General features: G+C 42.7%; 2 long non-coding RNA genes across 2 annotated transcripts; both read left to right on the top strand.

Annotated features, from left to right (window-relative positions):
• The first annotated feature begins 5453 nt into the window (after positions 1-5453).
• LOC308486775 lies at positions 5454-31353 on the top strand. Its single transcript, XR_013991295.1, has 3 exons — positions 5454-5538; positions 25866-25921; positions 27916-31353. It is a non-coding gene; the product is annotated as an uncharacterized lncRNA (long non-coding RNA).
• Positions 31354-35338: 3985 nt separating this feature from the next.
• LOC308486789 lies at positions 35339-92557 on the top strand. Its single transcript, XR_013991311.1, has 3 exons — positions 35339-35450; positions 87561-87632; positions 92187-92557. It is a non-coding gene; the product is annotated as an uncharacterized lncRNA (long non-coding RNA).
• The last annotated feature ends 51622 nt before the right edge of the window (positions 92558-144179 follow it).

Here is a 144179-nt window from a genome sequence, read left to right as displayed (position 1 = left end):
GAACCAAAACACAGCCATCCTTTGCAATTCACACTTCTCTGAATTTTGCAATGCCTTTTCCCAGTCATGCACTGTGTACAAAAATGCATAAATTATGGTAAAGTGTGCATAAATATCAGTGAAAATAATGAACAAATAAAAATTAGATTGCATTCCCAGTCTTTGTCTTCAGCTGTTTCACCATATATTCATGAAATATATTTTCAACAACAACTTAGACACACACTATATCATTGGCTACATCCAATAATCAGTTTTGATTTATTCCAGTTTATGTATTTTAGACCATGTTGCCACCACATATACTGCTACTGGCTGTTCTTAACTGTCTGGGGTTCTTTGCTGCAGCATGCCATAACCAATAATTTTAATAAACGGCTGTTTGAATAATTATAAAACTCCACTTCTTTCCCCTGGCCTCCTCTTCATCTGCAGGGTCCTTTCTCTATCGACAATTCCTAATACAGTTGTCATTTCTTATACACCAGCTTCAGACTCATTGCTGTCTTGGATTACACTTTCCCCTTTTCTATTATATTCAGTTTCTGTCTTTAAATTTTGTTTTCACAAACTCATTTTCCCACCAAGCTTTTCCCTTCTCTGCCACTTCTCGACTTTCATTTCACTTGCCTGGATCATCCTCTCAAAATATCACATTATAACAGCAACATGTGTAGACATCTGTGCCTACTAAGCACTTAGATTTCATCTTTCTTTCTGTTCACCTTCCTTTGCTTCCTCCAAGCTTCTGGCCAGATTTTTAGATCTGGAACAGGAATCCATTGCGTGGCAAGTCCCCTCCCCCATGTGAAATGAAGACACTGGACACATTATTTAAGGTTAATGGGCATAAAAAGGCCACAACTTTATTGATTACAGAATAGAAAGGTATTGGCCTTAGGCATTGGCTCCTATCGACTACCCGGCATGCAGACCGGGAAGGGTTAACCACAAACCGTGGGAGTCCTGTTGAAGTATGCCAACTAGGATCCCACGGGTGTCACCGCTCGGGGGCGTGCCGGGGGCCCTCACCTCCCTAGGTTTCGGACAGGGCAACGCCCCCCGGAGTCCTCTACCGGACTACCCTTTCCTTGGGGGAAGGTGATGGCGCTTCCTTCCCCCCCCATTCATTTGCATAACAATAAACCCCTGCCAATGCCTAACCGCCAATACCGCGGAAGTTGTGATGTTTGCTACGAGGTAGGCGAAAAAACCAAAAGGCTGACAGTGCGCCAAATTGGAAAAATTCCTACCAGGCCCCTTGCGGCGACCAACCGGAGTCCATAGCAAGGTCAAAGCTAGCTAAGCCTAAGGGTGGGTGGGATGGGAAAATATCCGCTCAGCTGGCGAGGGGAAAGAGGGCGGTCCCCGGGCGTGCCTGGCCTTAAGTAGGCTAGGCCACGCCTCCCCAGCCCGCCGATTGGCGGGCCGGGTTGCAGGCATGCCCAGGGATTCCCCGGATCTCGCGGGGGCAAAAGGCCAGCCCCCGCGTGTGTGGGAGGGGGTAACCCGCAACCCCCTCTCCTCCCAAGCTCGGAAATGGCTTTGTTTTCTGCCTTGTGGTGCTGTTATCTACCCTAGACTCTATGGGACAGGGAAGCCAAACACTAAATGAATGAAAAATACAGAGCACTTCTTATGATAATCATTGCTTAACAGAATGCACAGGAAAAGGAAAGTCTAAAGGCAATATATAGGGAGAAAACAGTCCATTACCAAACAAAGCAACCAAACTCACCGAGCACTAGTTAAATGTTTTCTGAATGATATGGAACAAAATCAGCAGAGGAGCAAACATGCAAAACTATTGACATATTCAGAACAGATGTCAAGAAACACATTTTATGTTTGGCATATTTCCTCAAGTTTGGATTAATCTCTGGAACCAGATGGTATTTATCTGTAGCAGGAGACCATCTCCCCACAGAAATGCAAACATCAGCAAAAAGCAAAACAAAACAACCCCCCCCCCTCCAAAAGCTAACCCTTCCACCCCACAAAACTAATATAGGAAGCATAGGTTTCTGGAAGATAGAATGCAACGACAATGGTCACATGCAATATATCAATAAGCATTATTCTGTTTCATCTTCAAACGTGCTGATTCACAGAGATTTTATTTTATTTTTGCCAGTGAGCTGTAGATTCCTTTCGAACAGAAGAAAGTGAAAAGTAACTTTCTTGTAGACCAAAATTCACAGAACTATTTTGATGGCATCAAAGATTTGCATACAAGGACTGATGCAATATTAATGCATCTTCTTAGTCACGGGCAGGTACCAGGAATAATTTCTTTATAAATTTCAATGTCGTGGTCCTAAGCAATATATTTACATCAGTGAATCAGCATCAGTAGTTGATGAATCCCATGGGGCACCAGAGATTCTTCTCTATTATCTTGTTCTCCTTCCTTTCAACTGTCCACTTAGGTTCACATATTTTCCCACATGCATTTTTGCTTTTGAATTATGGTGCTGGAGGAGACTCTTGAGAGTCCCACGGACTGCAAAAAGATCAAACCTATCCATTCTGAAGGAAATAAACCCTGAGTGCTCACTGGAAGGACAGATTCTGAAGCCGAGGCTCAAATACTTTGGCCACCTCATGAGAAGAGAAGACTCTCTGGGGAAAAACTCTGGTGTTGGGTAAGATTGAAGGCAAAAGGAGAAGGGGACAACAATGGACGAGATGGTTGGACAGTGTTATAGAAGCGACCAACATGAAATTGACGAAACTCCAGGAGGCAGTGGAAGGCGAGCTCTGGTCCATGGGGTCATGAAGAGTTGGACACGACTACTCGACTAAACGACAACAATGTATCATGGATTTGGGATGCCACTATGGGAATACACTTCCACATGATCATCTTCTACATGACCTGGGCAACCAATGTGATGCCTTCTAGAAGTTGCTGGGCTACAATTCCTGTCATCTTTAACCAATGGCTGTGCTGGCTGGGTCTGATGAGAGTTGAAATTCAGCATTGACATCTGAAGGGTGTAGTGCTACCTACCTCTGACATGGAGCTTTTAATCTAACCATAGTGATGTGGGAAACAAGGAAGTATACTGCAGGGTTTTCCGAATCCTTGAGCCATGCGAGTCCATTGTAACAGGAGTCAATATATCTGTTTTTAATTTGTGCTTAACTAAATGGTTTGCTGGGATGGGGGTGGTGCTGTGGTCTAAATCACAGCGCCTAGGGCTTGCTGATCAGAAGGTCAGCGGTTTGAATCCCCATGAGAGGGCAAGCTCCCGTTGCTCAGTCCCAGCTCCTGCCAACCTAGCAGTTTGAAAGCATGCCAAAAAAGTGCAAGTAGATAAATAGATACCGTTCCGGCGGGAAAGTAAACGGTGTTTCGTGGGCTGCTCTGGTTTTGCCAGAAGTGGTTTTGTCATGCTGGCTACATGACCTGGAAAAACTGTCTGCAGACAGTGTTCCATCAGCCTATAAAGTGAGATGAGGGCTACAACCTCAGAGTCATTTGTGACTGGACTTACCTTTCAGGGGTCCCTTTACCTTTACTTTAAATGGTTCTCTAAACTGTTATGGCTTGTTTTCAAATCAAAACTTTCTGCATAACTGGGAGAAATTCCAACCAGTAAAGCTTTTGCCTACCTGGTGGTGGGAAGGTTCCCCTTCAGATCTTCTGCCTGCCATGCAAAATGTATTGCAGAAGGCATACAAGTCCTTCTTTCCCTCTCCCCCCACAGCCCAAAAATGTGGAAAGACTAATTTTAAAGTGGTGAAGCAGCATGGCTCATTTGAAGGGTTTCCTGGCACCCAATGAAGAAATTTTTATTTGTTCTGTTTGTTTGTGAAACCTTTGCCAGTTATGCAGCTATCAGAGACACATGGAGAATGGCAACTGTAGGTTTGAATAATGTTGTTGTTTAGTCGTTTAGTCGTGTCCGACTCTTCGTGATCCATAATGTTGTTGTTTAGTCGTTTAGTCGTGTCCGACACTTCGTGGTCCAGCTCTCACTTCCATACATCACTACTGGGAAAACCATAGCTTTTACTATACGGACCTTTGTTGGCAAGGTGATGAGTATTATTCAAGGTTTGAATAATAACATACTTCAATAATACTTCAATAGCAACATACTGGCCATGCACACACTTCTGATTTTGTCTCATTCAGGATTACAAATGAATGAAGTCACTAGGCTTTGCTGTGGAAGTATTTTAGTGAAGTTGCCCACCCTCTTGAATCCACCAAGACTTGATTCCCAAAATTTGATGGGTTCTGAAGAAGTCAATTGCTGCATCTAAAACGGATGCTAGAGTCACCACTACAACTTGCTTTACACATATAGAAGGTTTTGTGTGGTCAAGCAGTGTCGTGGTGCAATGTCAAGAAAGCCAACATACCTGTCTGGCTGTTTTAAATCCAAGAGCTTTGAAGCTGGCAGGTCTCACTATTCTCCAAGCTAATCGTATTCTTAATTGTTTGTCGGAATTGGAAAATGCACGGCAATTTGTATGGGTGAAAGCTCTCAGACAAATGATGAGATAATTACTTGAATATGCATTGATTGTGCAATTGGCCGGATGATTTTCTATCAGAAAGTGTTTGGGTTGAAAGGGAATAAAGGATTGCAGTACCCTGAAGAGATCCTGCTTGCAAATGAGTGATCCAGGCATGCAGGACTATTAGCCCCAGACCAAGCCTTAGTGTGACATGGATATCATTGCTGTTGCCACCACTGTTTGTACTGAGATAAGAAGAGGAAAGTTTGCATTTGTGGGAATAGCCATCATCTGTCTGTTCCAATGCACCAGGACTTGGTGCAAGCCTAGCAAGGATAAATTTGGCACCATGTAGACCTTTTTCATAGAATTATAGAGTGGGAAGGTATTCTGAGGGTCATCCTGCAATGAAATAATATCAACTAAAGTATCCATGATAGTTGACCATCCAACCTCTGCTTAAAAACCTCCAGTGGAGGAGAATCAACCACTTTCTGAGGGAATCTGTTCCACTGTCAAACAGCTCTTTCCACCAGAAAGTTCTTCCTGATGTTTAGTTGGAAATTTCATTCTCGTTACTTGAATCCATTAGCTTGGTCTTGCTCCCTGGAGCTTGAGAAAACAAGCTTCATATTGCATGTGACAGCCATTGAGATGTTTGAATTTGGCTATCATATGTCTAAGCAGTGGGGTCAACTATAGGGGTGGAAGAGGCTTCAGCCCCCTCAATATTTCTGGGCAGTGCCACCAATATTGAGGGGGCCACCATCCCCCACTGCCTCCGGGTGAGCACTGGCTCACAGGGTGGAGGCAATGAAGGTGATTTTTGCCCTCCACGCCCCCCACCTGCAGGCAAGTGCTGATGGGACAGGCGAGGCAGAACGGGCAACGAGTGGGGGTGGGACAGGTCAGGTGATGCCAGGCCCCCACAATGTGGGGAGCAAGTTGGCGCCCTTGCCTCTCAGTCTACTCTTTTCCAGGCAGCTGCACAACAGACGCCAATAATTCCAACCAGGAGCCATCTCAGATGATAATGTATTCCACAATTTGGCTGCTGGATGCTATGTAATGTTATATATTTTCTGGAATCAAGAGCAGTTTTGCATCCACATGAGGATCTTTACAAAGCAGATATTTATATCAACGTATAAAAAACTTCCAGCTTTAAACAAACAGAGGTTGTTGTTGTTGTCAACCAGAGCCAGGGCCTTTTCAACACTGGCTCCGGCCTGGTGGAACGCTCTGTCTCATGAGACCAGGGCCCTGCAGGATCTGCTTTCTTTCCGCAGGGCCTGTAAGACTGAGTTGTTCCGCCTGGCCTTTGGCTTGGAGTCAATTTGATTCCCTACCCCTCTTTCTTTTTTCCTTTCTCCTCCTGTGATGAGACTGCATTTTAATGTTTCAATTTTTTAATGTATTTTAATCTTGTTTTTAAGTTGTATTCATTCAACTTGTTTTTATTATTGCTTGTTAGCCACCCTGAACCCGGCCTTGGCTGGGGAGGGCGGGGTATAAGTAAAATTTATTATTATTATTATTGTTTTATAAAAAAACACCTCCCTTCATTCATCATTGTAGTCAGTTCTTCATGTCACTGATATCTCAGCAACCTGCAATGCCCATTCTCGTACATTTGGAAGACCACTCCCCCCACTATTGTGGGTAGACAAGAAGGAGGGAATTGGTTTGTTTCTCTAAATTTTGTCCTTTAGTTCTCCAACCAAGAAAATATGTAGAGATTTTTGTGTGAAGACTTCTACCAAAGAATCCTGATAATTATAGTTTGCTAAGGGTGCTTGGGATTTTAGCTCTGTTTCCAAGATTCTTTGAGGGAAGCCATGTACAGTTTCCAGGATTCTTTGAGTGAATCCATGTGTTTTAAATGTACATAAAAGGTAAAAATAAAAGGTAATGGACCCCTGGACAGTTTAGTCCAGTCATAGGCGACTATGGGGTTGCGGCGCTCATCTCGCTTTCAGGCCGAGGGAGCCAGTGTTTGTCCACAGACAGCTTTTCAGGTCATGAGGCCAGCATGACTAAACCGCTTCTGGCACAACTGGACACCGTGACAGAAACCAGACTGCACAGAAATGCCATTTACCTTCCTGCCACAGCAGGTAGTTATCTACTTGCACTGGTGTGCTATTGAACTGCTAGGTTAGGAGGAGTTGGGACAGAGCAACAGGAGCTCATTCCGTCGCAGGTATTCAAACCACCAACCTTCTGATTGGCAAGCCCAAGAGACTCAGTGGTTTATACCACAGTGCCACCCACATTTTTTTTTCAAATGTACAGTGTGAGTGTGACCTACAATCCTTCCTTCTTCCAACCAGACAATTGTAAGAGGGAATAACTGGTAGGGGGAAATGAAAGGTCTGAGTTCTGGAGCAAAAATAATTGTTCTGCTTGGGAACAATTGTTCCCAATAATTGTTCATGCCCCACAGTCAACAGCCAGAATCCACCATGGATATCTGATGTTTAAGCCACAGGTGGAAGTTGCACAAAATCAAGAAGGGTTTGCACAGGGGACTTTTGCCTTGCCTTGCAATAAAAGGGAATGCAAACAGGAGATCTCTTACCAGTTCTTAACAAAATGCTTCAAAGACTGAGGGCACTGTGAGCATCGCGTGTTTTGATGTATGAAAACACTGGGATTTTCTGCGTAAATTTTTGCATCTCATTGGGACTTTGCCCACAGTGACATTTTCCTGTGCAAAATCTGGCATTTTTAAAAATAAAAAAAAATCCGTCCATATATAATGGCAAGATCAAAGCTAGAGCAATCAGTATATTCTGATCTGATATCACAAAGGAAAATGTTGTGATATAGCACCATCTGCAGGGGCAGAACAATACCATCTTTGCCCAAAGCATTGCTTGAAATATTTATGCTTCCCTGCTTTTCCTTCCCTGAAGCAGGAATAGGGCATGCATTTTGCATGGATTTGATACACTGGAGACATAATTGCAATAGCATTATATAACTATAGAATCTGAGCTATTAGCTTATTTATAGTTACACGGCACAGAAGCGATGTGAAACAAAAGGGATTTTAGGATAAGCAATAATGCGGCTGCAAAGCTATCTGTAGTAGTTAAAATGTGCTAGTTGTACAATTTGTACGCACAATAGGATTTACTTTAGATGGTGCACCTTTCTGGGGGAAAACAGAATGTTCAGTATTAAAAATCAATAAGAAAACATGCACCCTGTATTATATAAGGAAATGCCTTGGTAAACCTTTGCAAGGGCACTTGGTTTTGGTGCGAAGAACTGGCTGCGCCAGTTGGCAGATTTTGGCATCCATAGCCATGGTAAATCACGGGTGCTACAGGACTTCAGTGTCCTTGTAAGGAGGCAACTGGAGTGAGATGCAATGAGGCAGAGTCCTTTTCTAGGCTCTAAGCCACACTTAGTTTGTCCAGCTAAGGAACCAGGAGATGGGAGCTAGGAATGGAAGACAGGATTGCATCAGCATAGGAATGCAGGAGAATGCAGCTGTACCATGAAAACTCTTGGATAAGTCAGGTGCAGCAAATTTGCTGATATGGATAGGTGTCCTAGGCAGGTATTCGGCTTGAGAACTACTTGATATGCACGGAATGTGCAATAAGCCAGCTGCATATAATGGTTTCGATCTGCACAACAAACAAAGGACTTTTGCTTATTTATTTATAAAACCCATATATGCTTAATTGCTGAAAGCTCTAAACAGTTTACATGGTATTTAAAACATACATTAATATTATCCATAAATGTTAGATGATAAACACAAAAACCCAAGTGTCCATGAATCTGTACTTTAAAAATATATATTATATATAAAAAGTAAATTTCATATTAAAATGTATGTCAACTTTGCATATCTGGGTAGGATTTCCAAAATAAAAAGGGTGACAGCTGTTGCCAAAAAATTACCGTGATACACTTTATGTGAATAAAATGTCTCAAACATGTACTATATATATTGGGAAATAGAAGTATATTTGTGGAGTGAAATAAAGACTCAGATTTCACACATTCCCACCAGTGGTGAAGGTGTCAGCACATTTTTGAGGTGCTATAAATAAAGGGATCCCTTCTAGTCAGTTGAGAGGCTGGGATCACACATTAGAGCTGCAACCCTGTACAGACTCCCTTGAAAGTAAGTTCCATTGAAATCAACAGGACTTACTTCTGAGTAGACACAGAACAATGGAATCAAAGAGTTGGAAGGGACCACAAGGATCATCTAGTCCAACCCTCTGCAATGCAGGAACCTCAGCTAAAGCATCCATGACAGATGGGAATCCAACTTCTGTTTTAAAACTTCCAAGGAAGGAAAGTCCACCACCTCTTGAGGGAGTCTGTTCCACTGCTGAACAGCTCTTTCCTCTGAATGTTTAGTCAGAATCTCCTTTCTTGCAACTTGAAGCCATTGGTTCGAGTCCTACCCTCCAGAGCAGGAGAAAACAAGCATGCTCCCTCCTCCATGGACAACCCTTAAGATATTTGAAGATAGCTATCATCTCTCAGTCTCCTCCCAGTTTCTTCAAGCGCTCCTCAAAAGGCTTAGTTTCCAGACCCTTGATCATCTTGGTTGTTGTCCTCTGCACACATTCCAGCTTGTCAACGTCCTTCTTAAATTGTGGTGCCCAGAATTGGTCACAGTATTCCAAATTTATTATTATTATTAAGTGTGGTCTGACTAAGGCAGAACAGAGTGGCACTATTACTTCCCTTGGTCTGGACACTACATTTCTGTTGATGCAGTGTAGAACAGCATTAGCATTTTTTGCTGCTGTATCACACTGTTGACTCATGTTAAGCATGTGGTCCACCAAGACCCCTAGATCCTTTCCACATGTACAGCTACTAAGCCAGGTGTCCCCCATCCTATATTTGTGCATTTGGTCCTTCCTTTCTAAGCGCAGAACCTTACATTTGCCCCTATTGAAATTCATTTTGTTAGCTTGCACCCAGTTCTCCAATCTGTTAAGGTCATTTTGAATTCTGATTCTGCCTTCTGCGGCATTAGCTACCCCTCCCAATTTGGTGTCATCTTCAAATTTGATGAACATCCCCTCAATTTTTTCATCCAAGTCATTTGTAAAGACATTGAACAACAATTACTTCCTGCCAAGTTTCTGAGCACTTCCACTTCAATCAGTTCCTTCCTATTGGTGAGGACCAGGTCCAAAATAGATGATCCCCTTGTTGGTTCTTCCATCTTCTGGGAAATTAAATTGTCAGCGATGCAATGGAGGAAAGTCTTTGTCCACTGCATGGAGAGCTGTAGCAGTCATGGACTTCCTAAAGGGCATGCAAGCGCTGGTGAAGATCAGAAAACAACTACAGCACACTTACAATGAAATTTAACACCCTACAATAAAGGGTCTTAGGTAGGGCATTGGAAACCCACCTTCCTAAGAAGTATATCTAGTCCTCTTCAAACTCTTTCATAATTTCACTTAAAATCCCTTGAAAAAAATTGCTCCAAGTAGACACTGCCAGATCCATTGTATGATTCCACTTGTTTGCACAATTTGATGGCAACTCTAATATGAGCCATCCATTGTAGATGACGGGATAATACAGAAGGTGATCACTTGCGGCTTTCTCTAGTTCTCTGATGTCTGCATAATGCTGAATGCATATGGGTTGGACACAATTCTTGTTGATATGTTTACTATCATCTCAGTGGTTAGCAAACAGCTTTGCGATGCCTTAGCCCCGAGTGATATTTTGATGTAAGCATCTCTGCAGATCTGCATTCAAACACTTTACTTGCACTGACATCTTAACACCATTTTCTGATTTAAGATGACAACACTGGGGACAAAGCCCTTTCTGACAGTAATTAAATCAATTAAATCAAACCATTTTGAACCCAGCATTGACAATAACCTTAGCTGGACCTGAAAGGTTGGGAACAGCAAACCAGGTTAAGCGCTTGGAGGAAGAGGGGGGTGGGGTTAAGTTGAATAGTGAATAAGATTTTTATTCATGTGAACATCAGATCCATGTTTAATACCAGTCTCATAGAGATGTAAGATTTTCAGAAACATCTGTGTATTATTGTTGAAAAGCTAAGACCTCCATCGTCTGCACACACTTGCCAGGGAATGTTCCATTGAAATCTATCACTTGAGGCTGTATCCAAAACTGTAAAAATGAAACTCTGATCATAAAATGAGTCTCCCCTATCTCTCCTCCATCTGCATGTTCGCAAAATCTGCTGCAGAGGGTCCCCCAACCCTTTTGACCAGATTCAAAGGATGGGGGGTTGCAGACGAGAGAAGAGAGACATCTGTTGTGCACAAGGAAATCTGTTGTGAGAGTGGCACAGGATCATTGGGTAGAACTCTTGATTGATTGATTTAACTAGTATTTAAATATTTATCTCTGGAGCCAACCAATCCTCAGTTTTCCAACGTAATCCATTCTGGAAGACCGTTCAAGTTCTGAAACAAAACCGAAGACTCAATATGGAAGCCTCAAAACGGAAGACTCAATACGGAAGACTCCTCAGAAGTTTGACTTCCAAGGCGTGTTTGAAAATGGAAGCATTTACTTCTGGGTTTACGGCGTTCAAGTTCAGAAACGTTTGTCAATGGAAACATTCGAAAACCAAGGTACCATTGTAATTAGAACCATAGAAAAACAATATAGTATAAAAAAGCTAACATGAAATGAAAAAGAAATCAACAATACATTGAAATCTAATTCAACCAGTATAAAAACCGTATCCAGAAGCACAGTGATAAAACATTGATAAAATCAACAAATGATCAATAAAACAGCTACAAAACCTCAATAAATCATAACCAAGTAAAGTATATCAAAAGTCATTTGGAAAAGGTGGGTTTTCAAAGCCCTTTCAAATACTGAAAATAAGTGGCCCAACCTTTGGAGGGAGTTCTATATAAGGCAGGAACTGTTTCTGAGTTGTTGTTGTAGTATTGTTGTTATTGTTTTCCTTGGAACTAAAATGTGCTTTTAATTCAGGTATACATGGCTCTGTTGTCTTTAAATAATAAGAATAAACCCTGAAGATAATCCAGGGAGCGTTCTCATTAGTTCAAACACCTGTACATGATAGAACAGAGGAGTACAGCATGCGAAGACAAGATTATTATCAGTCACAGTTTAATTAGCACCCCTGAGACTTGGACATGAAAGGTCTCAGGTCTCTTGAAAACTCATAACTTATGTAAGAAATCATTTCTAAACACTGGGCATATGCCAGACTCTTTGGGAAGATATGAAATGCCAGCTTTCTTTTGAACGCATTATAATACTTTCGTGATCAATGATAACAGAGGCACTCTTTGTCCCACCCAAGTCCGCGTGTGGTATAATATCAGTACAGTGGTACCTTGGTACTCACATGCCTTGGTACTCAAACAACTTGGAACCCAAACACTGCAAACCCAGAAGTGTTCCGGTTTGCGAACTTTTTTCGGAAGCCGAACGTGCTCCGTTTTGAGTGTTACACTTCCGATTAACATATGAGAGTGCTGGAGGTGAAATAGTTAAACAGGTTACCCAATCAGGACCCAGGGGGGTGGAGTCAGAGGGGCTATAAAACCAGCTCTGGGAGGAGCAAAGGGAGGAGTTTGTTGGGAGTTGGTTGGTTGGCTGAAGTGGGAGTGAATTGGGATAGAGTCTGGGGGTAGGCTGAGTTAGTGTAGCGAAATAAGCTGAGTCAGGAACAGTTAGGGGCTAGGAAGACAAGTAAATATCTGAGAGGTGGTTTAGTGAGTGAGAGCAGGTAGTGGAAGTTATAGGACTGGATAGACACCCCATGATTGCAATTGACTGATAAACTGCAATAAATAAACAGAAGTTTATGTTCCAATTTAACCCTGACTGGACTCAGTATTGTACCAGGTAAGGCCTGGGTGGTGGCAGTGAGAAATAAAGTGGTGGCACAGGGATCAATAGACGGTGAAATGTCCAAGGTCCCTGTGTGATCACCACACCTTGGTACTCACATGCCTTGGTACTCAAACAACTTGGAATCCAAACACTGCAAACCCAGAAGTGTTCCGGTTTGTGAACTTTTTTCGGAAGCCGAACATGCTCTGTTTTGAGTGCTACACTTCCGATTTGAGTGGCACACTTCCGTTCTGAGTGTTACGCTGAGGTCTGTCTGTTATTTTGTGTTTTTGCTTCTGCGGCTCTTTTTGTTTTGCTTCTGTGACTGTGTGGAACCCAGTTCAGCTACCAATTGATTGATTGTGCGACTGCAGTACATTGTTTATTGCTTTCATTTTATGGATCAATGGTCTTGTTAGATAGTAAAATTCATGTTGAATTGCTGTTTTAGGGGGTTTTTCAAACGTCTGGAATGGATTGATCCATTTTGCATTACTTTCTATGAGAAAGCATGCCTTGGTTTTGGAACGCTTTGGTTTTGGAATGGACTTCCGGAACGGATTACATTCCAGAACCAAGGTACCACTGTAATACAAGTCTTAATGGGCCCATAAATGATTGTCTCTGAGCATGAGGGTAAGGCCAGATTGAAGACATGGTGTAGTATATGCTTCATTGTCTTTTATTGTCCTTTATGTTAGTGCTATGTCTTCAGATGTTGCGCTTATTGAAGTTGTTCCATGCACACGTTGATTTAGTTGGGTACTGACTGGACACAGCTACAAATGCTGAGACTGTTGAACAGACTCTTGGGCTGGGGTGTTGTTTGGGTTTTTTGGTTTATTGTATATTTCTCTTTGAAGTTGTGATTTATGTGGAAATTCTTCAGTTTGGTTGTGCATTTTTTAATGTTTTATTTATTGTTCATGACTACTTTTGCCATGTTATAATTATGGATATATTCCAGTATATATATTTTCATTTTGTAAGCCGCCTTATGCATGGTTGGAACTGTGGGAAGGTGGCATACAAATAAAATTATGTATGTAATTGTTCTAACTCACACTCCAACCTTAGGGTGAACAGTAGGAAGAGGAGGGTTATGATGATAATGTTAATAATAACGTTATTCGCAAAGAAATATTTATGATGTAGAGGGTAAGATTATTGACTTAGCATGCTTCACTTTCTTTCCAAATTTCTGATGCAGGTGTTGTCCATATAGCCCATTTTCCCCAAATTATGAGAAACATTTCAGCTAGTTAAATAGTCTACAAAACAGCATAAATTTATGAGAGGTTCATTGAGAATGCTGACTTTAGTGGCTGTGCCTCACAGATGCCCCTTATGTGCAAATAAAATAATCCAATATGAAAATGTTGATCAATTGCATGGTATATTCTGGATGGAAAAACAGATAAAGATGATGTGAACTAAAGTTTGCAACAACGACAACAAAAATGCTCCAATTATAATTATTATTACACATTGGAAACTATTAGGAGGAAACCATATTTGTTTTTAATGAGAAAATGAGACTTGAGTGTGTGTCCTTTTAAAAAGTCTTTTCTGTCGTTGGATTACTGGGCTAATCCTTTAAGATAATAATAGTCGTTTGCCTACCTGTCCGCTAATTCTGTCATGTTGCTGCATACAGAATAGGATTACTGATTCCACAAAGAACTACACTGGTTCTTCTGTAATATGTATTTTGCTAAAAAGAAAGAAAGAAGAAGAAACAAAAACCCCAAGAAACAAAAACCCACCTGCTTTTGAAATGAGGAATAATGAAATCGAGTCTTTACCTGTACACCAGTTAGAAGGCTCTAAGTATACAATTCAGCCATAACTCCATGCGGAGCCAAAGCTGAATGCCTTATTCCCCATTTGGATCATTGAATTTAGGAGGTGAAGAAGATTGCCACATCATGCTGATGAGCTAATTACCCTAACTGATATGCATGATGGGCTGGACTTCAGCAGATACATTATGAATCAAAGAATAAGGCTGCAGTATAGAACCAACGGGACATGGGTGGCGCTGTGAGTTAAACCACAGAGCCTAGGACTTGCTGATCAGAAGGTTGGTGGTTTGAATTCCTGCGACGGGGTGAGCTCCTGTTGCTCGGTCCCTGCTCCTGCCAACCTAGCAGTTTGAAAGCACGTCAAAGTGCAAGTAGATGAATAGGTACCACTCCGGTGGGAAGGTAAACAGCATTTCTGTGCACTGCTCTGGTTCACCAGAACGGCTTAGTCATGCTGGCCACATGACCCGGAAGCTGTACGCCGGCTCCCTCGGCCAATAAAGTGAGATGAGCGCTTCAACCCCAGAGTCGGCCACGACTGGACCTAATGGTCAGGGGTCCCTTTACCTTTTATAGTACCAACAGGGACACGGGTGGAGCTGTGGTCTAAACCACAGAGCCTAGGGCTTGCTGATCAGAAGGTTGGTGGTTCAAATTCCTGTGACAGGGTGAGCTCCCATTGCTTGGTCCCAGCTCCTGCCAACCTAGCAGTTCGAAAGCACATCAAGTGCAAGTAGATGAATAGGTACCTCTCCGGCGGGAAGGTAAACGGCATTTCTGTGCGCTGCTCTGGATTGCCAGAAGCAGCTTAGTCATGCTGGCCACATGACCCGGAAGCCGTCTGCGGACAAACGTCGGCTCCCTTGACCTACAGAGCGAGATGAGCGCGCAACCCCAGAGTTGTCCTCAACTGGACCTAACGATCAGGGGTACCTTTACCTTTATAGTACGAACAAAAATTGTTGGTCATATTCATCACCCTTACTGTTTCTAGTTCATTTCCTTCCATCATGAAAATATGATGAAGGTCCAGTTCACGTGGTCTTGCTGGTATGGATGCCTTCATAAAGTTCTCCTTCATGGTTTGTTTCTCGGCTGCATTTCTACTGTATAGTACGTGAGAAGCCCATATCAGTCAGGCATTTCCCAAGACAAGGGTGGAAAACCTGTGGCCCTCCATATGTTCTTGGAGCCCAACTCCCATCAGTCCCACTTGGAATAGCCAATCATCACCTCTGATGGGAATTGTAGAACACATATATCTGAAGCTCCCCATCCTAAGTGTCCTAAAGAGCCACAATGATAGAAGATGGCAAGTATCAATTTTTTTATGGCGTCTGCCACACTATAACAATAAAATAACTACTGCAGCAACATGGGTGGCCATTGTTAATTTGCTTCCTTTTTATAATGGTCAACTGAATAATCTGAGAACATCATTCAGATGTTTATCAAGATAATTTCATTGGAATTGATACATAGCTATTGAACATACATTGCTTGCTACTACACTAGACTTTTCTTACACGATCATCTCCTGTAAAGACATTTGTGACATTTTCTGTGAAAAGAGACAAGAAGAATACTTAATTTTTCCCCTAGCTCAACATTTCATTTTAGCAGGAAAGGACACAAAAAGGAAATGATAATGCTAATAAGGCTGGGATTTGCTTAAAGAGAAATAATTAATAACATACTGGACTATAAGAAATAGGGATGGAGGAAATTTTGTTTAGTCCACATTTATAAGCACACTGTCTAAATTCACACCTCCTGGATCAAGATGCAATTGCTGATTACTGATCAGAAAGTAATTATTCTTTGGATTTCGCAATTATCTGAATTTTGTGATGCAGTTCTTTGTTTTTAAAAAGGAACCAGAACACTTTTTAAAAAAAATAAAAATAAATGTATACATATTTTACATCTCCTATGAAGAGAGAGTTTCCCTATGTGGGTGTAATGTGCATGAAGACTTATGCCACTGCTTACTGGTTTGCCCAATGTATGAGGATTTAAGAACAGCCTTGTTTGAAGATTTAAATCTCCCAGTTAGGAGATTGCCTAGGTATTTGATTAACTTTTTATTAGGGGATAGGTCACCCTATGTCTCTGAAAAGTGGTCTGTTTTGCCTTTGGGGCAGCCATTTTAAGGGGAAATGTTTTTGGAAATGGCAAGTTAAATTCTTCAGGGAAGCAAACTCTTATCTGACAGAATGTCTGTTTCAAATAATTATTTTAACTTTGCAATGTACTGTTGGGTTGAAATAACGACAGACGAGTAGCAAGTGTCATGTGAGAGGCATCTCTCGAGCAAGTCCCGAGAAGACTCTTTTATTGAATATTACAACATTGCCACAGGTGCGCTCGTTGCTGATTGGTTGACACAAACACAAAGCAACTTGTTGCTGATTGGTTAACACAAGTACAAAGCAAAGGTTACATATAGGCATTAATCACCAATAGATTAAAGGCTGGGAAAGGGAGCACAGAACTAGACAGGCATGAAACCTCCTAATTAAATTATAACTAATGATTGATATAGCAAGACTAAAACAATTACTAATGATTGATCATAACATGAAAGAATACAACAATCACGTTCCATAGATGTGGTCAGCAATGCATTAAGAACAGGTCAGGGTATAATGTTTCATGAACTCAATGGGAACTGATCAGAACATTCTAGGGTGATGAGGGAATGTCTTGGTATTAGGACGGGTTGTGCAGCATGTGCAGAAGCAGAGAAAAGCTTAGAAGCAAGACTTCCCATCATGCCAGAGTCATGTGCAGAAGCAGAGCTTCACTTCAATGTACTTTATTCTGTTTTATGTATTTTATCATTTCTATGTCTTTCAAACAAAATAGTCAATACAAATGGCCTAACACACCTTAGAGAATTCTGGTCTACCGTACTTTTTGTAACGGATTAGTTCATGGTCTTCAGTAGGGTCAGTATATTCCACAATGTCCCCACTTGTCACAGCAGGTCCTACTAGCTCTCTAAGCATGCATAATATGGCCTGATGTGATGGAGGATATACAGTGGTACCTCAGGTTAAGAACTTAATTCATTCTGGAGGTCTGTTCTTAATCTGAAACTGTTCTTAACCTGAAGCACCACTTTAGCTAATGGGGCCTTGTGCTGCTGCCGCTGCTGTGCGATTTCTGTTCTCATCCTGAAGCAAAGTTCTTAACCTGAGGTACTATTTCAGGGTTTGCGGAGTCTGTGGACCTAGTTCAATCCATATATTGGTGTCTAGCCTCTTTATTACCTGTTCCAGTCACAACCCACTTTTGATGGCTTCCTGGAATTTCTTTAAAGAACTGATAAACTCATCTAACATTGATTAACTGTGGGTAAAACTCAATATTTGTACAGCAGACTGTATTTATTTTGGTTGTAAATCAGCTGAAATGGATATAGTTATTTTCTCTGGGTGGCTATGAGGAAAGCTATCCAATAATAACACCAGGGGACACTGGTAGGCAAACAGATGCAAGGAGCTTTATTTAAGGTCATTTGCCATAAAGGATAGTGAAATTAACAGGACAGTCATTTGCATGTCTACTCAGAGGTATGTCCAATTTAGTTCAATGCTAGTTACTCCCAGGTAAGTGTATATGATCGCAGTCTAACGGTGGATGAAGGTAAGCTTTAAAATGTCCTTTTCTTCTGGGGAACTGTGCAGGAGACATGTTCACAATGTATATGTTCAGAGAGAGATATTCATTGAGTCATATATTGATTTCTGATTGTCCACACACCTAGAATGAAGACATGAGAGATATGTGTGGTTAAATGGTCACAGCTTTATTCATTACTCTATAGATGATCTGCAGAGATCAGATCGAAGGTTGTCTGGCTACTTGTGGGCAACTATGAACTAAACTGGCTCCCTTGAGGGCAAGTCAGATCTGAGGAGGTAGAATGTGAAATCCCCAGGTCTCCTCTACTGGGCAAAACTACTTGTCCTACATTGTGGCATTAAAGCCAAAAACCACCCAGGAAAAATAAATAGCAGTGTGGAGTAGGTGAAATGGGTGCTCCAACAGCTCGTCATGGGACACCCCTCGGAAAATGTTACTTGGTCCCCTGAATGGGTAACCAGCTAATTTCATGCTGCTAAACGGGCCCACATCAGAAGAGGTCAGCTTCGGGGAATTCTGTGCCCTAAATAGGGATACACATGCCTTGGTGTGATTGGCCTTGCTGGGCCATGTGACCTGTCCTTGAAATAAGAAGCTGGGGAAGTATTGTATCCTTATCCAGTATACCTGAAGGAGCGTCTCCACCCCCATCATTCTGCCCAGACACTGAGGCCCAGCGTCGATGGCCTTCTCCTTCTGGCGGTTCCCTTGCTGCAAGAAGCCAAGTTACAGGGAACCAGGCAGAGGGCTTTCTAGGTAGTGGCACCCACCCTGTGGAATGCCCTCCCACCAGATGTCAAAGAGAAAAACAACTACCAGACTTTTAGAAGACATCTGAAGGCAGCCCTGTTTAGGGAAGCATTTAATGTTTAAGAGACTATTGTACTTTAATATTTTGTTGGAAGCCACCCAGAGTGGCTGGGGAAACCCAGCCAGATGGGCGGGGTATAAATAATAAATTATTATTATTATTATTATTATTATTATTATTATTATTATTATCCCCAGCAAGGGGTGGGACAAGAACACTCCCATTCAGGCAACAAGGGTGTGATCTTAGGTAGACCAGGTAGCTTGCAGCATGGCTCAAGCTATCTGGATTCCCCTTCTACTCCTTCATCTGTGTACTTTGGTGGAACCTTCATAGCATTCTGGAACATCATTGTTGAGGGACTGGGACCAGTTTGCCATTCCACACATACAGACCTTCCTGGTTGTAAACATCTTCAACAAAAGACAGTGGAGTCCACTTTTCTTTTCTGGGAAAAGGAGGCAACATGTAAGTTCCTTTGAAAGGAAGGTAGCAAGGAGCAACTGAGTTTCCATACACCTTTTAGCCTGGCTCATGCATGACTTGCACATAGGCCACACAGTAGCAACCAGTGTGCTGTGTGGAGGAGCTGGAAAGGTACATCTTTGACACCAGCATCACTACAGCTTACCTGCATGAGGTGGCACAGGGTTGTGGTGAGGTCAGGGCTGAGCAGGTGCTCGTACTGGTATGCCCCCACAGCCTCAAGTTCACTTTTCCCCTGCCCCATCTCCATCCAGGTAAGCTGTGATGGTGACTCTGTAGCTCTGCAGAATATGTAGCTCAGCAAAATATGAAGCGAACCTGGAATCCCATGTCATGGAATTCTACTCACTATTGATCCAGAGTAGATTCCAATGTATAGTTAGCAGAGTAAAAACTTAAACACGTTGCAGGATTCCCCCAAAATAGACCAGAGGCAATTATATTTCATCCAGAAGAGCTTTACTGCTACTGAAGGCAAATGAACATAATGGTCACAAAGCCAATATATTCAGGATTGGCACTGTCCATAAGAAATCCACTTGCAGCAGACTTAACTTGAACTTACAATAACTAAGCATACTATGTACAGAACACCACACTAGGAGGGAGAGAGATAGAAAGAGAAAGTGAAACCCGGGCTCCTTCTGGCCTATTTTTATAGTCAGCATGACCTTGACTGAAACAGATAACAGAACCAGTTTAAACCAGCTGTACTCAGCTTCTCTAAAAGAATAACCCAAACAACATGAACCTTCTGCTTGTTTCTTTCACACAAAGAAGCTTCCAGAAGCTTCCAGAACCCTCCTGAATTAATTAGAACAGGAAAGATCTCTACACATCAGATCAATACTTTCTGCACTAAGAAATGCAAACTGACACCCATCATCTCATCTTCTTTCAACAAGTGGATGTCATGAACAGTTGTCTTTTATTTTTACAAGACTGAGTTCTAAGACATAAATCAAAATTGAATTAAATCATCATTAAACGAGGAGGGGGAGAACCATGTATGCCACCTTGAGCTCATTGGGGAAAAGGTGGGAAATAGATGCAATAAATACACATATGCACAGACATAATTATAGGCATATATCATTATTATATAATTATTGAAAGGGTCTTTTTAACCACTTGCAGGGAAAACAAAGAGCCTGTTAAAGTAGCTTTGTTTAATGATTTGTTCTATTGCATATTTTCTCTTGTGGTTTACCACTGCTATTTATATTCTGGCTTGTAAGCTACCTTTGAGTACACTTGCCATCTGTTGGCCTATTCACAAACAGAGCTCCTTCTTGCATTCTGCATCACAATGCCACAATACACTAACACCAGTTTTTGTTTTTTTTAAAAAGAATTGATCTATGCATCCTATTACCCTGCTGTGATTGATACATACATTTGCGATAAGTCTGCATGAAAATTTGTAAGCGCTTGTATGCAAATTTCTCCTGTTTTATATGCAAATAGGCCTGGTATATGCAATTGTCCCTTGACATAATGCATTTATGAATGCTATCTTCATGAATATGCACATTTTAATTGTACTTTTCACTAACGTGCACCTTTTTGCATACTTTATTCGGTTGGGCGTCTTTATGAAATTACAAAATTCAGATAAATGTTGGGCAGTTGCTAAACTGAGGCCTGTGGTAGTTCAGCAGCAAATTTCAGCTAAAAATGTTGCATCTCAGTTTGTCCACTAGTTCCAAAATGTTGTGTCTCAGTTTGTCCACTAGTTCCAAAAGCACAAATTTGGTAGGTTTACATTAAGATAGAAAGTGGACAAATTTCCCCCATATCCCTAATCAGAAGTGGTGATTTATTTGGGTGCATGGCAGCTCTGATACTCACTGAGCCTCACAAAACTGCAGCAAACACCTTTCCCCTAAACCAGTAGCTATAACTGACATCTCTCTTTTCCAATCCCTGCCTTTTTAGGAAGTGATAGCAAAGTTTGACAGCTAATCAGGATTTAAAGACACCAGAGGAGGAGGAAAGCACTGAAGAGTGTCTGGCACTTCCTGTTTCTGTAGTGACCTTTCTTAGCTTAATAGCTGCAGGACTTCCTGCAGGTTCTACGCCTCCAGACCTCAGTGGCTCAGCTTGTCGTAATAGCGTTTTGTACTTCCCACTTCCAGAATGATCAATAACGCTACGCAGACTCTTTTTTAGCACTTTTACTTCAAGCTTTCTGATGCAGCTTGAAGTTCTGAGGTGACCTAGAAAAAGGCAGGAGGGATGAGCAATACCTCCCCCCCCCCCCATCCCCACCTTTTAAAATAATGCTTTTAGGGCAGGAGGGAGATTCTCTGTGTTATTTAGCCAAACTAATTTGCTCGTAGCTTGCTTTCATTTCTGACAGTTAGTTGGCATTTTCTGGAGCGCATCTCCAAAGGTAATTGTTGTGCTTCGAGGGACCTTTCCTTGGCCCTCTTCATCTCATCACCTCAGGTGATGTGAAAAACAAAGAAGCAGCTTGCTGTTAAATAATAATTTTTAAGGGCATTTTTTTAAAAAAAGGATTCTCTTTAGGGTGGAAGGAAACAAAGCTTCACTGAGAATAGAGTATATGATTTTTTTTGTTCCACTGTAGGAAGAAAAACTACCTTCTCTGATGGGAAAGAAACAGATTATTCATTTTCAGTGGCAAGCAAATGATTAGAAGAATGGAATTTGGATGTTATGTGTGGAGGCCTTGTTCAATGAAGAAAGCACACATCATACACTTAAAACAAAGTTTGTCAAGTGTACTGGGAATTGTAGCTTTCCAAGGAGTAAAGTACAGTTCCCAGTATTTGAGCTTTTTGCAGGTTGCTTTAAATCAGGCTTCCTCAAACTCGGGCCCCCAGATGTTTTGAGACTATAATTCCCATCACCCCTGACCACTGGTCCTGCTAGCTAGGGATCATGGGAGTTGTAGGGCAAAAACATCTGGAGGGCCAAGTTTGAGGAAGCCTGCTTTAAATGTATGGTGTGTGCATTATGGGTTAACCCATTTAGGACTGTACTATACAAGGTACATAAGCACCACATACCACAATATGGTATGCTTATCTTATGGTATGATTATCTTCCATGTATCATTGCTTTGAGGATTCTAACGTTCCTTGTATATAGATATCAGATCAGATGGAAAACTTGAAGGTATGGCATGACAAGGATGATTGGTTATTGCCAATATGCCAATTTAGGAACCGAATGGACTTTATCTCCTGACCATCCATTGGACTTTAATTTCTCTGGATATGTTCTGTTTGCATGGTGTGCTGGTCTATGAAATTACACTGTGTGAGATATTATATGTTGAATTGTGTTTGAAACTTCTCTTACATAGTCAAAAACAGCCTGTTATGTTTACCAGCATGTAAAAGCATCTGCAAGTAGCTCTAGAGAGAAATGAAACCCCGAAGAGTCACTTCCAGTCAATGTAGACCATGGATAGGCAATCTATGACCCTAGGGTCATTTGTGGACCTTAATCCCATTTCAAAAAGCAGCTACAAACTATCAATTCAGACCTTTGGCAAGAGTGATCTGTCCCTCACCCCATTGGCTGCTGGGTGGGGAGAGGGAGGGAGGGAGAGAGAGAGAAAGATGGGTTGCCACTTATACTGAAGTGATTACAACTGATGAGCTATAAATGAACCAAAGAAAGTTCAGCTATGAAACCTTCTTTGGATTTCTGTGTGCTCATTCTTACTGGCAGAAGCTTAATTAAATAATAGCATCAATGCTTAAAGAATGTAATTAATGAGTGGCAACATCCAAGTGTACCCTAACACCCCATAAGAGAAGTAATACCACATTACCATGTGCAGAGTGGATTGCCAAGATAATATTAAATCCAGCTTCTGAGACAGTCTAAGTACACCAGTAATGCTTGACTCTCAGATGGTCCTTATCAGCAGCTGAACAGCAACAAAAACATCCAAAATGACTATCAAGAGATGGTAAGTGGCAAATGAGTGGCTCTTGGGCCATAAGAGTTTAAGATAGCTAGAACAATGGGCTATCCATTTCCAAAGTGCAGCTCAAAACATGCTCTGTCATATGTGAAGAACTCCTTGTCCAAGAAAACAAACCAACCAGACAAAAGCCTTTCAAAAATGTCCACAGTTTCAATGCATTTAGTGACAGCCAGGCAATATGAGCCACCCACAAGTCCCATTGATTTAAGTGGGTGGTAAACATAACATTCTTCTATTGAAACTAGTGTTTAAATTGGCTGTCTTGTTCGCTCAGTTGCAAAAACAAAGTCCCTCTGTGATTTTTAATAGCTCTCGAAGATCCACTTTAAGATGGTGGTTAACTGTTGCTGCTTTCACCCATCTGTCTTGGGAGACAATGGAGAAGTGCAGCTTTGAGGGTGAAGACAAACTGTTGGAAAGTTACAGCACCTGCTGTGGTTATAGAGACCAATATGGGAGATATATGTTTTGTTGCAGTTGGGGCACACAAAGGTGTCTGGTCATGCTGCTGCAGATGCACCATGGCGTTTCTTCTCTGTGTGTTCCTCCCAGCAGTCATTCCTCCTCTGGCCATTGCTGTGGATACACAACCTCACTGTCTGTCTCCAGGTACTACAGTGATCTGCAAGGAATTACCACATAGCAAGATTGATCTTGCTAGCCTCCATGCCATGTTTGCAGACATCTTTGTAGTGCAGAGTTGGTCAGCCAACAGGCCTGGTGCCTGAAGCCAGCTCCCCATAGAGCACATCCTTGGGGATCCTGACATCTTCCATTCTGTGCACATAGAATCATAGAATCATAGAATCATAGAGTTGGAAGAGACCACAAGGGCCATCGAGTCCAACCCCCTGCCAAGCAGGAAACACCATCAGAGCACTCCTGACATATGGTTGTCAAGCCTCTGCTTAAAGACCTCCAAAGAAGGAGATTCCACCACACTCCTTGGCAGCAGATTCCACTGTCGAACAGCTCTTACTGTCAGGAAGTTCTTCCTAATGTTTAGGTGGAATCTTCTTTCTTGTAGTTTGGATCCATTGCTCCGTGTCCGCTTCTCTGGAGCAGCAGAAAACAACCTTTCTCCCTCCTCTATGTGACATCCTTTTATATATTTGAACATGGCTATCATATCACCCCTTAACCTCCTCTTCTCCAGGCTAAACATGCCCAGCTCCCTTAGCCGTTCCTCATAAGGCATCGTTTCCAGGCCTTTGACCATTTTGGTTGCCCTCCTCTGGACACATTCCAGTTTGTCAGTGTCCTTCTTGAATTGTGGTGCCCAGAACTGGACACAGTACTCCAGGTGAGGTCTGACCAGAGCAGAATACAGTGGCACTATTACTTCCCTTGATCTAGATGCTATACTCCTATTGATGAGGCCCAGAATTGCATTGGCTTTTTTAACTGCCGCGTCACACTGTTGGCTCATGTCAAGTTTGTGGTCAACCAAGACTCCTAGATCCTTTTCACATGTACTGCTCTCAAGCCAGGTTTCACCCATCTTGTATTTGTGCCTCTCATTTTTTTTGCCCAAGTGCAATACTTTACATTTCTCCCTGTTAAAATTCATCTTGTTTGTTTTGGCCCAGTTTTCTAATCTGTCAAGGTCGTTTTGAAGTGTGATTCTGTCCTCTGGGGTGACCAAGCCAGTGTAGACGTCACTGAGACAGGAGTGAGAACATTCTGGGAATGTGGGCTTGGGAGAGCACACCTTTGTTTGAGACTCTGTCCTGCCATGTGATGCCCAAAATCTTCCTGACACATGTGGAAGACATTGACAGACCTTCCAATTATTCCAATTTTCCAGGGACAGTCCTGGATTTACAGAAACCATCCTGATTTCTGATTTGATCCAGGAACGTCCTGCTTTTCCTTATTCTATTTTCACTGGAGTAATGTTGGAGGGTGTGTGTTGAGGCTTTCAATAGTCAATAGTCAAAGATGATGGGAACTGTAGTCTAACAACTACGGAGGGTCACAGGTTCTCCACCCTTACCCTAGGGCAGTATCCACCTAAATCATAATCAAGAGTATGTGCTTGCTCTGTGTTTAATGATATATATCACCTCTATTTTTTCTGCTGCATATACCAACTTATTCATCATTGGAATCGACTGATGAAATGATGGGCATTTTCAGTGTCACTCTCCGCCTTTCGTGATATTGATTGGCTTTTAGCATGTGGTCATAAAAACCATGTACCAATTTCAGAACAACCCTGATGGGAGAAGGAGGAAAACCCCAGATCTCTGTGGAAATAGATGTAAATGATCAAGGTCAAGAAAAGCATTAACCATGAAATGTAACCAACTCTCTCTGAAACATTTATATTTTAATTATGATTCTTCAAGAGTCAAGATTTTTATTTGCAGATAAATCTTGGGTGACTATAAGGATTGGAAATTTCAGCAGCACTCTGGTAAAAAGCAAGATATTTCTCCATGAATTTGTCTCTTGGCCTACTGGCATGAGCTCCAGAATTGACCTAAACCCCAATGAGTGTGGGATGTGATCAAACGTAGGTATTTCTGGACATCCAGAGCTTGCTAAACTAGTCCTAATGGGCTTTCAGAAAGGCTCACAACAAAAGTGATTGTGCATCACTACAGAAAATGCAGAATAAGGAAGGCCCTTGCAGGTGAGGGGTGCATAGCATTATAGGACAACATATTCCACAGTCAGACTGAGGAGATTATCTCCTATCTGCAAGATGAATTAGTATAATTCATTCTGCTACCTTATATCGTGCTGCACGTGTACAGATTCCAAGAAGGTGATTGTTCCTTTTCTAACCTTTACTCTTATACAGGAGATTCTGTGATAACGTCACAGAGGACATATGAAGAAAACAAAACAAAAGTCCAGGTATGTAGGATAAATGCAGTTCTCCATGAGTTGCGTATCAGAGTTCTGATCCAGAAGATGAAAACTGTTACCGTGTAAATAAGATACGTTTGCTAGGCTTGTAATGTTGGCTGCCTTGAAAAGTTGCTGTAGCTCAGTGGTGGCCAAACTCGGCCCTCCAGCTGATTTGGGGCTACAACTCCCATTATCCCTAGCTAACAGGACCAGTGGTCAGGAATGATGGGAATTGTAGTCCCAAAACAGCTGGAGGGCCAAGTTTGGCCACCACTGCTAGCTGGAGGGGGCAGTTGCTGCTTCCCTCTCCAGCTGTGCCCCCCATATGTTTTTTATATTGTTACAAACCACTGCGATAAATCTTTATGATGCGACAGGACATCAATATTTTTTATAAATAAAATAATTCTAAAATAGTAGATCTCGAGGTGCAAAATATAGGATGCATCTTAATGCATATTCCAATAACTTCAGTTTGGGTAGTGAGCTCACCACGCCCAGTCACTACTGAGCCCATGTTTGAGAGTGTCTAATCTGAAAATGATTTCCGGCTCAGGAGCTGTTGTTGGCAGTGTCACACTGATTGACAAATCAGCCCTGCAGGGGGTGGACTAGATGACCCCCAGGGTCTCTTCCAACTCTACAGTCCTATGATTCCAGGATATGTGAGGATCCTCTGCCAGAAAGCATTCAACATGCTCATCTCTTGGTTGGAGAGGAGACAAATTCTTCATCTGCCTTAGAATCCTACCTTTCCTTTCAATTTCAGGATGCTTCTTGTGTCGTGTCCAATAATCCCCAGGGATAAATTTGAAATGAGATAGATAGATAGATAGATAGATAGATAGATAGATAGATAGACTGATAGATTGATAGATTGATAGATTGATCTATGGCTATTTCTGTTCCAGTTATCCTGGAAGCAGCAGGTAGATAGAAGCACACAGGAAACTGAACTAACACTTTTATTTATTTATTTCATTCTGTTAAGATGATGGTTTTGCAGTACTAATTATTAGTTGTTGCTGATTTCTTGTTGTCTGATCTTGTGGTGTTTAGTGTCACTGGCTTTGGCCGCAATAAACTTGAAACTTGAAACTTGAGTACTAATTATTGAAATGTGGGGTAGAAAATAAAACTCCTCACAATGTGACAGGCTTCCTGATCTCAATGATTAATGCAAACTCACTTCTGGAAGAAGAGATGCAGCTGATGTTCTCCATTGTGTCTGTCTGCACATTCTATATTAATCTGTTGCATTACAATGAAGTGCTCTACTGATCAGTAACAAATTGGTATGACGACACTTCTTTTAATAGCTCTGTGGTTTTTGTAATCCTGCAAAATGAAATGGCAAAGAGTCAGTGCAAGCAGACAGGAGTATTAGCCGCAACAATGATTTATTCAGTAATAGAAAGAAACAGATCTTATTTTGAAGTCTGATTTGGACCTTAGAGTGAAAAGAGAGTTCAGCTCTCTTTGAAATGATGAGAGGAACACCTAAATGATTACCTTTGCAAGCATTCCCCCCCTGTAGTGTATCAAGGTATTTAGGTAGCTGAGGTCGATTATGTGTATATCCTTTCCCCAACCTTACTTAAAGCCACAATCACTTTATTACTCAATAACTGAAGGATTTTTCAATTAAAAAAAATCTTTGACAGTGATGTCACAGCAACATCATTTCTTCAGTTGAAGCAATTCCAATTAAATGATGTTATTATTTAAAAAATGTGCTGTTTCTTAATTCATTGATAGTTTCTTTCATACATCCAGCTGATGCCAAAACATGTTCCTTCAGAAGAACAGTATTTATTCACTAGACAATATGCTTTTTAAAAAAGGATTCTGAATATTGAAACATCTGTCTTTGTTACCAGAGTATGGCAGATCCTCCTTTAGAAAATCCAGAATCAAAATTAAGGAACAAAATGTCTGAGTCTCTCTCTCTCTCTCTCTCTCTCTCTCTCTCTCTCTCTCTCTCTCTGTCTCTCATACAGCCACAGGGAATCTCAATAGGGAACAAGGCTACACTATGAGAGGAAGATGGGGTTAATCATTTATTTGCTTCCACATAAGAATAGCCCCCCCCAACCACTTTATGTCCTAGGTGGAAAAAGGTCATAGGACCACAGGAAGCATACTCTCCAACATTTCTCCAATGAAAATAGGGCCTATCCAACAACAACATTTATATTTATACCCCATCCATTAGACTGGGTTGCCTCCAGCCACTCTGGGCAACTTCCAACATTTATTAAAACATAATAAAACAGTAAACATTTAAAAACTTCCCTAAACGGAGCTGCCTTCAGATGTCCTCTAAAGGTTGTATAGTTACTTATTTGCCTGGCTTACATAACTCCATACCCTCCAGCATTGTCTTAATGAAATGTGGAATATTCCAGGATCAAATCAGAAACTAGGATGGCTTCTGTAAATCCAGTACTGTCCCTAGAAAATAGGGTAAAGTTAGAGGGTCTGCTTTTAGCTTGGTATTGTCTATATTAGGGGTCAGCAAACGTTTTCAGCAGGGGGGCGTTCCACTGTCCTTCAGACCTTGTGGGGGGCCAGACTATATTTTGAAAAAAAAGAAAGAACGGTTTTCACCCACCCACAAAGAGGCCTGAAGATGCTTCGCTTTACCTGTCCCAGTTGTCGTCCCAATAGCCACAGCTGGGCTTCTCCAGCCAGCCAGGTGCTGTGGCAGGGTAGGAGGATGTGTTGGCCGGTGAAGACAGAAGCAGTAGCCCTGGCAGAGGAGCCATGGATGGAGGTAGGGGAACTGGGGGGTCGCCGGAGCTTTTACTCACCACCTGCTGCTGCTGCTTCCTGAGAGGCACTGCGGAGAAGAAGACAGAGCCGCCCGCCAACCCGCAAGTGGCTGCCGCGGCCGGTGCAACAACCCGCCTGAACTCCATGGGAGGAACGAAGGAAGGAGGGAGGCAGGCAGGCAGCAACGAAGGAAGTGTGCAAGGAAGCGGTGCAGGAAACAGGCACGGAGAAGGAAGGAAGGGCGGATTGAGGGAGAGGGAGGAGGAGCAGGAAGAAAATGCAGCAGCAGTTGGGAGCTGACGTCACATGCCCCCTTCACGGTGCTGCCCTGCTGAGGCGGGCAGGTGGGCAAGCCAACTCCCACCGTCAATGGAGCCTGGCATGGGACAAGATTGCTCTGTCCCTGAGGAGAAAAGTGCTGCCATGTGAGGGAGAGGGAGGGGGAAAGAACGCATGCGCTGGCGAACCACGCAATGGCGATCCACGCAGCAATTCCTGGACCATCCACAGGCCTGATCTAGAAGGCAATTGGGCCTCATCCAGCCCGCGGATCTTAGTTTGCTGACCCATGGTCTATATACTAACTGGCAGTGGTTTTCCACGATTTTGAGCAGGGTTTTCTGGCAGCCATACTTTAAAATCCCATCAAAATAAAAGTTTCTCCCTCCTCCCTCCACTCAAAGAACTTTAGCCAAAGTCACGCAAAGAAGCAGCCCAATGATTTTTAACCAGGCAGAACCTCCCAGCACTGTGGAACTGACACAGAGAAGGCTCCGTCTCTCGTGCTCATGTCTCAAATCTCTAAAGATGGTACTGAGAGCAAAGGTGCTAATTTGCAGACACTGGTCTTCAGTCGAAATGGTAGAGCTCGGATCCAATTTTATTGTGTCAGCAAGACCTAGGAGCAGGCAGTAAGAGGCCCTGCAAACTTTCCCGGTGAAAAGCTATCATGGCCCAGCTTTCTGCCACCTTTGCAAATGTTAAGCAGAACTGAAGCACTAAGCTCTTAAGACTAGCACAAAAGGCACATCATGTGGGGACGTTGACTGCAGTTCATTTTGTTATCTCTGCTGTGCTTTATGATCACATTAGTCTTGATCAGCTTTCAGGACAGTGGCACTTGCTTAACTGTAGCTGCAAAGTCATTAGTGCATATGAAATGGATTTAAGGTTTCAGGAAAGCTTGAACGATAGCATTCCAAGGGCAAAAATGTAATTTCCTCCCAAACGTCTGCTCATTTCCTCTGCCATTGTGCATTGCATGAAACAATACAGGATTCGACGCCGATACTGTGCTTTGCAAGCGTAGGAGGATCTCAAAATTGATCATATCAGAGTGTGACAAACAATTCACGAGTCATGACTCTGGTCAGATATGCACCAGAAACTGTACAAAAAACCCTCACAAATACAACAAAATCACAAGCACAGGGCGGAGGGGAGCTAGAAACACAGCTTGCACTCCTTTTAGCCTTTAGATAGTTGCATTTTCAGTCCGGTTCAAATAAGAATTATAGAGAGAAAGCATCACTAAAAAAATCTCTTGGAGCAAATGAATTTTTTAAAAAACAGTCATAATAAGCAATTTCATTTACTAAAGGCACACTTGGGAATGCCACAGAAGCAGCTCGACATATTGTCCAGTTCTCTGAATTGCTGCTGCTAATCGAAGCTACAATACACAATACAAAAGCATTTATTTGCTTCTAAAAGTTCTCAATGTGCCACAAATTACTATTGTGCCGATTTCCTTTCCCTCCCTTCCCTGCCTTGTACCCAGATATTTCACTGACCACATGAACGCTGCGCTTGCCAACTCACTTTTAAAATTATTAATCTGAAGATTGGGGTGCGGACTTTGTACAGACATAGCTCAGCTGCTTGAGGATAAATATCAGCTACAAACAAACTAGATGGTATCTGTTGGAAATCAGATGTCCCTGTGTTAAGAAAAGCTATTCAAAATCAGGCTGTTGCCTTTTCTGCCATTAGTAAAGCTCACCAATCTTCTTCTTCTTTGGCGATCACTTTTAGCCAAGTAAGATTGTCTTCCACGAACATGATATTAACAGTGAGTTTGTAAGTGACTGTGGAGGCCAATTCTGGATCCACACGTCTTTCCACAGTGGGGACATAGGTTTCTGGGTGGGAGTTGATCCCAGTGAGGGTTTACCAAATGTGCCTTCTTCTTAGCACGTTTCTCCCTTTCGTCCTAAGTTCAAGCGTCTTCAAAGCCCATGACACCTTTGGTAAAGGCTGTTCTCCAATTGGAGCACTCACAGGCCAGTGTTTCCCAGTTGTTGGTGTTTATACTATATTTTTCTAGATTTCCTTGAGAGAGTCTTTAAACCTCTTTTGTTCACGCTTTCTATTTTTAAGTTTGGAATAAATTATAGTCCCCCCAAAAGAGGTCATCTTATTCATGGGGGGGGGGGTCCTTATAGATAGAAAAGTACGGTAATTTTGTCACTACCACCACCGTGATGACACCCGGGGTGGACCGCGCCCCCTTCATCTGCCCCTGGCAGGGAGCCAGGCGCCTGCTGATATCTCTGTTTTCTTTTCGTGGAAGGAGCCTTTCCCCAACGTTTACCTTATTCTGGCCAAATCCCTGGAGAGACGTGACAAACCTCTGGCACTGGGGCATGGGGAAATACCTTTTGGGAGTCGTAGGAACACTCTCCCCACCTGCGGCTTCTTACAACTTCTTTCAGAAACATTGCTCCCCGAAACCGAGGAGGCTGAGTGTAGCCATCACGGCTAGTTGCCTTGGATAGGCCTCTAAATGTTTGGTGTGGCTGAGGCAGCTGAATGTGCGTCTGACCTGACGTTCTGTCTGTAGGTTTTGGCCAGTCACAGCCCATTCCCTGCTTTGTCCACAGGGCCACGACTCCAGGGATCAGGCTCCAGCTCCAGTTCCCAGGATGAAGAATCAGAGGGCATCCCAGCGATTCCCAGCTGCCACCCCTCGCGCCTCTTCCCCACTGCCCCTTATCCATGCAGGAAATCTGTGCACTAGAGAACATTTTAAACAAAAGCGAAACTCCATCATCCGTTGCATCCCAGTCTTGCCTTTCTGGATTGTATTGTCCTTCTAAGTCGCTGGAGGAATTCCATGCTGCTCAGTGCTTTGCATGTCTTCTGGGATGTTCCGCTTGCCAGTCCCTGACAAGAGGAGAACGGCGTCACTGGCATATGCTAAAACTCAATATAGAAATTGGAGGAACTGGTTGCTTTTGATATTCCAAGGATTACTAATTAATATTTCTTAATAAACATTCTTAAAATGAAAAAAAACAGTTTTCTTTCCTTCTCTGACTGCTGCTGGGAGATCTGCTTCAGAAGGCTAAAGCCAGCTGGATGTGCGTCGGCTTTCAGGGAGCAAGACATTGGAAGTGTTGGACCAACCGGGGGGGGCGGGGGGGCGGGAGAGCATGGACATGTGAGGCATCTTTCCTTGAGGATTTTCTATGAAGTCCATGTCCATGACATTGGCTGTAGCCCCCAATTTCTTTCTTTCATAGCCTAGGCCTCAACTGCCTCCCCACTCCAACATCCAAACTCCCCTTCAAAGCCTCCTCCAATCTTCTCTCTCCACCAGAATTCCATGTTCTCTCTTCCCCCCTCCCTCCCTGCTTAACGTTCCCTTTGGAATTCTAATAGAATTACCTTAGTTACAACAACAACAACAACAACAACAACAATTTATTATTTATACCCCGCCCATCTGGCTGGGCTTCCCCAGCCACTCTGTGCGGCTTCCAACAAAATATTAAAATGCAGTAATGCATCAAACATTAAAAGCTTCCCTAAACAGGACTGCCTTCGGATGTCTTCTAAAAGTCTGGTAGTTGTTGTTCTGTTTGACATCTGGTGGGAGGACGTTCCACAGGGCGCGTGCCACTACCAAGAAGGCCCTCTGCCTGGTTCCCTGTAACTTGGCTTCTCACAGCCAGGGAACTGCCAGAAGGCCTTTGGCAATGGACCTCAGTGTCTGGGTAGAACGATGGAGGTGGAAACGCTCTTTCAGATACACTGGACCGAGGCTGTTTAGGGCTTTAAAGGTCAGCACCAACACTTTGAATTGTGCTCAGAAATGAAATATTACACACAATATTGTTATTGATTGAGGGAGGATCCCACCAAACCTTAGAAATTAATAGATGCTAGGATTTGGGATTAGTTGGGTTTTGAAGGGAGAAATACAAGCTGCAGAGGAATTCCTGGGCTTGCCTATACAGAAGGACCTGGCCAAGGGAGGGCCATTAAGAAACAATTCAAGGACAAGGAGAGCCTAACTGGAAATGCCAGAGAACTCCTTCTCCCTTGCCCTGTGGTGTGAAAAGAGATGGGATTTGAAAGGGGGCCAGGATAACTGGGTGAGAGGCGGCAGGAAAAGAGAGGTTTTGAGCAAGGGGTGCTGGGAAGAAGGAGAAGGAGAAGGAGAAGACGAAAGAGAGTCTGGAATCCAACTTGGGAAGGCTGGCTGCCCTGCTGTGGGGGACAAGTCCCTCTTGAAAGGACTCTGCTGTAAGATCTGGACTCTCCCCACACAGACTGAAGGTGTAAAGTGAATAAACTGTATTTCTTAAAGGTACAGCAGCCTCTGCCAAGTCTCAATTCTCCAGAGGTGAGAGCCTGGAACCCCATGGGGTCTTGCCATAGCTCAGCAGAGAGAGGGGAGGCACCCAACTTTTGGAACAATCTTTTATACACCCTGCTCCCTGAAAGCATCCTGTTAGAAGCATTTGAGCTTCCCATTCCTGGTTCCTAGGAAATCAGAGAAGCTCCTCATTCCTGTTCTAAAAAGCAGGTGTCTTCCCCTAAACGATCCAGGGAATTGTAGTTTGTTAGAGGTTCTGGGAATTATAGGTATGTGAGAAGGAAGCACTTTAAATCATAGGATGATAGAATTGTAGAGTTGGGAGGGACCCGAGGGTCATCTAGTCCAACCCCTGCAATGATTGCAACTGTTTTATTGATATGCTATTACTGATGTGCTATTATGTTTTATTATGTTATGGTTATTTATAGGTTGTAAGCTGCTTTGAGATTCATTTGAATGAAAAGCGGCATAGAAATACAACCAACCAATCAATCAATCAATCAATGCAGGAATCTCGGCTAAAGCATCCATAGCTGATGGCCACCCAACCTCTGCAGAAAAACCTCCAAGGAAGGAGAGTCTACCACCTTCTGAGGGATTTCCTCCCACAGTCAAACAGCTCTTGCTGTCAGAATGTTCTTCCTGAAGTTGAGTCGGAATCTCCTTTCTTGTACCTGAAAGCCATGGCTTCAGGTCTTGAGGGCCTCTGGAGCAGGAGAAAACAAGCTTCCTTTCTCCTCCCTGTGACGGCCCTTGAGATTTTGACAGGGCTGCATGGTGTGGCTCTCATATCAATGTCCTGAGGGTCAGAGAGCAAAACGTTTCTCTCTCCCTTTCTCTACCCCATGCAGAATTGCAAGGGGTCAGTGCATCTGGCTGGTAAGAAGGACGTCAGGATTTGGAGCCCAGCCAGGGCTGGCTGTGGGCAGGATCCTGGCATTGGCAGGGGCTGGACTAGAAGAGTTTGGATTTGATATCCTGCCTTGGGATCCCTTCCAACTCTACCATGCTAAGATTCTATCGAGGAGCTAAAGGAACGGGCGGGGGAGCTAGATGCAGAACAAGGGGAGACACAACCACACACCCCAACAGCACCCTTTGGCCTGACCCGCGATGGCCTCATCCCAGCACAATTTGATCCCTCTGATTTTATTTTTCTTAATTCAGCTGCCTGGCAACCTAGCAGCCTGGCCTTTGTTTGTCATCTGATGTCACAAAGTGCCACTTTGCAAGCAAGCCTTATATTACCCTGCAAGAGGGATGCTGTCAGATGATGCTGAGATCCTTGCCAAGATCCTTGCCCATCACTGATCATGAATAGGAGCTGTGAAGGTAGGAGGAGCACAAGGCCAGAGGAGAGGAGTGGCATAGAATTATTATTATTATTATTATTAGTAGTAGTAGTAGTAGTAGTATTGTCATCACCCATCACTGGCGCATGTGGCTTGGCTCCCTGGCTTGGCTTGTTGACAGCTGTAGATAGCTTGCCAGGTCCCTGCCTCCCAGCAATGCAGCTCTGTGGACTTAGCCCCTTTTCATGCTGCAGGGGCCCCCAATGGATAATGTGTACACAGCCTTTGGTTTTAAGGGAAAGGCTTCTAGCGGGCTTCAGCTTGCACGGGGCAGGAGCGCAGTGAGATTTATTCTGTCTTATTTGTTTGCACCATCGCTGCGTGTGACCCTTGAGAAAGAGGTTCGTGCCCCGAGGGGTTTACAATCGCTAGTTTGACACAGGGAGGGAACAGGGAAAGGTTGAGGTCCAGGGTGGATCCTAAGTCCTCCCATGAGGCATAAGTCAGGGTCTGTGAGTTTAGATTTTGGGATTCCCGGACATTTCCCATCTGTAACCTCTTCCTCTGTTTTTGCAATACAGTAATGAAGGTGATTCTATTAGAATTCCCAAGTGAATGTCAAGCAGGGAGGGAGGGGGAAAGAGAGAGAGTGGAATTCTGGTAGAGACAGAAGGTTGGAGGAGCCTTGGAAAGGGAGCGTGAATGTTGGGGGAGGCAGTTGAGAGTTGGTTGAGAGTGGTGGATTCTAGAAGGGGGGCACTTGGTGGGGGACCTGAAGCTGGGCTGGGCAGCTCTTTGGGATCAGTAGTCCAGTAATAGGATCAAGTGTGCCCATCAGTGCGCATGAGAAGGAACTCTGAAGGTAGGAGGAGCTCCAAGGCCCAGAGGAGATGAGTGGCATAGAAATACTGTTGTTGTTGTTGTTGTTAATAATAATAATGTTGTTTAGTCGTTTAGTCGTGTCTGACTCTTCGTGACCCCATGGACCAGAGCACGCCAGGCACTCCTGTCTTCATTAATAATAATAATAGCATCACCTGTCACTGGTGCATGTGGCTTGGCTCCCTGGCTTGACTTGTCCACAGATATTGTCAGCTCGGTAGGTCCTCAGCTGTGGTCCCCAGATTATATTTACTGTTGTGAATAACTGGTTGGTTACAAGTGCCCCCCACCCTCCTGCCCCAGACTGGTGCTAGCATGGCTGGGAGCCAGGCACCTGCTGATGTCTTCATTTTCTTTGCAGGAAGGGAGCCTTTCCCCAACATATATTTTGTTCTGGCCAAATCCCTGGAAAGACGTGGCGACCCTCAGGTAGTGGGGCAGAGGGAAGGAAGGGGTCCTTCAGAAACAGCTTTTGGAGGGTCATAGGAACCCTGTCCCCACCTGTGGCTTCCTGCAAGTGCTTTTCAGAAGCATTGCTCTGGAAGCTGAGCATAGCCATCACTGCTACTTGCCTTGGATGGGCCTCTCCTCCATGAGATTGTCTCACCCTCTTTGAAAGCCACCTCATCCAAGATGCTCTTGTGGGGCATCTGATTCTCCTAGGCTTCCATATTCCTGCAAGGAGGCAGATCTTGCAAAATCAGCAGGGGGATCTTGTTCTCTCACCTTACAAAGTTCCACCTGGTTCGCTATTGCATATGTACATCATTCCTTGACAATTACAGAAAGCCTGCAACATTGGAGCATCTCACTTATGTGCATTTAGCTTTATGTTCTTGGCCAAAAAACCCAAAGAATCAAAAAGAGGACAGAAAGCAGGCAGGTGTCCAAGAAAAAAGACTTTGGCTATCCCACCCAGCCCTGAACCCCATGTGTTTTGCCCATACAGTCTTACCTCAGGTTGAAGTAGCTTCGGGATAAGTATTTTGGGGGATGCTCGCTGCGGTGACCTGGAAGTAACGGAGTGCGTTAGTTTCAGGTTTTGCCGTGTGCACATGCGCAGATGGTCAAAATGATGTCACGTGCATGCGCAGAAGCAGCGAATCGCGACCGGCGCATGTGCAGATGAGCGGGCGCAAGTTGCATTCGCTTCTGGATGCGAACGGGGCTCCGGAACGGATCCCGTTCACATCCAGAGGTACCACTGTACGTGATTCTGGTTGGAGGCACGATCCCCAGAACATAATCCCCATGAAAGTGGCAGGCTTCCTGTTGAGAGCATCTACCACAACGGACATTTCAAGGCCTTTTCTACCATTTTCACAGTCTTGACTTCCACCTAATTCAGCCTAAGTTATTCTTAGAGTAGGTCCATTGAAACTAATGGTCCTTACTTAGTCAAGTTCATTAATTTTAATAGGTTTAATGTTGGTAAAATTTAGTTGACTTCTATCTCAACATTTCTAACCGCAGCTAAACAGTCTACTTTTGGATTTTTTACCCACGAAGCACTCATTTCCCATACTTTTACCAGAAAATAGATAGTAAATCTTCTTTATTGCTTAAAAAAAAAGAACACCACTATTTAACTTAGATTTGCTTCTAGCAATCCTTAATTACATTCTTATCATTTCAAATTAATCTGGTAGCGTTTGCTATGTGTCTAAGAGATTCCTTCAATAACCTTTCCCTATGACTAAAGGGGTTGGGAAAATAGAATATAATCAGATTGATTTACTTTGAAGGCTTACAAAAACTTGTGCAGAACTCTAGCCTAACCAGCTATAAAACCAGACAGACTAAGATAATTTTTATGATCAGTCAGCTATGGTTTAAATTATGTATTTGTCAAGTGACAGTGATAGAAAATTTGCATGTGCTTAAATAAATGAACATATGCAAATAAATGGTGGTGGTCAACTGTTCTTTCCAAAAGAAATAGAAGCCTAGACTCAAAGAGAAGAGATCTCTCAATACATGGCCCAACGAGGGTGTGGCCCTTCTGATAATTGTTTTTCTGAGAGCTATTACATTTATGCTAATAATAAACATATGGTAAACTGGACAGGCTCTGAAATCATGTCTAGAATCCAGTTCTGCCATCCAGGATAATTCTTCAACAGAAAGACAATGCAGTATGTGATATAACACACCATTTTATCTCTCCCACGAAAGCCTGTTCAAATGAACTGGATATTTGTGGACCCATAGGCTTGCCATATGTCAGGAATATTCCTGACATGTTCTGGTTTTCGGGTTTAAAATGAATGAATGAATGAATGAATGAATGAATCTTTATTTGCGTCAGCCATCGGCCATAGCAATAAAACAACAATACGATATACAAAGAGTAGAACTAAAAAGTCAATTATATAAAATACATTTTAGGGTTTTGAATCAATAGTAAAATGGTGGATCTTATTCTGATTGCCCCAGCTAAAAACCTTGCACCCTTTGCTGTCACCTGCTCATCTTGATCTGCCAAGAGAAAGGACACTGCGGCAGTGGTTGGGCGACCCAGAATGGACAGTAAAAGAGGGGTGATAATCTCAATCCTCAAGTCTTTATAAAGAGTGTAAGCCAGAAAGGCATGCGCCACCAATTCAGTACTATCATCTCCACAGGGACATAAGCGTTTTTCGTGTGGAATCTGTTGGAATCGGGTGCAGAAATGATGTCGGGGGGATTTTGCCGAATTGGCAAAATGTCAGGGAAAACCCGGATGTATGACAATGTAATGGAAAGCTCCAAAAGCTTAAACTCACTATTTTGGGTTTGTTCCCCCCAAAAAACTCAACAAATTTTGGTGGGTTTCTAAAAAAAAAAGCTGATGTCAGGAACTTTACTTTTTGAAATATGGTGACCCTATGGATCTATTATGTATGCAAAGCTATGTTAAATTCCATCATGCTCTGAGAATGCTATGGGTACTGGACAAAGACGTAACCATATATGCAGCATATAGTAAGTTCTTGTAAATAGCCACTCACTTTGCTTTTTCCAGTACAATGAGCTACAGATTCAATTCTCCTATGACTACACATGTCTATTTCCTTGGAGCCCTGTGTTTAGGAAAGTCAACTGCATACAACTTGAAACTGAATTTGTGTATTTCATATTGGGGTGTAACTGCGATCATAAGCACTCTTAGATTTTGTTTACAAAGGAATTTTGTGCATATGTAGTAGGGCTGCAAATGGGGCCCGAGATTTGCCCTGTACTTGCCCGGTTTTTTGTTTTTAAAAAAGTCAGATTGGTTTCTGAGTCGCTCTCTGCCCTGTGTTCTTTTTCTGTGATTTGACTACTGAAGCATTCTGTGTACAACAAAGCTCTGACCCAATCACTCTTATTTGTAATATTTCCCCTTTTGGGGCAGAAGCAGATGAAATTTGCAGGCACAAAGCCCTTCCAGAGTGTGTTAAAACGGTGAAATTGCAGGCCCAGGGGCTTTTGTGGAGGAAGTAAAACAAATTCACTTTCCTCCATCATCCATATTAGGACAACACTTTTATCAGGCCAACAAAAACTTCAAAATCCATACTTTTTAAATATTTTTGAAGGAAGACTTCCGGGTTAGCGCCATCGGCAAATGGCGGAGTTCCTCCGACCGGAGGAACTGGCTCCGTGGGAATTTGGTCTTCCCACCGCGGCGAAGGTGGGGACCCACTAGAAATCCCAGGCGGAGAAAGCCTGGGAATGTGGGGTTCGGCAGGGCACCAGGAGCGCCCCCCCAAGCACCGGGAACCCCATTTTGGGGCTCTGGAGTGAAGTGGGTGAGTGGCGCGGTGCTGCGAGCTGACTGCTACTTTCACAGAGTGAAGCCACACAGCCATTGCTGGAGAGCGCTGACTTTTTCCTGTGGACAATTGGATCTAAAACAAGTACCGGTGGACAATTGGAAACTGCAGAGTTTGGAGAAAATGAAGGATAAAGTGCGAGATTGGTTACATTACGCTCAGATTAAAGAAGTTTTTAAAAATGACAAGAAATTAGGGTTCCAGGTGGAGAAATCGAAAATAGAAACAGAATTGTTAGAACCTAAGAGTAAGGTACTTTCAAGGATGTATAACTTGCTGTTAAAATGGAACACACAAGACGAAATGGTTAAATCGGCTATGATAAGGTGGGCGCAGGACATTGGGCATAATATTATGTTTGAGGACTGGGAAAGGTTGTGGAGTACTGGATTGAAATTTACTGCATGTAACGCTTTGAAAGAAAATGTAATGAAAATGATATATAGATGGTATATGACCCCAGTCAAACTTGCAAAAATTTACCACCTGACTGACAATAAGTGTTGGAAATGTAAAGAGTGTGAAGGAACATTCTTCCACCTCTGGTGGACTTGCCCTAAAGTGAAGGCGTTCTGGGAAATGATTTACAATGAACTGAAAAAGGTATTTAAATATACCTTCACTAAGAAACCAGAGGCCTTTCTTTTGGGTATTGTCGGCCAAGGGGTGGTAAAGAAGGACCAGACATTTTTATGTACGCAACAACAGCAGCAAGGATACTACTCGCAAAGCATTGGAAAGCTCAAGATCTACCCACACTGGAAGAATGGCAGATGCAACTGATAGAATACATGGAACTGGCTGAGATGACCGGCAGAATTCGTGACCTGGGAGAAGAGAGGATTGAGGAGGATTGGAAGAAATTTAAGAATTATTTACAAAAATGTTGTAATTTGAGTGAATGCTAAATAGGATGCTAGATCAAAATAACTGAGCACCACTAATTTAGATGATTTTAAGAAAATAAGTGAGATTGAGAAAATACAACTCTTTTTGAGAACTAGAAGATTATGAAACATAGAAGGGATATAAGAATGTAAATAAGATAATAAATTGCTGACAAAATGTTATAACGATGAAAGTGGGAGCGGGAGATGTGAGGAAGTCCAAAGAAAATGTGAAATTATGTTAAGATATATGTTACATTGTTTATTATGTTTATTTCTATTGTAAAACCCAATAAATTTCTATAAAAAAAAATAAAACAAGTACCGGTGAGTAGAAACGGAAAATTTGATCAAGAAATATTTTAATCTGGCACCGAAGCAGGAAGGCTCAAAACAGGAAGTCCGCCTTCCGCTTTTTGTATATAGACTGAAGCAAAAACCCTGTAAGCTAAAGCCTGGAAAGCTGTTTAAAAAAGTTTAAATTTCCTTCATTTATAATTGCTGAAGCCCCCTTGGAAGCAGGAGAAAAGGGGGGGGGGACTTTGTTTAACGCCTGCAGGAGAGGGAGTGAAGAAAGATAAGTTTCTTTTTTAAAAAAAAAAATATTTATTAAAGTTTAAACATTACAAAAAACAAAAGAAAAACAAAAGAGAATATACAAAGCATCAACAATACAAAAAGAAAAGAAAACAAAAGCATTTAAAAAAAGAAAAAAACCCAAAAGAACAAACAAACATACAAAAGAACCCCATATTTTCATATCCTTATCTTTCATTAGCTTATTTCCTCGACTTCCTCACACCTCCTTTTTTGTATTCTAGTTCAATTAAATATTCTAGCAAGTCCTTTCCCTCTTTCACAAATTTAGTTCCATAATTTAATTTAACAAAATTTTAGACTTAAATTTACATCTTTACCCAATGTCAATCTATTCATACTTAATTCTTTATAATATTTCTACTAAAGTCATATAACTTCTTTCCAGCATCTTTCTAACATTCATTAATTTTAGAGTATTTCTGTAAATAAGCTTTGAATTTTTTCCAATCTTCTTCCACCAACTCTTCTCCCTGGTCTCGGATTCTGCCAGTCATTTCCGCCAATTCCATATAATCCATCAGCTTCATCTGCCATTGAAGAAAGATAAGTTTCCACCATCTCTAACCTGGGAACGGGGTGTCAGAGACAGAAATTATTGGAGAGGTTCATTAACTGTGAATGGAATACTTTGACAGATAGCTAAAGAAGAGAAATAAATTGATTCCAATGTTGCCTTCTGCATTTTAAAGAAACAAAATATCTGAAAAACGAAAGTAATTTTCCTTTGTTGGACTTGCCTTAAAAAAAATGGATACAAACAGAAATTGTCTCCTCTAGAGGGAGCTTGCTATATTGTTGCTTCAGTCTACTTGAGGACTCGACAGCTGTCAGATTAAGATCGTGGGACCAGGCCTTTTTGACCTTGACTAAATATGAGCTGGGAGGAAGTTTTGGTGCTTGCTTTATGCAAGACAAGTGCCTTGCTGGAACAGATGCATGAGAAGATGGATTTGATGAATGAGAAAATGGATTTGATGACTGTTGTGGCTAATAACTGTGGACAAACAGGGAATATTGATACAGAAACTATTCAGGGACCAACTCAGGAACCTGCACTGATTGGGCAAGTGCAGAAGATAATGGAGGAGGTTGCGGTTGCACCTCAAATAATACAAATGGAGAGACCCGAGGTCCTACAGGAGCATGAGCCGCTGTCTTTGAAGATTGAAGTTGGAGTCGGCCAGGGGGAGTCTGGAGCTGAGGGGATTTTTAACTTTGGAGAGACCTCGAAATATGTTTTTAAATATTTTTTGGACTACATTGATGACTGTGGGGAGTGGGACTCTGGGGAATGGGCTGGTTGGATGAAGGGAGACGAAGATAATTTTGGGTTGCAATCCCCCAGAGACCTACTCCCCAATGAGAAAGGAAAGAAACTAAGAAAGAGACCAACAAAAGACAAGGAAAAGTGCAAGTATAAACAAGAAGAAGAAGATCTGCAGAAGGGACATGGAAGAGACTTAAGGGCCTCGGACATTAGATTACCAGGTTGATGGACTAGATGGAATGGACAGTAAGGACTGACACGATCCGAGACCAGGAAGAAGAGACGTTGGATGAAGATTGGAAGAAAATTTATAAAGAAAATTTCTTTTCTAGGGAATTAGCTTAAAATTAATGAACATTAGGGAAAATGTTGGAATGAAACTTTATGACTCTAGTAGAAAAGATATCAGGAGTTATGTATAATCGAGTACTAAGTGTTAAGCTTTAAAGTATTTTTTGGTAAGATAAGGTCAAATAACTTAAGGTAATTTGAATAACAGAATATGGGGAAAGGATGGAAAGGATTTGTTGAGTTAATTAATAGGTAAATGGTTAAGATAAATTATTTAGTAAAAATTGAGAAAGATGGAAAGAATTTGCTGAAATAATCAATTAAACTAGAATACAAAAAGGGAGGTGTGAGGAGGTCAATGAAACAAGCAAATGGAAGTTAAAAACATGTAATATGGGATTTGTGTTTTTTTTTCCTTCTTTTTTATCTTTTTGCTGTATTGTTGCATTGGTTTTTATGTCTTGTTTTTTTTTCTCTTGTTTTTTCCTTTCTTTTCTTTTCTTTTTTCTTTTTTTCTATGTATTGTAGTGTTGCTTTTATTTTTTTCTTTTCTTTTCTGCAATTTTGAAATTATTAATAAATATTATTAAATATATATATATATTTGAAGGAAGAATAAGGGTTCATCTCTTACTGTAAAACAATTAAGTGATGTGTATTCTTGCTTGTACATTGAGAAAAAGAAATAGCAACTTCAGGTTAGCCAGTATAGATATCTAGTGCTTGTTTTGTTGAGAGAGAATATTCTCCATTTGGCATTACAGGGTGAGTCTGTGCTTAATGCTGCCTGTGAAGATTTGAATTCATTTAAAGTTGCTAGGTGTTCCCTTACTGCTTTTCCTGTATTGGGCTACATCTTCTTTCTTGCATTGTTTATTCCATTATGACTAGGTTGGGCACTTCTTTCATTTTGAATAAAGACAGAGGCAAAGCAGGTGTTGAGCATTTCCACCTTTTCTCTGTCACCCGAGAGCATTTCTCTGTCTTCCCCACGCTGAGGACTTAGTACTTGCTTGTTCTTCCTCTTGCTTTGAACATAATCGAGGAAACCTTTTATATTATTTTTAACTTCTCTTGCAAGCCTGAGATCATGTAAAGAAACTGAAGGTACATTCTTTCACCTTTGGTGGACGTGCCCAAGGATTAAGGCTTTCTGGGAGATGATATATAATGAATTGAAAAAGGTATTTAAATATACCTTCTTGAAGAAACCAGAGGCCTTTCTCCTGGGCATAGTCGGCCAATCGGTGTCAAAGAAGGATAGAACTTTCTTTATGTATGCCACAACAGCAGCAAGAATACTCATCGCAAAGTATTGGAAGACACAAGATCTACCCTCTCTGGAAGAATGGCAGATGAAGGTGATCGACTACATGGAACTGGCGGAAATGACTGGCAGAATCCGAGACCAGAGAGAAGAGTCGGTGAAAGAAGACTGGAAGAAATTCAAAGACTATTTACTGAAATATTGTAAAATTAAGGAATTTTAGAAGGAATAATGCTCTTAAAGCATTATCCAACTAAGAGGTTTTTAGCTGTAATGCTTTAAGAGATATGAAAAAAGGTTTGCAACTGGGTAAAAGTTTAATGGTAAGGATTTGCTGAACCAACAAATTGAACTGGAATACAAAAAAGGGAGGTATGAGGAGGTCCGGGGAAATAAGTATAGGGAAGATAGGTCATGGAAAATTAATGTCTTTTTAACTCCTTTATTTGGTATGTTTCTTTTTATCTTCTACTTTTTTGGTTATACTTTAAAAAAAAATATTATTCTTTTTTCTGTATTCTGTATTTTTTTTTTTTGTATTTCTTGAAACTAATAAATATCATTTTTTATATATATATAAAAAGTACTTGCTTGTTCTTCCTCTTGCTTTGAACATAATCGAGGAAACCTTTTATATTATTTTTAACTTCTCTTGCAAGCCTGAGATCATTCTGAGCCTACCTGACTGCCCCTCCTGCAGCTGTTGACTACTTCATGATTTCCCCTTACTTTCATTCCTTATACATGTCCTACCTAAAGTTCAGCTTTAAGGGGGCTTTGGCTACTGAGCTGTAACTTAGGAGGGGGGAGAGATCCTCAAATACCCTTTTATTCAGCCCCAAAACAGAGGCAATGCACACTTCTAGTGGATTCTTCCTGCCTACAGCTTCTCAAATTAGCAGCACATCATTCGGAAGGATAAGAAAAACCTCCTGTCCCTTTACTGAGTTCCTTTAATCCATGAGAGACTTTCCTTAATTCAGAGAATGTGTTTTTGCTCACCTTCCTGTTCCATTCCATGTCTCATCCCATAGGATACTTTTCAGTATTTGACTCCTGTGAATAGTTATGTTATCAGCCCTAGCAATTCAAGCAGGTAATCTAATAAGCACAGATGTTGCCTTGTGAAATCAGTTTTTACCTACCTCGACCAGATGTAATGTATTCATTAGTGCCTTTGGGTAATGTAATATTGATTTTTTTTTGGGTAGTATAGACTATGAACTTCAAACTTGGAGTTTCTTAACATTAAAATACAAAATTAATTTAGCTAAGGCACAGGTGATTACATTTTACCATTAAGAATGCAGTTAAATCACATATTTATTGTTGCTTGACTTCCTCTTTTTTCTTCTTTTTATTACCCAAGTCTCCAATATTAAATCATGGCGGTGAATGGTTTTACTGACATGGCATTCATTGGCACCGCTTTCAGATCTAAAGAAACTGCAAGTTAACAACTGCTAAAAATAAGTTAGTCCTACTTACAATGCCATGGACTTGAGAGGTCCTTAATACTTTCATACTGGTTTAGAGGTTGATGTTGTTTTTCCTGATAGGCAGAAATTCAGGTTGTTGTTTTTGCTTCCATTAAGCTAAATGGTGGAGGCCTTAGCTTTGAATTTCTTCCTCGCCATATAACTCTTAAAGGCATAGGAAACCTGCCAAACAAAAGATGGCAACTTTCATCTATTAACCAGCTAGTGAAGAATGGGAAACAAATGTAAAATAAAATAATAACGATGTGTTCTTATACATGCTGCCCAAAACACAATATCCTATCTCAGGCAGCCAGTGTGGTGTAGCTGGACCTGGAAGAACAGGATTCAAATCCCTACTCAGTCATAAAAGTCATTGGGTGACCTTGGGCCAGTCAATCACTCTTAACCTAACGTCTCTCACAGGGTTGCTGTCATGGGGATTAAATGAGGAAGGAGGAGAACTATATAAGGCATCATGAGTTAACTGAAGAAATAGATAAATGATCAGTCCTATACTCGCTTGGAAATAAGCCCCATTGAATCCAGCAGTTACTTTTCTCAGAAGCAAGCGGCCAGGAAAAACCCTGCCAGTCTTGGTATTTTGCCAGCACCAGTTGCAGCGAACCTCTTGGGAGTAGGAGAGGCTAAGACATTTGTGGCCAATTCACTACAGTGTTACCTCGGGTTACATATGCTTCAGGTTACAGACTCCGCTAACCCAGAAATAGTACCTCGGGTTAAGAACTTTGCTTCAGGTAAAGGTAAAGGTACCCCTGCCCGTACGGGCCAGTCTTGCCAGACTCTAGGGTTGTGCGCTCATCTCACTCTAGAGGCCGGGAGCCAGCGCTGTCCGGAGACACTTCCTGGTCACATGGCCAGCGTGACAAGCTGCATCTGGCGAGCCAGTGCAGCACACGGAAATGCCGTTTACCTTCCCGCTAGTAAGCGGTCCCTATTTATCTACTTGCACCCAGGGGTGCTTTCGAACTGCTAGGTTGGCAGGCTCTGGGACCGAACGACGGGGGCGCACCCCGTCGCGGGGATTAGAACCGTCGACCATGCAATCGGCAAGTCCTAGGCGCTGAGGTTTTACCCACAGCGCCACCCGCGTCCCCTGAGAACAGAAATCGTGCTCCAGCGGTGCGGTGGCAGCGGGAGGCCCCATTAGCTAAAGTGGTGCTTCAGGTTAAGAACAGTTTCAGGTTAAGAACGGACCTCCAGAACGAATTAAGTACTTAACCTGAGGTACCACTGTATTTCCATCACATTGCTCTTTAAGAGCAGAATCACTGTAGGACCAGGGTGATACCCTTTAGTGTACAATAGGTCTCATTATTAGATTGCTCTGAGGGCTGTTCCTAGATGGTCATCTGAGATAGCTCAGTCAGTAGAGCATGAGGCTCTTAATCTCAGGGCCATGGGTTCAAACCCCACCTTGGGCAAAATATTCATGCTTTGCAAGGGGTTGGGTTAGATTACTTTTGTGGTCTCTTCCACCTCTACAATTCTATAGCTGAGAAATGGCTGGGTTGACTCCAAGTGCTCCTATTTTCCAGCCCATCCCAACTTCTGATTTGATCGCTGAATGTTCCACTTTTCCTTAAAGGTAAAGGTAAAGGGATCCCTGACCATTAGGTCCAGTCGTGACCGACTCTGGGGTTGCGGTGCTCATCTCGCTTTATTGGCTGAGGGAGCCGGCGTACAGCTTCTGGGTCATGTGGCCAGCATGACAAAGCCACTTCTGGTGAACCAGAGCAGTGCAGGGAAATTTCATTTACCTACCCGCCGGAGCGGTACCTATTTATCTACTTGCACTTTGACGCACTTTCGAACTGCTAGGTTGGCAGGAGCAGGGACCGAGCAACGGGAGCTCACCCCGTCGCGGGGATTCGAACCTCCGACCTTCTGATCGGCAAGTCCTAGGTTCTGTGGTTTAACCCACAGCTCCACCCGACATCCCTATTTTCACTGGAGAAATGTTGGAGGCTATGGAGTTATCCAACCCCCCGAGCCATCTGAAGGCAATCTGTATAGGGAGTTTTTTTAAACAAACAAACAAACAAACAAACAAACAAACAAACAAACAAACAATGTTTTATTGTGTTCTTATATATGTTGGAAGCTGCCCAGAGTGGCTGGGCCAACCCAGTAAGATGTATGGGGTATAAATAGCAAAATTATCATTGTGGAATGGGACATCCCTATTTTCATTGGAGTGACTGGCTATGGCAGGGGTGGGGAACTTCAAGCCTACAGGCCTAATGAGCCCCATCAGGCCTTTCTATTTGGCTTAAGAGGCCATTTCAGCCAAGCTTTCGCCACCTGCCCTGCACCTGATAAGTGCTGTATGATGCTAGATGCAGCGCAGATAAAGGCAGGGCTTGGGTGAAAGTTGCATTTCAGGTACCACCAATCAGTTGATGGGTAGTTCCTGCATCAACCTTTGAGCAGTGCGTCTCAGGCACCAACTACCAGTTGATTGTTTGCACTTCAGAAGTATACATGCACAGCTTTCACTGGGCTGAGAATCAGCTGGTTTTTGACACTGAGGAAGCCCTGTCCCCAGTGCTTCCCAAGCATCGATGATCAACTGAATTTGGGAACACGGCATCCTTTTTAAATCCTACTGTTGGATTTCAAACTAGATGACCAGAATTGGTCACCTGGCAACACCACAGCAGCAATAATAGATGGCCAACCCTGTATCCTGTGTGTGTTGAGATCTGGGAGTCTAGCACTCTTCAATGCAGGCATAGGCAAACTCGGCCCTCCAGATGTTTTGGGACTACAACTCCCATCATCCCTGACCACTGGTCCAGTTAGCTAGCGATGATGGGAGTTGTAGTCCCAAAACATCTGGAGGGCCGAATTTGCCTATGCTTGCTCCAGTGCTTTTGGGGAAGCTAAATTTCAAGTGGCTTTTAGATATGCAATGAAATTCAGCTGCTGAGTTTTTCTATTGCCTTTTTTTTGGTTTGGATGATGTATTGTGTTTTATAAACTTTTCTTTTTAATTCAGAAGTTTCAAGAGGTTATTTCATTCTATAGCGAGTGGCATGTTCTTATTTTAATGTGTAAGCTGCCTTGGAGGATTTTTAATTCACAAAGGTGGCATGAAAAGTTTAAAAATAAATAAAAGCGCAACAAATAGAAGGATAGATAAATATAACACATTACGGGAGACAATTAAATGAAATAAAGCACACTGCAACAGCAGCAGCGTATAAACCAGATGGCAGGCAAGTTGGGTCCAGATTCACTGACAGCCTGTCTAATTGAAATGGACATATGGATGGGAGAGAAAGGAAATAAGGAACTGACAGGTATGGTCAGGGACCAACACTGTAGCCTCACAAAGCCCTGGAAAGCTAGTCAGCTGGCAAGTTTGTCCTAAAGCCTAACGTGCAATGACGCATTCCATTTCCCCATGTTAGAAACAGCATTTGCTGCCCTAAACCATTTCAACAGACTAGGGGTTGTATCCAGTGAGGGCACAGAGGGTGCTGCAGGCAAAAGGAGAGGAGAATTCCATTGTGCAAGTGGAGTATGTTGCACAAATGGAACAGCAGTGTTGAATACAACTGTAGGGCTGCAAATGAATAACCCCAAATTTCATTGGATTGAGCACAATTTAGTTCTAAGTAAACATGGATGGCATAGGAAATGCACAATTGCAATCCCAGTGCCATTTTCTAGGAAATTAGTCCTGTTTAACTCAACAGTGTTTACTTCTGAGTCAACATGCATAGATTATTTGACATCAGGGCCCCTCCTGTAAATATTCTGTCATCAATCTGTCTGTGGGAGGAACTGTGAGTTTTTGTGATAAACCAGACATCTTATGCAAGACTTGAAGATAAATCTCTATTTGTCAGGTTGGTAATGGCTGAACAAGAAGCAAGCTCTTGGGCTTGCTGATTGGAAGGTTGGCGGTTCGAATCCTTGCAACAGGGTGAGCTCCCATTGCTCTGTCCCAGCTTCTGCCCACCTAGCAGTTCAAAAGCACACCAGCACAAGTAGATAAATAGGTACCGCTGCGACAGGAAGGTAAATGCCATTTCTGTGTGCTCTGGTTTCTGTCATGGTCCTCCGTGCACCAGAAGCGGTTTAGTCACGCTGGCCACAGGAACCAAAAAGCTGTCTGTGGACAAACGCTGGCTCCCTTGGCCTGACGCAAGATGAGCGCCACAACCCCCATAGTTGCCTTTGACTGGACTTAACAGTCCAGGGGTCCTTTACCTTTCTAAACACCTTTTTAAATGCCCCCCCCCCCCGCTTGAGCCCAAGAGAGGGTTTAGTCCTTTTGCTTTCAAAACTCCTTCATAACAGTACATAAGTTATTAATCCATAGCTTGGCTGTCCTCACAAACTCCTCCAGACAGTGCCTGGAGTCACCATGCTCCCATGTTCTCAGTCAAAGAATCAACTAACAGAATAGCCAGTCAACTCCTTTCCCCATTACTGAATATTCTTTGTGAAATACATTTACAATGCAAATATTAATAGGAACCTCCCCAGCATGGAGGTACTTTTCTCCTAGATTTCATCAGGGGGAGAGCAGATGTTCCTGAGAAGAGGTTAATCACTGCCACACTGTCAAAGCCAAGACACCACTACATTAATTGCCAATGTGGTACCCTCCAGATGTAGTGGATTAGAACTCCCATCATCCCCAGTGAACACTGCCAATTTTCAGGAATGATGGGAGTTGTTGTCTTCAGCATCTAGAAGGAACTGCATTGGCCACCCCGGGAACAGAACATGAGTAGGCATCAAGCACAAGTTAAGAGAGTCTGTTCCAGTATTCTAGGGTGGTATATCTATATGTAGTGATTTGCTCTAAATGTAAGAAACTTCATTTGAACATGCTAGAAAGCATAAATTGTAAAAAGGCAGGCTGGAACTATGTTAAGTCAACAACAATTATGTGTCTGTTTCTTTAAAAAGAGTTAATTTTGAGAGGACATTATGAGGAGGAAAAATGGCCATTGTGAAGGATATCAACCCACTCCCTTTCAAATCGTAGTCAGTATTTGCAAATATGTAAGTTTATAGGTAAGACTACACTGCAATGGATTTTTATTGAAACCAATGAACGTTGAATAAGTCATAAAAAGATTTATTTTAGCTCTGACACTTTTATATATCATTTGGCCATTCTGTTCACAGTGGAACACTCATACCCATGGCAGTGAAAGCACTTGAAATACTTTAAAACAAAATGAAGTAAGCTTTCTTTATTATCTATTGAAATGTTATATTTAAATGCCGCACGTACACTTTTCTAGGAAAGAAAAGAAATCACTCCCTCACTGTCCAGTTTCCCCAAAAGAAAAGAAAAAACACACCCATGAAACATCTGCCAGCGTTGTTGAAACAGATGAACATGCTTGTTCAATCTGATTGTACAAGTGTGACCTTTTCATTGAGAGGTTGTTAAGAAAGTCTCGAGTAAAGTACTGTTTCCACCCCTTTCTACATTCTCATCTTTTTAGACAATCCTTTTCAATTATATGGTTGAAGAGGCATGTTCCTGACATTCTCTTTATCTGAATTCTCCTTAGCTGAGACCCCAAAGTTCCAAGTTTCCCAGTCTTGTTTTGGAAAGCATTAAGAATCCTCCATTGATCTGTTTAGTTCTATTCAGGCTTTGTTACTCACCTTATTAGAATTGTGGGGGTGGGGAGCAGGGTAAAACTTCCTGCCCTTCTGTTGTTCCCTGATGTCATAATGCATAAGCTTGCTCCTCTATTGCTCTCAGCTCCCTCCACCTCATCCGACATTGTTCAGTGGGGACCCCAACCAAGCCATCACCTATTCCCTTCAGATTGAGATACATCAACTGCAGAGTACCTGGGGTACCCAACAGAGCAGGTATTCAAACCTTGGGCATCCTGGTCTTCTGTTATGTCCCCAAAGAATCAGCATGATTCTATGATACTTACATTGTCAAAATATTGATTCCTGTTCATAGGTGGTTGGAGGGCAAGAGTGCTCATATGTGGCCAGAGTATGGCTGCATGGGCCAGTCACAAAATCCCATTAGCACTGGGTTTGCAATAGTTCAGTAACTGAGCAGTTGTAAAATACCTTTTTTCAACATGGTTCAACCTTCGTCTCCTGAGGAGACCCCTCACCTGTTAATGGCTTATTAGGGTGGTAACCATTTGGGGATCTTGAAGGGAAAATGCTGGCATGCTTGGATTTTGTGCTTTTCGGCATTATTGGCTGGAAGTGACCATAGTTTGGTCGGATATTTTGCCCAGAAGGGTGTGGAGGGGAGATGGTGACTCTAAATGACATAATTAGGCAAGGGTGAAAGTGAATGGGGAGATCTGTATCAACCTGCCTAGCAATGAGGGCAACACTATGCATTATCCTGAGATGAAATATACAAGGACTGGTTCCCATAAGCCGGGTGAAATTCACTTGTCCAATTGGAGCAATGATATTTTCTTGGCAGCATGACCTGCACAACTTTACTCAAGGCAGGTAGGGGGAGAGGGGCTAAGCTTTTCCTCTTCAGTGGCAGGTAATGTGGGAATCTAACAGGTAGAGTAAGGTTAGGAGAGCATTATATATATATATATATATATATATATATATATATATATATATATATATAATTTTTGCATATCATTCCCAACTATCATATGACATATTTTCTTACCTTATACAATATTATTTTGGACTTCCATCAACCACATCTGAAGATTTTTCAGTCTTTATCACCTAGTCTACATTTCTTAATTTCCCTATTACTTTTAATCGTCCTTAACTAATAACTCTCTTCATAATCTTCTTCTCTGCAATATTTCACATAATCCTCCTTACAAAACTTATTGCAGTCCCACTAGCGTAATCTGTTTATTACCATTGCTTTTCAAATAGTTCAAATATTTACTCCAGTCCCCTTAGAATCTCTGGTCCCACAGGTTTCAGATCCTTCCTGTCATCTTGTCTAATTCTACATAGTCCATTAATTTCGTCTGCCATTCTTCTTTCGTCGGTAATTCTTCTTGTTTCCATAGGAGAGCATCCTTAGGCACCTTTAGAGGCAGAAATCCTGATGCTTCCTTCCAATGTTGGGAGGCCTGTTGGCATGGTAAGGATCACCTGGGGGAACAGTATTGTAGGAAAGGTCCTACAAGATCAAGAAAGCCACCCTACTCACCCGAATGAGTGGGGCTTAAGGGAGAGGGCATATCTCACTTGGATTGGTAGTTGATTAGTTACCTGCACAGAACCTCCCCCTGCAGACGTTGTTGTTTAGTCATTTAGTCGTGTCCGACTCTTCATGACCCCATGGACCAGAGCACACCAGGCACTCCTGTCTTCCACAGCCTCCCGCAGTTTGGTCAAACTCATGTTAGTAGCTTCGAGAACACTATCCAACCATATTGTCCTCTGTCGTCCCCTTCTCCTTGTGCCCTCAATCTTTCCCAACATCAGGGGCTTTTCATTTGTTTATAATTTGAATAAAATGTCCTTCATTTTAACACACTTCACCTTGTGTCACATCTTCTTATTTCCATGGTTACACTCGCAATGCAACTAGTTTGCTTGCAGTTTAATGAGAACAATATTGCAAATGCTGATTAACTTTGGAAAGCGTCCCAAATTATTTTTGCATTCATGCCCATAAGGCCAATTTGGTTAGAGTAGACATTATAGCTGTTACCTTAAGCTTTGTATTATTAGTGTGCAAAAATAGTCTGCTCCTTTTTATGTTTGTAAGCAATAATATCACCTCAAGCAAACATAGTGATTTCAATTATCCTTAAGGCAAACTTTCATGTTACAACTTAATTATGGCCTCAGTAGCAGCTTTTCAGCACCATCTTCACATTAGCAAAATATCTACTCTGTCCTAGTCCTATTGTGCCATTGCTACACCTTATGCACAAGTCTCTATTGGTACTTTTCCCCACAATCAAAGAATAATGAAAATAGTGATGGGCAGTCAATGTCTTTGCTCCTAGTTTGTAACTGAGCCATTTAAAGCATATTCATTTTGAGCAATTTCACCAGAAATACCAAATTCTCTTCTCTCTCTCTCTCTCTCTCTCTCTCTGTCTCTGTCTGTCTGTCTCTCTGTGTGTGTGTGTCCAAAGTTTGCAAGATGTGTAGATCCCAAAATATTTGAGTAGATCTTTAGAAGCAGAGCATAGACTAGAACCCTTTGGTTGGTTTCCATGATTAATTGTCCCATTGCCCTGCCCCAACAATCTCTACAGAGATTGCAGCCCTCTGTAGTTTTTAAAAAATATTTTTAATGTTTAATGTTTTGTTATGTTTTTATATACCGTATGCTGTGAGCTGCTCAGAGTGGCTGTGGCAACCCAGTCATATAGGTGGAGTACAAATAATAAAATTATTATTATTACAGATTATGGTGTTATCAAAACGATGACAGAACCTAAAGGTGCATCAGACTTTAGCATTCACAGTCTTTAAGAAATGAACTCCAAAAATAGGACCACAAAAGGGGATCCTTCAAATTGAATAGATGGACCTGATTTGAATCTATTCCGTCAATATCTGGGCAAGGACATTGCCTTGTGCTCAGGGTGTGGGGCGCTGTTTCCAAATCCACAGCTCCAAATGCTCTCCCATTGCCTGAACTGTGACAATGACCTTAGGGGGTGGGACATACCAGATCTGACGAGTCAAGAGGAGTAGTCAATTGATGCAGGTGCCAGGAACTATTAGAGGACTAAGCAGTGAGCAAAGTGTAACCATTTGTGTGGCGAGTTCCCGCCTCCCCCCTCAGAAATAAAGACACAAGACACCAGAGTTTAAGGTTAATGGGTCAAATTAGGCCACAACTTAATTGATTACAGGAATTGAGCGGTATTGGCTTAGGCATTGGTCCTATCAGCTAACCGGCTTCAGCCCGCTTGGTTGAAGACGGGCAAGGGTTAACCACCAGTAGGGGGAGTCCTGCTGATGCACATCAACTAGGAGCTCCCCCGGGGTCACCGCTCGGGGGCATGCCTTAGGCCCACACCTCCATAGGCTTAGGACAAGGCCACGCCCCCCAGAATCCTTTACCAGACTACCCTTCAATTTGGGGGGAAGGTGATGGCGCTTCCTTCCCCCCACCCTTGTTATCTGCATAACAACCCCCCTACCAATGCCTAACCACCAATACCCAGGAAGTTGTGACATTTGCTACGAGGCAGGCAAAAAACCAAATGGCTGGTGCCAATTTGCCAAATGGCAAAAATTCCTACCAGGCCCCTTGACAGCGACCAACCAAAGTCCATAGCAATGTCATAGAGCCTAACCTAACCGGTGGGTGGGATGGGAAAACCCGATCAGCTGGAGCACGGCGAGGAAAGAGGGAGATCCTCGGCCGCGCCGGCGCTAAGTAGGGCGGGCCACGCCCCCCGGGCCAGCCGATTGGCTGGCCAGGGGATGACGAGTTCGAGGATTCCTCAGTATCGCGGGGGCTGTACGCCAGCCCCCGTGTGCGTGGGGGAGGGGCGTGAAGCCCGCAACCCCACCTCCTCTCCAGCTCGGAAGTGGCTTTACTGACTTTATTGAGGACAACCATGCACGTCACTTTCCAAGCTTCCTCTTCATCTGGAATGTTTAATTTTATGGTGAGAGAATGCATTCTCGCATTTCAAAGCACTATTGTTCCGCAACAGATGTTTATGAAAATCTTCTCTCTTGTAGTTACATTGCAAAACAATTATATCTGTGTGTAAAGGCTGCTAGGGAACTGTCAGTCACAGAGTAGGTTTTGTCTCACTGCATTGAAGACTGAAATGGCTGCACACTTTAAACAGGATAGTTTGTTTAATATCGATGGGCATGTCTGGATGCAACTGGAACCCTGATGGATCTCTCCCCAGGCAACTGCCAATAGCCTATAGCCATGATGACTGCGCATTGTTGTTGTTTAATCGTTTAGTCGTGTCCAGCTCTTCGTGACCCCATGGACCAGAGCACGCTAGGCACTCCTGTCTTCCACTGCCTCCCGCAGTTTGGTCAGACTCATGCTGGTAGCTTCGAGAACACTGTCCAACCATCTCGTCCTCTGTCGTCCCCTTCTCCTTGTGCCCTCAATCTTTCCCAACATCAGGGTCTTTTCCAGGGAGTCTTCTCTTCTCATGAGGTGGCCAAAATATTGGAGCCTCAGCTTCAGGATCTGTCCTTCCAGTGAGCACTCAGGGCTGATTTCCTTCAGAATGGATAGGTTGGATCTTCTTGCAGTCCACGGGACTCTCCAGAGTCTCCTCCAGCACCATAATTCAAAAGCATCAATTCTTCGGCGATCAGCCTTCTTTATGGTCCAGCTCCTACTTCCATACATCACTACTGGGAAAACCATGGCTTTAACTATACAGACCTTTGTTGGCAAGGTGATGTCTCTGCTTTTTAAGATGCTGTCTAGGTTTGCCATCACCTTTCTCCCAAGGAGCAGGTGTCTTTTAATTTCGTGACTGATGTCACCATCTGCAGTGATCACGGAGCCCAAGAAAGTAAAATCTCTCACTGCCTCCATTTCTTCCCCTTCTATTTGCCATTACCTCCAATATTTGAGGAGTTTCACCTCTGAATATCAGCAGATGGAATCACAGGTGAGGTGAGTGCTGCTGTTTGAGTGCTGCTCCTCATTGGCGTCTAGTTGGTCACTGTGGGAACAGAATGCTGAATAAGTGAGCCTTTGGTCTGATCTTATGTTCACTGCATGATTCATCCAAATATTTATATATTAGCCCACCTATTGCCATGGCAATTTGCTTTCCACAATCCAGAAACATTATGTCTAGCATTTTCCATCCGGAGACTCTGTTTGATGTGAAGGTCACTTGTGACCTTGAGAAAGGAGATACTTTCCAATTCTCAGAAAATAGGATACCGATTACCAGTTGTACATGCTGCATTTCAGTTGCGTCGTATTAAGAATCTGTTAACCCTACTTCAAGTTATTTCAAAAGAAATTACCTTAAGTGCATTCTCCCCTCTGCTCAGCTGGTCTCGTGGAAGCCGTATATTTCCTTCTCTAGAAAATCGGTATTTTGTCTTGATTTATAAGGCTTCGATGTTATCTCCTCAAAGGTAATTTGATTCCTGTCTAGCCACAAGGTGTAGTCGTTAAGATCACTCTTTTTCATATCTGGCCTCTTAGCACATTTCCACAAACCACCGTTCCTTCCAGCATTGCCACTGCCTCAGCACAATCAGAATGAAAAAGAAAGAGAGAAAGATGTATTAGAAACCATTCCTTTCCCCTGTCATCCGGATTAAGGCACAAAACATATTTTAATGCTCACCGCCAGCAAAGGCACAGAGATTGACTCAGCCTTTAATTAGGGCTGCCTTGCAAAAGGAACCTTGCTAACACTCGGTGTATTTTCACAAAATATGCTGCATGTCCTGACCGTTATAAGAATGGAACAGTCTCTAGTTATTATTGTAGAATAGAATTGCGGTGAGTAAATGATCACACCAAAATGACAGCCATAAAACTTCAGCTGGATGTTTTGACTATTTACTAGACACTCATCATCGTATTATATGTTGCAAACACAGGATTGCCAATACTGTGGTTGCGTTGTGACATTGGCAGGGGAGAACTGGTGGTTATGCCTTATACTGGAAGTCAGACCAATGACTTATCTAGCTCAGAATTGGCTAGACCAGACACCCATAAACTGCTGCCATCTTGATGGTTTGGACTGCAGCTCTCATTGGTCATGTATGCTTGGGCTGATAAGCGTTGGAATCAAACAACATCTGGAGCAGTGTTTCCCAAACTTGGGTCTCCAGCTGTTTTTTACTACAGTTCCCATCACCGCTGACCACTAGTACTGCTAGCTAGGGATGGTGGGAGTTGTAGTCCAAAACAGCTGGAGATCCAACTCCCATTATCCCTAGCTAGCAGGACTAGTGGTCAGGGATGGTGGGAATTGTAGTCCAAAAACAGCTGGAGACCCAAGTTTGATCTGGAGGGGACCAGATCGGACAAGGCTGGTCTATGATGACTGGCAATGGCTCTCCAGATTTTCAGACATGCATATTCCTTACACTACTTGGAACTGCCAGGAACTGAAGTTGGGAATTTCTGAATGCAAAGCATGGTCTCTACCTCTATACTCCTTCCTCTAATTAATGTGAAACATCTCTCCCTTGATTCTCTGTTGCCAATAACCACCAATCCATCACTACCACTTCCTCTTCATTCAGACCTGTAGCTGATTCTCTCCTAGAATTCAAACAATCCTCCTTCCCATTGTATTATATCTGGGCAAACCCAGGTTTGGTTTTTCCGAAGGTCACTGTAGTTTCTCTGTTAAAGCCACTTCCGACCTCGGGAGGAGGTGGTGTTGCAGGCTTCATGCCCCCAACACGCCAGCGGGGGTTGGCTCTCAGCCTCCGTGCGATTAGGGGAATCCTTGACCGCGTCATTCCCTGGCCAGCCAATCAGCTGGCCCAGGGTGTGGGGCCTGCTCCATATAAGGCAGGCACAGCCAGGGATCTCCCTCTTTGGCCACACCGACTCTCCGGTTTCCCACCCGCCCGCCCTCTAAGTTTCTCTTCCAACCTTGCTATGGACCTCGGTTGGTCGCCGTTAAGGGGCCTGGTAGGAATTTTTTCCACTTGGCAAATTGGCACCAGCCATTTGGTTTTTCGCCTACCTTGTAGCAAATCGTCACAACTTCCTCGGTATTGGCGGTTAGGCATTGGTAAGGGAGGGTTAAGTGTATGTGAGTGGGGGGGGAGAGGAAGCGCCATCGCCTCCCCCCCCAGCAAAGGGTAGTCCGATAAAGGACTCCGGGGGGCGTGGCCCCGTCCGAAGCCTATGGAGGTGAGGGCCCAAGGCACGCCCCCAAGTGGTGACCCCGGGGGAGTGTCTAGTTGATTTGCATCAGCAGGGCTCCCCCTGCTGGCGTTAACCCTTCCCAGTCTTCAAGCTAACAGGCTGAAGCCGGATAGTTGGTTAGGACCAATGCCTAAGCCAATACCACTCATCACCTGTAACCAATAAAGTTGTGGCCTAATTTTGCCCATTAACCTAAAATAACTGTGTCACGGGTCTTTATTCCTACCGGGGGTAGGCGGGAACTCACCACACAAAGGGCAGCTATCGTGTTCTCTCCATAAGCACAACAGCTGATCTCTCAACTAGGCTTACCTAAACCCCAGAGCTGCCTCAAAAATAATTTTTAAAAAGATTATCAATATTGGCCATCCATCAATCAGTCCCCGCTGCAATGCTTCCAATTTTTACTGTAGATGTTTAGTTTACCAGCAAACAGGGTTTCATCCTCTATCCCAAAAACAGTGTTGTTCTGACACTTTTAATATTGGAAATGACAAGAGTTTCTATGTAAAGCTCTCTCGCATTGCAACTGTACTTTAATTTGTTTAACAAACAGTGTAAATGTTGTTGTTGCTGTCAAGACTAAAGAAACTGTTGACCCAGAACTAAAGAAGAAAAAAGGGGGGGGGAGAAAAGAAAGAAAAGCCATATGCTAAGATGTAAGTTTTATACAAGAGAAATGTGCCATATGGCACTGGATTTGCACCCCTGTCAATGCCGCCTTGAAAGCAACCCATGAAATACGATCATTCGTATCATTGCTCCTGTCACTCCTATTGGAATCTGTGACAGCAAAGAAAGAAAAGTGACAATGACGTGTAATAAGGTTCTGTAGGACAAAAGATACCTTATACTACCAAGAGGAACGAACAACTGTATTTAGAAGTCAATTGCAGGTGGCAATTAAGAGTGCAAATGCTGTTTATTAATTGCCATGTGCTCGTAAGCATGATCTCTTTTCAGAAAAGAGTTGATGACTCATCACTCACTTCCCTGGGTGTTCAAAGTGTTTAAATACAATGCTGCAGATAATTATCAGCTTCCACCAAATGTGCTTGTTAGTAGCACTGGAATTAATTTAGGTATTAATTATGAATGGTATACCTTTGGGGAAATGCATCAATCTAACTGTAACACACCTGTCTTCAGGCACGTTGATGCTGCATCAAACTCTTTCGCAAAGGTTTGCCTTCCAATAATGCCAGCGCCTTGTAAAAGTAACCGTAATCATTGGGTGTTAACACAACAGTTCCTGCAGCAAACCTCCACATTTATATATTGCCCTATCCCGTACGTTCAAGGCTCCTGGTAATATATTTTCCTCTTCCTTATTTTATGCCTCCCTCTGATAACTCCTTCCTACACATGATAGATCTTTCTTTTTTAAGTGATCTGAAGATAAATTGCGAACTAAATGCCCTGCATCTTATTTGGATTAACTTTTTGAGAAGGACGCCAGTTCTTTGTTGAATTACACTAAGTGCATCAGAAAACATAAGAGCTTACAATATTGAATCTGGATCTTGTTAGTATTTGTACTTCTACTGTATTTATTAGAAATGGGATCCTCCTTAATGAGGGTCCTGGTTGTGCATGGGCCCCTGAGACACCCCCCTGTTGGGTTGTAGGTGGGGGGGCATGCCCCAGGCCTTCTCTGTGGGCCCCACAATCATGCCAGGCCATTTGAGTCAATCCGATGCAGGTAACGTGATGGGGGGGCTTTAAAAGTGGCAGTGTGACATAGCTGAGGCACTTGCTTTGCACTGCTGAACACCTGCTCTCCTGTCCCTATTTGTTGGTGTTGCTGCTTTGGCCTTGCTTCGGATATTGGTTGGTCAGCCTGTTTTGGAACCGGGGCCAGGTAGGAATTTTTTTTCCATTTGGCAAATTGGCACTGGCCACTTGGTTTTTGCCTACCCCCTTAGCAATCATCACAACTTTGTAAGGTTTGGCAGTTAGGCATTGGCTTAGTGAGGTTTGTGGGAGGGGAGGTGCGGCCATCACCTGCCCCTCCATGAATAAGGGTATTCTGGTAAAGGAATCTGGGGGTCCTGGATCTCATCCGAAGTCCGCTTGAGGAGCTAGGGCCATGCCAGGACCACAGGAACCCTGGAGTGAGTAGTTGCTTTTCATTGATGTTGCTCCCTCGTTTGGTGTTTACTCTTCCAGACTACCTGCCAGAGAGGCAGGAGTCAGTTATAGTCGGTTGCCAATGCATAAGCCAATACCACTCACTTTGCTGTAATCAATAAATCTGTGACCTAAATTTTGCCCAATAACTTAAACCAAAATTACATGTCAGTGTGAAGTTACTTACTTGAGGGAAGGGCTTGGGGCCCTCGGAGCGCAAAATGTATTTTGCAAAGAATAAATTGTATTGGGGGAAAAGAAAACCCATGCAACGTAATGTAACAGCTGCAAAATCTTCTGACTGCAATCAAGGTCACAGAAATGCTGAATTTGTTACCTTTAAAAGTGAGTATGTGTGTGTGTGTTAGGTCGTGATAAAAGGGGTGGGAATTAGAGATTGGCTGGTTGTTGCACTGAGTTTTGCAGGCTCCACGAACATGCTGCTCGGAGGAGCTGGTGAGGGCAGACAAGTTATAATTTATGGACTGCTTCAAAGGAGTTTTAGAAGCAAGAAGACCCTCTCTTGGGCTCAAGAGAGTGAAAGACATTGCATTGGACTTCGTATCTGCAAAACTGCTTTTAATAGTTGCCATCCTCCAAGGAAAGAGTCGTTTTAAAAGCCTTGTGTGAGGAGTCTACTTCACGACTAGGGCTTCGAGGGTGAAACTGCTGCATCAATCTGTATGACTCAGAAAAAAGAGATCTGTTTCGGTTTCCCACAATTTCCTGCCTTTGCTTATGCAAGGTTAGGGGAGTCTCAAAATGTGCCACTCCAAATCTTTCTATCTGGCCCTTGGGAGTTTGCCCAGGCCACGCCCCTCCCCAGCCACACCCACTTTCCCCAGGCCACACCCTTCACGAACTATGCTTGACACCTTCCTTGAGTGTTTTTAGCTGGCTGGAGTGTGTCGTTGAACTCTGATAATGCCTCTTGCTCGTCCGGATGAAGGATAGAGAAGGGTGTCTGAGTGTGTGTAGAAACTAATTGAATGTACTAAGTTAGCATTCACAATCCTTTGGCTGCCCATTTTTGCTTCCAGCCTCTCTTTCCACTAACATCTGCTCCCTTGAAGATATTGTGGGTCTCAGGCTGAAACAGGGTTGCCCACCCATGGCTTAGGCTTTTCATCATTAGGCAGAGTGAAGGTGGATATTGCGGGCAGCATATTTTGCCACATATATATATATATATATATATATATATATATATATATTGCATTCTTCAAATGAAGAATGATATAATAAATAATCATGAATAATAATTTGGGAACTCCAAATGTGTCAAGCATCCATGAATTTGGTCCTTCTGGTGTATACCACTTCAAATAAAATGGAGATAATTCCTTTAGGAGTTTAGCATCCTCACAATATCATTATTATGCCTGACTTTAACTTTCTGTATGTGTACAGATTTCTGTTGCGGTTCATTTCAAAGCTTTCATGCTAATGATCTGTCTGATTTATTCCCCAGCTCAAAGTATCTTTGCTTCACAAATGGCATTTTTGAAAAATAAATTCTAATCCCAATTGCTCACAAACTATTCGAGAAGAAAGTTGCTTGTGTTCCTGTTCCGGAAGTCTAATTGAAATAATAAATAGTTCTGTTGTTGTTGTTTCTTTGTTTCTTTTTCTTTTTTCTTTTTTAAAAAAACCTCTCTCCCTTTACCTCCTAGCCAGGAAATAGAAGACAGTAGATGTCCTCTTATAAGAGCTTTATAAGTATCACAAATTGCTGATGAGAAAGAAAAAAATGTGCAATTAAAAACCCCCAAACAAAATTGTGTTTCTCAGTCTATGAAGCTCAGTATACTTCTCTGCTTTCACAATTAAATTAAAGCCTTCTCTCACTGACTAAGAGTCTTCTATCTTTAGTAAAAGCTCTCTTCAAACATTCTGATTCCATACACAGTAAACGACACCCTGGGTGCTGTGGCTAGAGGAACAAACTCACTGGCTACAGTCATATCTCCATCCCTATAAGCTTCCCTGAGCTGGAGCTCCCTCACACATACTAGAACCCTCATTTTCCATTATTGTGATTCTATCAAAATGCATTGAAACATATTGAAATCTGGGTGTACACAATGCAGATTGTTGTTGCTGTTGTTTAGTCGTTTAGTCGTGTCCGACTCTTCGTGACCCCATAGATCAGAGCACGCCAGGCACTCCTGTCTTCCACTGCCTCCCGCAGTTTGGTCAGACTCATGTTTGTAGCTTCGAGAACACTGTCCAACCAGATTAACAGAACACAATTCTGGATAAAAATGTGCAAAGTTTATATGGACTTGAAAGAGTCATCCATCACCACGTCAAGATTAAGAAATACCACCCTGCCCCCTTTTGGAGATCAACTGGTCCTCTTCTGTTTTAACGCTGAGACCAGGATCTGCTCTGGAGGGATTGGATATCTTTGAGGGCAATGCTTTCTGTCAGATGCCCCACTTGTGGGCTGAAGAGCCACAGTGCCCCTGCCCGTCACCAGTTGAGGTTCACTACATGCAGAGACTTCCGGGTCAGCGCCATTGGTGAATGGCGGAGTTCCTCCGATCGGAGGAATGGGCTCCGTGGAAACTGGGTCTTCCCGCCGCGGCGAAGGTGGGGACCTGCTAGAAATCCCAGGCGGAGGAAGCCTGGGAACGTGGGGTTCGGCAGGGCACCAGAAGCGCCCCCCTACTCACGGGGAATCCCATCTAGGGGCTCCGGAGCGAAGTGGGGTGAGAAGCGCGGTGCTACGAACTGACTGCTACTTTCACGGAGTGAAGCCGCACAGCCATTGCCAGAGAGCGCTGACTTTTTCCTGTGGACAGTTGGACTTAAAACAAGTACCCGTGAGTAGAAACGGAAAATTGGATCAAGAAATTGTTTAATTTGGTATCAAAGCGGGAAGGTGCAAACAGGAAGTCCTCCTTCCGCTTTTTGTATATAGACTAAAGCAAAAATTTTGCAAGCTAAAGCCGGGAAGCTGTCAAAAAAGACTAAATTTCCTTCATTCAGAATCACTGAAACCCCCCTTGGAAGCAGGAGAAAAGGGGGGGGGGACTCTGTTTAATCTTAGCAGGAGAGGGAGTGAAGAAGGATAAGTTTCCACCGTCTCTAACCTGGGAACGGGGTGTCAGAGACAGAAACTGTTGGAGAAGTTCATTGACTGTGAACGTAATACTTTGACAGATAGCTAATGAAGAGAAACAAGTTGATTCTAATGTTGCCTTTTGCATTTTAAAGAAACAAAATACCCGAAAAACATCTGAAATATTTGAAAAATGAAAGTAACTTTCCTTTGTCTTCAAAAAAAAAATATGGATACAAATAGATTGTCTCCTCTAGAGGGAGCTTGCTAAATTGTTGCTGTAGTATATTTGAGACCCAACATCTGTGAGATTAAGACCGTGGGAACAGTCTTTTCTGACCTTGAACAAAGATGAGCTGGGAGGAAGACTGGGTGCTTGCTTTATGCAAGACAAATGCTTTGCTGGAACAGATGCATGAGAAGATGGACTTGATGAATGAGAAAATGGATTTGACTGTTGTGGTTAATAACTGTGGACAAACAGGGAACATTGATACAGAAATCATTCAGGAACCAATCTATGAATCTGTACTGACTGGGCAAGTGCAGATAACAATGGAGGAGGATGCGGCTGCACCTCAAATAGTACAAATGGAGAGACCCGAGGCCCTACAGGAGCATAAGCCGCTGTTATTGAAGATTGAAGTTGGAGTGGACCAAGGGGAGTCTGGAGATGAGGAGGTTCCTAGCTTTGGAGAGATCTTGAAATTTGATTTTAAGTACATTTTGGATTATATTGAGGACTGTGGGGAGTGGGACTGTGGGGAATGGGCGAGCTGGATGAAGGGTGATGGAGACAATTTTGGCTTGGAATCCCCCAGAGACCTACTGCTCAATGAGAAAGGAAAGAAACTAAGACAGAGACCAACAAAAGACAAGGAAAAGGGCAAGCACAAACAAGATGAAGAAGAATTGCAGAAGGGACATGGAAGAGACTTAAGGGCCTCGGACATAAGGCTTCCAGGTTGATGGACTAGATGGAATGGACAGTAAGGACTGACACGACCCGAGACCAGGAAGAAGAGACGCTGGATGATGATTGGAAGAGAATTTATAATGGGAATTTTTTATTTTAGAATCAGCTTAATGAATATTAGGGAAAATGAGGGAACGAAACTATACGACTCTAGCAGAAATGATATCAGGAGCTATGTATATTTGAAAACTAAGTTTTAAGTCTTAAGGTACTTAGGGGTAAGATAAGGTTAAATAAATTAAGGTAATTTGAATAACAGAATATGGGGAAAGATGGAAAGGACTTGTTGAGTTAATTATTAGGTTAAATTGTTAAAATAAATTTTATAACAAAAATTGAGAAAGATGGAAAGAATTTGCTGAAATAATTACTAAACTAGAATACAAAAAGGGAGGTGTGAGGAGGTCAATGAAACAAGCAAATGGAAATTATGGATATGCAATTTGGGATTTGTGTTTTTTCCCCCTTTTTTCTTCTTTTTTACTTTCTTTTGCTGTATTGTCGTATTGGTCTTTATATTTTGTGCTTTTCTCTCTTTTTTTACTTTTTTCTTTTTTGTATTGTAGTGTTGTTTTTTATTTTTTATTTTTCTTGTAATCCTGAAATTATCAATAAATATTATTTTTTTAAAAAAAAGAGGTTCACTACATGCAATGTGGTACATCACAATGTAGAGGAACCGCTTAACTTGGATATCCTGAATTCTTCATCAACGGGCAGGTGAGCTAGTTGATCAATGAATATATGCTCAGTGCCTGCACCAAAGCTTTCCATCTGTAATCAAGTTGCGTGTCGAGGTCTCCAAGCCACCCCTCAAAATAATTCACAATTCACACATAATTTTTGTTTAAGGTTTTTGGCATAATTTTGGCCACAACTTTATTAAAATACATAATCTGTGAGTGGTTGCTTAGGCATTGGTTAAGACTATCTGTCCCCCTGCCTGGGAGAGAACTGACTTCCAAACTCCCTCGGAAGCCAGTGAAGGGAAAACAATATTGGGGAGCAGTTGAGCTGGGTCCCAGGCCCTCACTGCTCACCCAACCTGCTCCCTAGGGCTTGTCGGCCCTGGTCCCATTTCAGGGATTGGACGAAATCGTGGCAAGCCCCTGGATTCCTTTAACAGAATTCCCTTCCACACCACCATTGGAGGGGCAGGCCCAGCCTATCCTGACCCCTCCTCCACCAATTTTTATAACCAATGCCTAACCGCAACCTTACAAGTTGTGATGAATTGCTAAGTAGTAGGCAAAAACCAAATGGCACCAGCCAATCAGCCAAATGGACAAAATTCCTACTAGACCCCTGCCCCAACGGCAGACGACCCCATGACAGGCATAGCAAGGTAAACTCAGGGCGGGTGGGTGGGTGATCCGATGCACTCAGCGAAAGAGAAAGCAAAAGCTGAGTGCCCCAATATTTAAAGCCTTTGGTGCCACCCACCACATTGCAACATGCAATTTGCCCCAGCAACCCAGCTATCCAATCGTTGCCCCAGGCCAGCTCACTTTACCTGCCTGGCAACAGAGGGTTGGCTTGGCAGACCCCACCGCAACACGTGCTCTCATTTCAAGGACAACACGCTTTGTGGCCAATTTTCCTCCAACACACATCTCTGGGTATTTATTTGATGTCTGCATACCCCACCATGGACTCACCGTTCCTGAGCCCACAAAACCTTCTCCCTGAGCCTATTTTATACCGTTCAAGCTAGATGCAAGACAAAGGGAAAGCTCAGTCAAAGGTTTGCTTTAGCTTATTAACCAGCAGCTTTTATGTGCTGCAACTTGAGAATCGTTGTACATAAACTGCAATGCCGCACTCAAGAGGACATGCACACACAAAGTTGATTGAATGATTGATGGATCCTGGGTCACGTAAGTAGGGCAAGATGAGTCTGGGGATTTGGGGAAGTGTGTAATACTGTTCCTGTCAAGAAACTCCAGAGCTTGAAAGTTGAAAGGCGTGGGCAGAAAGGCAGTGGAACAACAATGGAAAGCCACAGGATGTACTCATCTCAGTGAGGGAAATTAAGCATTTAATGTTTGGTTTAATGAACTTAGGTGCATTGTTTTGTCTTCTTTTAAGTAAGAGTAAAAAAAAAAAAATTCTCACTTTTACTCAGATTTGGAAACCATTATCTCATTCCACAACAAGCTCTAAATGAAATTTGTTAAGTTTATTGTACTAGTCATGGAAATTTAATAAACTCTATAGAAAAGTACAGGGACACGGGTGGCGCTATGAGTTAAACCACAGAGCCTAGGACTTGCTGATCAGAAGGTCAGCGGTTTGAATCCCTATGACAGGGTGAGTTCCCCTTGCTAGGTCCCTGCTCCTGCAAACCTAGCAATTTGAAAGCATGTCAAAGTGCAAGTAGATAAATAGGTACCGCTCTGGCGGGAAGGTAAATGGCATTTCTGTGCGCTGCTCTGGTTCTCCGGAAGCGGCTTAGTCATGCTGGCCACATGACCCGGAAGCTGTACGCCGGCTCCCTCAGCCAATAAAGCGAGATGAACACCGCAACCCCAGAGTCGGTCACGACTGGACCTAATAGTCAGGGGTCCCTTTACCTTTTTTAGAAAAGTACTCATCCGTTCCTCTATTTATTCTTTTCAACTTTATCATTCAGAATTTGTAAACCATTTAATGGTAAAAGCCTCTACGTTGCTGACATCAAATATGAAATATGTATTAAAACTATCAATAGGAAGAAGAAAAACTACCTTACTGCCAAAGAATCAGAGACCCAGGGCAACTCATGGAGTTCACTAACTCCATGACTGAATGAAAACTGAAACACAGTTCTGTCCCATCCCAGCACTTAAGTTCCTATTTTGTAGAGTTGTAAGGAAAAAGGCAATCTGACCCTAGGGAAACGAGGCAGAATGACAGAACAACTCCTTCAACATCTCCTTCTTCTCCTCCTTCTCTCTCCCTTTTCTTTTTTTGATTTTTGGAGAGAAAACTCTCTTTAAAGCTCTCTCTGTTCTGATTTCTTTTAAAGTCAAGCACCAGCACTATGATTTGGGTTAGAAATCAAACAGGCAGCCACTGAAGTTATTTCAAAATGGAGGAAATGGACTGTGCAAGTCAAAATCTTGGCAGCTGCATTCTGGTCTTATTTAAGCACTGGGGATAGTGGTTCATCGACCTGAACTTAGCCACCCCCACCTTCTAACCAGCCTGGATGGTGGCTCTGGCTGTTACCTTGCTCATCCTTATGCTCTGTGTCACATTTATAGAACTCAGTGGAGAGAAGATTATGGGGATAAAACTAAGGTTAGATGGCACTGCATGAAATGGGTTCTTTCTGAGCTTATCGCTGGTTTCTCGCTCCTCCTACAATTGACCTCCCTGCCTTCTGCCAATGGACAGCAGCTACTACTGAATTTAAACTTCTGAAATAACCAGATTACTAGGCGGTATCTTTTTTTGTATGGGAGGGAACTTGAGAAATGTTAAATTATGGCCCCCCAAAAATTAGCTCCTCATGGCAGAGGAGTTGTTGTTGTTTTGAAAGCATTTGTGTGCAATTATTGTCAGTGTTTTCTACCTGAGCAGCAAAGCAGAAAATCCTGTCACTTGTTAATAAATGTGAATCATGATAGAGAGCCTTGGAACAAAAAGGTCAAAAGCCTACCCTTCATTTGTGATCCCATACTTTGGAATGTTTATTGCTCTTAAACTCAGACGGTGTGCAAGCGGAACTGCTCATTTGCAAAGGAAAATACGAAACCATACAATGCACCTGTGTGAATGGGTGAAGCTTCGTGAACCAGAACTGAAAGCAGGGTGAAAACAGAGCACTGTGGGTCTGGAGGCTTTGTGGTGATATTTTTAACATTGGAACAGATGACGTGCCCCATGTAAAAGAAGTGCAATGGGATGAAATAATCTGTAGGAGTTGAAAAGTTCAGGTGTTCAAGGGTTATAAGAAAATACATTTTCCCCATTCCCATATTGCTAATGTAGATGCTTCACCTTTCTCTCCATTTAGCGTACACAAATGTCCTCGGTTTGCGAACTTAATCTGTTCCAGTAGTCCTTTCTTAAACAGAAATCGTTCTTAAACCAAGGCGTGCTTTCCCTAAAGAGGCCTCCTGCTGCTGGTGCCCTTCCACCATTCGGATTCCATTCTTAGACCGAGAATGGATCGTTCATAAACAGGGCTGTTCTTAAACTGAGGTACCACTGTATACTGAAGGGCAGATATTCAATGGAAGACCGAAGGAACTTTGGAAAACTCAAGAAGTATCAAGAATATAAGCTGAAGTGAAACAAACTCTTGTTTAAAAGGTAAAGGGACCCCGACCATTAGGTCCAGTCGCAGACGACTCTGGGGTTGCGGCGCTCATCTCACTTTACTGAGGGAGCTGGTGCGCAGCTTCTGGGTCATATGGCCAGCATGACTAACCAGAGCAGTGCATGGAAACGCCATTTACCTTCCCGCTGGAGAAGTACCTATTTATCTACTTGCACTTTGTGCTTTCAAACTGCTAGGTTGGCAGGAGAAGGGACCGAGCAACGGGAGCTCACCCCATCGCGGGGATTCGAACCGCCGACCTTCTAATCGGCAAGTCCTAGGCTCTGTGGTTTAACCCACAGCACCACCTGCACAGCATGGCTATGAGGAGTGTCTGAAAGACATCAAATGTTAAGAAGACATAAATGGTCTTCACAGGTTTCGTTAATGCTTTGCCAATGATCCACTGTGAGTGTTTTCTCTTGGGATAATTTGCAACATGGGTTTGATCTATCAATCTCTCTTCATTGGGAATGGAAATGTAGAGACCTCTGGGGCCTTTTCTCAGTTCAGGAACTCCACAGCTAAGGAATAGGGAAGGAATCTAATTCATTTCACATTTAATAGCAAATCTATCAAATCTGCAGTTCCTGAAAGAATATGAGAATTAAAACACAGGCATCTTTGGAAATGTGCACTTATCTGAATTTTGTGATGCAGTTCTCCAGCCAAACTATCTATGTTGCAGGGAATTGTGCCTGAAAATAAGATATGGGTGAAAATAACATAGAAAAGGGCAGCATATCAGGGGAAATTGCTTGCAAAATGTGTACATTAGTCAGAACTACATTAAAAATGTGTTTATGGGGAGAAATCCACAGTAAAATGCTGATGAATTTCTTGAGCATTTTTTTTATAAAAAAAAATTAAAAATATGATGCAGAAATGCAGAGAACCAAATTTAAGAGTGGAAAAATGAGAAACGGAGAGAACCAAAATTGACAGATTTTCCCAGCTGTGTCCACACTCTCACCAGCTATGTCTCCTCCACCCACTGGTGGAGCAACGGGAGTGCGGAGGGAGCGGACTACCTCCAGCACCACTATTCTGGTAGGGTGCCATTGCGGCAGCCCCCCCAACATGCGCCATGCACCTCCCCCATGCTCTGGGCACCACGCCCCCACAGGTGGCACACCACACCCCCTAGAATGTGCACCATGCCCAGCAGGTGGCATACAATGCCCCTGCGGTGTGCACCACGCCCCTGGGGCATGCGCCACACCCCTGGGGGCGCCAGCCATGCCCCTGCCTGCTCTCTGCCTCTGGTAGCAGAGCATGCAGCTTCGCCACTGCCTCCACCACCAGTCCGCCCCTAGAACAGTTAGGGAGCCTTCCTAGTCTCACATGACCCCCCTCCAAGGTTTAATTAGACCTGGCTCTTACACACTTACATGCAAAAACATTTATAAGGTCGTTGGTTTCTTTTGCCTTGCTCAGATGCAAAGAAGGACAGGGTTCTTGCACCTTTCACAGTTCTGTTATTGCTGCAGAGAATATAATGGGACGAGGCTTTTCATGGGGTATACAGTAGCCCTATATCATATAGATGGGTTAATATGACGGGCTGATTCTAACAACATAATTTGATCAACTTTGTCACCCAACATTCCCATAAAATGAAGTTCCATGAATCTTGGGTGCCGAATCTTCAGCAAGCAGCCAGAACACATAAATATCTCCATGGTATGAATTCCATTGTTTTAAGACTCTGGTTCACCTTTCCACTCTGTCAATAAAACCCTGATTTGTTTAAAAGTTGTCAAAAGCATCTTAATTACTTGCTCATCCTTTTATCACTGTAAGACACTGAGAGCCAGCGCCGAGGGACTTCTGGTGGTTCCCTCATTGCGAAAAGTGAGGTTACAGGGAACCAGACAGAGGGCCTTCTCGGTAGTGGTGCCCACCCTATGGAACACTCTCCCTTCAGATGGGAAGGAAATAAGCAGCTATCCTATCTTTAAAAGACATCTGAAGGCAGCCCTTTTCAGGGAAGTTTTAAATATTTAATGCTGTACTGTTTTTAACATTTGATTGGGAGCCGCCCAGAGTGGCTGGGGAAACTCAGCCAGATGGGCGGGGTATAAATAATAAATTATTATTATTATTATTATTATTATTATTATTATTATTATTATTATTAAAGTCTGGGTCTATGAAGCTTACAGCTGAGGAGGAGGCTTGGATTGGTAGCCTTTAACCCTAAGCAAAGGAAATCTCACACTTCCCAAAAGCGGAAGGAGAAATGAAATGGACAAAGGGAATTCAGAGTGGGCGAAATGGTACCGAGAAAAGTGAATTATGTGAGAAGGCAAGATGCTTCTGGTATGTATATGCCGCCTAGTTTTGTTATGGAAATACAATGAAACATTGTGCATATTTATGGTAAATCAGTACTCGGAATGGATTCTAGTCCTGCTTAATGATAGTGAACACACAGTTGCATTCTAAATGTTCAAGGTAAAAAAGAAAGAAAGGAGATGTCATTTCAAGTGCCTATTTATTACACATTCATTGTTCGCAGTAAATAGCATCTGTGGTTATTATATCAATCTTATCATAAACGCCAGTAATTTGTAGGCAGGCAGAATAGCTCAAACTGTGTTTCGGCAGCTGTGGTGGTGAAGAAAGGGGACGAAACACCATCCCGGTGCATTAAAATTGCATCAAGCCTCTCTTCCATTCATGTTTTACACTTTCCCCCCCATTCATTTCTTCGTGGGTTTCTTGTTGTTTTTACTGCTGTTGTTCACACGGACGACGTGGAGAAATGATTCATTACATGAGAGAATGCGGCCATCTGTTTACTTGAAGCAGGAGCACAGTGCACAGGTTTTGGATAAGTTCCAGAACCGGACTCAACATAAAAAAGAACGAGATAGTCTCTTGGTGTAGGCAGTTGTTCGTTGTAAACATAGTTTTAAGTGTTCTAATTATTACTGTCAGTTAATCTTTTTTCCTGTCTATGGATTGTCTCGGGCACTGGCATCTAGGCTTTGCTGCATCCCACATGAAATCTGGACTTAGTCATGGCATATGTTAAGGGGCCTCTTCCTTCATGAAGCAGAAACTGAGGAGACGAGGGCTGGTCTAGCTAAGACTGTGTTAGCCCCTCGATTCCAAAATTGCTCCCTTCACTCCCTTGCCAACCCATATATTGTGGAGCTCTTATTTTCCCCTGCTTCAGAGTTTATTACTGGAAGGAGTATCTCTCCTGGTTTCAGAATGGTAAACGCTCAGAACTTTAGTCAGAAATGTCATACTGATTCATAATATAAACAGTGGTTTTCATTGCCGGGTAATAAATATGAGCTATAAAAACCTAAATGAGAGTAACAGCGCCATAAATTATCAGTATGTTATGTTATAAATGTGGAATAGTCTTTGAAGTGTTTTTTATTGCTGAGACATAGCGTATACACTAAAAAAAAAGGGCCTTTTGTTAACAGTACTATAAAATAGCAGCGGAAAGGAATGTAAGCCCAAAGAAAACTTTCTAGACAGAAATAAGCAAGGCCCCCTTTCTCACAGCCTTATTGTACTGTGCTTATGGGGTAGAGAGTGTGCTGAGGCAAATTTTTACGTTAAAAATTCTGAAAATGTTCTTTTGCAGGTGGGACTTTGAAAGAGGACAATTTTGCACACACACACACACAATTATCTGAATATTCTCCAACATCTGTGAGGTGGCTTCCATTTTTCCTCTACAGTTCCATGGGGAAAAGTTATGTTTGCTGTTGCTACTATTAGTTTGCAGAAAAACCACCCCCACTGAGGGAAAATTACTTAAAAGTATTGATATCACCACTGCTGATTATTATGAGCTCCTCACAACAAACTGTTGGAGAGTTTCACCTCCTTCCCTTGAAAAATATTTGAAAAAAATCCAAATTTCACTGCCTATGAATAGGATTGAAATTCTCATCCCTTTCATTCTCCCCCCCCCCCCAAAAAAAGAAGTACCCCCCCCCCCTTTGATAAAATAGGGACAGCTTTCTACTACTTTCTTAGAGTGGACAGAAATCTCTTTGAAATGCTCAGGGAAAGGGTTGATTATAAGTTTCCCAGATAATTAACATTCAAATAAAATATAAGGGGCTTTCCTCACTGAGAAAACTATTATAACTGGAAAGAACAGGTCTTGGGTTTATTCTGATGCTTATTGTGAGTCTGTCTAAGAAGGCAAATTCTATTCTTTCTCTTGTTATTGAAACTACCCATGTTATATTGCAATGTGCTTTTCATTTTTTTTTTTTAAAGCAATTTATTGGGTTTTACAATAAAAGTAAACATAATAAACAATATAACATTTGTCTTAACATAGTTTCACATTTTCTTTGGACTTCCTCACATCTCCCGCTCCCACTTTCATCGTTGTAACATTTTGTCAGCAATTTATCATCTTATTTAAATTCTTATATCCCTTCTATATTTCATAATCTTATAATTCTCGAAAGGAGTTAAATTTTCACAGTCTTGCTTATTTTCTTAAAAACTTCTAAATTTAGTGGTGCTCAGTTATTTTAGTCTAGCATCTTATTTAGCATTCACTCAAATTACAATGCTTTTGTAAATAATTCTTAAATTTCTTCCAATCCTCCTCAATCCTCTCTTCTCCCAGGTCACGAATTCTGCCGGTCATTTCAGCCAGTTCCATGTAGTCTATCAGTTGCATCTGCCATTCTTCCAGTGTGGGTAGATCTTGAGTTTTCCAGTGTTTTGCGAGAAGTATCCTTGCTGCTGTTGTTGCATACATAAAAAATGTCTGGTCCTTCCTTGCCACCCCTTGGCCGACAATACCCAAAAGGAAAGCCTCTGGTTTCTTAGTGAAGGTATATTTAAATACCTTTTTCAATTCATTATAAATCATTTCCCAGAACGCCTTCACTTTAGGGCAAGTCCACCAGAGGTGGAAGAACGTTCCCTCACACTCTTTACATTTCCAACACTTATTATCAGACAGGTGGTAAATTTTTGCAAGTTTGACTGGGGTCATATACCATCTATAAATCATTTTCATTACATTTTCTTTCAGAGCGTTACATGCAGTAAATTTCAATCCATTACTCCACAGCCTCTCCCAGTCCTCAAACATGATATTATACCCAATGTCCTGTGCCCACCTTATCATAGCCGATTTAACCGTTTCATCTTGTGTATTCCATTTCAACAGCAAGTTATACATCCTTGAAAGTACCTTAATCTTTGGTTCTAACAATTCTGTTTCTAGTTTCGATTTCTCCACCTGGAACCCTAGTTTCTTATCATTTTTAAAAACTTCTTTAATCTGAGCGTAATGTAACCAATCTCGCACTTTGTCTTTCATTTTCTCCAAACTCTGCAATTTCCAATTGTCTCCATCCTTTTCTAGTATTTCCCAATATTTTGGCCATTTAGCCTCCATATTGGGTCTTTTTCGGGCCTTAGCTTCCAGAGGTGAAAGCCACCTTGGTGTTTTATTTTCCAGCAAGTCTTTATATTTTGTCCAGACATTAAACAGTGATTTTCTGACAATATGGTTCTTAAAGGCCTTATTTGCTTTAACCTTGTCATACCATAAATATGCATGCCATCCAAAAGCATTGTTAAACCCTTCCAAATCTAACACATCAGTGTCTTCAAGAAGTAGCCAGTCTTTTAGCCAGCAGAACGCTGCGGCTTCATAATACAACTTTAAGTCTGGCAGGGCAAAGCCCCCTCTTTGTTTTGCATCGGTTAATATCTTAAACTTAATTCTGGGCTTTTTGCCCTGCCAGACAAACTTAGAAATGTCTCTCTGCCACTTCTGAAAGCACTCCGTTTTGTCCAAAACCTGAAGTGTTTGAAATAAAAACAACATCCTTGGCAATACATTCATCTTGATAGCAGCAATTCGGCCTAACAAAGAAAGTTTCAATTTTGACCAACTATCTAAGTCTCTCTTAATTTCCGTCCAGCATTTTTCATAATTGTCCTTAAATAGACTTAGATTTTTTGCTGTTATGTTTACCCCTAGGTATTTTACTTTTTTAACCACATTAAGTTCCGTCTCATTCTGAAACCGTTCTGACTCTGTATCAGTCAAATTTTTCCCCAAAACCTTAGTTTTCTGTTTATTTAGTTTAAATCCAGCCACCCGACCAAAGTCATTAATCAGTTGTAATACTCTTTTCGTACTGGGCTCTGGCTTCTGCAGGGTCAAAACCAGGTCATCTGCGAAAGCTTTTAATTTATATTGTTTCTGACCGACCTGAATTCCTTCCACCAACCGATCCCCTCTAATCATGTTCAATAGCACTTCCAGAACCGAGATGAATAGCAAAGGGGAAATAGGGCAACCTTGTCGTGTCCCTTTTTCAATTTTGAACTCTTCTGTAACCACATTATTAACTATCAATTTAGCTTTCTGTTCTGAATATATCGCCTCAATCCCATTCTCAAAACCCCGTCCCACTCCCATCTCTTTTAAATTTCCCATCATAAATTTCCAGGAGATATTGTCAAAGGCCTTCTCCGCGTCTATAAAAATTAAAACTGCTTTTGTATTTATATCTGTTTGCAAAAGTTCCAAAATGTCAATAATGTTCCTTGTATTAGCAAACAGATGTCTACCTGGGAGAAAGCCGGCCTGGTCCTTATGAATTACTTCATTTAAAACTTTTTTAAATCTATTTGCCAAAATGTCTGCAAATATTTTGTAATCCACATTTAAAAGAGAGATGGGACGGTAGTTCTTAAGTTGTGTCTTTTCAGCTTCCGACTTTGGTATTAATGTGATGAACGCTTCCTTCCACGACTCCGGTGCCCTCTTCCCCTCCATAATTTCATTGCTGACCTCCATCAAGGGTTGTATCAAATAATCTTTTAATGTCTTATAGTACTTGGAGGTCAGCCCATCTGGTCCTGGAGATTTGCCGAGTTGCATGTTCTGGATGGCTTGTTCAATCTCCTGTCGTGTTATTTTAGAATTCAGGATTGTCCTATTTTCTTGTGACAATTTAGATAGTCCATTTTTTGCCAAAAATTGTTTAATCTCAACATCGTCTTGCGGCCCTTGAGTGTATAATTTTTTGAAATATCTCTGGAAACACTTTCTAATGTCCACTGGATTATGAATGTTTTTTCCATCAGCCTCTAAGTTTGTAACAGTATTTAATCTTTGTCTTCTCTTCAACTGCCAAGCTAGCAGTTTTCCACATTTATTCGCCGACTCAAACGTTTTTTGTTTCATTAATTTAACCTTCCATTCAATTTCCTGATTTATCAATTTAGAATATTGTGTTTGATAAAGTTTAATTTCTCTCAGAGTTGGCTGTGACTTCGGATTCACTCTTAATTTCTTCTCTAATTCTTTTATTTTATCCAAGATCTTATCTTTTTTCTCATTTTGTGTTCTTTTCTTTACTGCATTCTGTTGTATCAAGAATCCCCTCATTACAGCTTTACTTGCGTCCCAGACTATTGTTTTTTCCACCATATTATTCATATTTATCTCAAAGTAATCCTTCAAAACTTTTTGGGCCTTCTTGGTAATTTCCTGATCTCTGAACAAATTGTCATTCATCTTCCATCTAAAGGATCCAGTTGGTAGTAGTGTCATATCCATCTTTACTGCATTATGGTCGGAACAGGTCTTTGGGCAGATTTCCACTTTTCTGACCTTAGGTGCCAGGCCTCTAGAGATCCATATTTGGTCGATTCTTGTCCAGGTCAGTTGGGCTTCAGAAAAGAATGTTCCCTCTCTTCCTAGTGGGTTCTTTGTCCTCCAAATGTCAATCAAATCCATATTGTCAGTCATTTCAAAAAAGGTTTTAGGTAGTCTGCCGTCTTTTGTAACATTTTGACTTTGTGACTTGTCCATGTTAGTTGATACGACCCCATTCATATCTCCCATCATTATGATGTTGTTGTAATCCAGATAGTCCAGCATTGTCTCCTGCAGCTTCTTGTAAAATTCCGATTTCCCTTCATTAGGTGCATAGATTCCTAATATCAACAGTTTCTCTCCTTGATATTGTATCTCAATAGCCAAAATTCTTCCATGTTCATCTTTAAATAAGAATTTAGGTGACAGGCTCTCTTTTGCATATATCACCACGCCTCTCTTCTTAACTTTGTCCGACGATACAAATTCCTGGCCCAATCTTTTATTTATTAACACTTTTCTGTGGAGCCTCGTCACATGTGTTTCTTGTAAACAGATAATGTCCAATTGTTCTTTTTTTAATATGTGAAATATTTTCTTCCTTTTTCCCGGAATGTTACAACCATTAATATTCCAACTCAGCAGTTGCAGAGACATCCTGGATCAATCTGGTTATTTCTCCAGGGGTGGTATCTTCTCTGAATCTTCAGGTTCCCCAGGTGCTGGTGTTGATGCTGGCGTTGCCCCAGGCCCAGAGGGTAGTTCAATTCCTTTTTGAAGATCCTCTCCGTATGTAGCCAAAAATTTGTCTCTCTCTTCCAATGTTCTAACTTTGACCTTTCTCCCTCTAAAGGTAAAAGATATTCCTTGGGGAAATTCCCACCTGAATGGAATTGCGTTGCTCCTTAGTAGTTTAGCAAGTTCAGAATAGGCGGCTCTAAGATCCAGCAGTTGTCTTGGGATATCTTTATAAATTTCAATTCTTCTATCCAAAACCTCCAGTGACTTTCCGTAATGTAGGCCCAAAATCTTATCCCTTTCCTCCTTTGATCTCAATGTTATCAAACAGTCTCTGGGCCTCTCCTTCTTTATGAATCTTCCAAGTCTGAAAGCTGACACAATTTTAAAGTCCTTTTCTTCCAAATTCCAGAACTTGGAGAATTCTTTGGTCAAAAACTCAGTTAGATTTCCTTCTTCTGCCTCTTGTAATGATCTAATCCTCAAATTATTCTCACGATTTCGCAGTTCTATCATAGAAAGATAAATCTGATGTTCCCCAACTTGTTTAGTGAGTGGTCTTACCTCTTGCTCTAAATTTTCCAATTTTTGTCTGGTGTCCTCAGCCAATTTCCGATTTTCTGCTGAGGCCTCCGTTAACTGTCCAATTGCTTGTGTATTCTGTACCACTTGTATGGTTAATTTATTTAGACATTCTGTATTTTTGTCAATCTTTGCTGATTGCACATCTACTTTCTTGTCCAAAGCTTCCAATTTTTCAAAGATTTTGTCTAGAACAGAAACAGATACTCCTGAGGCCATATCTTCCAATTGTAACTGCTCTGCTTCACCCTCTCCCTCTTTTGCCTGTGACAAGGCAACTTCTTCAACTTCTACTTCTGAGGGCAAAGTAGGTACAGATGATCTACGTGTCTGCGAGGCTGAGGTTAGAGTTGTTAAAGTTGTTTGTCTAACTCTCCCTCTTTTTCTTGTGCCACTCATTCCAACGTTATCTGTCAGTCAAGGTCACACTGAGTTATTCCCATGGGAATGGAAAGGCCCAGAGCAAGCAAACAACAAGGGAATCGAAAGTAAATGTACATGTAAAGTCACTGTTTTAATCCAGTCCTCTAGAGGGAGCTTAAAATGTCTTTCAGAGTCTAATTTAATGTCCAAGAACCTTCAGATACAAATGTTTAGCAGAGTTTATAAATGGTCACTTTGTTACAGACAGTGCTTATTTGTCTCCAAAAAGAATGTTTCAAATTTAAAAGGTCTCAATACCCTCAGATTGTTGCAAGTTCCAATATACAGTATCCAAATCTGCAGTACTGACAGCTCAATCTCTTAATGCTCAGGCAGCTCCTGACTCTGGGTTTCACCTTCTAATTTATAATCCAATAAAAGGAGGAAAGTCAAGTGCAAGTAATGATTCCAAATCTTTAGCTTAAAGTCTCTACTTTAAATTGCAAGTTCAGTAGATGCTTAGATCTGTAAAGTTTAGAATCTCTTTCTTTCAGCCTCCACTCCTCCAGCTGATTGCTTTTTTCAAGTTCAATGGCTGCGGAAGACGGACTTCCTGTTTCCACGTCTCTCCGCTTTCAGCCAAGTTCAAGCCAATTAAGATTTTTCCTTTAAAGTCTCTAATTTCAAGTGATTCAGTCTTTTACTCACGAATAAGTTGCTTTTCATCCGAATCCGTAATTTGACAGGAAAAGGGATCAGCGCTCACCGGCAGCAGCAGCGCGGCTTCGCTCCACAGACTGTGAAGCAGCTCTCAGCGCCGCAACCCCCCTCCACGCTCCGGAGCCCCTTACGGGGTTCCTTTCGTGCTTGGAGGGTCGCTCAAGGCGCCCACCGAGCCTCAAGACCCCAGGCTCTTGCTGCCTGGGGTTTTCCGAAGTGGGTCTCCGCTTCGCCGTAGCGGACGACCCGTTGTCTGCGGAGCCTCCTCTCCCGTTCAGAAGAGGACCGCCATTGCCGTTCGCGCCGCCCCCGGAAGTTGCAATGTGCTTTTCAAATTAGTTTGGTGCTGTTCGACTAGCTCAAGCAAAAGTTGGATGTATGGAATTAATTGCATGGATCTTTGGACTGAGGCATTAAAATAGCATTTGCTGCCATAAGCTTCACTGGCAGGAAAATACTACTGCTGCTGCTGCTGCTGCTGCTGTTGTTGTTGTTTTAAAAAGTATTAGCATTTTATTTGTCTTGCCATTTTATCACATTTTAAGTTCTTTTACAGGTTTAACAATAGAGAACTGTTAGTATACTTTCTAAAATATAGTTTTGATGATGTTTCAAACTTCTTGGACATAAATGAGGTTGGGTTAGAGTACGGCTTTGCCACCTTTCTTATGGGTTAATTATTTGGCATGGCATGCGCTTGTTCCTCGTTTCTTCCCCTCCCCCTATTTTGAATTAAATTTGCAATAGCTTTCTATTAATCCAAAATATACAAAGTCAGTTACAAATCATTTTGCTGCATGTAAGGAAAATAAAACAGAATATAAAAGTTGCAGATCTTGAGAGGATATGGTAATAATAACAAGTTTCACCAGTACAAGAAAGTAGGATAGTCAAGTTAAAGCAGGTAAGTAATTCTGATTGTCAATGCCCTCTTGATCTCTGTCCCTGTGATCTGGAAATGCATCAGTCCATGGCCCAAAATGACAGTGCAGTTTCTCTTCTCTGGGTCCAGGTGGCATCTGAGCCAAGGCTCCTAGAAAATATTGCTGTTGATGACCTGTTGAAAAGCTCTCTGTAGCTATGATTTTTATATATTTGGTGATGATGAATCAGAGGAATGTGGGAAGTTGCCTTATACTGAGACAACACATTGTCCCATTGTGTTCAGTGTCGTTCTGGAAGGTTTATCACCTGATCAGATTAGATCAAGAGACAAAGCTGTTGTGGGGTTGCCATGGCACATCCTGCAACTTGGCAACCAACCCATGGGTCACATTTTAACTTTGATCTACGCATTGACTCATAGCTTATAGACTAGGCACATGAGATGATCTTATAGCATCACAGAGTTGGAAGGGATTTTTTGGCACTTCCTGCAACTTGGCGGGCTGCATCGAACCCATGGATCATGGGTTAACCTTGGGCTACATACTGATTCATAGCTTGTAGACTAGGCATAGTGGATGATGATCTTATAGAATCATAGAGTTGGAAGGGATCCTGATGATCATCTAATCCAGGCATAGGCAAACTTGACCCTCCAGATGTTTTGGGATTACAACTCCCATCATCCCTAGCTAACAGGACCAGTGGTCATGGATGATGGGAGTTGTAGTCCCAAAACATCTGGAGGACCAAGTTTGGCTATGCCTGATCTAATCCAACCTCCTGCAATGCAGGAATATGCAGCTGTCCATAATAATAATAATAATAATAATAATAATAATAATAATAATACATTATTTATAACCTGTCCATCTGGCTGGGCTTCCTAGCCACTCTGGGCGGCTTCCAACAAAATATTAAAATGCAGTAATGCATCAAAGATTAAAAGATTCCATAACAGGGCTGCCTTTAGATGTCTTCTAAAAGGCTGGTAGTTGTTGTTCTCTTTGACATCTGGTGGGAGGGTGTTCCACAGGATGGGTGCCACTACCGAGAAGGCCCTCTGCCTGGTTCCCTGTAATGTGGCTTCTTGCAGTAAGGGAACCGCCAGCAGGCCCTCAGTGCTGGACCTCAGTGTCCGGGTAGAATGATGGGGGTGGAGATGCTCCTTCAGATATACTGGACCGAGGCCGTTTAGGGCTTTAAAGGTCAGAACCAACACTTTGAATTGTACTCAGAAATGTACTGGGAGCCAATGTAGGTATTTCAAGACACGTGTTATGTGGTCTCGGCGGCCGCTCCCAGTCACCAGTCTAGCTGCCGTATTCTGGATTAGTTGTAGTTTCCGGGTCACCTTCAAAGGTAGCCCCACAAAGAGCACATTGCAGTAGTCCAAGTGGGAGATAACCATAGCATGCACCACTCTGGCGAGACAGTCCACAGGCAGATAGAGTCTCAGCCTGTGTACCAGATGGAGCTGGTAGACAGCTGCCCTGGACACAGAATTGACCTGCGCCTCCATGGACAGCTGCGAGCCCAAAATGACTCCCAGGCTGCATACCTGGTCCTTCAGGGGCACAGTTACCCCATTCAGGACCAGGAGGGCCGCTTCCTGTCCCCCCAAAACAGTACTTCTGTCTTGTCCTTACGAGGATTGAACCTGAAACCTTGGTGTTATCTAACCAACTGAGCTCTTTTGTGCCAACTGCTGTTGAGGGTCTCCAGAAGAGGTCCCTGAGATGCAAAGGAATGCACCTGGAACTTTTGCACACAAAGAATGTGAGCCATATCACATTCTCCAAAGGGAAGCTGCTGTACCCATGACATCTCCCTGCAGGACATCTAGAAACCCAAGGCAGAATGTTGAGAAGTTACCTGAGCGTGAATGATAACTAATTTGTGGCTGAGGGGGGAAAGAACCTTGGCTAACATTTACAAGGCAGCTGCCTGGCACTTCTGGAATATCTCTCAAGCCGTTTAAAGGTACGATAAGGCAGCCTTAGCCAATGCTGTGCTTGGCAGGGCAGTACTGGAAGCAATTTGTATTACTCCTCTCCTTTTCTCTCTTTGGCACAGTTTTGATTTTATATGCATTTTTTCCCCCATTTCCACACTTTGTTAAACAAAGTCATACTTGGATGGGCATTTTGGTTTTGATTTACATGTCAAATGCTGCTCATTCTGAGAGCCAGCAATTATAATTTAAACACAGGCAAACAATAACACACGTCTAAATGTGTCACCTTTGAATGGCTTCTGAAAGATGCTTAGCACCCATTCAAACTCTCAGAAACTAGCAAAAGCCCCCTAGAGTCACTTTAATAATTTCAGAAGGTAAGAAGAGGGTCAAATATGATGTCTGCTCTCTCAAATGGAAAGTTATCACATCAACAGAGTGTTTGGGGTCAGTGAGTATTGAAACCTGCAGTTTCAAGTGGAACAGACCTAGGAAGACTGTAATGTGTGTGAATGAATCCAAGGTTCTTCTGAGAAGAAGAAAAAGAGTTTGGATTTGATATCCTGCTTTATCACTACCCTAAGGAGTCTCGAAGCAGCTAACATTCTCCTTTCCCTTCCTCCCCCGCAACAAACACTCTGTGAGGTGAGCGAGGCTGAGAGACTTCAGAGAAGTGTGACTAGCCCAAGGTCACCCAGCAGCTGCATGTGGAGGAGCGGGGAAGTGAACCCGGTTCACCAGATTATGAGTCCACCGCTCTTAACCACTACACCACACTGGCTCTCTGGAAGAGTCTTGTGGATGGCTGGGACAACCATGAATGTAGACATCCGTGACACCCCTTAAGGCCACCAAACGCTGCCCCAAAACTAATTAATGAGCTGCCATCACTTGATGTTGCTGATTGTGGTTCGGTATCCTCTATCAAAACAAAAACAAACTGTGGACCCCAAGATGTGTGGTCAAAGCCATCCACTTGAATTTAATAAAGAACTCTGCAGTTATTTGGTTATAAACTATGCAGAAAAAAGTCTTTAAAAGTGAATTCCACTAAGGAAATCAGAAACTTATAGAATTTGAAATATGAAGAAAGGACAAAATAATCCTAAGGCATTGCTAAGGTTGGTTTTGGTTTTTTGGTTTTGGCCTGGCTTCTTGATTTGAGACAGGACACACCTATTTTGTTGAGTTCCAGAGAAAACAAAATTTAAATTCCTAAGCGATCTTTTAAAAAGTCCTAATGGCTCTGAACAGTGGCATAGCATAGGTTGCCAGTGCCTGGGGTGGGGGCTCATGTGTGCCAGGTGAGGGGGGGCTGCTAGCTCAGCTCTCACCGCCAACAGCGCTGGAGAGAGCTTATCCCCACTGGAGAAAATCAGGACTGTGCTAAGCCTCCTAGTTTACGACACCCCCCCCCCAATTGTGCTCCCAGGGCAATAGCCCCCTGGCACCCACAATGCTATGCTCCTGGCTCCGAGCTCTCTCAGGAAGTAGTACGATATAATTTCCTTTTCAAAGATAGGAAACTAAGCCAACAAAACTTACTCTTTCACTCACTCAGACCTTACTATCCAATCAAATGCAAATAATGTGTTACCCAATCCATTTGAGCACTGGAAAGCAGGGTCAATGGGAATAGGAGATTGCCCTCCAATCTGTGAACAGGCAAATTGATGTCACCACTTTCTTTGTTACTACCCCTCGTATATAGGTATATATACCTAAACCACATATACAAGCTGGCCCAAGAGAAAGCTTCTGGTCACAAGGAGAGAAATGTGAGTTTTTTGTGACCTTTCGAGAAATGGGGGATTTTCACAGATGGTTCCAAACCTAGTACAGTGGTACCTCGGGTTACGAACTTAATTTGTTCTGAAGGTCCGTTCTTAACCCAAAACCGTTCTTAACCTGAGGTGTGCTTTTGTTAATGGGGCCTCCCACTTCTGCTGCGCCGCCAGTGCACGATTTCCCTTCTCATCTTGGGGCAAAGTTCTCAACCCAAGGTACTACTTCCGGGATAGTGGAGTTTGTAACCCGAAGTGTTTGTAACCTGAAGCGTTTGTAACTAGAGGTACCACTATAATTAGCTATGGTGAATTCTCATCTGCAGACCCCCTACCCTTCAGGAAATTAGGCAAAGAACACAACCCCAAAGACAACTCTATCTACTGCACCTTGTAATGTGGACTTGAAACACTGCGAAGAAGTTTGTTTCAATTCCCCAGCTCTTTTAAAACTATATTCTTGAATCAGTAAATTATGAAAAGCCCGGTGTTGCATCACTTTGAAGAACTTTCATAATGAACTGCTGAGTTGCATATGATGGGAGGCCGATAGCTGCTTTCTGAACCTGCTGAAGAGTTCAAATATAGTCTAGGGTAGGCTGGCAAAGGCATGGATGATAACTGCAAGACCTGAAGCTGTGCAAAACTGCTGCCCCGTTCTCGCAAGAAAGGGATGATGAACTGTGTTTGCATGTCTGGAGGCTTTCAAAACTGCTGCTGCTTCCGCCTTTTCCTGAGATCCATGACAGGATATTATCTGCATCCTTCACTGTGTGTAGGTAGTCAGAAAGCAGAAATTTATGAGGGGAATGCTTCATTCTGGAGACATCTCTGTTTTTTTCCTGAGGACATTTGGGTCATTATTAATAAAGATCTATTAGACACATTGATTGCCACTGTCTGCTTTTGGCAGCTAGTTAGATGATCCTCCTTTCCCTCATAAATAGTGTTGCTTCGGGCCTCTGGTATAAATAAGCAACGGGCACATTATTTAGGAGTTGGCTTTGTTAAGCTGTGTCATATCTTATTAAAAGCAAATCCCAACAAATGAATGCTGAAGCCTCGGCACTGCCAATGACTCAATGGCTAGTGCCAATCACCGTCAAAGCAACCTATGGGTCCTCAGCACATCTTTCCTCATCAGAGAACAGCTTGATTGCTATTCTTATGAGAGCCACTTACTTCCCCTCCCCATTTCCACTCCAGCTACAATACGAAACCCCATAGGTATCTGCTACACCACAAATGAATGATGGATTAATTCCCCTGCAGTAGAAATATCTTACAAAAAACGGGTTCCCCAGGCTTATATTGAACTTTCAGGCTACCAGTCTTGCTTTGTAGGGATTCGCTGGAAAGACTTCACCATGGCATGATAAGGTACGGTGTGCTGAGGGAAAGCCTAATTAGATTTGACATTTTAATTGGAGAATGATAAATGTCCTTCACCAAACTTTCTTGAAACTGTTCACAGGTGACTGATTATGGAGTAGCATTAATCCACTGTAGCCTCTAGGTATCCTGTGGAAATCTTCTTAGCTACAAGTTAGAGAACATAAAACTTTTTTCATCTACTTTTTGCATCAGCATGGAAGGCACAATTTTGTCCGCACTATCGTTGCTACTTAACATGATGATTAAAGTAGATTTGTTCTCCACCATACAAGGTCTTGTTATATCTTCCTTATCTTATAAGACCTACAGAGAATCCTGTGCACAGGGTGTAGCAATTTGTTCTCCCAGCCACCTAATGCATTGCCAAGCGCAAAGGAGATTTGAACTATGATTCTCACATCAAAAGCAAACCCTTTGCTTATCCTAATGCATTACACTGATGTCTGTACCACAGGGTGATTTTTCATACTTCATCAGACTTGGAACTGAAAGGAACACATAGTGGCTAAAGGTCTATGGGGCACAGGGAGCTTGTACAGTGGTACTTTGGTTCTCAAACTTAATCTGTTCCGGAAGTCCATTCCAAAACCAAAGCGTTCCAAAAGCAAGGCACTCTTTCCCATAGAAAGTAATGCAAAACGGATTAATGTTGCTTTGGGCTTTGGAAAAATCAACCCCTAAAACAGCTATTTAACATGAATTTTACTCTCTAACGAGACCATTGATCCATAAATGAAAGCAATAATCAATGAACTGTACTATAAAATAGAGAAGACAGTATTGTAGATGATAAAATTTGAAATTAATTGATAGTCATTGTTTGGATGGGGTTTTTATCCATTTCCACAGTCACACAATCAATCAATAGCTGAACTGGGTTCCATAGTGTCACATTTCGGAAGTCAACCAGATAAAGTTTGGTGCTCTTTTTTTTTTGCTATTTATTTTGGGTTTTTGTTTTTGAGGCTTTTTCGGTTAATTTGTTTTGTTTTGTCTTGAGCAGACAAGACCATTGTGGGGTCCAACAGTCAAGAAGGTGGTTTCTACACGAGCTGTAAAGGAATGTGAGAGATTTGGTCAAATCCAGCACATTGGCCTGTTGTTGTCGTTTAGTCGTTTAGTTGTGTCCAACTCTTCGTGACCCCATGGACCAGAGCACGCCAGGCACTCCTGTCTTCCACTGCCTCCCACAGTTTGGTCAAACTCATGCTGGTAGCTTCGAGAACAGTGTCCAACCATCTCATCCTCTGTCGTCCCCTTCTCCTTGTGCCCTCCATCTTTCCCAACATCAGGGTCTTTTCCAGGGAGTCTTCTCTTCTCATGAGGTGCCTCAGCTTCAGGATCTGCCCTTCCAGTGAGCACTTAGGGTTGATTTCCTTAAGAATGGATAGGTTTGATCTTCTTGCAGTCCATGGGACTCTCAAGAGTCTCCTCCAGCACCATAATTCAAAAGCATCAATTCTTCGGCGATCAGCCTTCTTTATGGTCCAGCTTTCACTTCCATACATCACTACTGGGAAAGCCATAGCTTTAACTATACGGACCTTTGTTGGCAAGGTGATGTCTCTGCTTTTTAAGATGCTGTCTAGGTTTGTCATTGCTTTCCCCCCAAGAAGCAGGCATCTCATATCAGGAGGGTGCTGTCATGGCTCCAACCCACCACACCTGGAATAACATCCTAGCAAGGGGGAGGCCTTGCCCCATCCATTAGCCAGAAAAGCAGTAGCCGCAGGGAGTTTGCATTACTCCTCCCTGCCAGAAAGTACCTGTATTGGAACATATTCTGGAAGATCTTTGTATTTTGAGGTTAGGAATGATGCAGAGCAATTTCCCTTTTAATGCCCAAGCACAGTTATAGTACTGTAGGCTTGTAGACTGAAAAACTAGTAGCATTGTCAGAAAATCTGCTGGCTATGGGGGCAACCCTCTCCAATTCTGTTAAAGAATTTAACTGAGCGAAAGAAAAAAAGAATCCAATTGAGGCTGACAATAGCAATTATCCTGTTTATCAGTGAAGTGTGAAACATGCCCATATTCAGAGGCCTTTGGTGTGAACTACAGTATACATACCAATGCTTTAGATATTCAGAAACATCACCAGTTGTTAGCCAGCTAAACTGCTTGATGTAAATTTTCAACAGATAACACCCACTTCAGTTTTTATATAAATTATGATACTCACAAAACCCGCTGACATAGCCAAACACACACATTTATTTATTTTAAAGCATCTTTCAAGTGAAATCATGTTCTCCTCCAGAAACAAAATTGTAAAATATGCGAATGCTATGTTTTATTCATTACTTTCTCGTAATCCCCTTATCAACAGCCTAAAATAATGAGAAAGCAGATCTATGAAATACAATAGACCAGTCTTAACCGAAGTAAAGATATTATGTCGCCATTGCTAAACATTGCTAAAATGACAAATCATCTGCTATCTCCGGGATGGATTGCCGCTTTTTCTACAGGGTGTATTGTACCGAAATGCCCCTTAGTCATTTGCTATTTTTATCTTCTGTTCTCCACTCAGTGTTTTCTAAAGAAAACAAAACAGGCTTAACCTTCATAATCTAACATTCTAACAGGAAAAAAAGAGAAAACTGTTAACACATACTACCTTTTCTAGCAGCACAGAAGGAATGGGGAGAACACCTTTCTAGTTTTTGGTTAATTGGCTTCTTCTTCAGGTTGGCAATTGATCAACACTGCATACTCTTCATCATGTTTACTCAGAAGTAAGTCCCACTGAGTTCACTAAAGTTTACACCCAGGCAAGCAATGCAGCCTGAATCTCCAGAAGGAAGCTGTCTCTTCAGAGAGGTCCTAGCAATAAATTATTATTAACTATAAATTATTATCATCATCACCACCATCACCATCATCTAATTATACACACACACACACACACACACACACACCACTCATCTGGCTGGGTTTCCCCAGCCACTCTGGGCAGATGGAGTCCAGTTTCATTACACCCTGAAAGGGTCTTGAGATGACTGATCACCAGTTAGGAACTGCACAATATATGTGTACAATTATATTGCAATTTATTTATTCATTGTCAACTGAAAAGGAAGCTCACTTTGTCTTCTTATGGTATTTTTAAAGACATGATTTTATTTTTTTCTACAGCAGAAAAAGAGAAACATGGCTTCTCAAGCTGGACCCTTTTTGGAAGAGAGGTTGCCTCTATCAAGCCACATGGTAAGAGTTACAGCCTCCCCCCCCCACACACTTTTGCAACACCCACCCATCACCGGATGTAGCCCCTGAAATGTTCCCCACTGAAGAACTTGATCTTCAGACTGAAAATGGGTCCCCAGTCTTGAATCTCTAATCCCATGCAGGTAATCAAGAAACATCAGTTTAGCAAAAGACCAATTAAGATGGCACCCATGCTATTGTACATAATCGGGATTACCGTCTGGTTAGGATCCCATTTTGGTTGAGCTAACTGGTGTTTCCATGTGAGGGCATACAACCACTTTCATTTGTGCAACCCTGAAAGCTTCAAATAGGGCTGCCAATGACACCAGCATATGTCTCTCCACCTCACAGCAGCAATGGTTCATACTGCCAATGCTGGAACAAGGTCTCAGCTAGGAAAGCATTGTGCCAGTACCCCATGGAACTCAACAAGTGTTGGTCCTGACCTTTAAAGCCTTTAAAGCCCTAAATGGCATCTCCACCCCTATTGTTCAGCCCAGACACTGAAGTCCACTTGCAAGTTTCTCACTGCAAGAAGTGAAGTTGCAGGGAACCAGGCAGAGAGCCTTCTTGGTAGTGGCACCCACCCTGTGGAACACCCTCCCATCATATATCAAGGAGATAAAGAACTACACAACTTTTAGAAGACATCTGAAGCCAGCCCTGTATCAGGAAGCTTTTAATATTTGATGTTTTATTATGTTTTAATATGCTGGAAGTCACCCAGAGTGGCTGGGGAAAACCAGCAAGATGGGTGGAGTATTATTATTATTATTATTATTATTAAGCAACCACACTGGGCCAAAGGGGATGTGTGTGGAATCAGTTTTACAAAGAGAAATCTGCAGCCTGCTGCAATCTACTTCTTCTGCTTGTGTTCATTCCCGTAATCTTAAAAAACACACAACACACCACATCTTCCCAAATTTCAGTTTCATTGCATTATTTATGGTAGAATAATGAATGCAATGCAGTTAAACTCCTACCTACGGGAGGTTTGTTTTTTGTTTTTAATACACAAACACTTTATCTTTGTGTTTTTCAAAAAACCATCTGGTTAAGGGTGTGTAAGTGAACATAAAAATTGTTTGTCAGCATTCAGCGAATGCTATGATATTAATCTCACTTTAATGTGGTAGTGTAAATCGACCCTAACAAGCTGATCCAGCTGTTAAATACAAATTGGCATATAAATGCTTACTCAGAAACTATAAGACTTTTTATTATTTTGACTAATGACTACTAATTTGGGGTACTTGTCCTCTTGACCTTCATGTTATATATCAACATGCCAGTCCTGGTCCAATGTTTTTTTCAATATTCATACCAGTGACTCTGGTGTATATTAAGCTTATAAAGATCACCAGTCTCACACGGTGTTCTTGTTCCATGCATGGAAGGGCCACTGTGTGCTTGAAACAACTCTTAGTACATTCACAATACCCTGTGGAGTTCTGGGTATGGTGCCAATCTAACCATCAGTGTCTCACCTTGGCTGGGGGAGCATGGCCTGGTGATAGGGTGAATGGAGAAAGTTTCAAGGGACAAACAGAAACTCTTGGGGCACATATTTGACCCTAGGCCTGAGATTCTTCACCCTGAGCCACCCTGAGCCAAGACCTTTGGAATTGTGTCCAGGAATGATTCGAAGGTGGATTCAGATGAGACAATGTGATGCATTCACTATAAACCCAGACACAAGCTTTGAGCACCTGGTAAATTTCCAAATGTTTTTCAAAGTTAAGGCTTGGCCAAATTGCCCACCTCATTTCCCCCAAAGTATTATCCTCCTGGAAAAACAGGAGCTAACCCCCCTCCCGCTAGTTTCTTGAAGGATGGGGAAAATAACTCAGGAACGTTCTGTTAAGTTGTGGGTGAACATATCAGACGACACAGCGATTCTTCCAAAGCAGCTCTTTATTTGTAAGCTGGAACAGAACTGAACTGAGGAGCTCAGTCAGCTTGCTTATATAGAGCTCCACTAGAATGCAACAGTAACCATTTTCTGTAACTAGCCAATCACTGAACGTCACTTTCGATCCTTCATTTGCATACAAACTATCCAATCACTGAACGTCACTTTCAATCCTTCATTTGCATAACTATCTACACTATCCCCCTGCTGGCCCAGGGTGAGAACTTCAGTACATAACACGTTCAGGAGCTTAGGCTGCCATTTACCATCCTGAATGTGACTAGGAAGTGTGGCTGCAGGAAGCAGTGGCGAGAACCGCATTCCATTTCCCAAAATGCCTTGGGGTTGGTTTCATGTGAGGTGAGGTGGTGTGGTGTCATGCCCTGGCCTTCCATGAAGCTGTGGAGAGAGTCTTGTATCACTGTAAGTAGTGTGGGGCTGCTCCTCCTTTTTAAGACAAGGGTTGGAGAATGGAAAGCCCTAGGCCACCTCATAAGGCTAAGTAAAGCAAGGAGCAACATCTTCCAGGAAATGTTCAGATAATTTCTTCCCAACTGCCCTCCGTTCTTTTTTTCAGGAGGGTTTCATTTTGCCCCTAGTAGCTCAACAAATGGATAAAAGGTCCCCTCTCAAAATGATCAGCAGATGCCTCCAGTACTCTAACCATTTGATCATGACAATCATGAACTAGGGAAGATCTGCCTTTTCCCGGAAGAGTAGTAGCAGGAGCAGGTCTGCAGCAGTTGCAAAAGCAACATGTTTGCTAAGTAGCCAAGTCTCCGCTGAAAAATATATAATGGACAGTGAGAATTGGGTCCATACATAGGAAAGAAATACAGATAGGTACATTGACCCTGAATCTGTTCTGTGCACAAGAGAGGTGTGATGCATGCAGTAACCAAAGAGGAGGAGGAGGAGGAGGAGAGGAAGAAGAAGAAGAAGAAGAAGAAGAAGAAGAAGAAGAAGAAGAAGAAGAAGAAGGTGATAAAGGACCCCTGGACAGTTAAGTCCAGTTGAATTCAACTATGGGGTGAAGCGCTCATCTCGCTTTCAGGCCAAGGGAGCCAGCGTTTGTCAGCAGACAGCTTTCCGGGTCAAATGGCCAGCATGCTTAAACCACTTCTGGCTCAATGGGACACCGTGACGGAAGCCAGAGCGCACAGAAACGTACAAATAATAATATTTATACCGTGCCCATCTGACTGGGTTGCCCCGGCCCCTCTGGGCAGCTTCCAACACATATAAAAATATAATAAAATATTACACATTACAAAGTTTCCCTATAAAGGGCTGCCTTCAGATGTCCTCTAAATCTCAGAAGGCTTATAGGAACTTGCCACAGGTGGAATGCAGTATGAATCCTGAGGATCGTGGTGAACACTTTTAGTTAGGTGACCTATACATTTATAAGCAAGGATATATTTACTGTTATTAGTAGTGTGCGAAGCAATCTGGAAAATGATGTTCCAGAAAGTCTTGATTGGGCTAAAACGGTGGCTTCTGGGGCAAGTGACTATATAAACTATTTAGCTTTGGGGAAGGGAACTACAAACTACTGACCACTTGTTAAGCGGATATATTTACCAGCAAGTGGATATGTGAGTTCTTGTCAGGGTGATTCTTAACCTTGCAGTGGTGCAATTTAGCAAGATAACATGCAAAGAGTAGTAATTAGAGCTTCTACCTGGAAATATCCTTCCCTGCTACCGAATGAAAATTGAAATTTCTGTCCAGAGCCATCATTACATCCTTGTTGTGGTAAATCCAAGGCTTTGAATCCATTAACCTTTCATTGTATGGCGCTACCATCCAGTGCTAAAGATTAGCTACTGACACATTTATCAAAGGATGATAAATGAGCTGTCCTTTTAGATGTCTGATTATTTGACCTTTATTCAGTTAAAAGCAAAAGGAGCTGACGATGTTAAGTGGCTGCCAGTTTAGAATGAAATTGAAACCTAGGAAATGAATGCTTGGAATTGTCTTCAGTGGTGTGAAGTTAGGCCATCAATTTAAGTTTAAATTAAACAAAACAAAATCAGATGTAAACCGTTATTTCATTAATGCGGTTGTTATGGAGAAAAACAGAAGTGCCATGTTATTTTAGACGGCCTTTCTCTTTCGCAGAGAACCAAATCCATTAATGTTCCTGACTATCACTTGGCAAGTCCTGAGTTCTAAAAACAACCTTAGGAAGAAAGTAATTCCCCTCCCTGCCATTATGCACTTAATAAGAGCCGTCTGACGAGAGAAGCACATGAAACCACAACATAATAGTTTGTAGTTTTTAAGCAGAATGGAAAATGCTAGCTGGCTCCATGCTTGATGCAGTTAAACATCTCGAACCATATTATCCATCTTGCTTTAAGACTTGATCGCATTTCTATTGACTGAATCAATTTCATACACTTTCATGGCAATGGCCAAGGTTAATCCGATTAATAAATAAGAATAACACTTTAATTCTGTTTATAGAGATGAAAACATGTTGAATAAATAGTCAATAATTATGAAAAGCCTGTAGGACCTTTATTATTAGCTAGAGATAATAACACAAAACACAGACCTCCCCCCCAAAAAAAAATCTATGTAGCTTTTTTATGTTAAAATAATTATCTATGTTCTCACCGTTCCAGAAGCATGCTGTAATATGCCCAGAGGAAGGAAGGCATGGCACTGAACTGAGATCCATGGAAATTTGCATAGCCAATGCAAATGTGCAGGTTTTCATTAAGATACATCTATTCCCTGCCTAGATGAGTATTTTATCTAAATGAACTACAGTGCATACAGAAATTCTATCAAGTTTAATTTAAAATGCTATTATGAAACTGATATGCAGCATTGTTGCTAACCCAGGTGGTTAGTTAAAGCAGAGTATCTCTGCATTAAGATACCGGCTTTATTCAGAAGGAAAGAAAAAAATAAATCAAAACCAGGAAAGATAACAAGGCCCAATTTCACTCTTCATGAGACCCTTGGATGCAACATAGCTCATGGAATTGTTGACCACTACTCATGGTTTGTTGGACGTAATTAATGTTGATCTGTTTAGCTTGCTTCTGTTCTGGAAAGAAGGCACACCTAGTAGTGATGGTGGTGGTGGTGAATAACTTTATTTTAGAGATTTATAACCAGTCTTTCAATAAGGACTACTGGACCAAGTTGAAGATCCTTGTATTAATGTACAAAGCCTTGAGCAACTTAGGTCCATAATACCTCAAAGGTAAAGGGACCCCTGACTGTTAAGTCCAGTCGAGGACGACTCTGGGGTTGCGGAGCTCAACTTGCTTTACTGGCCGAGGGAGCCGGTGTTTGTCCACAGATAAATAGGTACCGCTCCGCCAGGAAGGTAAACGGTGTTTCCGTGAGCTGCTCTGGTTTGCCAGAAGTGGCTTAGTCATGCTGGCCACCACTGGCGGAGGAAGAGGATTGTGGGGGGCGCAACCCGCACCCGGCAGTGTGATCCCGGTAGGGTGCCATCGTGGCTGCCCCCCCACCAGCGAAGGACACCATGCCCCTGCAGGGGGCGTGCCCCACCCCAGGACGCACACCCCACCCCACCCCCACCTGCTCTCCACCCCCCAGTGCCAGATCATGAAGCTCCGCCACTGCTGGCCACATGATTTTCTTTTATGAAAATCTAAACCCTTTACCTCTTCCATTACGTCCAGAATTCACCCTTAAACTACTAGTGGTATTCCAATCCTACTAATGATTTTAACTGTTTATGATAAGTTATAAAATTTCCTCCTTTCTTGTTAAAATTTTGGTCTTCCTGATTTCTGAGTCTTCCAGTCATTTTAGCCATTTCAGCATAGTCCATCTTCATCTGCCATTCTTCTCTGGTAGGAACTTTATCTTCTTTCCATCTCTGGGCCAGTAACATCGGTGCAGCCATGGTCACAGATGGAGGAATCTTTTCTGACATGAAATGGTTTCATGTCAGCTGCTGGGGGGGGGGAACTATTGATGAACCTTGAAGTGCAAATCTGCCTTCTGAGCAATTTCAGGTCCAAACGCAGAGCAATTGCCTATTGGTCTTCTCCAGTCCAAGCCAACATATACAGTCCTGAGAATGAATGGTGGTGGTGAGGGAATATGTGATGGTCAAAATTGGCATTCTAGTTCTTGTGGGAATTTCATTTCCACCCAAACTTGGAGAACTCAGAAGAAATCACCTGAAGTGAAATCCCACTTCTGCGCAGAAACTGCACATATTTTAAAAAGTGTCATTCCACAGAGACAATTCATGCCTGATTCGTGCGCTACTCAATGCGGGTTCCATTTCTCCATGTTATGTAAGAAACATATAAAGTAAGTGCTGGTCCTTACTGGTGCTGGTGGGCAGTGGTAGCATGAAGGAAGATTGCCATCAGTGTCACCAAAGCTGACATGGGAACTTCCTATGGGATCAGTTCTTCTCATACAGTTGCCTCATGTATTAACCCAGTACTGTAATTTTCATGCAAAGGCCTTGCCTCGCGCAATCACAAGTGTCTCTGTTTTTCAGGGAAAGTCCTGGATTTACAGAAGCCACCCTGGTTTCTGATTTGATCCTGGAATGTCCCACTTTCCCTTAGGATGTCCCTATTTTCATTGGAGAAATGTTGGAGGCTATTGGTAGGAAGTCCCTGGTTTCATGGGAGAAATGTTGGAGGGTATGGATTTATGCGACCCTCTGAACCAAGGAGATTAAGTAAGTATACAACTTTTAGAAGACAGCTAAAGGCAGCCCTGAATACTGAAGTTTTTAAAAGTTTAATGTTTTGTTATGTTTTTATATCTGCCCAGTCAGATGGGCAGGATATAAATAATGAAATTATTATTATTATTATGGAATAGGACATGGGTAGGCAAACTAAGGCCTGGGGGCCGGATCCAGCCCAATTGCATTCTAAATCCGGCCCATGGATGGTCCAGGAATCAGCGTGTTTTTACATGAGTAGAATGTGTCCTCTGGGTTATTTGTGGGGCCTGCCCGGTGTTTTTACATGAGTAGAATGTGTCCTTTTATTTAAAATGCATCTCTGGGTTATTTGTGGGGCATAGGAATTTGTTCATTTTTTCCCTTCAAAATATAGTCCGGCCCCCCACAAGGTCTGAGGGACAGTGGACCGGCCCCTTGCTGAAAAAGTTTACTGACCCCTGGAATAGGACATCCTTCTTTTCATTGGAGAAATGTTGGAGCGTATGCATTCACAATGTTTTACTTAAAAAATGAGATCATACAGTGATGACATGGAGACTATACCATTGTACGACCATAGATCTGAATTAGCCAACAAGAGACATGCACGTAAAATTAAAAATGAAGGTGGCATTTTCAGTGAAGCGGGGGAATCATGCAATCCAAATACAGACAGCAAACTATAACCCCCAGAAGCAAAATGCTAATATAAATCATCAATAGCGTGGAAGCCATAAAAGAAGTTATGGCAAGTATTATTGATGAAAGGAACAAACTGTCATAGAGAGTAAATGCCACGTGAAAACCTACTCCACCATTTAGCCCTAAAACAAAGAACAAATATATAATAGGTGGTGTCCATTGCTGATTTATGACTCTTATAACTGACGTACTGCAGCACAGTTGGGGGGAAAAGAAGTTTACCCTAGGCGCTGTTGCTAAGATTCCATCTTCTGCGGTATATTCTTTTAGGCAAAGATTTTAAAATCTTTGCCTGCTGAAATTATTCACTTTTACAAAATACCAATGACTTTATCTGGCAACAACAAAACAAACTGGCGCCTGTGTTTAGATAGTTTGGCATCAACAAATGATACAATGTCTTACATGATCAAGATAGCAATCTATAACATCAGCTCCAGGCACAGTTCTCATAGAAGAATAAATAACCCAAAACGATTCCAGGCAGGAACCACGGGGGTTTGAAAGTCTCTTCCATTGCTTATTTTCTTTTCCCCAATTAGAACTCTGTTATGAACAAAACAAAAACAAAAAACACCCTCAAGTTAGAGAACTAAATTGCAAAATAATAATTCCCAATAACTTGGTCTCTGTTCAGAGCTGGGAGATGACTAATAAGATATTACAAAGGTATAAATATTTGGAATTTTGGAATTCCAATTTTGTTGCTGGTTATTAATTGCCCGGAATAAAGAAATGGTTTTTTTGACTCATTATTGTGGATCTCCAGGAAACAGGAAAAGGGAGAGTCAAAGAATTTCAAGCAGCTGCAAATTATATTGAAAACGCCAACCCCCTATTCCTCTGAGATTTGCAATACCAGTTTGGAATGAGATTGCTATATTTAGGACATCAATCATAGAGAATTATTGAGTTGTAGCATTGGAAAGGACCCTAAGGATCATCTAGTCCACCCGCCCCCCCGAAATGTGGGAAGATGCAACTGTCCCATCCTCAGGTTTGAGTATGGCCCATTTAAGGGTGGAGACAAAATCACTCGCCACTTGAGATAATCCTGTCCAGCGCCAGTATGTTTAGAATCAGAGACCACCAGAAACAGATGGTCAAGTTGTAGCTAAGCCATATATGGAGGACTAGTTGAAGGAGAAATGTGGTTCTCCTTTGACATTTCGAAAGTCCCAGACATCTTAAGGTGAATCTACCTAACTTTCATTTCCCCAAACAATCCATCTTTTGAAATTAGCTCTTCCCAAAATTTTGTGATGCACTTTTCCAGCCAAGTAATGTGTACTAAAATTATATTACTAGGGTAAGGTATAGAAATGTGTATATTAGTGAAAATAACATAGGAACGTGAGGAGCAGCGCTTTTGTAAAAATGTGTATATTTGGCAAAAGTGCATACAAAATATTGGAAGAAATTTGCGTTAAATAGTTGATGAATTTTCACGATGATTTTTTTAAAAGGCGAACTGATATGGAAATGCAGATTGAACATAAGACTGGGAAACTAAGTAACTGAGTGTGAATAATAATAATAATAATAATAATAATAATAATAATAATTTTTATTTATATCCCGCCCTCCCCAGCCGAAGCCGGGCTCAGGGCGGCTAACAACAATAAAACAGTACAAAAGTACAGCATAAACAACATTTTAAAATCATTCATTATAAAATGAATTAATTCAAGCCACTGGCAACCATTGGGCCAGAGCTCCGTGAAGATTGTCGAGGGAGGGAGTCAGGCTGTGCCCTGGCCAAAGGCCTGGTGGAACAGCTCTGTCTTGCAGGCCTTGCGGAAAGATGTCAAGTCCCGCAGGGCCCTGGTCTCTTGTGACAGAGCGTTCCACCAGATCAGAGCCACAGCCGAAAAAGCCCTGGCTCTAGTTGAGGCCAGCCTAACTTCTCTGTGGCCTGGGACCTTCAAGATGTTTTTATTTGAAGACCGTAAGTTTCTCTGTGGGGCATACCAGGAGAGGCGGTCCCGTAGGTACGAGGGTCCTAGGCCGTATAGGGCTTTAAAGGTTAAAACCAGCACCTTAAATCCTGTACTCCACCGGGAGCCAGTGCAGCTGGTATAGCACCGGGTGAATGTGATCTCACAGCGAAGACCTAGTAAGGAGTCTCGCTGCAGCATTCATACATATGCAGAGGATTCAATTGTTTTCCTTAATAAAGTGAAAATATTTTGTTTGGCGGGTGAAAGCTGCACACCAAGTGGTGCGAAGCTATTATGCTAGCTTCCTGGCAACTGAGCCACTGTTGCTTCTTGAGGTGGATGGGAAGACAGTGAGGAGGTTGATGTGGTGCAAAAGCACCGCAGGGTCCAATCTCCTGCCATTGCAGGAGTACCACACTAACCGTTACACAATGTAGTATTTCATTCATGCAAGTCACTGCTTGATCCAGCCCTTAGCTGCCTGCTTTAAGTGAGATTGGGTAAAGCTGTAAGGCAAAAAAGGTAAAGGACCCCTGACAGTTAAGTCCAGTCGCGAACGACTCTGGGGTTGCAGCGCTCATCTCGCTTTATTGGCCGAGGGAGCCGACGTTTGTCCACAGTCAGTATTTCCAGGTCATGTGGCCAGCATGACTAAGCCGCTTCTGGTGAAACCAGAGCAGTGCATGGAAATGCCATTTACCTTCCCGCCGGAGTGGTACCTATTTATCTACTTTCACTTTGATGTGCTTTTGAACTGCTAGGCTGGCAGGAGCTGGGACCGAGCAACGGGAGCACACCCCGTCGCAGGGATTTGAACCAGCAACCTTCCGATCGGCAAGCCCTAGGCTCAGTGATTTAGACCACAGTGCCACCCGTGCTGTAAATGACTGCTTAATAAACATTTCCTATTTATTTGTGGTTAATTGCTACCCTCCTCTCAAAACTAGAGAATCAGAGAGCTGTGGTGATTACCGGTGGAGTTTATTTCATTAACCAGACTGAAAAGATGTAACAAGGGCTCAAAAGTCCAATGGCTATCATTAAATAACTGGGATTCTTTTCTTTCAAAAACACTAATTTGGAGTTGGCGTGTCATGCACAAATGTCCCATTAATAACATTTCCCAATCAGTATTTATGCCAGTTGTCAGTTCTGTGCTCAGGGGCATTTCAGAGATTGGAGATTAACATGTCAGAGAACACTACATTCCTCTTTGCATATACATGCCCCAGGAAATCAGTATTTAATCTGGAACCATCTACAGCAAAGGATGGCATAGTGTTTTTTTAATAATAATAATAATAATAATAATAATAATAATAATAATAATAATATGTCTCTCATGCGTTATGGGGAATATCATTAGTACACAAGCCTGTGGTTCCTAGTTCACATTGCATATAAAATGGCCCTGGATAAGAAATTTTATTGAATAGCTAAAAAGGTAAAGGTAGAGGACCCCTGACAGTTAAGTCCAGTCGTGAACGACTCTGGGGTTGCAGTGTTCATCTCACTTTATTGTCTGACGGAGCCGACATTTGTCCGCAGACAGTTTTTCCGGGTCATGTGGCCAGCAGGACTAAGCCGCTGCTGGCGAAACCAGAGCAGCCCATAGAAACGCCGTTTACCTTCCCGCCAGAGCAGTGCCTATTTATCTACTTGCACTTTGACATGCTTTTGAACTGCTAGGTTGGCAGGAATGAATAGCTACTGGTCTCTATTTCTCTTGAGAGTCGCTGTCTAGCTTTTAAGAAATTACATCACTCGGCATTCAGTCTTTAGGCATCTTAGGTTTGGCAAGCACATGCCTGAATGAAAGGGGAAGCCAATGGAGGTGAGATTATCCTACACATGTTAAACAGCTGTACAGTGGTACCTCGGGTTAAGTACTTAATTCGTTCCGGAGGTCCGTTCTTAACCTGAAATTGTTCTTAACCTGAAGCACCACTTTAGCTAATTGGGCCTCCTGCTGCTGCCGCGCCGCCAGAGCACGATTTCTGTTCTCATCCTGAAGCAAAGTTCTTAACCCGAGGTACTATTTCTGGGTTAGCGGAGTCTGTAACCTGAAGCGAATGTAACCTGAAGCATATGTAACCCAAGGTATCACTGTATCCTTCTGGGAAACCTGAAGTAATAGAATCGTTCAAACAGGCAAATGAGTATAATTCAGTGAGACCCTTTTTTGTGTGTCCCCTCCGCAAGAGATCAGGAGGGTGGCAACACGAGAAAGGGACTTTTCTGCAGTGGCTCCTGATTTGTGGGATGCTATCCCCAGGGAAGATTGGTTGATGCCTTCATCAGTGGCGTAGCGTGGGGGGTGCAAGGGGGGCCGGCCGCACCGGGCGCAACATCTGGGGGTTAGGGTTAGGGGGCGCAAATCCACGGGTTAGGGGGCGCAAATCCACGGGTTAGGGGGCGCAAATTACTTGCCTTGCCCCGGGTGCTGACAACCCACACTACGCCACTGGCCTTCATTATACACCTTTTGGCGATAGGTGGAAATATTCCTCTTCAACTAGGCCTTTGGTTGATTAACATCCTATACTTTTTAAAATATGCTTGTGGGAAGGGGGGGAAGAGGGGGTTTCTTGGTGGGAGTCTGCTTTTTTTCTTGTATTCTTATGTTGTAAACGGCCCTAAGATCTATGGAGGAAGTGCTGTAAAATAAATGAATGAAAGAATAAAAATGCATTTCTCTCTCATTTTTGCAAGTTTCATCCAAATTTGTTTGTGGCTAGATGATGCTCTTGGTTTCTCCTATTCCGGAGACTACCACAACCAAATTCATAGACAACGATAACGATCTTATCTCTCTCTTTAAAGGCATTGTTTAAGAGCAGATGGCAATGGCGATGCTTAGTGGGGAATATTGTCTTCTAGAATTCATTTTTGATTCTGTCAGTAATTCTAAAGTGTAACATTCCCTGCTATTAATGCCTCTGCAGAGCATTAAGCTTTTATGAAAGTAAAAGTTAATTACATATGATGACTAAACTCCAGGGATCATAATTAGCTAGAGTGAATGACTGCACATCGGTAATTAAATGTCATTCCACTTCATCGTACCAATCTTGAAACCCAGCCCTTAAAGGTTCTGGCTTCAGCTATATCTATAGGTCCGCCTCCTAAAGAATCACAAATGTTAAACACTGGGCAGACCTTTGTTAAGTAGAAGCAATAATTAATAATTATGTGTCCGGGGCATCACTTACACAGTAGACAAATCAAACATTTTTCTAGGGTTGTTGGGGGCGGGAGGGAAGGCATGGCTGAGATAGATCTGTTTTGGGTTGCCTTTTCAAATTTATGCATGAGTTCCCCCCCCCCACCCTTCTGATTATTTTCTGCATGACAGGGTGGCTGAATTGCTGCCACAGTATTTGACCACTGAAATCTCTAAAAATAAATCACCACACGTAAAGCACTGATTAATGGTATGTGGGGCTGAGGATTTCATACAAACAAAGAATCATTTGCGACAGTGCACAGACGATTTGCCTCAGTGAAGCAAACATTCGCCAGGGTGGCTGAAAAAGACCTGTGTGGCGTCGTTCACTGCACATTGTTTATAGAAGTACTGACACACAAACTGGCCCCACTGAACCTACAGATGCTCCAAGTTCCTTCTTATTTAATCAATGCCTTCTTGTTGAAGGTCCTTGTGGATTAAAAAAAAGGTAAAGGACCCCTGACAGTTAAGTCCAGTCACGAACAACTCTGGGGTTGCAGCGCTCATCTCGCTTTACTCACCGAGGGAGCCGACGTTTATCCGCAGACAGTTTTTCCAGGTCATATGGCCAGCAGGACTAAGCCACTTCTGGTGAAACCAGAGCAGCACACGGAAACGCCGTTTACCTTTCCGCCAGAGTGGTACCTATTTATCTATTTGCACTTGACGTGCTTTTGAACTGCTAGGTGGGCAGGAGCTGGGACCAAGCAACGGGAACTCACCCCATCGCGGGGATTCGAACCGCCGACCTTCTAATCGGCAAGCCCTGCCTGCTGCTGTCAATAAAGTTGGGCCTGATTTTATCCCATCACTGTTGTATGGTTTGGTTATTTTGCAGCTCTCATGGGTCACATAATGCACCTGCCTGGGCAAAGTTGAAGATATACTCCTTTTTCCTGGCCTTTGTCACCTGAGATATATGTTTTAGACTCCATTATTCTGTTCGTAGATTGTGTTAACTGATGTTAATACTTTTTTTACATTCTCATACTCCTTCTTCGGGGATGCGGGTGGTGCTGTGGGTTAAACCACAGAGCCTAGGACCCGGAAGCTGTTCACCGGCTCCCTCGGCCAATAAAGCGAGATGAGCACCGCAACTTCAGAGTTGGTCACAACTGGACCTAATGGTCAGGGGTCCCTTTACCTTTACCTTTACTCCTTCTTCGAAGGAGAGTTGCAGTGTGATAAATTTGCCCCCACACTAAAGGGTGAGAATGGCATTCTCATGGAATAATTTGTGGGTCAACCTAGATTTTATCTATTATAGCATAGATTCATTTCACAGCTTTCAACATTTCCCTTAGTCATATATGTTTTTTGCTTTTTTTCAAAATACCATTTGGCATATTGATTGAATAAGTGAAACTATAATTGCCACGATGAAATGCATTCCACTTTCATTTTGCTGGATTAAGTAGCCTACTACCATATGTCATCATTTCTTCTCTTTCAACTCACCACCTGAGACAATCTTGTCCGGCGCCAGTATGGTCAGAATCAGAGTCCAACAGGAACAGATGGTCTAGTTGTAGCTAAGCCAAGTGTGGAGGACTAGTTGAAGGAGAAATGTGGTTCTCCTTTGACATTTCGAAAATCCCAGAAGCCAGTGTCAAGTTGGACCTTAAAGACTGAAAAGTTCTGAGCTTTTCCACCGATGTTATTCACTTTTCCACCGATGAGGGGAAGGCATAATAATGGATCAACCAAGTTTGTGTGTGTATTTGTGGCTTATACAGCATGACTGAAGTTGCTATTACTATAATGTGCCCAGCTCTGTTCTCAAAAGACTTGAATGGATAATTAATCGATAAACTATTGAAAGATTTATTGCAGAAGTCTGGAATCTCAAGCCTAAATATTCAGGTGTGCCTGCAACACTGTTATGAAGCTGTGTTTCATAGCATTCGATTGGCAAAGCTATTGGGAAACAATAATGAGAGGAGAGAAATTGTCCTACCAGGTAACGCCACATGGCAAACAGTCTAGAAGAAGAAACAGAGCTATGCGACGTGCCTGTGTTTTCAATACCCCGTGGCCAGATTGCCAGTCTGGAACAAGAGGCAGGACTTTGTTATACCCCAGTTTTCTTGACACTCTCAGATAAGAACGTTAGGTGATCCTTGCTGGATCAAGCTCACTGCCACCAAAAATAGGGGAAGAATATAGTAATGAAGCCCTTGCTAATACTATCCTCCATGCATTTGTCTTTAAGGTCATTCAAGTCAGTGGCCATTGTTGTAAATAAATATATGCCCTTTTCCCTTATGGGGTATCCAAGAGCCCATATAGAGTCCTTACATAGGTTCCCTATTGGTAGGAGAAAATAACAGAGGCCAACCAGAGAATATTGAGAAGCAAAGCAGCTAGTAAGCTTGATCTTTATTAATCTGTTGCAACAGGGTACTCCCCTCACACGCAGGAGAGGAAGAGGACCCCCAAAAATGCTATGCAGGGGCTTATAAAGACTTTTGAAATTCCCATCCTCTAGATCAAGACCACCCCCAGAAACATTATGCATTCATCACAGAAGGGGTGTAACCTAGGACCACCCCTCAGATAAGGCGGTCTAAAACAGAACATTTGCATGTTGTTTTCTCCTGTCGCTTTGTTTATTTCCTGTCTGGCAGGTTACTTGATTGGATTTCTTGGGGAGCCTTGGCAGTCTTTGTTAATGGTTTCAGAACTCACAGAGTTAAAGAGTTCTGGTGATGTCTCTTTCCTGAGGCGTGGTTAGAAACACTTAAGGGAGTGGTTTGACTCTAAGTGTTTCAGTCTGACTCTGGGACGCTATGCGAGAGGGAGAATGTGTCAGTTCTCGCCAGGTCTGAATTTATGGTGTGGGGGAAGCCAGCATACTAGCTGAAAAGTTGCTGGGTACAGCTGGAGCTCTGGAGCTGTGTCTTTGAAGCTGGAAGGAGCTCGCTGGGAGGAGAAGCCGATCTGCCGGAGCCGGGAGGCGGAGGAAGCTACTGCCGAGACGTGAGTAAGCTTACCCCGGGGGAGGAGATGGCTCAGTCCCAGGAACACGGCTTTGAGCTTAAGCTGCCGTGTGCGAAGTTAACTATTCACTCGTGGCTAGAGTGGAGTTATTTAGCAGAGTTGTCCCTAGTTGGAGCCAAGCTCTGGGAAACAGTCACGCCGATGTCTACGTCAGCTGGGGCTGTTGCAAGCCAACGTGAAGCTGAGGAGCGTGTGCTTACTTTTTTGGCTGAGAACGTGAGTGCTGATTTGAGGCCTATTGTTCTGGATGCAAGGAAGCCTGAGGTCGCTTGGGTAGCTCTCCAGGAAGCGTGTAAAGCTGGGGGCACAAGCAAGGGCCGGGAGATGACTGCATCAGGACAGGAGAGGCATGAGAGCACGGAAAGCCGGTGCACAGCTGGGAAAGGCTGTGGGACCCCTGAGGGGGGCGAAGGGACTATTGCCACTGCTGCTGCTGCTGCTGCTGGTTTAGCAGAGTCTAAAAGCTGCGTGGGTGATGCAACATGTCTGCGTGAGGAGCTTGGAGAGAGGCAAGCTGCTGGGGGCCCTTTACCCATCACTGGGGGTGCAGGAAAGCGTCCTGGGAGCCCTGTGAGCAGTGGGGGGGGCGGTGAGCAGTAAAAGCTCAGAGAAGCCTCTTTTTCCAAAGGCTGCCAAGAGTTGTTTGCGTCGTGAGTCGAAGCCTGGGAAACAGGACAGAGCGAAAGGCTTCAAGGCCAGCCATCTGCTGCAGAGGGAGATAACGGCTGCAGAGTTGTCTGGGAACTCTGAGATAAGTCCAGTCTTCAGAGCAACGCCGGATGTTGTGGTTACGGATGCTGGCAAGGACAGGTGCAGCCAGACGTTTGTTGGCATGGCAACGCTACAGAGCAATGCCAGCAGGGACACAACTGTGAAGTGGGTGTTGGACTCAGGAGCAAGTCATCACCTGATAACGCCATCTGCTGGGGAGCTGCGGAATTGCAGAGCTGTTTCAGCTGGAATGACTTTTACATTAGCTGACGGGACAAAACGAAATGTATCTAAAGCAGCAAATGTCTATGTTTCTGTTTTGCAGGCGGAGCTGGAGTGCTTCATTGTACCAGGGATGAAGTGTTGCCTGTTATCGATTTCTGCTCTGGCGAAGCAGGGATACAGAATTTGTTTTGAAAATGATACCTGTTCCATTTTCAGAGGGGGGAGGCAACTTGTCAACATGGAAAGCAAGGACAATCTCTTTGTTCTGGAAACACCTCTGGAGGGTGGGGGGAATGCAGGGAAAGCACAGGCGCAGTGTGCTAGTGTTCCCAGCCATGATTCATGTGTTCATATATGACACAAGAGAATGTCTCATGCTTGTTTGGAAGATGTTAAAAGGTTGCCAGGCTGCACCAAAGGTTGTAAAATCACGCCATGTGAGGGATCCCTAGTGTGCAGGGCATGCAGCAAGGTTCAAAGGTGCAGGTTTCCCGGGGTAAAGAGGGTAACCACAAAACCTTTTGAGTTGATTCACACAGACCTTACAGAGCCAATGAAGTGTGAGAGTCTGGGTGGGGCCAGGTATCTGCTAACGATAGCGGATGATTTTTCTCAGAATTTATGGTCTTTTTCTCTCAGGTCGCAGAGAGAGGCGGCGCAACTCATCCAGGATTGGGTTGCGGAGGTAGAACTAAGGTTCTCCACCAAGGTGCAAGGGTTCAGGAGCGACCGTGGGTCACAGTTCACTGGGTCTGCTCTGAAGGAGTTCTTCAAGGAAAAGGGAATTCGTCACCAGGTGACGGGTGCAAAGTCTCCTCAAGAGAGAGGCGTGGCAGAGCACAGGAGTGAAGCACTGGCTGAAGTTGTCAGGGTTTTACTGTGTGACTCTGGGCTGCCTCAGAGCTTTTGGAGTGAGGCTTGGAAGTTTGCCAGCTTTATTTTTAACAGGTCCTACAATCACGATGTAGGTGACACACCGTATTTTCTGTTGCACAAGAGGAAGCCACAGGTGCATTTCTTCCGTTCGTTTGGTTCCAAGGCTTCAGTGCCAATACCAACAGCGCTACGGAAGGAGGGTGGTCCTAGGTACCAGGACATGATCTTCTGTGGGTATGATCCTGCAACAAATGGGTGGAAGTTTGCATACCCAGAGGGTGATCAGACCAAGCTGCTGGTCAGCAAACATGCTGAGTTCTTTGAGCAGGGTGGTTGGTCACAGCCTAGGGTTGGTCCTGATTTTCTCTCAGAATGCTTGTCCGATTCTGAGGGGGAGGAAAGGGAGGAAGAAAGGGAGGAAGGAGAGGCAGAGGCGGAGCCTGTTGCTGAAGACCAGGTTGCCGATGATGGTCAAGCACAGGGGTGGGTTTCTCCACAGGTTAAGAGGGAACCCAAGAGTGAGCCTTCATCTCCTGTTAGCCAAGTGCAGGAGGCCCGAAGACGCAGCAAGTCAGAGGGGGAGTCTTCTGAGCTTGCTGGAGACACACTTGCTGACCCCAGTGGGTCAGGAGGAGCGCCCGAGGTTGTGCTCCGGCGGTCAACTCGGACCACAAAGGGGATTCCACCTGAGAGGTTTCAGGTCACCAGTGCGTGGGTTGGTTTCGCACAGTGTGATTCTGGGAGTGTGGAAGGGATTCAACAATTGCCTGGGATAGATGCCAGTGGGAGGCAAAAGGCAATGGGAGGTGAGTTGAACTCAAAGAGGTCTGTAAATAGGGGTTCACAGTTTCCCTCAGGATTCGTGACGAGAGGGGGTGTTAATGGTTTCAGAACTCACAGAGTTAAAGAGTTCTGGTGACGTCTCTTTCCTGAGGCGTGGTTAGAAACACTTAAGGGAGTGGTTTGACTCTAAGTGTTTCAGTCTGACTCTGGGACGCTATGCGAGAGGGAGAATGTGTCAGTTCTCGCCAGGTCTGAATTTATGGTGTTATTCTACATGATTAAAGGCAAGAGAAGATAAGGACTGCCTTGTGTCTGCTCTGAATTTATTACACACGTGCTGCAATTGCTTTTCACCGCTGTGTTTCGCTCTGCTACCGGCAAGAGAGAGAGGCTGGAAGGATCGATTGATCGGCACGGACAGCAGCAGAGCTGCGCAAGGAGGAAGTGTGCCAGGCTCCATGTTCAGCCTCTGTTTACACTCTTGTCCGGTGAAATCTCAGAGTCTTTTGTAATGATAAGGCTCACACCCTTATTCAAACACAGATTAAGACAGGATTTGTGAAGGAAGAGACAATGGGGAGGCTTTTCCATTTTTACCATGCAGAGAAACATTTGCTCAGTTTAGGAATCAAAATGGTTCCAGGTTGGCTTTCCTGTGCTGATCTATGTACGTGTGGTTATGAATGTTGCCATATATCTAAAACCATAAAATTCCTATCACACCATCACTACATCTTGTGTGAACAAATCCCTCCGTTGAATTATGTACTGCGGGGGGGGGGGGCAACTCCCAAGAGACTGTGATCTACTCACAGAGTTAAAAACTGACAGTGATCTACCCCTCTTTTGGGGGTTCAGGTCAAAGTTGTTCAGCTTTTTTTAGACAGGGAAGCCCTGTTTTGGGGGGTTCAGGTCAAAGCTGTTGAGCTTTTTTAGGGAGGGGGAAAGCCATGGGAGAAAATGTTTAGCTTTTTTTAGGGGAGCCAAACGTGTTGAGCGTCTTAGGGGGGAGTCAATGATCTACCAGAGATCTACCAGAGACATCCAGTAATCTACCAGTAGATCACAATCTACCTGTTGGACGTGCCTGATGTATTGTATTGAAGAAGTACTTCATTTTGCCTTCCACCTTAGAAGATGAAAGAAAACCGAAGTGCAATCATTTCTTTTTTTTTCAAATATTGTGCCCTCACAGACCATAATCACACTTACTATGTGGGTGAATAGCTCCCCTGGCTATCACTTAACTCATAAACACACCTAAAGTTTGTGTGAAAGATGTCCCTTGGTATGGCCTAACTTTAGAAGAGCATTGGCTGGACAAAATAAGAATTTTTGTGTGCAGTGATTTACAGTACAGTGGTACCTTGGGTTACAGACGCTTCAGGTTACAGACACTTCAGGTTACAGACTCCACTAACCCAGAAATAGTACCTCGGGTTAAGAACTTTGCTTCAGGATGAGAACAGAAATCGCATGGCGGCGGTGCAGCAGCATCAGAAGGCCCCATTAGCTGACGTGGTACCTCAGGTTAAGAACAGTTTCAGGTTAAGAACAGAACTCCAGAATGAATTAAGTTCTTAACCCGAGATACCACTGTAAGGAAATAAAGTGTGGTGTGCATTAAAAATTATCTGCTGAAAGAATGCTATGCTGTTTACCATTAGAAGGAGAGCGCATACCAATTTCAAGGAACATAAAACCCATATTTACTTTTCCACAGGGGAGGGGGGAATTGTTTGCCATTGGGTGTCTAATTAATGTCATTTTACAGTTTAGGAGGCATTTCACTTCTTTTCTTTCTATGTGGAAATAGTGTGGCAAAAGAAAGATTTCTGCGCTACTGTGCCCAAGGAATTCTGGATAATTAATTATGTCAGCTGCCAGTGAATTATCTTTTAAAAGAAAATGGCATGTTTGGCTTCATGTCGAAAATGTGCTGTCATTAACAGCTGATGTCAAATAGCAGACACATTCATGTGCTAACAACTGTGACAAGGCAGCTCTAACCTTTCTTGTATCCATGAACCTCCATTGACCCCACCCACAATAGTTCACTGGCCTAATGAAATGGAAAAGATTAAGAAACTGAAACCATCAGCACGTTATACAAGGCGAAACCGTCCTCGAAGTCCTCCTGTGGAAGGCAAATCATTAACAAAAATCCAAACAATGTAGAATGTGACACAGAAATACCCACACCTTCCATTTATTCAGCAAATGTTGCTGTTGTGCTCCAGCTTCATGGGAGAGGGTGGCACTGTGGTCTAAACCACTGAACCTCTTGAGCTTGCTGACCGGAAGGTGGGCAGTTCAAATCCCTGTGACGGGGTGAGCTATATATAATAATAATAATAATAATTTATTATTTATACCCCGCCCATCTGGCTGGGTTTCCCCAGCCACTCTGGGCGGCTTCCAAAAGAATATTAAAATACTGTGATACATCAAACATTAAAAGCTTCCCTAAACAGGGCTGCCTTCAGATGTCTTCTAAAAGTCTGGTTGTTGTTTTCTTTGACATCTGGTGGGAGGGCGTTCCACAGGGAGGGCGCCACTACCGAGAAGGCCCTCTGCCTGGTTCCCTGTAACTTGGCTTCTCGCAGTGAGGGAACCGCCAGAAGGCCCTCGGTGCTGGACCTCAGTGTCCGGGTAGAACGATGGGGGTGGAGACGCTCCTTCAGGTATACTGGACCGAGGCCGTTTAGCTCCCATTGCTCTGTCCCAACTCCTGCCAATCTAGCAGTTAGAAAGCATACCAGTGCAAGCAGATACAGTAAATAGGTACCGCTGTGGCAGGAAGATAAACAGTGTTTCTGTGCACTCTGGCTTCCATCACAGTGTTCCGTTGTGCCAGAAGCAGTTTAGTCATGCTGGCCACATGATTCAGAAAGCTGTCTGTGGGCAAACGCCAGCTCCCTCAGCCTGAAGTGAGATGAGCGCCGCAACCCCATAGTCACCTTTGACTGGACTTAAGACTTAACTGGAAGAGACTCCTGAGAGTCCCATGGACTGCAAGAAGATCAAACCTATGAAAGTGCAACTTGGGAAAACATCTAGAAAGAGTATAGCAGACCACCTGCAGTATATGAGTTACAAGGAAACAGATGGGTATAAAAGGAGAGATTCCTAATCTTCTTCACTGCTGCTTTTCTGGAGCCCAGGATACCAGTGTGTGTGAGAGAGTGTTGGGTGTAGATTAATAAATGTAAAGATGATCTAATTGGATGCACTCACCAAGAAAGTGACAGATTGTTTGCAGGGGACAAAATTCCAGTCCCATTTCCTAATGCAGGTCTGATGAGATGCTCTGCCTGCAAAATATAGATTTTCAGGTGTATCCCTTGTCTAATAATAATAATAATAATAATAATAATAATAATAATTTATTTATATCCCGCCCTCCCAGCCAAAGCCAGGCTCAGAGCGGCTAACAACAGTAAAATAATACAACATTCTAAAAACATTTCATTGTAAAATTAATTCAAATCAGATTAATGGCAACCATTGGGCTAGAGTTCTGTGAAGATTGCCAAAGGAGGGGGTCAGGCTGTGCCCTGATCAAAGGCCAGGTGGAACAGCTCTGTCTTGCAGGCCCTGCAGAAAGATGTCAAGTCCCGCAGGGCCCTAGTCTCTTGTGACAGAGCATTCCACCAGATCGGGGCCACAGCCAAAAGAGACCTGGCTCTGGTGGGGGCCAGCCTAACCTCCCTGTGGCCCGGGACCTCCAAGATGTTTTTGTTTGAAGACCGTAAGGTCCTCCGTGGGACATACCAGGAGAGGCGGTCCCGTAGGTATGAGGGTCCTAGGCCGGATAGGGCTTTAAAGGTTAAAACCAGCACCTTAAACCTGATCCTGTACTCCACCGGGAGCCAGTGCAGCTGGTATAGCACTGAGTGAATGTGATCTCGCAGCGAGGACCCCGTAAGGAGTCTCGCCACGGTATTCTGCACCCGCTGGAGTTTCTGGGTCAGTCTCAAGGGCAGCCCCAAGTAGAGCGAGTTACAATAATCCAGTCTGGGGGTGACCATCGCGTGGATCACTGTGGCTAGGTCAGGGCGATATATATCTGCACACCTCTCCTCCTTGAAATTCATGCACATGGTGATGATGAATGAAGTTCCTATGTTGTTGCATAGGAGGGAAAGGCTGTGTTTCTCAGTTAACTGATGTCTTGATTACATTACGGTGAGAAAGTCACATTCTTAGAGACAGCGATCTGAATAAAGAGGAACAATTAACTCCCATTGGATGCATTTCAAAGTCTTCCTTCCATCGACCCTGCCACATAGGAGAACCGCATTATGTGTGTCGACAATTCCTAGTATGACTTAAAGAAAAAGACTGGGAAACAATGGGTGACCCTGGACTTTAGACAAGAGAGAAACCCAATCTAGAGCGAAAGGGAAAGCTACATCATTAAACTTTAAAGGAGGTATATAGATGTCTTATACAGTTGGCAACAGGAGGCCAAGGTTTACATCTCGAGGTCACTTCTCTTCACGTACAGCAGATCAGTAGTGACAGGAAGTGCTACTTGCTGACAGCTGTTCAGTGTTGTGTGCAAAATGATTTAGTAGCATTATTCCAATTCTTCTGGACAAGTATGTACATTGCAACTGACATTAACTTGTTGGCAGCATGTTGCTAGCGGCCAATGTCTCAAAGGGCGAAAGCATCTCAAAAACAACTCAAAACAACCCGCCTCTTGGGGTTAATTCCTTCACACTTGGTTTTCACACATACTGGGGATCTTTCTTTCTTTCTTTCTTTCTTTCTTTGCAGAATAACTTGTAACTAAAAGGCATTTGGGATGTTGAACATAAGCAGGGATTTCAAATGCAGAAACCGCTTAAGATTGTGACTTTCTGTGTTTAGCAGAAAGGGAGACCCATGGATGTTGCTCAATTTGAGAACTGTGTGCTGCTAAGTTTACCAGAATGTTGAAAGTGGCAATTTAGAAACACAAGTGGCGTGTCACTTCTGAATTCTGTGGTGTTAAGTACAGAGAAATCTATAGGGAGGTTTTAAAAATGACCGCTCCCTGCTTAAAACGGGGGGCGCCCTTTGCGTGGACGCGCGCAGCCCCTAGATCTGGAGCGGCTCCAACAGCATAGGCTTGGTTTGCCTTCCCTCAGGTGGGATACCTGGAGGTCTCTGCCTACCTCAGTCAGTTGTCCAATCCCACCTGGGGGAAGCATTGCCAAGGAGACCAGGCCAGGTAGGGGAGGGATTACCTGCCCACACAAAAGAGGGAGGATCTTACCTGGGAATCCTCACTTGGCTCCAGAGCTTCTCCCACCCTACCCACCCTCAGTTAATGTCTTATTTGCAGGTTAACTTTTCTTCACAGGTTTTGCAGGTTAACTTTTCTTCACAGGTATGCGGGCGCTGCTACGTTAAGGTCGCTGTTAAAGGGCCGGAAAGGAATTTCCCTGCATTGGCAGGTTTCGCCTTTCCCGTAGCAAAACGTCACAACTTTGGCGGTATCAGGCCTTGGGCGGAATCCTTTAGTCCATCTTCCTCTTTGCGGCGGTGATACCAGGGTTCCCCGTTAAAGGGGTTTCTGAAGGGAGGCTTTGACCATACGCCGAAAGGTCGTCATTGCTCTCCCCTGCGGCGGCGGCGTAACGGGGGCGGCTATCTCTGCTTGAACATATGTTCTCCAGAGCCGGCCCATCCCCCACACACACACTGGATAACCCTGATGCTCCCTAGGTCCCCGGCTGGGGACTGGGGAGGGAGAACGCCCAATGCCTGAGCCAGGGTGGGCTCTTCTACTGCAGGCGGCTCTGTGCCTTGAGTTCAGGGGCGAGCGAGTTAGTGAGACTCCTGCATGCCTGGGATTGGGCCATGGAGAGGCCTGCCCAGCACATGTTGCTTACACCACGAGGTGCCCAGCTTTGCTCAATCAAATCAAAACCTTTATTGCATTAGCATACAGCCATAGCAAAATAAGACAAAAAAATACTAGAGACAAGCAACCAAACAAAATTCAAAGCGATATTACTGGCGTAATGACATTTAAATTACCCTAAGACAATAATGTAAAGATTTAGTTGCCAGCGCCAAGAATCCAAAATGCGGATGTATATAAAACATAAAATGGCCCCAAAATAGGCTCGGCACATTGGGTTGAAAAAGTAATAAAAAGAATTAAAACAGGTCCAGGTCTAGGACACACTACCCAGTCAGAGTAGCCCTGAGTTTCAGAGCCTGCACTATAAAGATTGCCACCCCACGTGAAATTTGGGGATTTGCGTCCACAAGAAGCGATTTCAAACAGTCTTCCTTAGATGTAATGGTGGACGGGATCAAGAGGAGGAGCTTAGGTCTTATTGGCTCATAAATAGGGCAGTAGAAAAAGAAATGTATGAAGTCCTCTACTTCATTCATTGTGCATGGACATAAACGCTGAGTAATAGAGGTCTTAGAGTAAATCCCCTGCAGGAAGGTCGTGGGTATAGAATGGAAACGGGCCATAGTAAACGCTCTTCTCAAATTGGGCTCCGTCAGGTCTATCAAGTAGTTGGCAAGTGATCTTACCACTTTCACTTTAGGGAGCCACATGGAGAGGCGAGCTGTAATGGACTGTGCCCGGTCCATGGCCTCGTCTCTTGTAAGAATCCAGGCCCGGATTTTATGTTGGTCCCAAGATGACAGCGTGTCGAGATCTGGAAGGGAGTAGCGTGCAGTAATAGTCTCCATGGCCTTGGACCATTTGTTGGTATGAGAACAAGTTAAAAAGGCTTGCCTAGCTAGTAGGGAACCTGGGGCATTGATTAATTTACAGTAAAAACTAATGATTCTAATGTGGGCTCTCGCAACAATGGAGGGGAGGCCCAGTTCTGTTCTTAACTGTGCAGCAACTGAGCCCTTGGGGAGGCCCAGTATCTTTCGTGCAAAAGAGTTTTGCAGAATCTCCAGCCATTGTAGTGTTTTTAAATTCCACCCCCAGATTTCAACCCCATACAGTAACATCGGGAGGACTTTGCTGATAAATGCTTTTCTGATTGGTGGAACCAACTGGCCGCCTTTTGCATAGAAGAATTTCTCCAAGGCTTTGATGGTTCTACGGGCAGCCAGGATGGTCATATTTAGGTGAGCTGACCAGCTAAGCCCATGCTGAAAAGTGATACCCAAATACTTGAATGCTGAACAATATTCAATAGAGTGGCCCTCAAAATTCCAGAAAGGCTTCCGAGTTTTCGTGCCAAAAGTAAGAATTTTGGTTTTGGCGAAATTGATTTTGAGGGAGTTGGTATCACAATATGTCATGAGCCCTCTGAGCATGTTGTTTAAGCCCTGCTTGGTTAAAGACAGTATCACCATGTCGTCCGCATAGAGTAATATGGGGATCTTGAGCTGTTGTAAAGAGGGGGCAGATTGATTTAGGGCCTTCATGGTTGTAACGATGTCATTGATGTAGAAATTGAATAGAAAAGGGGCCAAGAGGCAGCCCTGTTTGACCCCTTTATTCAGAGGGAAAGGATCAGATAGAGCTCCCAGAGGGCCGAATTTTACTCTGGCCGATATGTCATTATGAATTTCCATAAGAAGGTGGAGGAGTCTCTTATCTATGTTAGTGTAACTAAGCTTCTGCCATAGCCTATCTCTGGGGATGGAGTCAAAAGCGGAGGTCAGGTCCACAAAAGCCGCGTGTAGTTTGCAGTTGAACCTGTTTAGGTATTTATCAATCAGGGTAAATAGAACAAGACATTGGCCAGATGTGCTGTGACCTTTACGGAAGCCAGCCTGTTCCGGGTGGAATAGCTTTGTTTCTTCTGCCCACTCGATTAATTTCTCTAGCAAGAATCTAGAGTAGACCTTGTATGATATGTCCAGCAGGCTGATAGGTCGATAGTTACGCGGATCTTGTGGATCCCCCTTTTTATGTATTGGGATGACTATGCTCTGTTTCCAATTAGGTGGAATCTTAAGAGTAGCATTAATTAGGTGGAATCTTAAGAGTAGCATTTGCTCAGTTGTCGCTGCCGCTGCCTCGGGCTGGTTTGTTGCGCTGGGCTCCTTATGTTTCCTGTTCTCTTTTCCTGAGCAGAGATAAGTGTTGTGTCAGCTCCCTTAAAAAAGGTTGACAACTCTGGGCAAGGGGGCGCTGGGCAGATCTTTGCACCCCGGTGCCACATATGCTTTAGACGGCCCTGCCTGCCTCTCAGTGTTATACTTTGGAGGTTCACACCCAGCCTTAGTTAGTCAATTTACACTGCTGGGAGGTGGGGCCTGTCGCATAAATAGGGGGTGAAGCCGGCAGCAGCCAGGCAGTCGGCTCAGGAGCTTCACCCATCCAACCCTCCCTTTGTTTCTTGTTTCTTGTTTGCAGCTTAACCTATTTCTTCCTGTTTAGCAGGTGTTGCTACGGTCTTTGACTGGTTGCTGTTGAAGGACCAGGAAGAATTTTTCCTGCATTGGCAGGTTTTATCTTCTCCGTAGCAATTCATCACAACTTTGGCTGCTTAAGGCCTTGGGCGGAATCCTTTAGTCTTTTCTTCCCTAAATGGGACAGGGGGCATGAAGTGGTGACTTACCCCCCCCCCTTGGCGATTCCAGGGCCCCCTCTTAAAGGGGTTGTAATATGGGTGTCGCTGGCCATACACTGAAAGGTTGTCAGTGAACTACCCTGCGTGCGGGGATATGAGGTGGGCTGCCTGTGTACACATGTGTCTTACAGGGCACCCTCATATCCCATTTATCCTGAGGAGCCCCAGTTCCCCTGGCTGGGGGGCTGGGAGGGACACACGCCCAATGTCTAAGCCAAGGTCTTCCTACATTTGAAAGTTTAATAAAGTTGTGGCCAAATTTTAATTCCATAACATGTTGTCACAAGTCTTTATTCCTTTCTGGTGGTCCCTGGGGGCTGGGACAGTCTCCGCCTGGTCACGCAAAGGCTGGTAGGGTGAATATCGACTCCCATGAAACTTCTGACCTCATTGGGCAAGGCTTTTTAATGTTCTTATGCATTTTGTAGTCAACATTCAACATTGAATGTTGGCAATCAGACCTTTCTGTGGCTTCTGGTCCAAGTGGTAGCAAACACCCTTTTCTCTTTCATTCTTAGTAGAAACTGAGAAGGAAGATGCTTTCATCAATCGTATTTTCAGTGGATATCATAAAATATCTACTTCACCAATGGCACCATGATCGACAATGCCACTATGATAACCTTTTACTTGTGATCTGTTTCTGTTATTGCGTGCTTATTCTTGATTCTGACCGTTATGCTTCTGCTGCTGTGAATTGGTTAACTAATGCCCAGCTACGTAGCCCAGCAAAATGTTAGAACTATATCAGGCACGTTTAACAGATGCCACATCTGATTAAACTGTAATGCAGTTAAACAGATTCCTCTGTGATGCCCCATTAGAGGGCCAGTTATAAATTACTGATCCATGAAGAACTGTCTACAGTAAGTCAAAATGGGTCTTTTTCAGACTGCCTGTCTTCTGCAATCAAGAAACATCATCTGGTTCTTTGTTAATGAGGTGTTTGGCTTTAAGCGAAGCAGCAACAACAAAAAGTACACAATCAAAGCTTTATTGAGCGACTCTGTCTTTTATAGTACAGCATTTTGGATTGCGGTCATCTGAGAACTTGCCCCACACAACTGAATGAGATTTGGGACTGCTTTAAACATATGCATCACTTGATGTCAAAGACATGAAAGCTTTCTTCAGTCATTATTGCTCCTATACAGATATACCAATATATATACCAATTAGGGAGTAGACCTTCTAATGACTGCCTTTATGTGTGAAGGCTTCCATGTGACCTGGAATCTTGAATGGTGGCATGGGGCAGTGGCACATACCTGACATCCTAGCAGCAGAGGGAGGATGAGGTGACAGGGAATACTACTACTACTACTACTACTACTAATAATAATAATAATAATAATTTAATTATTTATACCCCACCCATCTGGCTGGGTTTCCCCAGCCACTCTGGGTGGCTTCCAACAGAATATTAAAATACAATAATCTATTAAACATTAAAAGCTTCTCTAAACAGGACTGCCTTCAGATGTCTTCTAAAAGTCTGGTAGTTGTTGTTCTCTTTGTCATCTGGTGAGAGGGCGTTCCAAAGGGTGGGTGCCACTACCGAGAAGGCCCTCTGCCTGGTTCCCTGTAACTTGGCTTCTCACAGCAAGGGAACCGCCAGAAGGCCCTCAGAGCTGGACCTCAGTGTCCGGGCTGAACGATAGGGGTGGAGACACTCCTTCAGGTATACTGGACCGAGGCCATTTAGGGCTTTAAAGGTCAGCATCAACACTTTGAATTGTGCTCGGAAACGTACTGGGAGCTGTTGACACTGTGTAAAGGCAACAGCAGAGCCAATCCAGGCAAAGGCCCCCTCCTTGGAGACATCTGCACTGCATTGAAGGACGTCAGGGGAAATAGCTACTCGGTCCACCTCCATGCTTGTTGGCTTCCCATAAGCATTTTCTTGGCCACTGTGACAACAGAATGCTGGAGCAAATGGGCTCTTGTGTTCTTATGCATAAGGCAATGAACTGCTGACTTGAACATGTGAATGCGAACCACAAAGAAGGCGTTCACATCTCTTTATATAGAGCATGAAACCAAACACTTTTCACTGTAGTCAATTCACACATCCAACCACCGGTCTCTGGGGTTACAGAATAGTGAAGGGCAGAGAAACTCATCAGTGTGTGAGTGTGTGTGTGTGTGTGTGTACCAGCTGTTTCCAAAGGGATAAAGATATTATGTCATGTGCTGAATCCTAATTTATCAAGTTAGATATCATGGATATTCAGAATCATTTATATAATTTAAAACCATTTTCTAAATATAGCACATGAAAAGACCCTGTCCCAGATACTCCTATGATTAAAAAAAGAATCAGTCTCTCTTATAAGTTAGTTATATTTTGTTCTTATAAATCTCTCTGAGAGTGATGTGTGGACCATTCTAGAGAACTAAAACAGAAATGGTGGAATTGGCCTTCTGGTGGCAATCGTAAACATGTTTATTAGAGTAAGGACCTTTGGACATAGTGGGGATTACTTCTGAGTACATGTATATACATAGAAGTATATGGTGATTTTGTTTCCTGTAAAAGAGTAAGTTGTATTGTTTTAATATGTCACTTCTCCAGATGATTTTTTCTGTGATCCAGAAAAGTACAATACCAGACATATACATTTGCAGTACAGTCATACCTTGGAAGTTGAACGGAATCCATTCCGGAAGTCTGTACAACTTCCAAAACGTTCGGAAACCAAAGCATGGCTTCTGATTGGCTGCAGGAAGCTTCAATAGGAAGCTGTGGAAGCCCCGTCGGATGTTTAGTTTCCAAAAATAGTTCGCAAACCTGAACAGTCACTTCCGGGTTTGCGGTGTTCAGGAGGCAAAACATTCGAGAACTAAGCTGTTTGAAAACCAAGGTATGACTGTATTGAGGCCTCTTCACAGCACCCACTAATGTCACATTTCAGGTCCACTCCTGAGTGGATTTCAAAAGCAGCTGGCAATTCGCTGCTCAGAAAGGGGAACTATTGCCACACAAATCATTTACACATACATATAGATAATTGTTGGGTCTTATGAAGACTGGGCCAGGCCTATAGATGTCCAGAACAAGTGCTGAACATTCATCTCAGTGGCTCCACTAAACAACTTCAGTTGGTTCTAAGGAATGACTGATGGGCCATTTAGCAGCAACAGCCAAAATCTTACCAAGCCTGCCCAAAATGGACACTTCACACTTCCTCTTCTTGAAGACCCCTCTTCTGAAAAGGGTTTTGAGTAGGCAAACTGTCAATTTTGGTTTCTCGTTTTCTCTCTCTTAAATTCATTTCTGCATTGGTTTGTGAGATATAGATATACATCCTCATGGAAATTCATTGTTTTTTTAGTGCAAATTTCTCCTAGCATACACATGTTTGGATGTAATTTTGCCTAATACACTGCCACAAAGCACTTTCCCCTCAAATAATGCATTTGTAATGGTATTTTCAGCAGTATTTGCATTTTTGTAGACTGGAGTTAAATGGGAAAGGTGTGTAATTTTTGAAGGGTGAATTTCTCATATTATTTCGGAAAATGAAAATAGGTAAGCTCACCCTCAAAGGCAAACCTAATAGAATTTCTCCCCCTTCACTGGTTTTGAGCCACATTAGTCCATATTAGCTTATGTAGCTAAGTCTGACCACCCAGGTTTCTCTATCCAAAGCACCTTTCTATTTAAACTCGTATAGCACTTGTATAGGCAATCTGGAATCCTAGAGCCACATGAAGCCATGCAGTTATTGCTCTAATTTTATACAGTGCAAAGGAGAGTGAAATAGATAAAAAAGGGGGTAGTTTCCATGTGTCCTCTTTTTCCAGGACACGTCCTCTTTTTCAGGGGTAAAATTTCTGTCCGGATGGAATGTTTTTTGTTAAGTTTGGGTGAACATATCAGACGACACCGCGATTCTTCAAACAGCTCTTGTTTATTCAAAGGCCAGAACAGAACTGAACTGAAGAGCTCAGTCAGCCTGCTTATATAGAGCTCCAGAACAACGTAACTGTAGCAACTTTCTAAAACTATCCAATCACTGAACGTCACTTTCGATCCTTCATTTGCATAACTATCTACAGTATCCCCCTGTTGGCCCAGGGTGAGAACTTCAGTACATAACATTTTTATTTGCCAAAATGTCTCTGGCTATACTTTCTGGATGAGACCTAGACATAACGGGTGGCTGAAGACTTGCTTTCCTCTTCTCCTCACCCCTCAGCAATATATCACAGCTTCTATAGCCTATTTGTAGTAGGGGAACTTGAAACGAGAGTTTTCATAGCATTCTCTTTTTTGCTCTTCAAAATATGGCAACCTTAGAGTGTCAGAAAGAGTGTGTGTGTGTGTGTGTGTGAATGAGAGAGAGAGAAAGAGAGAGAGAGAGAGAGAGAGAGAGAGAGAGAGAGAGAGAAGGGGTGTTGGGAAGAGTGAGAAAGGGGAGCAACCTCACCCACCTTTGGGTTTAAGGTGTAATCCACATCGTGAAATGATAAATCAAGATACCAAACAAGTTTACAGTTTGCCACTGATGTTTGTTATTGAGAAGGGAATGTCTTTGGGCAGCTATACATTAGGACTGGGCTAGGGTGCATTTTAACATCTGCTATGGCTCTAAGAGGCCAATATGGGTTTGAGAGAGGAGGCGATGAAAAGATCAAACTGATTTCGGTAAAAGGGATTCAAATGTCAATTGCAATTTCATCCTTCACAAAAGATTATGCAGGCTGCTAGAGATAAACACTATTAATGTCGAAATGTAAAATACCAATTTTAAATATGTCAGCAGTACACAACAATCAAGGGGAACAGGGATTCAGAACTCAGTCTTGTGAAGCAGAAAGCCTTCCTGCCTGGAACCAAGGAGCTATACCTCTAGTGGGCTGTTGGAACAATTCCCAGTATCATTTCTGTGTAGGTGAATAACTTCAATAAATATTATTCGGCAAAGGCAGCTGCTCTATACATAAGGCCAGACAAAGCGTTTGTGCTAAATTATGACAATGCTCTGCTCCTGAGGGTTTGCAGATGAACTTCCTGCCGAAAGAGAGGATCGCATAGAGCTAGAAAAGTGCAGAAACAGTTTCACTAGAGCAGAGGTTCACAAGCCTATTTGGCCAACCGCCCCCTTTGGGGGGGGGGGGGGAATTACTCAGTGCTTCCCTGGAAATCTAGCCTTTTTAAGTGAACAAACAATAGTATACAGTAGCAAATGTGCATTCTTTTGCATGACCAGGCCGTGACAGCCCCAGCCCCCAGGGACCATCAGAAAGGAATAAAGACTCTGACAAAGCGTGTTCTCCATAATAGAGAGCACCATGTTGCGGTGGGGGCCAAAAAGGCCACCCCACTGTTGTTGGGCAAATTGGCCACATGCTGTGATTGGGCAAGGAGTGTTGCTGGGGAGAATGTTATGTTGCTAAAGTGTGTGTGTGGGTCAGAGGTCTTAAATACAGGGCTCGCAGCCTGGGGCCTTCTCTTGGGCTGTGTGCACTGGATCACCCGCCTACCCTCCCTGAAGGGGGGTTCGTTGTCCTCTGACCTTGCTATGCCTGTCATGGGGTCATCCACCTTGGAGCGGGGGCCTGGTAGGAATTTTGTCCATTTGGCTGATTGGCTGTTGCCATTTGGTTTTTGCCTACTGCGTAGCAAATCGTCACAACTTGTAAGGTTGGCGGATAAGCATTGCTTAAAATTGGTTGGTGGAAGGGGAAGTGCCTACCCCTCCAATGGTGGTGCTGAAAGGGAATTCCGTTAAAGGAATCCAGGGGCTTGCCATCCCTTTCGTCCAAGTCCCTGGCATCGGACTTGGGCCGTGCAAGCCCTAGGTGGCATGAGGGTGAGAGATGAGGGACTGATGTCCAGCTTTATTTCTCCCCAATATGGTTCTCCCTGACTGGCTTCTGCCGGAATCCGGAAGTCAGTCCTGTCCCCCTGACTGGCTTCCGCTGGAATCTGGAGGTCAGTTCTGTCCCTGGGGCAAGGACAGATAGTCGTAACCAATGCCTAAGCAACCACTCACGTGTGTGTATTTAAATAAAGTTGTGGCCAAATTCATGCCAAAAACCTTAAATAAAAATTGATGTGTGAAGTGTGAGTTATTGGGGTGGCCTGGGGGACCTCAACGTGCAACATGTTATGGAATTAAATTAGGACACAACTTTATTAAACTTCCAAATGTAGGAAGACCTTGGCTTAGGCCTTGGGCGTGTACCCCTCCCAGCCCCCCAGCCGGGGAAACTGGGGAACATCAGGGTAAATGGAATATGGGGGTGTTTTGTGAGACGTAAGTGTAGCAGGCAGCCCAGTGACACCCAAAATATAACCCCTTTAAGAGGGGGACCCTGGAATCGCTGCCCCAGGGGGGTAGATCACCACTTCATATCCCCCCCCCCATTATAGGGAAGAAAAGACTAAAGGATTCCACCCAAGGCCATAAACCGCCAAAGTTGTGACGGATTGCTACGGGGACGACAAAACCTGCCTATGCAGGAAAATTTCTTCCCGGTCCTTCAACAGCAACCAGTCAAAGACCGTAGCAGTGCCCGCTAAACAGGAAGAAAAAGTTAACCTGCAAACAAGAAAACATTAAACAAAGGGAGGGTGGGGAGGGTGAATCTCCAGAGCCAACTGCCTGGCTACTGACAGTTCCACCCCCTATTTATAAATGGGACTGGCCCCACCTCCCAGCAATGAAACTTGATTACTGAGGCTGGGCATGAACATGCAAGGAATAACACTGAGACGCAGGTCAGTCCTTGTTTGCCATTAAGTTCCCTGGGAACTGTAGAACCGAGCATGATCCCGCAAAGGGCACCCACAATGTAAAGTGTGAGTGCTCATTAAGTATCTATATTTCTACCTCTGTCCTACAACATAGTAAAGAAAGATTAAAAGCCCATGGGGTGGAATGGCGTGAAACCTGCCGCCTCAGTCCGATCCACCTCAGGGACAGGGCTGGCACTGCAGCCCAGCTGCCATTCACCAAATAGGCAGGCAAGCTGTGATCCATGTCTTTAGAAGACAGCTGAAGGCAGGACTGTATAGGGAAGCTTTCAATGTTTAATGTTTTCTTAAGAATTGATGCTTTTGAATTATGGTGCTGGAGGAGACTCTTGAGAGTCCCATAGACTGCAAGAAGATCAAACCTATTCATTCTTAAGGAAATCAGCCCTGAGTACTCACTGGATCCTGAAGCTGAGGCTCCAATACTTTGGCCACCTCGTGAGAAGAGAAGATTCCCTGGAAAAGACCCTGATGTTGGTACAAGGAGAAGGGGATGACAGAGGATGAGATGGTTGGACAGTGTTCTCAACGCTATGAACATGAATTTGACCAAGCTGTGGGAGGCAGTAGAAGACAGGAGTGCCTGGCATGCTCTGGTCCATGGGGTCATGAAGAGAAGAGTCGGACACAACTAAATGACTAAACAAAATGTTTTTATATATGTTGCCATGGGATAAAAATGATATTATATTATTATTATTATTATTATTATTATTGAATAGGACACCACTATTTTCATTGTAGAAATGTTGGAGGGGATCTGTGCAAAATTTCGGTGCCTAACATGGTTTAAATGCTTAACTTCGTACCCACTTTTTGGTGTTAAGAGGGAAAGAGTGGTAACCAATGTTTTTTTCTGTATAGTTTAGCAATGTTAAAAGCTTCCTAAAATCTGCACTGTTGGACTGGGGCAAAGGAGCATGTTGTGACTTGTCAGTTCTGGTTTTATCAGTGACTTATCATAACTTTGAAATTACTTGCGGTCAGAAATTGCTGCGGAGGAAAAATAGAGAAATTTGCTCACAAACGCTGATACCCTGGACTATAAACAAAATGTGTTGTTGTTGTTTTTGTTGTTTAAAAAACCTGTGTTTAATCTTCTGTCTTAATGCAATGCTGAACCCAAAATGTTTGGTAGCCTCCACAGTGCAGATGTCTACAGCAAGACTCTAGTTTCCTATAATGGAGAGCATCCTTCGCTGCTAAATAAAATCTTGTTCAGCAAGGCTATTGTTCTGCTATAGATTTGGTTGCATCTCCTATCCAGCACATAGATAACCTTTTTGCCTTTCCATTTCCTATATTCTAGGACTGCTTTCCATGTTATATAGTTTGGTGCTACTAGTGCAGAATGTTTTCTACCGGTTTGGATAGGTATTGAGAAATGTGATCCTATTAGACTTGCACTAGACTTTGCTGCCTGCTTGCTCCTTCATAGTCTGGAACAAGGGCACCAACTTGCCCCCCACATTGTGGGGGGTGCATCACATGAGCGTCATGTTACACATAATGTGACACATCCTGCCCTCATCTAGGGCACTCACACACTGGGTGAGGAATGAGGAATGAGGAGCTGGGCTCCACGCTCAGCCTTCTCCTTCCTGCATGGCATTGGCGGGGAGGAGGAGGTGGAGAAGACCACAGGATTTTGGGGGAGCCAAGCCCCCTTCTTGAAAAAATTGGGGGTGCTGAAGACCCCTCAGCCCTAATCACTTGGCACAGCTGGCCTGGGACCCACATCCTTGGAGCATCACTTCTCCTTGAATAAGCATTTGCAACAGTTATTAGAATTTAGGTTCTTTTGGTGTGTCCTCTCTGCAAGAAAGTCTAAACATCTCTGTCTAGGAGCAGAGTCTTCTGGGTTTTAGAAGAAAGCACTTTTCCTCGCTTTTGTTAAAGGAAGAGGTGGGAAACTTTACTATTTTGACTCAAATTTGGCTTTATTTTGCCTTGTGGACTATTGCATTTTTAAAACATTGAGTGCCATGCAGATTTCACATGCACTTTGGTTCATGTCAATATATGAAATGCGATTATTTCAATCGTGCTTTTATTTGCGGTCTGTCCTGAGCATTTTGAAAAAAGTTGCACAAAAATATTCACAAATTGGTAAGGCTGCAATCCTCTACATGCTTACATGAGAGTAAGCCCACTGAATTTAGCTGGGCTTTCTTTGAGTATATAGGTCTAGGAATATATTGTAAATTGTCTGTTGCTCTCAAATCTGTCAGCATTCACTCCTGGAAACACTGATCAAAATAATATCATATTAATTTATGTTGCAATATTATAAACATTTGTTTTAGAGTAAGGCCAACTCAACTCACTATAACTTACTTCTGAATAGACATGTCTAGGACTGTGTTAGAAAATTTTGCTTGATAGCCTTTTACCAGGTTTGTTTTAGTTCTAGCCTATTCATTTTTTTTATTTAATTAAAATAAATATTTTTACAACTTTTATAACAGCTTCTTAAGGCTATTTATTATTATTATTATTATTATTATTATTATTATTATTATTACCACCACCCTATTCAGTATGTGAATAGACCTCAGAATTAAATTTATGTGATGTGCAATGCTGTCTAAATAAATCCTTCTTTTGAATTCAAGGGTGGTGATCTTGGAAGAATAAAACATATTACCAATGATATTTAAATGTTGACAGTAAATGTGCTGTTTAAATAGGTCAATAGTTAGGAGGTATAATAAACTACAGACATATGGCCCTTGGGACTCACTGATAGGAGTTTATATAAAATGAGATTAAGGGTGCTCATGCAAAGCAAATTTATTCATTGATTTATTCATTGATTGACTGATGATGTGATTGATTACCATACTGACAGGAGAGATGGCTTTGTACGTGTAATAGAAATCTTAAAGGGCAAAACTGCTTAAAACAGTGAATTATTTTTCCATCCATCTATATGGATGAGAATAGAATGGTCACAACACAATCCTGAGGAGAAAAGGTATTGAAAGAAAGAAGGAGGTATTTTTTGCTCACCGTGGGAGCCCGTCTTGTCAAAGCTACACATTATTACATCCCATTGTTTTCGGTTGGAAAGTACAGGTCAACTTTCAACCTTAACCATGAAAATTAGTAGGATATAAAAGGTTCCCCCCCCCCCCCAGGATGGGACCACATGGTGGTATCCCGCGTCCCACTGGGGAAGACCCCGGCCACATCAGGATGTCAGGTGGCCAATCAGTTGTGGCCTAAATTTTGCCCATTAACATTAACCTAAAATTCTGTGTCCTTGTGTCTTTATTCTCTTTGGGGTGGCTTGGGGGTCTTGACACGCAAGCATTATTCTCTGCTGCCCCCTCAGCTCATACTGGCTGATACTTTGTTTTTGGTACTACTGGCAGGGACAAGAACATAAAGAGAAGACAGCAAGTTTTGGGATTCAACAGGTCACAACCTTATAAAGCAACATAGCTCCACATGCTAGTCAGTGTGGAGTATGTTGTGGAGATGGTGTTGTTATAAGGGACAACGAGCCATGGTGTTCACCCTGATACAGCTCATCTTAAAGCTCACCTGAACACTTGTAAAGATAATGGGACCCCTGACCATTAGGTCCAATCATGGCCGACTCTGGGGTTGCAGCGCTCATCTCGCTTTATTGGCCGAGGGAGCCGGCGTACAGCTTCCGGGTCATGTGGCCAGCATGACTAAGCCACTTTTGGCGAGCCAGAGCAGTGCATGGAAACGCCGTTTACCTTCCCGCCGGAGCGGTACCTATTTATCTACTTGCACTTTGACGTGCTTTCGAACTGCTAGGTTGGCAGGAGCAGGGACTGAGCAATGGGAGCTCACTCCGTCGCGGGGATTCGAACCACCGACCTTCTGATTGGCAAGCCTAGGTTCTGTGGTTTAACCCACAGCGCCACCCGCGTCCCGGAGAATTCCATCACTTCTACCTTGGCTCATCCCTTGACAACCCTTTTGAGTAAAGTGGCAGGGTTCCCATTGTAGCTGCCTACAACCTCTACGGAGTGTGCCATAGTTTTACTACCATAAACCCTGTACTCACAGGCTGAGAGTGTCCCATCCTCTTGGGCACCTTCTACAACGAAGCAGGCTTTCAGGTAACTGAGCTGATTTAAGCCTGAAAGAACTCAAGCATCTCTTTGGGGCCCAACATTGCAATCTAGAAATCCATAGCCAACTTCATAAATGTAATGTTTGATAACTGAGCAGCAACAGCCACACGAAGCCAGAGGGGACTCCACTTAAGAAGGGGGAAAAGATTGCCTACAAATCTCACGGACATGAGAGAAGTACTGACGGCATCCCTAGGTGAACACTGTCACTTTCTAGCCCACCCAAGAAAGACCTCAAAATGGTTGTCTTCAAACAAATCAATTTGGGCAATCAAATGGATTGTGAGGTAGCAGTAGAACATCTGATGTAAACATTGAATTGTGTAGACAAGGTCTTTTCTGGGTCTATGGATTCTTTCCTCCTTCTAAATTGCAATAGAAGAAATAAAGATGAAAATTACATTTCCATTAAGGCAGGCTTCCTCAGCCTCAGCCCTCCAGATGTTTTGAGACTACAATTCCCAGCATCCTGACCACTGGTCCTGCTAACTAGAGATCATGGGAGTTGTAGGCCAAAAACATCTGGAATGCCGAGGTTGAGGAAGCCTGCATTAAGGTGATACTTCCCTTTCAGCTCCGAACTACCACCCCATGTGCTTTGCTTGCAATTATTCAATTTACCGTATTTTTCGCTCTATAAGACGCACCAGACCACAAGACGCACCTAGTTTTTGGAGGAGGAAAACAAGAAAAAAAATATTCTGAATCTCAGAAGCCAGAACAGCAAGAGGGATCGCTGCGCAGTGAAAGCAGCAATCCCTCTTGCTGTTCTGGCTTCTGAGATAGCTGCGCAGCCTGCATTCGCTTCATAAGACGCACACACATTTCCCCTTACTTTTTAGGAGGGAAAAAGTGAGTCTTATAGAGCAAAAAATACGGTAATTCAGCATCCAGTGCAATGGGATTGTGGTCTATGAAAGCTCAAGCCTTTAAAGTATGCCTGAGCATTTGAAGTGCTTAGTTTTCTTTTAAAATAAACACTGACTGTTGTAGATCTGAACCAGAATTATCATTACAGTGAAGTGGTTTTGAGTGAAAGAGAGAATGTATATTGCACAGCTTGTGTGGCATAGATTAGGATCTTTTCTTTTAGCTCACATCTAATTTCCTCAGAAAATAAACAAAGCTACTAGGAATGTCAGAGAATTCACTTATTTGTCCTATGTGCAGAATGGAAATCAATCCAGTGAATGCAATCCGTATTAACCTCTATCGCTGTTTTCAACCCGCAAAAAAATACATAATTGTTTTTGTATTTTCCCCATTTGCATTGGGTTTCCTTTGCACTGAAACAAATGGGCTGGAAAATGTACCGGTAATAACAATGTAATTTACATAACTGCAGTGGACAGGGAGACAAATAACATAATTTTGGGTGGGAGATGAACTGCAGCAGAATGGAAACAGTGATGCATGTGACAAATGCAGGGCAGAAAGGAAATGACGCTACTTCCTGAAAAATCAGAAAATTACTTGGCTTACCATCACATACCAGGTGTAGGAAGTCACTCACTCAGCACCCCCTTCTTTCCCAAACCCTTGGCTTCCTTCCCTTCAGAGAACACAGTGTGCAGTAGTTACCAGGAAAACAATACCAAATCTACCTCCTCCTCTTTTTTTAGTCGGAAGGCTGGATTTATACTTGGCCAAATGGGAAAGACCAATGGAAAGGGGGCAGGGACTAAGGCAACAACAAAAATGCTATTTTTAGAATTAATTTCCATTGCTTTTCCCCATTCTACCTTCTTACATTCATTTTTTTTTAAAGATATTTATTAAGATTTTCAAAATGTTACAAAACAAAAACAAAAAAATACAAAAATACAAAAATAAAAATGGCTAAAAACAAACTCAATCTTTCCATTACTTATTTTTCATTAGCTTATTTCCCGGACCTCCTCACGCCTCCTTTTTTTGTATTCCAGTTCAGTTTGTTGGTTCAGCAAATCCTTACCCTCTTTGTTTATCCTAATCTTTAATCTTAAAATATTGTAACGTTAAATTTTTACCTATTAAAAATCCATTTTTCATATTCCCTTATAGTATTACAGCTGAAAACCACTTAATTTCTATCCAACATCATTCTAACATTCATTAATTTTACAATATTTCTGTAGATAGTTCTTAAATTTCTTCCAATCTTCTTCCACCGACTCTTCTCCCTGGTCTCGGATTCTGCCAGTCATTTCCGCCAATTCCATATAGTCCATCACCTTCATCTGCCATTCTTCCAGAGTGGGTAGATCTTGTGTCTTCCAACACTTTGCAATGAGTATTCTTGCTGCTGTTGTGGCATACATAAAAAAAGTTCTGTCCTTCTTTGGCACCAATTGACCGACTATGCCCAGGAGAAAGGCCTCTGGTTTCTTCAAGAAGGTATATTTAAATACCTTTTTCAATTCATTATATATCATCTCCCAGAAAGCCTTAATCCTTGGGCATGTCCACCAAAGGTGAAAGAATGTACCTTCAGTTTCTTTACATTTCCAACATTTGTTATCGGGCAAATGATAAATTTTTGCAAGCTTGACTGGGGTCATGTACCACCTGTATATCATTTTCATAATATTTTCTCTTAAGGCATTACATGCCGTAAACTTCATAGCTGTGGTCCATAACTGTTCCCAGTCAGCCATCATTATGTTATGTCCAACATCTTGTGCCCATTTAATCATAGCAGATTTCACCGTTTCGTCCTGAGTATTCCATTTCAACAGCAAGTTATACATCTTTGACAAAATCTTAGTTTTGGGTTCTAACAGTTCTGTTTCTAATTTTGATTTTTCCACCTGGAAACCAATTTTCTTGTCCAAGTTATATGCCTCCATTATCTGATAATAATGAAGCCAGTCTCGCACTTTGTTTTTTAATTTCTCAAAACTCTGCAATTTCAGTCTATCTCCATCTTGTTCCAAAATTTCCCAATATTTCGGCCATTTGGCCTCCATATTGAGCTTTTTCAGAGCTTTCACTTCCATCGGTGATAGCCACCTTGGGGTTTTATTTTCCAATAAATCCTTATATCTTATCCAAACATTAAACAATGCTTTCCTGACAATATGGTTTTTGAATGCTTTATGTGCTTTGACCTTATCATACCACAGATATGCATGCCATCCAAATATATTATTAAAACCTTCTAGGTCCAAAATGTCAGTGTTTTCAAGAAGCAGCCATTCTTTCAACCAGCAAAAAGCTGCTGATTCATAGTAAAGTTTAAAGTCTGGCAGGGCAAATCCACCCCTTTCCTTTGCATCAGTTAATATCTTAAATTTTATTCTGGGCTTCTTGCCCTGCCAGACAAATCTAGAGATGTCTCTCTGCCACTTCTTGAAGCAATCCATTTTGTCCACAATTTGCAATGTTTGAAACAAAAACAACATTCTAGGCAATACATTCATTTTTATCGCAGCAATACGACCCAGCAGTGAAAGCTTCAAATTTGACCAAATTTCTAAAAAAAATTTCACTTCAGCCCAGCTTTTTTCATAGTTGTCTTTAAATAGGTTCCCATTTTTTGCTGTCATATTAATCCCCAGGTATTTCACTTTCTTAACCACTGTTAAACCTGTTTCATTCTGAAACCTCTCTTTCTCAATCGGTGTTAAGTTTTTCTCTAAAACCTTGGTTTTTAACTTATTCAGTTTAAATCCAGCAACCTGACCAAATTCTTGAATCAGTTCTAAAACCCTTTTGGTACTAGATTCTGGCTCCTGTAACGTCAGTACTAAGTCATCTGCAAATGCTCTCAATTTGTACTGTTTAGCTCCGACTTGTATACCTTTAACAACTGGTCCCTTCTAATCATATTCAGCAAAACCTCCAGGACTGATATAAACAGCAATGGGGAAATTGGGCAGCCTTGTCGTGTCCCTTTTTCTATCTTAAATTCTTCCGTCACCACATTATTTACAATTAGTTTAGCCTTTTGTTCTGAATAAATTTCACTTATACCGTTTTCAAAGCCTTGGCCTACCCCCATCCCCTGTAGGTTCTTCTTCATAAAACTCCAAGAGATATTGTCAAAAGCTTTCTCCGCGTCCACAAATATCAATACTGCTTTAGTATTTATGTTCACTTCTAGTTTTTCCAAAATATCAATTATATTCCTCAAATTGTCAGACAAGTGTCCTCCCGGGACAAAGCCCGCTTGGTCTTTATGGATCTCTTCCATCAACACTTTTTTCAATCTCTTGGCCAAAATGTCTGCAAAAATTTTGTAATCCACATTAAGTAATGATATGGGGCGGTAGTTCTTAAGCTGAGTCTTTTCAGTCTCTGTTTTCGGTATAAGTGTAATATACGCTTCTTTCCACAACTCTGGTGCCCTTTTCCCTTCCAATATTTCATTACAGACTTCCTTTAAAGGTTGTACTAACCACTCTTTCAAGGATCTATAGTATCTAGAAGTCAGCCCATCTGGTCCTGGAGATTTGCCCAATTGCATGTTTTGAATGGCACCTTCTACTTCCTGTTCAGATATTTTATAATTCAACATTAATTTACTTTCTTGAGAGATTTTTTGTAATCCATTTGTCTTCAAAAATCGATCTATATCCATTTCTTTCTGTGGCCCTTGTGTGTATAATTGTTTAAAGTACCTCTGGAAACAGTTTCTAATCTCAGTTGGGTTGTGAATGTTCTTTCCTTCCACTTCTAAATTTGTGATAGTATTTAATTTTTGCCTTTTTTTCATTTGCCAAGCCAACAATTTCCCACATTTATTAGCTGATTCAAATGTTTTTTGTCTCATTTGTTTAATTTTCCATTCTATTTCCTGGTTCATCATTTCCATATATTGTACTTGATATAACTTTATTTCTCTCAAAATCTCCTGCGACTTTGGTTTTGCTCTCAATTTCTTCTCGCTTTCTTTTATTTTCTCCAATATTTTATCTTTCTTCTCATTTTGGCTTCTCTTCTTTATAGCATTCTGTTGTATCAGAAACCCTCACATGACCGCTTTACTTGCGTCCCAGATTACTCTTTTTTCTACATTAGTATTCATATTTATCTCAAAATAGTCTCTCAAGGTTTTTTGGGCCTTTTTATACACTTCTTCATCTCTGAATAAGGTGTCATTCATCCTCCATCTGAAGGAGCCAGTTGATATTAGTTTCATCTCCATCCTTACAGCATTATGGTCGGAGCAGGTTTTTGGACAAATTTCCGCTTTCTTTATCTTTGGTGCCATTCCTCTAGTTACCCATATTTGGTCAATTCTAGTCCATGTCATCTTGGCTTCAGAGAAGAAGGTTCCCTCTCTTCCCAAGGGATTCTTTGTTCTCCAAGTATCAACTAAGTCCAAGTTGTCTGTCATCTCAAAAAATGTTTTCGGTAGTCTACCATCCTTGGTGACCACTTGTCTTTGTGCCTTATCCATATATGTAGATACTACTCCATTCATATCCCCCATCAAAATCAGATTGTAATCCAAATAGTCCATTAAGATCTCATGCAACTTTTTAAAAAATTCAGATTTCCCCTCGTTCGGTGCATAAATTCCTACTATCAAAAATTTCTCTCCTCGAACTTGAATTTCAATTGCCACAAATCTTCCTTGATCATCTTTAAAAATAAATTTCGGCGATAGCCTCTCCTTTGCATAAATCACTACTCCTCTTTTTTTAACTTTATCAGATGAAATAAACTCCTGTCCCAATCTCTTGTTAATCAAAACTTTCCTGTGTAGCCTTATCACGTGTGTTTCCTGTAAGCAAATCAAGTCCAATTGTTCTTTTTTTAGTAAATGAAAGACACTTTTCCTTTTCCGAGGAGAATTGAGGCCATTACAATTCCAACTTAAAAGTTGCAGAGCCATGATGGGGTTACTTCCCTTTACCTCCAACTGCGCCAAGTGTTTGTTCTTGATCTGTCGGTGGTATCACTTTCTCTGGACCATGCAATCCAAAAGATAAGTTTGCTATATCTATTATTCCTCTTTCCAGTGCTTTTGGCTCTTCTCCAGATTCCGCTTCTTTCTGTAGATCTTCTCCGTGGTCTTTCAAGAATTTATCTTTATCATTGACTGACCTTATTTTTATCTTTCTTCCTTTGTATTTAAAAGACAGGCCTTGGGGGAATTCCCACCTAAAGATGATTCTATTACTTCTCAGCAGGGCAACCAGATCTCCGTAATTAAGCCTTAAGTCCAAAAGATGTTTTGGAATGTCCTTAAATATCTCCACACTTGAATCATATATTTCCAGAGTCTTTTGGTAATGCAGATTCAAGATTTTATCTCTCTCCTCTTTTGTTCGAAGGGTAATCAAACAGTCTCTCACCTTGTTCTTCCTTCCTCCTCTTCCAAGTCTAAATGCGCTCACTATCTTAAATTCTTCCTTCCCCAAATCCTGTTGCCAGAAGTCTGTGAATTCCTGCGTAAGAAAGTCAATCAAGTTATCTTTCTCAAGTTCTGGTACAGCCCTGATTCTCAAATTTCTTTGTTTCTCTTTCAATTCAATCATAGACAACGTCAAACCGTGGTCCTCGAGTTGCCTATATATCGGTGGTATCTTCTCTTGAGTGGCAGTTGCTATGTCTTTTGCTTCTTCAGCTGTCTTTTGGGTCGAGGCAGATTCCTGTAACAATTTCTCAATAGTCTCTGTATTGGTATTCACCTTCTGTCCCAAATTATTGATACTTGTAGTATTTTGATCAATTTTAACTGATGCTTCGGCTACTCATTTATTTGTTTCAGCTACTTGTTTAGTTAAAAAGATTCATTAATTTTTCCTAGTGCCAGGGCCAAAACATCTTCAGACGACATTACTTTTGATTTAACTTGTGGGGGTGCAGCCCCTGATAATCCAGATGGTCCAGAAGGACTAGATGTTGAAGCTCTTCGCTGCGACGCAGTGTCTGTCCGATAGGGTCTGCCAGACCTAGTAGTTTTTTCCTCTAACTTTCCTCTTCCATCTGCCATAACACTCTCAAGAAGTCCAAGGTCAGTCCCACAGTTAGAATTTGTTTTGAAATGGAAAGTTCCCCAAGCCTCAAGTTGTTATTGTAGCAATGTCAAGCCTCCTCTAGGGGGACACAGTAACAGTCAAAACTTACAACTTGAAAGAAAAAAAAAATAGTCCTTATAAATCCCCCAATTCATGAGAAAACAACAGTTTCAATTGCACTTAATCAGTTACTTTAAAGCCAGGAGAAGTCCAGAAACACTGTATCTCTCTTGCAGAGTTAGCTGTCAAAAGTACTCTGTTTACCGATAGTGCTTTTCACGGAGCGGCATTGCTTGTCTCAGGGCAGTCCGTTCCCAGGCTCTAAGCGGTGGATTTTAGCTTCCTTTCCCTCTTTTTTTGCAGGTAGATACAGTTCAGACCTTTCCCTCCTCCTCTCCTGCTATCCGGAGGGGAGATCGCTTTTCTGATTTTAGGATTTAAGTCTTTTTTCAAACGTCTTTCAAGGTTTCCGCTTACAGTCTCTTTGCTTTGATCTATTTACAAGAAAGGAAGGCGGACTTCCTGTTTATGCCTTCCCGCTTCGGTGCCGAATTAAATTATTTTCCCCTTTAAATCCAATTTTATCCTACTCACGGGTAGTTACTTTGGAGGTCAAATTGTCCCAGGAAGAAGTCAGCGCTCTCCGATAACGGCTGTGTGGCTTCACTCCGCGGAAAAAGCAGTCGACTCTCAGCACCGCGCCACTCACCCCGTCTCGCTCCGGAACCCCTAAAGGGGTCCCTTCGCAGTTTGGGGGGGCGCAAAAGGTGCCCGTCGAGTCCCCACGTTCACAGGCTTCACCCGCCTGTGATTTTTAAAGGGTCCCCGCTTCGCCGCAGCGGTCAGACCCGATCCCGCGGAGCTGGTCCCTCAGAGACTCAGAGGGAATCCGCCATTATCGATGGCGCCAACCCGGAAGATTCCCCTACCTTCTTACATTCATTCCATTATTGCTCTCCTTGTTCCTGAATTAATTTCTAAATGCATTTCATATTGGTTTCTACTCCACTTTCCCTTCCCCCCACCCCCATTATTCCACTGGGACTTTTACAGAGAGCTCCCTTTGCCACGAGCATTCGCCTGCTCCGTATTTGATCAGAAGCATCCCACTGCAGCTGCAAAGGGGGTCGGGGTTCATAGTTGAAGCTGGTCAGTCTTATCCTTCGTAGCTGCCCTTACATGACAGGGCTTGTCCCTCTGCCTCCTCAGGCAGAGCTAACTTACAGAGTTCCCATTTGAAGGCAGATTATGCTCACTTTCTCCAGTGATAGCTGGAGGCAGGAAGTGATGGAGAGAAGTAGAAAAACGTAGCAGGAAGAAAGCGAAGGAGGGAGTTGGTGGGAAGGAACAGGACTAATGGGTTTCAGGAAATGCTGGATCAGCAAACATGCTCACCCGTCACTTGCGAAGATGGGTTCAGAGGGCTGTGTTGCTTGCTGAAACCTGCTGTGTGTGCCCACTTTATATGTTATGCCTGCCTTATTTCTAGGAGGCAGATTTTATTACAGCAATTAAGCTGCATGTGGTCTTGCACTAGAACGAAGAGAACGCTCATCATCTAAGTGCTGTTATCATTATTGGGGAGGGGGAGATTGTCACTGTGCATATGGTTCAAACATATGGTGTAACCTATATGTCCAATAAATAGATACGCTCTGAATAATGAGCATTCATAATGAGATGCTTGAAAATGCCACCACTATATATTTAAAGGAATAATTCAACAAATGCCTTCCGAGAAAGAAAACACTGGAGAACGTAATTTCTCCAATGGCACTTCACAAACAGAAACAGAAGCAAAGTTTGTCAGATAAATGGCACATTATGCATTATTCACCCAAGATCACAACACAGTAATTTTTCACCCAATCAAATATGGTACGGCATACTCAAATGGGTGGGTGGGTGGATTCCTTGCATCTGACAAGCAAAATGGAATACAAAGTAGAAGTTTTGTTTTTGGACTTCCAAGCAAAATCCAGTTATTTGTTTCCTTTGACAAACAGTCAAAACGTGAAGCAAGCCAGACCTATCAGAAAATGCAATAAATATGTAACTTGCAGAGAAATACACAGGCAGCCACAAATAAATGAGATAAAATGGAAGGAGTGTCTAGCAGCCTGTCCTCTTCAGATGAAGCCTGCACACCAACTGAAGAAGCCCACTTCAGAGGTTGTCAGACCACTTCTGAAGTGAGATGAATGTTGCCCATTGTTGTCTGAAGAGAAGCGGGTGGTGCTGAAGCTTCAGATCTACTTCATAGGATACATTTTTGTTTTCCAGTAAGTGCAATTGGATATTTATCTAAACCTTCTGTAGGCAAGCTCTCCTTAAAATGAAAAGGACAAAAATCCTCTAGCTTCCAACCAGGAAAGGATGGTAACTGAGGTATTTACAAGAGGAAAGCTAATAGCTTGCACAAAGCAAATGTTCCAGAAAATGGCATGGCTGATTATTCTCCTCTTCCAAGTGTTTAGTATTCTATTGCTATTCCATACATTTGTGTTTGTCCTGAGACCTAATAATACTTAGGACACGGTCCATCCAAATTGTGAAGCCTGATTCTCTGTATGTTGACTCAACAGCTAAATCCCATGACAACCTTCAAGCCCATTGACAGCATTGAGATAAAGTGTTTTAGTGTTACTGAATCATCTCTTACATGAATTCCCATTTTCTTCTCCTCATCTTATGATGTTTTCCTTCTGAATATAACAGCTAAGAAATCTTCACAAACTGGAGCTACCCTCTGACGGTAGACAAGAGTTCCGTGAGGAATTATCAAAAGTTCTTTCAAAGCTCAATGATTTTGAGATTCAGTCATTTCATATTTTACAAAGCGAAAAGGATGTCATAAAGATATTTTTCTCATAAACCTCTTGATTTCACACTTGAGAAATGTGCCTAGTTTGCTGTCGAAGTACATTTCTTTCTACATTTCTGATGCGAAGAAGAAAACAGCTCTTCAACTTTAGCTGGTTTACAATTAACTTTAAGTATGTCTAAGTGAGTTGTATAAATGATCCACTTGTAAAGTTGCTAAGAAGCAAAGAAAATACAATTGTCTTTAAAAGTAAGTTTTGGAAGATTCCTTTTAGCTCTTTCTGCCAACATTCATACATAAACCCCTGCTCTTTTAATTCCACCAGTGACATTTCCCCCCATTCTATCAACACCAAGCAATGCTAATGTTCCTTACAGTTTAGCATCGACCTATCTATAATTTCTTATATAAACTATTGACCCATTGATTCCAGCCTCTTGTTCACTAAGAAATGTCATATTTCATCACCTATTAGTCATGTTCACGCATGGGAGGAGCTCTTACCCTTTCAGTCTGGCTGAATTACTTGTAAAAATGCAGAAGGGATGACCTTAGAAAGCATATGTGTTGTAACGGATATTGCTTCGCTACCTCCAGGTGTGCATTCAAATAAAACCTCATGTGACATTTTTGGCTACTGTTACCTCCCAAGTCTGTTGACTGAATTCTAGGTTTGGGCCTAGGTTATATGTACTAATACTGACATAGGTGGCACTGTGGTCTAAACCACTGAGCCTCTTGAGCTTGCCAATCAGAAGGTCAGGGGTTTGAATCCCTGTGATGGGGGTGAGCTTCCGTTGCTCTGTCCCAGCTATCTATCATCTATCTATCTATCTATCTATCTATCTATCTATATCATCTATCTATCTATATCTATCTCTCTATCTTTGATATTTATAAATCACCCTTCTGGCAAAGGTGCTATGAGCATGTACAAGAAACATATAAATATCAAAACACAAACAGTAAATAATTAATGTGAAAAAGGAATATGTACAACTCCTTAAAACACTGATTCAAATATTGCTGCTGAGGATCCCATTGTCAAACTACAAAAGCCTGGGTTTGTGATTTAACTCAAGGAAGCCCTCAGAACCCCAGTGTACTCCCTGTCCCTTGGTTTACCTAGTAGACGTTCAGTCCTCCAAATGTGATCAAGAACTATAAACTGTTGAAATAAATAAATGCTTCGTTAAAAGCTCTGTAAAGGAAAGAACGAGCACATTCCAATATACAGTGGTACCTTGGGTTAAGTACTTAATTCGTTCCGGAGGTCTGTTCTTAACCTGAAACTGTTCTTAACCTGAAGCACCACTTTGGCTAATGGGGCCTTCTGCTGCTGCCGCACCGGCAGAGCATGATTTCTGTTCACATCCTGAAGCAAATTTCTTAACCTGATGCCGTATTTCTGGGTTAGCAGAGTCTGTAACCCGAAGCGTATGTAACCTGAAGCATATGTAACCCAAGGTACCACTGTACACTGTGATCATTGAATAGATGGATCTGCTTGCAAACGTATCCCTCAGCTTTGGTCTGTATATATGCCAAATGATCAACTACAGTATCACAGGAATCACCACAGTTCTAAAGAGAGCATGCAGGAAGAGGTGGTGAGTTCTCCCATGTTCAGCTTTCAGACTGCGCAAATCTGTGGACAGAATTTGGAGCAAATAAATCCTGGGAGATTTCATCATCATACTCTTTATTTCCCTCCTGCCAGCCTTCTTTTCTTGCGTATGTGGAAGTTAAGTTCTTATTCCTTCCATTAACCCTTTGCAATGGGCACCTGCCCCCTCTCTCCATTCTCCAGGTCCTATCAATCCCCAGGAAGGAAAGAGGAGATAAAAATCCAGAGGTTAACAGGGGAAGTACATGTCAAAGTGATGATTCTTCAACGTCAACTTCATTGAACTGGTCATGTTATTTGGATGCCTGATTATTATCTTCCAAAGCAACTACAGTGGTACCTCGGGTTAAGTACTTAATTTGTTCCGGAGGTCCGTTCTTAACCTGAAACTGTTCTTAACCTGAAGCACCACTTTAGCTAATGGGGCCTCCTGCTGCCGCCATGCTGCCGGAGCACGATTTCTGTTCTCATCCTGAAGCAAAGTTCTTAACCCGAGGTACTATTTCTGGGTGAGCAGGGTCTGTAACCTAAAGCGTATGTAACCCGAGGTACCACTGTACAGTGGTGCCTCGCAAGACAAAATTAATTCGTTCTGCGAGTTTTTTCGTCTTGCAAATTTTTCGTCTTGCGAAGCACGGTTTCCCATAGGAATGCATTGAAAATCCAAAAGGAAACAAACTTGCAAGACGTTTTCGTCTTGTGAAGCAAGCCCATAGGGAAATTCGTCTTGCGAAGCAACTCAAAAAACGAAAAACTCTTTCGTCTTGCGAGTTTTTCGTCTTGCGAGTTTTTCGTCTTGTGAGGTACCACTGTACTCTATTCCCAACTTTAAATTTTAAAGTGTAATGCTGGTAGTCAACAAAACAGGTTTAAAGACTCTCTCAAGGCAAATCATTAAAAATGTAGTATAAACACAGACAACTGGGAGACACTGGCCTGTGAGCACTCTAACTGGAGAACAGCCTTTACCAAATGTGTCATTGGCTTTGAGGACGCTCTAACTCAGGACGAAAGGGAGAAATGTCCTAAGACGAAGCCATATTTGGCAAACCTTCACTGTGATCAACTCCTGCCCATAAACCTATGTCCCTGATGTGGAAGGACGTGTGGATCCAGAATTGGCCTCCACAGTCACTTATGGACTCACTGTTAAGACTGTGTTTATGGACGACAATCTTACTTGGCTAAGATTGCAAGAAGAAGAAGAAGAAGAAGAAGAAGAAGCAGCGGAGGAGGAGGAGGAGGACAATCTTACTCGGCTATGAGTGATCGCCAAAGAAGAAGACATAGGAAACTGCCTTATACTGAGTCAGATCATTGGTCCATCTAGCTCAGGATTGCCCACACTGATTGGCAGTGAGTTTTGAAGGACAAGTGTCTCCTACCCCTACCTAGAGATAGCAAGGATTGAACATGCCATTTTCTGCAGATGCTCTACCATTTAGCTAAGGTGCATGCAAGTTTGCTCCAATGCTTTCTTCATCTATTAATAAAATAATAGCCTCATCCTTCTCCATGTTCCTCTGTGATTAGAGGGGCGATTGCCCACTTTCTTTCCTGATCTGTAATCTCTGCTTTAAGCAACTAATTTACTTAGGACAGGTGGTGCTGACTATTCCCAACCAAGCTTCTCCAGATAATAGGAGGTAACCAGTGTTCAATTTACTACTGACTACATATATTGATTGCTCCCTTGCAAGCTACAATCAGATAAATAAACCAATGAAGAACACTCAGCTTTATCTTCATTTCTTTCAGCATTAGGCAACTCCTGTTTTGCTAAGCAAGGCAACCAGCTCTTGTTGCAGAGCTGGCCACCTGCTGTTCCTATCTGACATATGAACTGTAGCCTGCCACTCGATACATCCTTCATTTCAGGGCAATGGAGTGAATCAAAGATACTCAGAAAAGCACCCCAGCCATTTTTAACTACGACATCCCACTGCTCTAACCATACTCTGAAATCAATATTTCTATCGAGCTGGTTTTCAGCATGCTCATTTGCTAGTAATGAGCACTATTCTCTAAGCCTATGCATGGCTGCACTGTTTATTTGGTTGGAACTCAGCTGCAAGAGAGATTTCTATTCAAGTAGATTTTCTTAATTCTCCATTCCCAATAGTCCAGGGCTGACGTGTGCTGAGGGAGGGGCGAGGGAGGAGAGGAGGGAGAGATGTTTCTGGCATCTCTCATCAAGCAAAAAAGAATGGTAATTACTTTTTGAAGTGGTTTCTAATCGTGTTGGACACGTGCATTTAAATACTTAGAAGTTTTGTTTGTATCTTTTGCAGGCAATCATTTGATTGGTGATTATCCAGTTGATCATTAAACCCAGTCGAAAGTCCGGATTTTTAAAGCATACAGAGATGCAACATACACAGAAAAAAAGCGGCCTGTGGAATGAATCGTTTTCAATAACGCACCACCAGAAGATGAAATTTTATTATGGGGCTCGGTTCCACAAAGAAAGGCAAAACTGTACAAAGTCAAGAAACCCTAGAAACCTCCTACCCAAGGTGGAGGGCTGCTTACTGGGATCTGGGAAGGTTATGGAAAGGCCCTGGGAAGCTATCTGCAACCTTCACAGATACCAGTAAGTGAGAAAGTGCCTTCCCTACCAGCTTAGTGGATGCTCCAGAGCCCTCACACCTCCTTCCAAGGAGCCACTAAAGAAGATGTTGCCATGCTTATCAGGCTTTGGGGGGGCAGTGTGGGGGCTTTTGGATGCTGCAATAGCTCTCCCACTCTTTTTCCAAAGCAAGGAAGGACGTGTGGATCCAGAATTGTCCTCCACAGTCACTTACGGAGTTCACGGTCACTGTGTTGATGGTCACTGTGTTGACGGTCACTGTTAAGACTGTGTTCATGGAAGACAATCTTACTTGGCTACGAGTGATCGCTGAAGAAGAAGAAGAAGAAGAAGAAGAAGAAGAAGAAGAAGAAGAAGAAGAAGAACTCCCTCTGACTTCTTCTTAAGTAAGGCTTCTCCCCAAGTAAGCGTGCAGGCTAGGATATCACAAAAGCTTCATAGGGGAAATCACAGGCCAGTGCTGGATTTGATTAAGAAGTATATCTGAGAACCAGACATTCAATTGTGGGGGGAGAGACACGTGATGATGGATTTCTTCCTACCCTACATGCTATTTATAGACACAAGCCATGAGGAACAGTGGAAACCTTAGCCCTCCAATTCCTAACAGCCCCAGCCAGCATGGTCCATTATCAAGACTGATAGTCCAACATGATCTGGAAGCCCTTAGGCTATTCATCCCTGCCCTTGATAGACCTATTTCCCACGAACTTGTCTAATCCTCCTTCAAAAGTATACACTGGCCAAAGCTCCCTTTTGTGGTTGTCATATATCATATAATCAAAACCCTACCATTTATTAATTTCTAAGGTTTAGCCCCCCCCCCAAAAAAATCAATAACAATATAGATGCTCTGATGTATGCATTATCAAGTATATATAACTGGCATGTGGTCCATTGAAGACTAATAGCTATGACCCAGGAGACCAGCTCCTAGGGAGGTGACTCAGAGGTGCGCTTTGGATGGAGATGTTTGACACGACTCTATGCAGGCCTCCAGGCCTCTTTAGAAATGAAGTGTAACTCAGCTTGTAATGGGCATGGATGCTTGGAAAGATTTGTCCAGAAGTGGCTTGACAGATGGGCTTGAGTTGCTAAAATAGCTTCCTGGCAGGTGGTTCACACTTGCTTACCAACTTGGAGTTGGTAAAGGAAGTCACTCCGGTAAAGGCAAAGGTAAAGGTAAAGGACCCCTGGATGGTTGAGTCCAGTCAAAGGCGACTATGGGGTTGCAGCGCTCATCTCGCTTTCAGGCCGAGAGAGCTGCAGTTTGTCTGCAGACAGCTTTCCGTGTTATGTGGCCAGCATGACTAGACTGCTTCTGGCACAACAGAACACGGTGACGGAAACCAGAGTGCACGGAAATGTCATTTACCTTCCTGCCACAGTGGTACCTATTTATCTACTTGCACTGGCGTGTTTTTGAACTGCTAGGTTGACAGGAGCTGGGACAGAGCAGCAGGAGCTAACTCTGTCACAGAGATTCGAACCGTCGACCTTCTGATTGGCAAGCCCAAAAGGCTCAGTGGTTTAGACCACAGCGCCACCCCGGTAAACAACAGCAACCCGACTGCCAGGAAGCTAACATAGCATATCTCTTGCCTGACTCTGAGTCACATCTGCATTTGCTGATTGTGAAAGTCAACCCAAAATCATCAGCTGGTGAACTGGCAATTTTACCATTCCACTGAGAAGAATCTGTAAGGCTGATTTTTAGCAGCATAGATCTTCAAGCTCTTACTAGAAAATATCACTTCCAGTGTGTGCATGGAAGGAAGTGTAGTATTTCATCCCCATTTTCAGATTCCACCAGCTGCAGTATATGCTGTATATATTTTCTTTCTTTCTTTCTTTCTTTCTTTCTTTCTTTCTTTCTTAATGCACACCTTGCTTTTTGAGACACTATCTCTACAAAACAACTTACAGTCCCAAATAAAAACCAGCTCTACCTCACAACAAACTGCATAAATAAAACAGGCTAATTTGGGAGGGCTTGGGAGTAAGGTTTTTGTCAAGTGTTTAAAAAAGATAGCAATGTTTTGACTTGCTTTACTTCTAAGGGAAGAGAATTCTAGAAAACTGGTACCACAACTGCTACCAGATAGCATTTTCCTTGGGAAGCTTAACCACTAGTAAATTTGCTTCTTGCTCAAGAAGCATATCATTCTCATTTCTTGGGCCAAACTTTATCCTCTTCCTCCTCCTGTCAAATGTTTCGATCATCTCCACCCCCAAATCTTCCAGAACTACTCATTTTACCTTGAGCGCTTCATTAGTTCATTGCAGTGGTTATTCACCTCAGAGTTCAGTTTAAAATTTTCAGGCTCATTTCTCCTTTACAAGAAACGCGAGATTTCCCAGACCTAGACTTCATATGCACCACACTCCATCAGTTCCGCTAATGCAAAAATTATCCACCTGATCTCTACCATTGTTCCTGCAGTAATTGTTGAATCATTGACATATGCCCTGGCGCGATGGCAGTGCAACCCCTCTTCTCATTAATGGGTCTCTGCACTCCTTGTGCAACTGATTGAACTAGCAGTTTCATTGCTAATCTCAAATATGTTACAGAAGGGGGCAACTTTACTGTAATAACCTTTTGAACCTATTGACAACAGTGACCCCCATCTGCAGCGATAATAACAATGATAAAAACTGCAATGCTTTCTGATGAGCGACTCAATCTTTTTGGGAGTACAAAACTTGCTCATGAGGTTATGTCTCACCTTCTTTCAAAATCATTGGCAACATGTTTCATTCAAATGGGTGGGAATTAGGCTCAAATAGCTGAAGCCATAAAATTCCCTGAGTTCTTCTCATTGACGTACAGAGCCTCATAATCAAAATATTTCTTTTAAAAAGTGAGTGTGCCATCTCTCAGTAATTATGGCTGATTATCTATAGGCCTTATTTCAAATTCCCTGATTTTCATGCATTCCTTCACTGGCTGAATGAATGAATGAATCTTCATTTGCATCAGCTATCGGCCAAAGCAATAAAACAATATACGAAGAATAGAAATAAAAAGTCAATTATATAAAATACATTTTAGGGTTTTGAATCAATAGTAAAATAATGGATCTTATTCTGATTGCCCCAGCTAAAAACCTTGCAACCTTTGCTGTCACCTGCTCATCTTGATCTGCCAAGAGAAAGGACACTGTGGCAGTGGTTGGCAACATAGAATGGACAATAAAAGAGGGGTGATAATCTCATTCCTCAAGTCTTTATAAAGAGTGCAAGCCAGAAGGGCATGCGCCACCGATTCGGTACTGCCATCTCCACAGGGACACAAGCGTTTTTTGTGTGGAATCTGTTAGAATCGTCCCTCAAGTACAGCCGAGGGCAATACATTCAATCTTGCGAGAGTAAAAGCACGTCTATATTTTAGAATTGCTAGGTTATGCAGATAGGGGACCAGAGAGTCAGAATGGGAAGGTGGAAAATAGTCATACCATGGGCAAAATTTCCTTCTTGCGGCCAAGTTGTTCTAAGTGCAGTTGCAAAAAGGGCTAAAAACTGAAACAATTTTGTGGCACCAAATCCCATGGACATAACTGAACCTAATTTCCTCATAAATATGCTCAGGGTTGCAGCTGGGAATGCTAATTTATCCCAGCTTATGATGAAACAGATCAGCAAACTGTGCATGGCTGAAGTCCTCACAATAGCATCCATGGGCAACCGCATTGTGGCAAAAATTGGAAAAGACAAATACAGGCCTCCGTCTATTATTTCTCATCAAAACATTATATACTGACACATCAATACAAGTAAAGGTGGATCTGGCTGGCCATCTCACCACTAGAATTAAGACCATTACTGGAGTCAAACAGGGATGCATTTTGGCACCTTTCCTGTTCAATTTTTATATTAATGACATGGTTAAAGAACTGGAGGGCCTACAGTTTGCCCCTGTCACAATTCTCGACCAAAAACTCTCAGTTTTAATGTATGCTGATGACCTAGTACTTGTATCTAGAACCCAGGTGGGCCTGAGACGGCTGCTTGCAAAATTAAGTTCATATTGCACGAGGAATGCTTTATCTATAAACTATGATAAGACGCAGGTCATTGTATTTGGGAAGCGTTCTAAAAAGCATGTTTGGCACCTGGATGAACACATCATAAACCAAGTAAATACGTTTAAATATCTGGGATTGATTTATTCAGAAACGGCATCTTGGAATACACAGCTATCCAATATTAAATTGCAAGCCTTTAAATCAGCAAAAGCCATTCTGAAATTTGCTGTCTGTAAAGGTGGAAATCTGGTCAACCCAGCTCTATCTGTGTATAAAGCAAAAACAATGGCCCAGATTTTATATGGTGCAGAGGTTTGGGGTACCTCAAAGGTCTCCGGTCTGGAACCCCCACAGAATTATTTTTTAAGAGTTCTTTTAGGTTTACCCAAAGACGTGCAATCTGCCATGGTCAGGTTGGAAACTCGCATGTTGAGCATAGAGAGCCAAATAGATAAAAGAATTCTCTGTTAGTGGTTTAGAGTTCAACAGATGGACAACACTAGGCTACCCAAAAAATGCCTGATTGAGCTCTCAAATGGATTACCCCTTAAAAACTACCGGTAGGTAAATCATGCTGCCCAACTGATGGGCAAATATGACCTCTCAGTGACTGAGATTAAAGAACTCCCCTTATATTTACAGAAAAATATTTTTAAACGAACCATAAGGGCAGTGGCAACTAAAAACGATCTAAACTCTATGTGCACATCTACATGCGCCCCATTGTATTTTAAACTTAGAGAGGTCAATGAACACATATCTTATTTTAATGAATTGACTTTTGCACAGCTTCGAAAAGCTTTTACAGAGCTACGACTAAATACAATAAGCTCTGCTTATAGAGATGGGAGACATAGAGGCATACCAAAAAAAGAACGTGTTTGCATTAGGGGATGTTCTGAAGTAGAGGACCTTATGCATTATATCTTGCACTGTCCGTTATATAATGATGCAAGAAAAAGATTTTTGGTACCTATAATGACAGGGTCCCCTGGCCAGAACCCCCTTGACATGA

The sequence above is a fragment of the Podarcis pityusensis genome, assembly GCF_964106645.2.
Source record: "Podarcis pityusensis genome assembly, chromosome: 10".
NCBI lineage: Eukaryota > Metazoa > Chordata > Lepidosauria > Squamata > Lacertidae > Podarcis > Podarcis pityusensis.
The sequence above is the reverse complement of the archived record's forward strand: the minus strand, read 5'-3'. Positions and strand labels throughout refer to the sequence as shown.